Source organism: Streptopelia decaocto (assembly GCF_964273445.1).
Source record: "Streptopelia decaocto genome assembly, chromosome: 12".
In the NCBI taxonomy this organism is placed as follows: Eukaryota; Metazoa; Chordata; class Aves; order Columbiformes; family Columbidae; genus Streptopelia; species Streptopelia decaocto.
In genome coordinates, this window is record NC_138667.1 from 19,611,284 (window position 1) to 19,755,462 (window position 144,179).

Below are 144,179 nucleotides of genomic sequence, written 5' to 3' on the forward strand. Positions count from 1 at the left end.
AAATAACAGAGGCTGGAACCTGTTCAAATGATTTTATTTTATTTTTTTTTTAATTATTTTTATTTTCTTGCTTGGAAAACCTTTTCCCCTCTCTTTCACTTTCCCCACCAGGGAGTTCAAAGGGACATGTTCGCAAACACGGGCAGTGCTCTCCACACCCACACTTGCCACCTTGAGGGAGGGACCGGCATGAAAACTCGCTGGTGAACATTTGTGCAAATATTCATTTGGCATCTGCTAATGTCAAGTCTGGCTGGATTGGGGCTAGGAGCTGGAGAACAGCATAAATGAGCCGGGCAGACAGCAAAAGCTGAGCTGCTTCGTTATGCAAACAGGAGCCTCTTGCAGCTTTTGCTGGACAGAGAAGGGACTTGTGCTCTGCAGCATTTCTTTCATGCTTTGTCCCACCCTTTAGCTACGATGACTTTTCCTATACAAAGACCCTGGTGTGCTAAATACTGTGCAAACTTCCAGCTTAGTCTCAATAAACCACAAAGTGGAGATCTCTGCCCCCATGCCCAAGCAACAATGGCACCTGAATGGGGGCTGCTCTCATCCCTGTCTTCGTGTCTGTCTGTTTTATCACTCTTATTGCCGCGTAACTCTGCCAAGTGTTGCAGGACTGAGTTCCTATGCAACACACGGTGGCACTTCGGCCCTGCCAGCTCCCCAGCTGCAGCAGACGATACACATGGTCACTCTTCTCTGCTTGCAGAGCAGGTAGCACCAGAGGGCTCGCTGCCAGCACAAGCAACACATTGAAACAACTGCACATAACCTTATTATCTCAACCCTTGGCAGTCACGGGGCAGCCACAGTTGGGCTGCATGTCTTATTAATAAAATTTCATCTAACTAATAACAGACCCAGGCTTGGATACAGGGCACAACCTAAAAGGCTGGAGCCAGTCGCCACTCACTTGCCAAGCGGCAAAACTGTCCTGGGCATCAACAGGACCTTGTGTGACAAGGTCAGCCTTCCACGGCCACCGGAGGGGTTTCAGTGCAGAAACTTCATCCTTTCTTGTCAATTTGACAGCACCAGCACAGTTGCTAATGGCCTACACAGTCTATAATTTACTAGTTGGCATGGAGGCACCCCAAAAATCAATTTAGGAAGGCAATACAAAGAACTTTCCAAGAAAAAAAATCTCATCAAAACCCACAAAACTTAATCCTTGAGCTGTACTTTCCAAGGCAAAAGGGAAAAAACATCCCAGTGCCATTTCACCAGACCCCTAGCTAATTCCTGATTTAATGTTTAGTCCTTGTTTAATCACCCCAGTCCAATCCCAGATCCAGCTCTGGCCTTGGTGAAGGTGTCTCCCCAGGTGTGGGCGCCAGCACCAGACACTGAGCAAGGATGTCACTGTGCACCCTGGTCACTGGGTGGTGCAGGGCACAGGCTTCCATGTCCCCGTCCTTGTCACACCATGAGTCACCAGCAGGAAGGGATGCAGATGGCAGCAACTCTCCCAGTAACCCCCAGTAACTCTGGCTCCCTCCCCCTTCCTTTCACACTGTGCAAACTGGGAGGACAGTGACAAAGCTGGAAGGCAGCACAGGCTTGTCTCTGAGGGGTTAATACAGAATTAATACAGAGAAACCACTGCTCGCCCTCCAGCTTTGCAAAGGGAGGATGCTGAGGAGTTGATGCCACTAATAACATTCCAATTTGGGGGTTGAAAAAGCCCAACAGGCCCACTGTGCTCATCATGGTGTGGGTGCCAAGCCGAGAGCAGAGGCTGGTTGCTTAATGATGCAAACCGCTAATGAGCCTGTGGAGCAGGACAGGCAAACGAGCCAAGTCTCCTGCTCTCACCCACCCGAGCATCGATCCCCGGGCTCCCCGCCGGCACCTCACCCGAGAGCGTCCACCCAGCGCAGCAGCGTCCTGGGTTCCTGCTTTTGACTGGAAACATTGGGGACATGAATCTGAATTCCTTCTCGTCAGAATAGTTTTTTAATTTATGACCGGGAACGATTCCCACCAGAAACGTGTAGCTGGTTACAAATTAAATGTTTCTTTTAACTCAGGAAATTTCCAGGAAAGTCCAATAGTAAACACAATAATGTGCCCACAAGTTACAAATCAGTGGTCCTGTTTGTCTAATTCCTTTGTCCCCCAAAATTAATTAATGCAAAACTGACAGTGGTTTTTGTTTGTTCCCTAAAACAATGTTATCAGTACATGTCCTCAGTGCATTTTTACTGCAATTATAAAGGTTTTTCCAGCTGGAAAGTGAGTCAGCTTAACTTTTTTCTTTTAAACTAATGACCATTTAATGTCAGATAAAAGGTTTAGAGGAAAGGATTAAGTACCACTTTCAAGAGAGATGGTGGGAGATAATTGACTCAATTTACCCCTGACATCGGTGCAGGGCACCCGCCCGTGTGAGTGTTGAAACAGGGCAGAGCCAGGAAGACCCTGCACTCTGCTCACATCTTCACCTCCATCAGGCCGGTGCGTCCCACTTGCCATCTCCAGCAAGCGGCCCTGTGCCCTCTGGGAAGATGGAGTAATTACTCGTCTGGAGCTAACACCACCCTTCAAACAGCAGAGGAGAAATTGCAGGACAGATGTGAAGCAGATAATAATAAAACACCAAAAAGTAGATAATGCAGTAAAATGCTCCTGTTGGGATATTTGCCAGCAGATGCAGGCCCAACCCTCCCCTGATTCTCCAGCCTCCGGCCACAGTCACATTTTCCCTGACACCCACTGATGCTTCTCTGGAAACTTCCAGACAAAATAACTTTGGCTGATCTTTGATCTCTGCATGCTCCTTTGATCCATTTTTCGTTCCTCCATGGCTGCCATTTTCAAGGGCTCGGGGTAGTTTCTCCTGATGTTCTTTGTCGTTTGCCTGCACGGGCAACCTCTTGCTCAAGATGGGCTCCTGCAGTGGGGCTGCTCCAGGTGCTGATGCTCCCACCCACTTGCTGCCAAACCTTCCCCGGAGGTTTGTCCCCATGTCCCAGGGGACAGCGTGGCCCTTTTGCCTCTGGCTGTGAAGCTGCCAGGAGAGGCATTGATTGCTGTTCTGGTGTACAAACCACTTGACTTGGGTGGAAAGGTGTTTAATGAAGCACATACCATAAAGGTATGCACCTCATCACAGCGTCCCGCTCCCGGCTCCCCTACAATGCAGCATTACACAGAAACCACCCATAAATTTAAATGTCATGAATTCCACCTAAGGGCAGGGTTTTGGTTTATTCCCTACTCGGTCACTTTATTCAAAGCGATCACTGCCTCCTGGGGCAGCAGTGAACTGCTGTCTGGCTTGTCCCATGTATTTGGAGAGTGATGCCCCAGCGAGGGATCCGGGCTGAGCTGGTGGTGGTCAGTCCCACCACCCAAACAGAGCTGCTGTCTGCTTGGAGAAGCCAGCTGGGAAGGGTGAGGGTCTGTTTTCGTTGTCTCCTTTCAAGAGCATGACGTGATCCCAGTTCACACCTTGAAGAGGTACGAAGCAAGCATCCAGCCCTGAATAACTTGGCTGCTCCAACAGATGGTAGATTAGAGCAGCTTGGGCTGGGTTCAGACCACCCACTGCAGCGTCTGACAGCAGCACCGCCGGCCAGGCCAAACCTGCTCCCCGTGCAGTTGATGGAGAGGACACCCAGTTTCTCTGTAGTGCCCCAGAGCTTTTGGAGCAGACTTGTCTCCCGCCCAGCAGCTCTTCTTGATGCTTCCCAGCAAATCGCACCGTGCAGCCATTCCATTTCCTGTAGCAAAGGGCCCACTGCATGGAGCTCCTCCCAAAATCGCAGGAGAAATCCAGCTGCAACATGCCAAATGGATGTGACTTGAACACCCAAATCCTCCAGGCGACTAAAGATCTCAGCCCAAATGTATGCGAGGAGCTTGTACAATCAGGTTCCAAAACACTGAGGTCTAAACGTGCCATGTTCAAGATCAAACAACTAATCTCAGTTTCTCTACCCCCAGAACGGGACCACTTGCATCACTTGCATTTAGTTGCCTGGCGTGGCTGGTGTGAAAGGCAGCAAGATTAGGAAAAGACCTGGGTGACACCGTGAAGGCAGGGGCTGGTAGTTCTCCTTTCCAATTCCAACAGGCTGGCGAGGGTGGCCCTACAACACTGATCAGTGCCAGCGCACTTCGGGATCCAGACAATACCAAGAGAAACGACAAGCTGGGGTTTGCAAGCTGGGTGGCTGCCACCTGGGCAAAGGTCTCCTTGCGGAGAGGCGCCTGTGGAGCTTCTTGTGGGGATGGAAAGGTAACAAAGACAGGATGGACCATATGAGGGCTCTGTAAGGCCATCACAGAGCTGCTTTGCTGCTCTGTCAGCCAGCGTGAGAAATGACAGGCCTATGTGACGGGACTGGAAAAGAACCCAAGGCACACCTGGAAGAATCTCACGCTTTCTTCAGAGCTGTTTAACGTGGGTGAAACCAGGACGAAGCACAGTGGTTGCGCTGGCTGGCATGAGAGAAGCACTCCTCCATACAGGGTTTCACTGCCCAATGCCCCTTCCTTGTCTCCGGCCTCTCATGGTCTGAACCCAAAGGTTAATTGTCATGCTGTATGTTAACTTTCCCAAGTCAAGACCCGCTCTCTTTCACTGGTTTTGAAGTTTGCTGCCTTTCATTGAATTTCCCCGCCTGTGTTAGGAGAGCAGGTGAGCGGGAGATCCCAATTTACTTTCTCTGCAGTCTAGACTATTCATTACTTTCCTGTCTCTAAATGAAGCAGGCACAGTCCTTTCAATACCTCCATAAAGCATTCCCTCACCAGGCCTCTAATCATTTTCATTGTCAGCCTCTGAACACTTATTATTTCTACTATATCCCCTTTTGAGATCAGATATCCAGAGAGGAGCCCGGCATGTTAGCAAGCAGATCTCTGCTGTGAGCAGGCAGGCTTTCAGGAATACTTAAAATCCTGCTCTTTAACCATCCTCATATTTTGTTCTATTTTCCCGACAGTAAAAAGGAAAAAAGACCCCAGAGTCATTGTGGATAGTTCAATAAAAGTGTAAATTATTACAATTAATTTGGAGCCTGATGATGTGCATGCATAGCTCAAGTTATTCCTTGCCGTGCCTTGCCTTGCAGTTGTCAGGGGCAAATTTTATCTGCCATTGTGCTGCCCATTCACCTAGCTTTGTGTGGTCTGACAATATCTCAACCCAAGGTGGTATATGGTTGCAGGCACTGCCGCTCTTGTTATTTACAATGGCTAATTAAGATCCTGCTACAACCTTCATCCCACCCTTAATTCTTATGAAGCAGCCAACAAAAGGTTTTGATTTCCTTTTTGGCTGGAAGACCTTTTGGCTTCTGCAAAAAGGGGATTAAGAATGAAAGCACATAAAGGTATGTGCACAATCACAAAGTCATAACAGCTCTCCCAGTGCAGTCTCCTAGGAATGAAACGCAGCATTAGCAAGAAGGGCTAATTGGGACTGGTTTAAAGAGGGCACATTGTGTAGCTGAGTCCGGTAACACTTTTGATCAGGCAGACAACACAGCCACAAATTGCTTTCTTCCCCCTCCAAAATATCTGACCCTGCAGGAAACGATGTTTTACCTTTCCCAGGCAACCCAGACAGACAGACAGGCAGACAGACGGTGCACAGGCGCTGGGTCAGCTCTGTGGGTCACAGCCTGGACAAGCACAGCTCTCAGTGGCTCTGAGAGCTGCAGTGTCCCTGTCCCCTGCCTCAGGTGCACAGAGGCTGGTGCTGGCTCTGATGGCAATTGCCAGTGTCACTGTCATTGCAACTTTAGGGTCAGATCAAGCCATACACATGCAACTTTCCCAGATTTTCTCTCCAGGGAGTGTTTTTAGGCTCCACCACTGACTGCGGGTTGCAGAGCACTTGCTCCCCATCACCTCTTTGCCTTCACGCAGAGGTGGGTGCAGATCCCTGGTCTCAGGCTGCCTCCAGAGCGTCTCCCCATTGTAAACCCTGTCATCAAGGGTGGGCACCCCTTGAAGGCGCTTCCTGGAGAGCTCCAGTCCCTGGAGCCTGTCCCCAGCACAAAGGCCTCCGCTCTTAGTCCCCGTGTCACTGAGCCAGCTCTGCGAGCCAAGCTTGGGAATCTGGTTCGTTAGCTCTTGGCAATGCCATCCCCCAAAATGTCATGGCATGCAGAAATCTATGAAAACCAGAGAACCGAGACATGTGTTTTTGTTTGTTTGCATGTGCCAACATTTCCAATGGCTCAGAAATGTGTGCCTGTGAAGGCTGCGTGTGTGTTATTCATTTGGGATCATTTTCAGCCCTTATAAAAGGAGGCTCATTTTATCCTTTTGAAACCTCTCGAGCAGAGATGATCACAGCCCTAAAGCCTGCTATAGCTGTAAACAACATTTAAGCTCCACGTAGCTTTCTCTTCTTGGAAAGTAGTCCCACAAAGAAGTGGACGGGTTTTGTCTATGTGCTCGTGTCAGATACATAGATAGATAGGCAGCTCATTCCTCTAAGCCCTTTTGTAAACCCCAGCCAAGATTTTTACATTCTGATTCATGCAAATATGATCATATGATCAATGTAACATGTGCTACCTCCCAGGAACTAATGCACTAATCGCTGGCGTGCTGCAGGCCATGGCTTATCTCACACCATCGCTTTCCCTCCTTGTTCCCGATGCTGCTTCCTCCTGTCCTTGCATACAACATCCCTCACACAGACAGCTGGCTCAGACCCAGCCATGATGGGGGCTGCTTCAAGCCGTGTCTCCACACAGGCTCCCAAAACACTCAGACATTCTTCCCTTGCGTCCTTTCTGCTCCATCCATGCCGAGGTTTCTGCTGGCGCATCTCTCCCAGCTACTGATGGAGAGGCGGCGTACCCTGACATGGGTGCATGTCTCCAGATCCCCTAGCTGGGAAGTTTTGGGGTGAAATCTTCGAATTACAAATTTCTCCCACAATTTCTGTAGCTCCTTCCATCTACTCAGGGTGGAAGCAGGTTCAGAATTGCCTCTTTGGAAGAAAGGAAAAATAAAAGTGTCCTTTCCAAGCCTGGGACTGCACAAACCAATGAAAATGCAGCCCAGGGGAGGAGTGGTGCCAGGCTGGGAGCTGGGAGCTGCAGCATCACCCGCGGTGATTCCCCCAGCCTGGACACGCTGTCCTGCATCCAGGACATCCCTCAAAACGCACCAGGAACCTCATCATACTTGTGTTGCTTAACCGAGGAAGAAGCTCCCATTCGAGACTTCCATCTCCTGTTACTCCTGGCCGCTGTGGTTGTTTTTTTCAAAACAAAGGCAGTGTTTTCTATCCTTTAGGCCTGAGCAGACCAATTCATCTCTCTTCGGATCGGTTTGATGTGGCTTGGGAAACTCAACCAGTCATTTCCGAAGCTCGGTGTTAACTCAGTTCTTCTTCCTGTGGCTCAGCCACGGGTCCCCCGACCCAGCAGACACCGGGGGTGTGCAGACAGTTACTCTTTTGTCTACTCCAAAACTGGAAAACAGCTCTTGCCTGGGGAGGTGCCAGCCACCTGCTCAGACTACAACTTTCCACACCTTTCTGAGCAGGAGCGAGTCCCACCCAAACCAAACACAGCCAGGTACTGCAGCGGTTGCCACCCACCTGCAGCTCACGGCTTGGCTTGTCTCTGTGGGCAAACACTAAATCCGGGTGTCTTGGCTGCCAGGACACCCTGGGTGTGCCAGACCTTGCTGTGGGACAGGGAGTCTGCAGGTGACACACCCAAGGGGATGTTCAAGTCTACATCTCCTTGGGTTGGCACCTCAACGTGGGCATTTTGAGCTTAAAATGCCGCAGGAGAAAGGAAACAATGTCATGAGCTTTTTTGCCATCAGCCAGGATTCAGCATCCAGAGAAAAGGGGGAGGCGGTAGAAATGGGTAAGACACGGCCAACCCGGAAAAGGTTTGTGCTCTGGACCCCTCAGCAGGCTCCAGGGAAAGGTGGTGGGAATTATCATCCAGGCCTTGGCCAGTGGAGCAAGGTGGCGGCTGCTAAAGAAATGGTGAACAGCCACAGAAGTGGAGCTCTGGAGGGGGGGTCAAATGTATTCAGAGACTTTGAAACGGTGTCAGCTGAGAAGTAGGCAGGTAAGATCTTTTTACGCATCAAATATTGCTTTTTGCTTTCAAAGTGAAGCTTCTGATTTCTCTCCTTTTTTTTTTTTTTTTTCTTTTTCTTTCCTTTAAAATCGCCTATATTTAAAGAGATTAAGTAAATTGTTCAACAGGGTGAATTAAATGTTTTTGGTAAACCCAAATCTCTCCACCCAGTACTTTGTCTCACTTAAAAAAAGTTTTGGTTTGACCTGATTTTTCCTCCCTAATTTTTCAGCTCACACCGTTGGAAATAACAGAGTCTACGTAGGTTACATCATTCGTGAGGAATCTCCTCTCATCCGTCTCCAAATGAATAACAACAAACTTTCAAAAAATAATTGAAGTTTTATATATATCCCTTGGCCATTCAGGTGGTATAGCTGGCACGAGACATAGACATTTTAAACAGCTGTTGTGAATCTTAAGTATAAACTTCCAGCCTTTGGCACCGCACGAGGAAATTATGCATAGGAATATACCTGCTTTCCCTCGCAGCAGACAAAAATTACCATGTTTAATACCCCGAGAGCGGATGGGAGAGAAAAGCTTTTTTCCTGGGTGACACCCACACTTTGTCTGGTCCTTTCTGCTCCATTGGAAGAGCGGGACCAAGCGGGACTCTGGGCTGTGCTGGGACAAAGGGCTCTGCAGGGGGCATTTACAGCTACACTGACATATACACACCTCTTCCTCCTTCATCAGCACATCGTAGAGCAATTCAGTGCCCTAAAAAAGGACCACCACTACACACACACACATTTTCACCTATTACAAACTTATTTTTCAAAGGTAGGTATGGTAACATAGCGTGCTCTTAGAGACAAATTCACATGTGTTTTCTGTTACCCAACCTATCCCACCTTGGTTTGCTCAGTCAGCTCTTCCTTGATGGACAATCCCTGCTAGACCAGCTTCTCCAGCTGGAGGCTGGAATCTCATTCCGCTGCTTTTGTCAAAGTACAGAGACGCCAGAACATTCTGTGAACCCGGGAAAGCTGACGGGCGTCCCCGGGGCAAAACACTGCCCGTAGCACAATGGACATGCCTGTCAAGCCTTGTTGCGAGACTGGTATATACTGGGCATTTGCTTAAACCGGGCCTAATTTCCACCCTGCTGTGTTTCCACATGCAAAGGTAAACTACCGGTTGCAAAGACCAAGATGATTCAAGGTGGTGGCAGGGTTGAGCCGAGCCCAGGCCTCGCAGTGCTCTCCAGGATCCCTCCTGAGCTATGCGCTGCTCCCGCGTGCATCTCCCCACAGACACACCGCGTTTACATGACTCTGGAAGCCATGGGTGTAAAAACTTGGTCTCATCTTCTCAGTACTGAGCATCAGGACAGCATCCCTTCCCTGGACTTCATTATTTTTGACCTGATTGCTTCTTCCTCATCGTGTTTCACTTTGTGACATTTCTTGGAGGGATGTATCAGCTATGCTCCCAAAAGTTGATATTAATTGTGCAGAAATCATACACACTGGTGTGTAAGAGGCGAGGTAGTTGGGGGAATTGATCCCTCTGCATAGGCAAGCTTTGGGCAGGTGCAATCATCCCCCCGCACAGCTACAATTGCGAGCAGGATGCTGGGAGAGGCTTCCACGCTGCTTCACATCTGCAAAAAGCTCATCTCTAACTGTGAGCCTGTGAATCAGCGCTACGGAGGTGATTCCAAGCTAAACAACACTGCAAGTGCAACCCAAGAAAACAAGCACCAAGTTTCATGTGCTCGTGCTTCTGAAAGACAGGCTGCCAAAAGCTGACTCTTGGCAAGAGAGGCAGATCAGGCTCAAATGGGGCAGACCAGGCACAAACGCAGCAGAGCAGGTGCAGCAATCACCCGGTTTTGCGGCGTGGAGCTGCAGTGGCACCTCCATGTGCATCAACGAGGCAGAGGCAGAACAAAACTACTGGCTGTTGAGCAGCGAAGACCACAACAGCTTCAAGGCTTCAGCTGCAGGGATGCAAACTTGGTCAACAGCTGGCAGCTCCATGGTCCAGGAAAGGTCCCTTGGTGAGCTGGAAGACACCTTGCAGAGGTACTTTACATCTCCTCAGCCTGTGGTGAGCCTCGTGCAGGTCATGACAGTACCATGATGAAAGGCTTGTCCTACTTGGACCAGACGCAGAGCCCAGCTGAACTTTGACTGCCAACCCTTCGCCGCCATGGGAGACCCACCACCTGGAAGGTCTCACCAAACAGCAGTCTGGTTTGTGCAACACAATCAAAAGTATTGACAAGAAACTTCCCTGGACTCACAAAGCTTCCCTCCTAGGATGGATTCACATTTTGGCATGCCCAGCAGTGTCTGCACCTTCATGACAAAGCCAACCGTGGCATCACCAGAGTGTGCCACTACCTGATCTCAGCTATGAAAGCTCTGCTACAAATCACGCTATTTCTGACAAAGTAGCTACCCTATGCTTTTATTAAACCCAATTAAGCAGCGTATTTGTTTGAAGTGTGCCCACACAGAGCTCCACACACATTGATGCCATCAGTTGCTTCAAGCAATTGCCTAGCGTTACACCTCTCACTCTTGAGGTTATTTCCACAATAGTAATTAAATCCTCATTAACAATTTTCAATTAAAAAGTAAATCAGATGTAACAGCCTACAGAATCTCAGCTCATATTCAGGGAGTCCAAAGACTTTCTGAAAGGAACAAATATTAAACACCACAGACAAGCTGCTTCCTTAGGTTGGAGGTCAGCAGAGAGTCTTGCCCAATGGGGACGGTGACAACCACATGCAACCTCTGGCCTCACCACCAAGCACAATCCAGGCGTAGAACCACCACAGGCCTGGTGGCCGCAAGCACAAGGCTGTCCGTACCTGGGCACATGATGGATTTCCCCTATTTCCCGTCATTTCTTGAACGTCTCCTCCCCAGAGCACCCTTTTATTCAACATGAAGGTGCTCTGAAGGAAACCCGGTGTGAACGATTCTCATCTTTGCCCCTTCTTTCGTTGTTGTTAATAAAGCCTAAAGAGCAGATGTTCAAACACAAACACTCCATGCACACCATTCTCAGCCAACAAACCTGACGGCACCTAACCCAGCTGAGCACCACATCTCCTCACCACGCCGGCTTTTCACAGCCCAAGGAACCCACCTCACGACTGTCAGGTAAATATTCTTGTGGACCAATAACACAAGTATCAGAGGCCAATCTGCAAACCCAGTGGGCATTGTGGGACAGGCAGCAGATCCTCCCTGGTTGCTCTCAGCCTCATAGGTGATCCCTTCTGCCCAGCCTTTGCCAGCATTTACCACCTCCACCCCTTTGAATTTCCCTGATGGCAAACCAACCCTGTTGTTCTGACTGTGAAACCGTCAGTGCCATGGCCCATGGTCATATTTCAAGGAGAAAAAAGGCAGCCATAAATCCTTTCTCACGCTGGAAATCAAGTGGGTTTCTCCTCTCAAAGGCACCAACACAGCGAATCTCCAGCCACTCCCAATCTCCCACCCCCAGCGCTCCTCTGAACTTTCCCCAAATCTCTCCCACACGAATCAATCTGAAGGCAAAGCTGGCAAAGCCTTCCAGCCCCCACCATGCCATCGGGTCCTGCCTCCCCGCTGGGCTCCAGCTGCACCAGGAGAGCAGCTCCCAGTATATTCACTGGGAGAGGAGCTGCTGGGTGACCACCTGTGTTTACCTGGGGTGGAGGTGTCACCTGTAAGGGTGCCCAGCTTTCCACGGAGTGACCCTGTTTAGCACTGCTCATTTTTCTCCAGGCTTGCGAGGTTTGGAGATCAGTTCAGATAAGCATCCTCAAGCTTGCACGCTTATCTGCAGCATCTCCCAAATGGCTTTGATCTGCGGGGTTTGGCTGCAGTTCTCAAAGTTATCTTGAGAAACCTTGTTCTGGGGAGAGTTATTCTTCTGATTAACAAGAAAAAAGCTGAGTGGCTTTGAGCATTTTTAGCCCTGGCTTGATTCAGGGAGTGTAGCAATGTCTGCACACTGAGAGGGAAAGCTCAAGTGAGCGCCTCCCTACAGCTAAAATGCGAGGTCAGTTATTTCATCCCCACTCTCTGGCTAATGTTGTCTCACCAAACCAACTGCGTGGGTCAGATTCACACCATGGAAGAGACAGGGAGAACCACAGAATCCTTTTGGTTGGAAGAGACCCTTAAGATCATAGAGTCCAACCACAACCTAAATCTAGCACTAAACCCCACAGGGGGCAAGGGAGGGGGATCTGGTTGGTCTAGGGCTTGTTTTAAAAGACACAATATTGAATTAAATAGCTGAAACAAATAGCCCCTCTCAAAACCTCCAGTGAAGGAAACGCAAGCCACACGTAAGTATGTGTTAATTGAGTCAGATGCTAATTTTCCAGTTTACCTTCTGCCTGGCCCAAGCTTTAGGAAATACTCATTGGAATAAAAAGTATCAAATTTAATTCCTGCTGTTGAAAAACACCAGTGTGGATTCCCCCACTCTCGGCCCTTCATCACCCCACGCGAGATTTCCTCCTTGTGGGAACAACGGGGCAGGAGGAGGAAGACGGCATTAAGGAAAAGGAGGAATTACACAATTAGCAATGAAGTTTGTACTGGGGTAACTACCCCAAACACATCCGTCTGCCCTCATATAAAAGATGAATATGCATTAAAAGCAACACTGCCCAGGGAGGGAAAAGAAGTGTGAACAGCAAGAATATGTACATGAGTTTTAAATAATTTTTTTAATTGTTGAGGCAGTAATACTTGGTTCATGGAACTGCAATATACAGAGAGGTGAAATAAATAGCTTATATATATATAATATATATAATATAGCTGGTTTTAAAATATTCCCTTATCATTGGTGTACTAGGTCATCTTGTAGTCACTTGAATGTAGTTAGCAGCATTCTCCAGAACTGAGCATAATGCAGGATCACGGAGCCGTGACACCTTATGTCATCAGAAAGGTTACAGAAGATCGATGTGTTGAGAACTCCACGGAAACTCAATCACTGCAGTACACACCATCTCGTCTCGGGCCGGCGTGCAGCAGACAATAAATAGATTACTGCAAAACTGGCACTTTTTGGGGCAGGGTGTCAGTAACTTTGGGAAACAACTTTGGTTTTCTTTGGTTTTATTTTTTTAATTTTTAATAATTACTTTTTTTTTTTTTTTCCCTCTGGGGATATGCTTGAAAAGTTGTCCTTTCCAAAAAAGCGAAATAAGCACCTGTGTGTCATCAACAACAAGAAGTCAATTTAAATAGAGCAGTTCATTTTGTTTTTCAAGTCACAATAAATCCCTAACAGCTTTTCCCCAGCGTTTGCCATCTAGTCTTTTATTAATTTTTTTTATTTTTATTTTTTTTTAAACACAATGTACAAAAATAGAGCTTCTTCCTTATTTTTAATGTAAAAATATTCCTCTGGTGCAGTTTTTTTTTTTTTTTCTTTTTTTTGTGGTTTATTATTGTGACGCTTTTTTGTCTATTTTTAACTGGGGTTGGTGGGTCGTATTCTCTTAGTCCTCTTGGTGACTGTTGTGTACTTGAAAGGTTTCTGTATCTCCACTTGCCCCTTTGGGTACCTCTTCATAAAATGTACATCTTGCTGGTTTTCCCGGGTCTTGGGCCCTTTCCGTGGCCTCCCTTTTTTAGTGAATCCAACATACCAGCCTGAATATTTTGCTGACATCAGTGCCGTATAGTTGTTTTCTAGGACTTTTTCAATGAAGACACACTCCTTGCTGGTGCCATCAGGCTGAAAAAGGAAAGAAAGAAAGAAAGAATTCATTAGACAAATGCAAGCTCAGTGACCAAAACCCAATTTGGCACAAACAAAATCATCACATCTGGACCTTGTTTTTGGTTCAAACGCTGTTAATAGGAACCGTAACAAACATCAGCTTAAAGAGAAATGGGTTTGCAAAAAAAGCACGAAAGCATGAGGTCATAATTTCTTTTTTTTTTTTTTTTAAACATTGCTATCCAAGGAGAGTAAGAAATTACAGAGACAACAGTTAAGTTTACCCAGCCCAACTCCTTCGATCGCAAGCAAAGCAAGACATTTAGCTTTATTTTTTTCCCATTAGGAAAGGAGGATGAATTGAACTCATGCCAGGGAAACATCACACTGAAACAGAAAAAAACCAAAAAAAATCAGGATCTCAAACGGGTCAAACAGCGTTGCTGCTTCTACCACTTACTTTTGATATGTTTTCCGAGATACCTTATGGGCTTGCATCCCTGACTTCCCCAACCCCACTAAAACGATTACAGGCCTCAGTCTAAGCCTTCCCAGTGCTTTGGAAACTCTCACCACAGCATCCCAGGCGTGACAACCGGCCAAGGAACCACGCACGGAGCTCTGGGGACGAGCCGAGTGGTGCCAAAGGGTCCTCACCCCCCTCCAGTCCCCAAACACAGCCGGTGATTTCAGAGCTCCATCAAACACCCGGGGCTCGGCTCCTGCTCGCACCCCTGCGCCGCACCCACGGCACAAAGGGCTGTCTCCCTGGACGGGCCGGCATCCCACCCATGTCCCCGTGCCACTGCAGCAGTGCCCTCAGCAACCAGACCCACCACAGCTCCCCTGCCACTGCCCGGTTTTACACCTCTGCTCTTTCAGGGACGGGTTTTGGTTGGAAGAGGGTTTCATTTCCGGTGGCCCAGGGCACGTGGTCCTCCCCCTTTCCCCACCTTTCAATCTCAGCCTAAAAGAAGCCACCCAGAGCTCAAGTACCTGGGTTAGGCAACCATGTCCCTAAATCACCGAATCACATAGAATCCCAGCCTGGCTGGGTTGCAGGGACCTCTGCAGATCCCCAGCCCCACCTGCTCACGCAGGTCACAGAGCAGATCACACAGGTGGGTCCAGGGGGTCTGAATGTCTCAGAGAAGGAGACTCCACACCCGCTCTGGGCAGCCTGGGCCAGGCTCTGGCACCTCCCAGCAAAAACGTTTCTCCTCATGTTCACATGGAACATCCTGTGCTTCAGTCTGCGCCCGTTGTCCCTCATCCTGTCGTTGGGCACCACTGAACAGAGTCTGGTCCATCCTCTGACACCCACCCTGAGATATTTATCAGATCCAGCTTCCTCAGCCTTTCCTCGTAAGACTTTCTTCCTCACCGAGGGAGCCAGGATTAGATGCAGAGCTGGAGGTCAAAAGCTCCTGAGCACTGCTCCCCAGCCAACCTCCAGCAAAACATCCCCCCTGCTGGGACTCTTTTCTCAATGCAGCCTCAGGCAAACCCACCTGCCCATGACTGCTGTGGGCTGAGAGCTCCTCAACCGCTCATCGGTTGGAGATGCTGGAAAACAGGGTATATTTGGCTTCTGTGGCCAGGTTTTGGTAGCAGAGCTACAGGAGTGGCTTTGGTGAGAAGCTGCTAGAAAATTCCCCCGTGTCCAACAGAGCCAATGCCAGCTGCCTCCAAGATGGACCTGCCCTTGGCCAAGGATGAACCCATCAGCAATGGTGGTAGCACCTCTGGGATGACAGATTTAAGAAGGGGGGAAAAAAACCTTGTGCAACAGCAGCCAGAGAGAGGAGTGAGAATATGTAAGAGCAACAACTCTGCAGACACCAAGGTCGGTGAAGGGAGCAGTTAGTGCAGAACTGCAGCCCGTGGGAAGGACTCACGTTGGAGAAGTTCATGGAGAACTGTCTCATGGGAGGGACCCCACGCTGGAGCAGGAGAAGAGTGTGAGGAGTTGTCCCTGAGGAGGAAGGAGCGGCAGAGACAACGTGTGACTCTGTGACCATAAATCCCATTCCCTGTCCCCCTGCACTGCAGGTGGGGAGAAGGCAGAGAAATCAGGAGTAAAGTTGAGAAGCAGGGGGAAGGTGTTTTAAGATTGATTTTTTTTTTTATCTCATTATCCTAGTCTGATTTGATGGGTAATAAATTAAACTAATTTCCCCAAGTCAAGTCTGTTTCGCCCATGATGGTAACTGGTGAGTGATCTCCCTGTCCTTATCTCAACCCATGATCCTCCTGCTATATTTTCTCTCCCCTGTCCAGCTGAGGAGGGCAGTGATAGAGCGGCTTTGGTGGGCACCTGATGTCCAGCCAGGCTCAACCCACCACACAGGATTCACCTCAGCTTGGAGATCTAGACTAACAGACCCAGAGCTGGATTCTGGACACAGATAAGCACAGTACGGAGCATCACACAGGACTCAATCTAGTGCTTGGCAAAGCCAAAGGAAGGATTTCCATCATAGTATCAGCCCAGTTCAACTCCACGCTGAAGTCAAATCATGAGTTTTTCAGTACTGCAGGCCTATGCTTACTGCTATGCTTACTATTCAACTCTCTCCATGCAAACTAAACAGTATCAGATGCTCTGATGGAGATGCAAGATGGGAACCATGAGGTGCAACAACCCAAGCTGGAGTCACACGGGCAACAAGAGGGGAAAAGCATCATCATCACCAGCCTCCTGGACCAGCCATCCCTCCCTGGCTTAATACCTTTAGCAGATCTTCAATTCTATTGGTGCAACAATGTGTGATGTTTACCCTAAAATCATTAATGCACCATCCTGCCCAAAGGTTTCATTACCACATGTAGGTCCCATTAAGAGGGTGGGGAGATCACAGCAACTTCTGTATCAAGAACGTTAATCCGGGGTCTGTGATCCCTATGTGTGCCCCCTCTATGTGGGCAAAGCCAGCTCTGCCGTAGGACCAGCAATCTCCACACCAGGCTAGGCACAAAGGTCCGAATTTCATCATCGACAGTTGGAAGCTCACAAACCCATTAATGAGTGGCAGAACTGGGCAAAGCTCAGTGGTTGCAGTTCCTGGGGGGGTCGTTCTCCCAGCCCTGGGTTTGATCAAAGCCACATGAGTGGGGAAGGGGGAAATCAGTTGACACCACGGGGTTCCACCAGGTTTCAATGGGAAGCCATAAAACCAGCCCCAGGTTTCTCAGGGCTCAGCCCACTACAAACCCTTCTCCAATGAATGGAGAATTTTTAAACAATACCATGGCTGAGTTTCAAATCCACCCAAATCCAGGTGCTGATGAACCGACCGGATCCGGACCGCAGGGGAAGCAGGTAATTGGAGGGGGCCATTTCCCCCACATTCGTGGAAAGGTCCTGGATTTGAGCCCTGACCTTGTTGCTAGGAGAATTAAGGCATTTTCATGCAATTTGGGAGGTTTCCACTTGTCCTGCAATGTCAGGTTCTCATGGAAAACGAAGACTGGAATGAAAAGAAAGCGTGCATGTAGGAGGGGGAAGTTATTCTATTAATAACAAAAACGTATTTACTTATACCTTCAAATTTGCCGACAGAGCCTAAGACGGAGACAGGAGGTGGAGGAATAACAAGGTGCAACTTCGGGCCAACCTCAGGGCTAATTTGAAGTAAACAAGGTGCATGAGATAAAAGAACTTTGTTCTGGAAGAGGAAGAGCTAAATGATTTGATAAAATGAAATTACAGTAACATTTACAAGTACCCTGAGATAAATCAGGATAAGGACCTCGCCTCCCCAAACAGAGCATTCCTGTACGTGCTAAGACACATCAGAGACAGACAAATTATTCTCAAATACTTACAAGTTGATTTTACAGCATCTGTTCTAATCCCCAATAGAATAAATCACTTGCACACGTTATTTACACCACAGAGAGCTGGACCCGTGGTAATCTATTAGGGGAAAATGCAATTTATAAGGGTTTACAATAATTTTTAAGTGTGACCTTGTTTTCACTAGGTGCCCATCACTTAAGGTCAAATCATGTCCCTGATTAAACAGCAGCAAAACACTCACTGGGTCTGTCACCCATCCTCTTGCTCCTCCAAAGAGAGAAGGATGGCAGAGGGATGGCAGACGGCTTTGGCCGAGCATCACTCCCTGCTCCCGCCTCCCCAGGAGCTCCCAGGGCAAGTGCCCGCTTGACGATCTGGGGCTGCACCCTCTGCCACCAGCTGGGAGATGCTGCCAAGCCGCATGTCACATGTACTTAGCTGTCAGGATGCACCTTGCAGAGCGCTTGCCCTTCAAAACATGAAGGTTTTATGTTTTGAACTGATTCTTTATTTAATGACAAGTTCTTGAGCGCCCCAGAGCTGTGCAGGAGCCACCTGGCCCAGCGCAATGGCACTGCCACGTGTTGGGGGAGGACTCGCATCCAGTCCCGCATCCCCATCACACCCCCAGAGCAGGGCGGGCACAGGCGATGTCCCACACATGCGTGGGGAACAAGCTGCTCCTGCGTTTGCTCACCACCGTCCCACAGGCAACGTTTCCAGCCAAGCTCCCTGCTCGGAGCAGGGCGAGAGCTGTCGCACAGGCACAGCTCTGCTCCTCTGGGAGTCGTGGGCTCCCTTCAAGTCAGCGCCTCCTTGGACCTGTGATGAGCCACCCCCAAGTCGCCAGTTTTGCTCCTGGGAGCTGCTGCCTGGCCGTGCAACAAGGCCGAGCCACCGCAGAGGTGACAGCCTGCAGCTCAGTTCTTTGCACAGAAGTAATTCCCAAATAGGGTCAGAGCTGCAGCGGCCGCCCAAGGCTCCCACTTGGGAGATATCTCGAGCATGGGACTGTTCATACACCACTGGCCAACTCCATGTGGAGCTGGAGGAGCTGAGCTGGAGCCAGGGGCTCCCCGAGTGCCCCAAGCTTACCGAGGAGCAGCACCAGATTGTTTGCGCAGAGCATTTGGTGACACGCTCTCCGGTATTAAACGTGAAACATGTTGAACTGACAATAAAAGAGAATTAAGTGCCAAAGCATTTGCTGCTTCTACAATTACACTCTGGAGTGCTTTGGTGCTCCTGCTCTCCTTTTTTTATGACCCAACTTGGTCTTATTGTAGTTTGGCTTTCTCGTTTTAAGTTCTCCAAATGGAAAGGATCAAAGGGCCCTTTGTTGTCATAGCAGGAGCGCTCCTGTGAGCGCGGCATTCCTGGCACGAACAGCTTGCTGCTCAGGGGGACCTCGCGGCTGCCTCTGTGCCACCAGCCCCAGCCAAAGCATTAGCAGGTGCAGCAGTCGCCTCCGCCTTCTCCCCATTAGCCTGTCCCACTAAGCCACCTGAGCAGCTTTTTATGGGAAAGGGAGGCCAGGGCAGGTTTTCTCATTTATGCTTCACAAATCTGGCTCAGTGGGCACCGGTAAATCCAAACTTCACTCGGCTTTTACGGCAACAATAAGCTCACGCAAGCCGCTCGGTTAACACTGCGGTGCAGGGAGAGATGCCTCCAAGACTGAAAGGTTTCTCTGTTTGCAAAGATCAGGGCACAAATTAAGCCCTACGAGTGATGCTGTGTTAAGCTGTTGTTAGCGAAGCTTATGTAAAACGTTTCCCCCCCTCTTCAAGCGGTGCTGCAATTAGAAACTCTCTGGGTCAGGCACCTGAATGTGCTGGTGATGCGCTGCAAATAACAAACACCAAACCGTAGGAGACACCACTGTGACAACCCAGGAATGCTGGCTTGGCACAGGGCGCAGCGAGACTCAGCAGAGATGACTCTCCTGCCTAACTATCACCTCTCTACAAGTCCAGCCCCCCATGCTCACCGTCAGATTGTGGAGATACCAGCTCTCCATACAAGAAGGATCAAGCGCTTCTCTGTGCAAGGAAAGCAAGCCCAGTCTTCCTAAAAATCCCGGAGCAGGGAAAGCTGCCACTGAAGCAAAAGGTTGCCAAGAGGTGTGCACACCTAGGCTTTTTTGCAATGAAAACCCCTGAAAATGGGCCTGTTCCGCATCCCTCCTTTCCCCTCCACAGACAGACAGACAGAGGAGTTTCCTGAGCAACCCATGGTGCTGGATCTCACACCAACCCCAGGCACAAGGTCACCCACTGAGCCTAGCAATTATTTCAAAGGCTTGCTGCAAATTTCCCTCAGATACTGTCACTATTGTTATCAATTCACACACTGCATTACACAGGAGAAATCCTGCCCTGTATTTCCTAAATTTCAGAGCAGTAACAATGTTTAAGTCTTGGGTTTTCAGGAGCCGTGCGGCCCAGCAGCCTCAGTGAGACACTCCTGAAGCATCCCCAGTTGCGATCAAGGGCTGGTGCACCCAGCGTCACTGATACGCCCTGTAAAGCTCTAAAGCTGTTCACACAGTGTGTACCCCGCGACGTGGGATTTTCAGGAAGCATATTACTTCTCTGTGCTTTTGCACCAGGCTCAGCTCAAGGTCAGAGCTCAGACTCACTCCGCATTTCTGGCTCGGAAAATCCCGAGTTAGGGCAGGAACGAGTTAATGTCACACCTTTTAGCACTGTCACCTCGTCCCCTTCAAAGGTACACCTTTGAAAGGTAGGTCAGAAAACGTGACAACGAGGTGGGTACAGCAGCCACCAGAGCCACCAGAAATATTAATATTACCCCCTTGCAGCACAGCAAATCTGAGTGCGCTGGCTGCTGGTGAGCTGGACCCAGTCATCCCTGTGCACTTTACAGGCATTATAGGGGCAGATCCATCACAAGCATCCTGATGTTCAGCATCTTGGATCTATGGCAAGGCATCCTCATCACAGAGACACCTCTTGACCCAAATGCACATTCTTGCTCCTCTTAGAAAATCAGAAAAGCTGCATCTATAACTGCCAAGGGTTACTCAGCTTCATGCATGTTTCCTCCAGCTCTCTGGCCTCTGAACCTGCACAATCCTCCGAGGAAAATACTGAGTAGTCATGATGGGCAGTTCAATAAAAGTGTCTGCCAGCACAGCGTAGAGGTTAATTATGTATACAGGACATCTAAGTGAAGCCAGGGAAGAAATACAAAACCCATGCAGGGGAGATTGTCAGAAGAGAGGGTACATCTCCATTCAGAGACCCAGTTTCAAAGCAGTGTTCCCCATTTTTGCACCCACCTGCCCATATGCACTGGGGGTACATCCCAAAAAATGGGTACGGCCTTGCATGCCTGAGATGGGACCCACAGGCTTTGCAGAGCCCTGTCCCTGTTTGTGCTGGACACAGAGCAAGCTGCAAGAACCAAGCAATGAAGAGAAGCATTTAAAAATTTTGTTTCCTTCTACCTTTCATTCAAAAATTCCACTTTTCTAATAATAACCTGTTCAGGAACCCTCACACTGCTCTGGAAGAGCACTTTGTCCCAGGATGAACAGGCGGATATAGAGATGAAAAGGGATGAAGCAAGCCAGGCTGAGGCTACACCAGGATGTGTCTCCTAACTGGCTCCTTCCATCACAGGCACAGTTACTGCCAGCAGGACGGCACACATCTCTAATTAGAGAAAACGAGGTTGGCTGCAGCTGGCAAAATGTACATTTGTTTAATTGAAATTCCTAACTGCTTCTCAGAGAACTATGTGTACTTACTATTAATGATAGGAGACGTCAATCACTTCTTAAATGACCTTTATGAAACCAATAGAAAATGTAGGAAAATTCTATTTAAGTCAAAACTGTGGGTTTGTTGCAATTGGAAGGTACTGCTTCAGGAGACGTGAAGCAACAGGCAGGTTTCAGACATGACATCTGAGCACATCTAAGACATCTACCATTACCTGCACCTACCTGATCCAGTTGCACGTATGTTTCTAGGTGCTAACTACAGTTAAGGCTGGGAAGGCATTTTTACCCAGCTGTACAAAGCACAAGCTTCGGGTTACATGCACTGATGGGTTTGCTGTGTTTTCTTTTACCCCAGACATTTTCAGCCTCCACCGACACTCACAGGCCCGTCCTGAACCTTCTATAAAAGCCAAATAAGAACAGCAGCACATTCTGCTTAAATTCCTTATATAGGGACCTGGGGCATCACAGAAAAAAGTTTGAAACTTCAGGTCTAGATGATGAGTGGAGCCAGAACATGGGACTGTAACAGTTGCTGACCTCATAGCAGGTCTGGTAAACCCCAGGTTTATACACATTAAACAAACATACACACTGAATTTAAAGTTATCATTTCAAACGAGTGCTATCTCATGCAGCTGGCATCCTGGTAGTGTCACTTGTTTCCCTGGACCAAGTTTAAACCAGTGGAATTTAGGACCAAGAAAGGTCATTCATTGTCTGCAGGATGGCATTAGTCCTCTTTGTGTCAAATTATATGACTAAGAAAAAAGACAAATCCATGATCAAATCAAGTGCCATCCATCAAAAATGATAATCAAGGTTTGTTCCAGACTGTGAACGACAAACTTCCTTCTGTGTACGACAAGTGCAAGGCTTTTGAGACGTGTCCTCCTTTAGGAAAACCTAATATGTGTAAGTATCCAAAAGACAATGTAAGAAAATGTCAAGGAAAAAAAAAATATTTAAGCAAGATCTACTTTTCTTTGACCTTAAATGTATTGAAATGGCCGTATCAAATGGGCTATCTCTTGCTGCTGTCAGAGCATAGGTTTTATTCTCCACTTCAAAATTAGCCTTCATTCTCACTTCATCTCCAAAACCAAATTGAGCATCAAGTAGAAACAGGATCCACCTGAATGTTCATCTCACCTGCATCCACTGAGGAAGACAAGGCTGCACTGCTTGTTGCTCACTGCGAGTTAAATACATGCATGTATTTGCAACGTAACACTTAGAAGAGACATCACCTTCATCTTAAAGATGTCCAGTACCACGAAAAATCGTACTTGGGAGATAGGATGCTCTGAGGAAAGCGATTAAATTCAACCTGATACAAGTGTCAGCACAAGACACATAGAGCACATCGTCTCTGCCCAAACGGAGTGAGGCGTGATCGGGGCTCAGGGATCCCCTCTCAACAACTGTAATTAACATTTAACCTTAGTGAATGGAAATATTCCAACATGACACACAGCTGCAGCCACCAAGAAACACAGGGGACAGGATGTTAGCAGCTTTATGGTGACACTTGCTTCTTGAACACAGAAAAGATTAAATTAAATTGACACATAGCTTTCAAGAAGGTGGCAATTTTTTTCCCCTAGAAAGGGATATAGAGCTTCCAGACACAGGGTTAGAAAAAGTTTTAGAGGTCAAGCTTGTCTACAACATGAACCTTGACTTTGCAAAACTCTGATTTGAGCAAGAGAATTGGTGCTTTTTAGGAATTTCCAACTAAGTTTGCTAAAGCGGAATCACAAGAAATCCATAAACCTGTCACACAGCTCTCTGGTGACCAGACACAACCCAGAGATAAAGTCCAACACTCACATCCGCAGCTCTGCGACTCCCTCCCATGAAGAAATATATTTTTAAAACAAAAGGACCTTTCACTTTATTTTAGAGCAAACACGTTAAAGCATTGTGGCTGTGCTGAGAAGCTTAAGTTAACTGGAGATGTTCATATATGGCTAAAACACGGTTACAAGGACCTCTTGACCACCTGGCCTGGCCCATGAGATTATGTATTAAGCACCAGATGTTCCCTGCTCACAGGGTTCACAGATCATGTCGTGCACGGATCCTCTACCCCCAGTTTGTTTAAAGCCAAACCTCCTGTCCTCGCCCAGCCTGAAAGGATCAGCATTCACCCAGGGCACTTAAGAGATTGCCAAGAACTGACAGTAGCACAGAAAGACTTAGCATAGACCTTAAATATTCACATTATTCTTATATAAGATGTTAGATGACATCCAATGAACACTGTAAACACGTGTTGCGATAGGACAAGGGGTGATGGGTTTAAACTAAAGGAGGGAGATTCAGGCTGGACACGAGGAAGAAATTGTTGCCCTGAGGGTGGTGAGAGCCTGGCCCAGGTTGGCCAGAGAGGTGGTGGATGAACCATCCCTGGAGACATCCCAGGCCAGGCTGGACGGGGCTCTGAGCACCCTGAGCTGGTGAAGATGTCCCTGCCATGGCAGGGGGGGCACTGGGGGAGCTGGGAAGGTCCCTTCCAACCCAAACTATTCTGTGATTCTGCCTGGCAAAGCAGCTAAATACAAATCCAACCGCAGCAGCACAGTCTGGGCTTTAATGTGCTTAATGATGCACTTCATTTATGAGACTCATGACCTAAATCCATCAGACCGTGCAGGTAAAGTGACTCGCAGCACTAACAACTCATCGGCAAACAGAGGACACTGGTACATCGTCCATGTGTTGGCATAAGCCTCTCTCCTCGTTCCATGCCATGGACACTGCAGTCCGCTGGCTCAGCACTTAGGGCTCTGGCATTCAGACTTCAAACTTACAACCCCCCTCCCCGTCCCCCAAGGCCATGACCTGTGAAGAACTGATGCAGAGTCCAACCATTTGTGAAGTAAAAAGGATCTTCTCCATGTGAGCCGGTTTCTTCCACCTCCTCAACATCCTGTGCAATACGTGAGCTCCAGCACCACCAGTGTCCCCCAGCTGTCCCCATTCCCTCTGCAAACTCTCTCATCTGTCCTTCCCAAGCCTTGAGGTCATCCAGGGTTTATCAGTAGCCACCAAACCGCTCTCCCTCTTCTGAACACACGGAACTTCCAAATGACCTTTACTCTCCCTGCACCACCGAGATCAGCCACCTGCTACCCCACATCACCGCAAAACACCTAAACCTCTTCCACAAAATTCAGTCCCCACATTTACAGCATTTTCCCCTCTCCTCCCCACCCCCAGAGAGAATTCTGTGCAAAACGCTGCTGTAAACAAACCCTCCCAAATGCAGAACCACAAAGAGGCCTATTGCTCGTAGCAAACATGAACGCTGCAGAGGTCCAGCGAGCTCGCACGAGCTCCTGCCACGTTGAAGGCACCACCGCAGCGTGGGAGCCCATCCACACTTGTGCCAAGGCAGCCCCAGCGCAATAAACACTGCAAAGCAGTTACCCTGGGCTCAACTACAAACAGCTTTTTGGGGATAATTACACAGTTGTGCCATCCAAAGCGAGGACTCCCGGAAAAGCCGGGTAACACCCAAGATGCAAAATGACAAATTATTGTGCCCACATAGCCTGCAACCATCAATACCAACATCCCTATCATGACCTCTTGCAACCCCTCCTCAGGGAATTCTGACACATTTCCAGCCCTGTACAGATTTGAAAATGCAACAAGTGAACCAGATGGTACAAAGTCCACGAGCATCCACAAAAGCTTGAATGTGATGCTTCAGGTAGCCCAGAAATCGGAAAGGAGCAGGTGTGAAAGGTGGAAGCGTTACCAAAAGCCTCGTGGTATTTGGGAGCTTAGAATGGAGGAGGGTGATTGCTGATTTCAGCTTCCACTTCAGCTTCTAATTTCATGAGAATCTCAGCTTCTAAGTTTTCAGAACAATCACGCAAAATGTTTTACACTGGTTGCAGGAAAAAGCCTGATTAGATGAACGCAGAAAATTATAACTGCTCAAATGAAAGAAAACTTCTTTTGTCATCTCATTGCTTTTAAGACCTTTGCAATCCTGCAGGCCCTGATTCATGACTTTCGGAGGCTTGAGGCTGGTTTCAGATCAGGTCCCTGTTCAAAGATGACAGTTTCCAAGGTTGCTTGGCGCCAGGTTCCATTGAAGGTGTTTATTTAGATGACTTATAAAAAAAACTCCCAAGGGAGCAAAATCCTGGCAACGGTTCACTTTAAAAAGGACCAATCTCACCATATATGAAGGACCAGACTACAGTCCAAAACAAGATCCAGCAAAAGCCATGTCAAGTTTTGCTTTCACATGAGATGCCAAGTCAAAATACTTTATGGCTGAACATGTCACAAAGAGATCTGCAAAATATATGCTGTTAAACCCAACACCCCACTCATTCTGGTCATGTTTTTATTGCAAATTCAGCATTCAGCCCCCGAAGTTGTGAGGTTTTACAAGCCCCTTTCAAGCAACCCAGATACTGTGCAACTCCGGGAATAATTCTGGATAAGCACCAAAACCCTGAGAAACTCAGAGTTCTGCCCCAAATCCAAGATGCAGTTAGGCATGGTTTTAAAATATACAAGCTGAGGAGTGCAAACACCTCATCTACTACATCCAAGTCTCAAGCCGCAAAGCCCTGAGTGCCCCTCTGCCCTTGGCACCTCCCAACATCTTCGCAGCACGTTTGGCGGCGGGGACAGCCCTGGCGCACACAGGCATCGGGGAATGCTCACGGCCAAAGGCCACGCAAGACTTGGGCACGGGAAAAGCATCAGGCTCAGAGCTCGTCCCCGAGTCTCCTTGACTCAGGCTAACACAGACCTCTGGCTTCAAGCAAGGTTCTGGTTTCCCACCATCCATGTTTCATAAAATCATAGAATAGTTTGAGTTGGAAGGGACCTTCAAAGGTCATCCAGTCCAACACCCCTGCAAAGGCAGCTTTTCAAGAAAGCTCAAACTCAGCCTTGACCAAAGCCAACTGATGACAAAGCTGGTCCAGATACAGTGGCTTCGGAAAAGCCACTTGGTGTCTCCAGCCCAGGTAAGTCCCCTTGTCCTACAAAGGGTGGCTCCCACTGACCCACCTGGAGCTCCTGTAACACAACACGCTCCTTCTCCTCCAAGGCCAGATGTATTATAAAGGGCCAGGATTGCATGCATGGGCCGTAGCGAGCGCCTACACTCTTTGATGCTGTCAGAGATTTTTTCAGCCAACTTTCCTGACTAAACACACACATACTTCAAGAAAACCCCTATTTTAAAGCTGCAATGTAAACAACCCCAAATTATTACTATCCCCCAAAGGCTACTGCTGGCAGGCATCAGTGATAAAGCTCTGCCAGAGCAGTCTGGCATCTAGCAACAATTTGTTTGTTGTCCTGCAAAAATACAGAGAGCCTTGCCATATGGTATTAGCAACTTTCTGGTAACATTAAGAAATATATTGGCTTGGAAAGCAGTTATCACACCAGAAAAAAATCTTAAGTCTCAGAGGCAGGTCTCTGCTGTAAGTGGTATCGGTACAGCGGTGCTGGTCAGGCATGGGGAGAGGTGATGGTGGCCAGCAGAGCCGTGTCACCTCCAGCCCCCAGCGCAGGGGACATGTCCCTGGCACAGCCACTCTTTGGCTGGCAGAGCTTTTCTTCAGGAGCTGGACCAAGCTCAAGGGCACAAGCTCAGCAATGCCCATCTGTGCTTTGTGAGCACCAGGAGGGCTTCAGCGCTGCAGACACGGCGTCAACAAAGCTGTCCCCAGAAAGGTCCCAAGTTACTTGGCAACGAGCTGAAGCGATGCCTCGGCCACCCTTTCACTGAACAGCTTCTTCCCGCTGTTTGTATTAAGCATAAAGGAAAGAGGAACACAACTAAACTTATTAAAGTGCTTTACCAAAAATAATGTGTATAAACTATAATGATTTTCAGAGAGTGTGTATATCAGGTAACTGAGTGTTTTTTGAAAGATAACCCAAAGACCAATGGTGCTAGTCAGCATGTGGATTTGGTGGGAAATCACCTATTTTGTAGTATCACACACTCTCAGGCTTGACTTCTTAGAAGGAGATGAACGGCTGTAATGAGCAGGGACTTCTTAGAACACAACTTTTCTCTCTGTAGAGCTGGCAGGGATTATATCTGTGACAGACCTCTTTCTGGCTATCGCTTTCCTAACTCTGCCCCTGTTTCTGGAGTTTTCCCCATAGTCACATCCTACCTCAGAAGAAGAACTCACCCACATCTAAGGTGGTGTGGGGTTCTCCTGCAGACTCGTAGTTATCAAGATTACAGGCACACCACATGGAGCAACATCACACGGGAGCAGAGAACACAACTGATGGTCACTATGCTGTCCCAGTTCCACCCACACTCTGAGTCCCATCCCACCCTGAGGAGATGGCTTCAGCACCCACCACCTCCTTCCCCTGCCTGGAGGAGCTCAAGAAGTGACTTAATGCACTGAGAGATGGAGCTGTTCTCAAGATGCAATCAACAGAGAACAAGAGAGAGAACTAACAGGAACAATATTGCTGCTGGATCTGGAAAAGATGTAATCCACCTAATAGCCATGAGAGAACATTAGTGGGATTGCTTGGAGCATCTTCTTAATAAATTTCTGGACCGAATCAAAGACGTGCTTAGCTCTTTTCCCATTCTTCTCAAATCTGGGTTCTTTCCAGTCATTATTTACCCTTCCTGCTTCTCTATCTTGCTCTGAAAACTGATGCCGCCCTCACTCTGGTCTGCAAAGAGCAGCCTCTCTTCCCTCTCTTGGCAGCTCTGCAGGAAGGCAAGGTCCATTCTTGCCCTTGGTCAGCCCAGAAATACAGGCCTGTTCTCTCCCTTTATAGCTGGGAGATACAGGTACCTGCTCCAACCCGAGCATTAGTGCCGACCAGGCTGTGATACCATGGGTGGCTGGGAGAGAAGCAGGGAAATTCCCTAGCAAGAGTGCCTGGGGTTAGGAGATGCTCGGATCTCCATGTGGCCGCCACCAGCCCGAGTGGCGCCTAAAGGAAGGGGTTAGGCTTTGGTGAGCCTGGAATGGTGCCGACAGATGCAGTTTAAGCTCCACAGACATCACTGCTCTGCTGACAAGGGGCTTGGGACAAGGCAAGGAAGGGAAATCTCCACAGCGTCTTGAAGTTCTAGGGAGCAGGGAATTGCTGAAAGGACAGTGCAGCAAGAGCAGAGGTGGCCAAGTTAATTAACAGCCACCTGCTCACACCCCAGATTGCTGTTCCTTGCTCTGGAGACTTTAAAGACTTATCTTTGACAGCCTTTTACAGACATGAAGCCCCCTCTCTACTGACATCCTTATTGTAATGTATGAGATGAGAAAAGCTGGGGTAGAGAGAAAAACCACAGGACTCACCAGGAGAACCACAGTTAGCTCCTCCAAAGAGACCATTAGCTCCTCTTCTCCCCTAACACTGAATTATGGCAAATATTCAGAGTTCTTGCCTTCTAGGTGGCCAGTCACATAGTACCTGTCACAAGTGGGCAAGTCACATTGTGCCCATCCTTGGAAGGAGAGCTGAACCTCTGAGTCCCCTTCTCCCCCATACTTGTGAGGAGCCTGAGATAGACAAACAGTAACAACAACTTTAAGAGAACACAAAAAAGCTTTTAAGAAAATGACCTAGTATTCCTGTTCTGAGTTTTCATGTTTTAATCTCACTCCTTGTAATATAACTCCACCCTAAAGCTCAGTGATCCATAGAAGACTTCAGCAAAATCAGAAAACACAGGACCTACATGTATATACACAGAGGCAACAAAAGCCCCCAGGCAAAAAAAAATATATGGTCAGAAAGAAAAAACAAACCAAAGCAAACAAACCAAAACCATTAAATCTTTCTTGAGCCTTCTTCAACATACCACCAAGAATCAATGAAGAAACATGATCCCAATGGTTTGCCACCTTTAACAGAAAAGTAGCTCCCTGTACAACACCTGCCCTGCCTCCAGTTCTCCCCAGCAGTACGGAGGGCGCCAGGGACCTCAGCAGCTGCATGCTGTGACAATAAATAAAGTCAGAATCCTGCCCAAAACACCTCTGAGCCCTTTGGCCAGCGTTGGCCACGTGTGTAATGAGGGTGAAAACACAAAGTTTGGACCTCCTGAGAAAGCTCCATCAGATGGTCTCTGCTCAGAAATGTTGGCATAGGCACAATTTCTGATGAATAAAGAACAATAAGCTGCTCTTCTCAGCCCTGGGGGTTATTCTGTCCACCTGCAACACAACTGGCCCCGTGGCAGGAGGGAGTCCCGGCTCTGCCGCTCCTGCATCCAGCACCGGCGGAGAACAGCAACAACCTGCTCCAGTCTGTAAAACCCTCCGTAGGTGGTTATGGAAACCAAAAAGGACTAAATTCAAAGCAGGTTTTCAACTGGGGGGGATCCAAAACTGCTGACTGAGGAGGAGGACAAAGCCAGATGGCATATGCTGGTATTGTCAGGGATTATGCAGTGTAAGGCAATGGGAAATTAGCTGAGAAAAAGACCCAGTTTGGTCCCATGGCTCCTCTCTTGCCAAATGAACATACCGGGGCGACCGTGAAACAATTAGTTTATGGGTTTCATTCTCCTCCACCCCCAGACTAAACCTAAATATTTGTATAAGCCCAGGCATAACTTTTATCTCATATTTTCCTTGGGGTTTACTAGCTGTTTAGAGCATTCAGGCTAAAGAGCATTCCCTCGAACTCTTGCCACGAAAAGAGCTGAAACTATGATACTAATTAAAACCACACTCTTTGGTATCAAGAAGACACACTATTACTTTCTTTTTTTGCTCCAGAAAAGCTGTTAATACGGCCTACGCGACTCGAACATTCTCCTTCCAAGCGCCGTGCTCGGTACCCGCTCCTGCCCAGGTCGCCAGTTTAGGAACGTGACAGCAGCCTGGGGCGGGAAGACGCACACTTCCAATATATTTATTATTGCCAACTTAAAGTAATGGAAAGCACATCAAGAAGAATAAAAAAAGCTTTACACTGCGTGAAAGGTAACAAGCTAAAGAACTGTACTGCCTTGGTGCCCAGTGGCCAAATCAAGGGCTGAATCTTGCAAAAAAATACTATGTATTTTGAAAAACAGCCTCTGGCTTTGCCAGGATGCTCCTGGACACTTGGCATGGACCAGGAGGGATGTGGGGTGCACTGTGTCCCACCACTGATCCACCCCGGGTAAGGTCGAGTGAAGAAATGGTAAGATTTCATGCTCATTTTACCTCACCTAATTTGGATGCTTTTGAGGTCTCCATACCAGCACATCATAAACATTAAAAAAATTATCCTTATAACATTTCAGGGGAAAATGCTATTATCACATTTAAAGGATGGAAAAGTAAGGAAAAAAAAAATCTAGGGCCACGTTTGGGTTCAGTGCAATATTAAAAAGCATCCTGAGAGGTCTAAGTCTGGTTAAAAAATCAATTTCCTTGTCCAGGTTCAAAGGACGGTGCCTCATTCAGAGCGGCGATCACAGGGCAGACACGCAGGAAGCAGAGAACTGGCTGCTCCTCTCCAAATCTCCCGCAGCACCAGTGTCCAAGTCCCCGCCATGGGCAGCAGCTGCCGGCGAGAGATCGGAGCATCTGCCCTGCTCACCAGGAAAACCGAACGGCAGGAGAGACCCTCCGGGGAAGGCACTTGTCCTGCGTCACCCCTGGGACCACAAAAGTAAATAATGCTTCATCAGAGCAATTTGGTTTCTGGTTGCGGTTCGGGAGCGTGGCTTTCGCTGTGTTCACTCAAAACAAAACTCCGCTTCCCTTTTTCAGCGCCACAAAGATGCCAGATTTTAATTCCTGGTGGTACAAAGTGCAAGCAGCGGAGGAGGAAGGGGCCTTTGAGGGATGAGATGTTTTATTTTATATTTAATTTTTGGTGATATTTTAGCTTTTAGCAAGCTCCTGTCTGGTTAGCAAGCTTCTAGCTTCGCCAACAACACAGAAGAACTGCCTAAGTTACAAAAACAAGTTAATACATAAAAAATATGACTTCAGCAAAGAAGTTAAGCTCGATGGGTGAACACGCTGTAATTTGTTACATGCTTCCATTGTGTGGGGATCCAAAGTAATAAAATACTCCTGTAACGCTAGAAGCGTGAGGCCCAGCCCTGGTAGGACGTTGGGATTCCAGGATTAGCTCTGCCACAGCATCCCCTGGCTCAGCACCAACCGGAGCCAAACCCCCCAGCACCAACCCGCCCCGCACAGCGCTCCGCTCACCCTTTTATTCTGAATTTTGCTCCAAAGAAAGAGCAAGTAACGTAGTTATTGTGGAGGCGGCCACAACACTGGGATGCTGAGACATCTCATGGCAGTTTAATGCAACCACAAGGCACAAACCCACCCGCGTCCGAAGCATCATCCGAGGATGCTGTGGCTGGTGCAGAGTTTGGCTTTATGGAGACGGGGAGGCTCGAAGGCGCAGGGGCTGCCTCCCAAACCCCACATCCCCTCGTCCTGCTTCTCATTTGAGGCTGACAGGCGAAGCTCGAACACATCATTACAGCCTCGAGGAGGCTGCTAAAGGTACCACTCATGTTACAAATGAATTAATAGGAAACACTTACCTTCCCCACGAGCTTGCCTTTCCTGTTCATGCAAAGGTAGAAGTCTGTCTCCTTCCCTTTGATCCGGACTTGGCTGCCAAAAGTGTCTGTTTCCACTAGAAGCTGGGCTTGTAAAGGAAGAAGAAAAAGAAAAAAAGCATTTACCAATGTGGTCCCATTAAGTCAGAGTGTGTAAAGCTCGTCAGCATGTTGTCCCATCACCTCTACCTGACCCCCACCACGCCGGGATGCTATGCAATGAACCACCCAAGGAACCACCCCGGAGCTGAGCTCCAGGCCTGGTTCCAGGTGCAGATCGGACACATCTCCACTGCCTCCTATGCAGATGTTCCAGATGTAATGTCAGTTTAGCACAAAACATGCACAAACACACGTGTGCTCCAGCAGTCCGCACCGCCCCACCACCCCATTGGCAATATAAAGCTAGGTGCTCTCCTTCACGCTCCAGGAGGGTTATCAGAGGGTACAAACATGGAATTTAGTCTCATGAAAATACGAGATTAGCATGACAAGAATGAAAATCACTTCCCCACAGCCAGCAGCCGTCACACTCTTCACAGAAGCGGTCAAGCCACATGTTCATGGTGCAAAACATCGCAGTGACCTCCTGAAGATCACCACAACACCTAGAAGGGAGAAAGTGGGTGCTGCTGGTTCTCTTTGATGAACACCCGCCCTGCAGACATCCTCTGTGTGTCGAGTTATGTTCCTAGGAGGTCACTCACTTTCTGGCAGTCTGGGAGAAATATGGCCAATCTCTTGGTGCCTCACATGTTTGTTGAGGCCAGAGCTGGTTTGCAGCATTGTCAGTGGCCATGGTAGAGGACAGATTTCTGCCACATCTTCATAAACCTCCTGCACTGACATAATTGTATTTGCAGAAGTTGCTGAGCTGCCACCCCGATGTTTAGGGTGCCATCATCATCTCAAAACCTAGCCACATCCAAATTCAGTGTTTTATTCCATTTCTGATATAAACACAAATTCCAGTCATGCTTGAGGTTTGGATTCCAGGAATTTCCCCGGAGAGGCAGGAGCAGGCAGACTGGACAGTTTGGTTCAGATCCATCCCTGATACAGAGAGGGAGAGAGGAGGCATAGTCGAAACACAATGCAAGAATGTGTAAGTGTCAGCAAGTGCAAATCCACGGTCCTGCTCTGGAAACACTCACACTCGTACGACCCGAGCCTTGCCGCAGAAACACGGCTTCTGCCAAACTCTGGAGAATGTTTGATCTGCACTGCAAAAAGTCACATTCTTTTTGGCATTCATATTTCAAACTTTAAAACCCTCTAAGAGCAAATATGTTCACTGTAAGGATTTACCATGGGGATAGAAATAGAAGTTTGTTTCATTTCAACACATTAATATTTTTCCCACTTATAAAGTCAGCTTTTGGCTTCTGCAGTGCTGCAAATATCACAAACCTTTAACTCACAAGAGCCCTAAACAGAGTTTTTCCTTTGTAACTCAGTCACATATGCAAGCTCAGGGTTTTCCAGTTACTAGCTGTTTACATTTATTTTGATAAATCTGTTAAACCTGTTATCACAGGGGATATATATAAAGAATAACTTATTTCTGACAGCAGATGGGATAATGCCTCTATTATCAAAGAATATTACTTGCAATTCTGCATAAATATGGATATTTATCTAAGCCTTTCAGAAATGCATCATGTTTTGGGGTATCTGCAAAGGAGAGTAGCTTGGCAGCGACAGTGGGTGCTGCAGGATTTCCCTCTACACCCCCATGGTGGCATTGAAGCAGTGACCATCCACATACATGAGTGAGGAAGGGCCAAACCAACCAGAAATGTCCCATCATAGTAAGGATATAAAGAAGAGCAGAGTCAGGATGGGGGAGGATGGCACTGGGTCAAAGACAGGTGTTCAAGGGGAAGATGTGCAACATGGAAGATGTGCAACATGGTACATAACCTGGTGAACACCCACTGCTTCAAGAAGTTCAGGGAGGCTGCTCAGACGCAACACAGCATTAACGAACCAGGGAACAGCCAGAGGTAGGACTATCTTTAAAGAGGGGATTGGGAAAGGTCTTCTCCTCAAATGAGCAAGGGCATTAGAGAGGACTAATCGTCAACCTCAGCTGGGGAGAGCAGCAACCTGCACGCGAGAGGAGGTTATGGAGCCAGCACAAGAGGTCCCAAAGATCGACCCAAGAACCACAACCAACACTCCGAGTGCCAAGGAGTTGCCCACAGATCTGCAGTGCCAAACCTACCCAGGCACTCAGATGACCCAGAGCCACCCACCGAGGGCTCCACAGCTTCCACACGGGCAAGAAGAGGAGATGGCAAGTTCCCATCCAAGCTGCAAGGCGCTTCCTGGCTCTTCCAGTCTCAGTGCTGCAACTGAAAAATTCTAAGAATAATGCTGAATATCAGGTATGGGTTTTGGTCAGCCAAAGCAGGAGCTAACGTTGATAAAGCACTCCAAAGCAGTAGCCTTGATCCGTGGTCCTGCCAGACAGTCGGCAACCAGCATCCCTCCAGTGTGGGTCCCGTCAGATGGACAAACAGGGGGCACGCCAGCTCGCCTTCCCCGCCCCCTTGCTCTGCAGCCAGAATGAGTAATATCCAAGCTGATTTTAATTTGAAAAATATCACCTTAAAAAGATGCCGGTTCCCTGCTGTGAAAATTAAAACCATCTGGATGGAGTGATTTCAAATAATTAATCTAGGTCGCCTTTGACACCGCTACTAATTAAAATACGATACCTTCCTCCCCCTTTTTAAATAGAGAATTTAAATAAAGTTTAAAGATCTAATAAAATAATGTCACAACTTAGAACTAAATGGAAGTCAACTTTCTGCGGGCTGCAAAGGTTATGCTGGTGCTGAGATTCCTCCCAGGCTTGTGTCACAGCACAGACCGAGCAGCACCGGCTGGGCAAGCACCCAGTGTGACACCCGCACCAGTAAACACGGCAGTAAATACACCAGCATCCATAGCGCAGTGCCCCGAGGAGGCTCAAGAGCCCCCAAGATCATCCCGCACCCAGCGTCCAGGAGTGGGGAGCAGAGGGCAGGAGGTTCAGCAGACGCCGTCTGCTCCCCGCTGTGACCCCAGTTAACACAGTGCAGGCTAAAGCCACCCATCAGTACCCACTTCCGAAAAAGATGCTGGAAATGTGTTCTTATTTCTAAGGATCCTTGACCTCCTTTCCTACAAGAGCAATCAATGTGGCTGTAGGGTTGGGTTCATAACCCAGTTGGCTTCCAGCCTAAGGCACCCCTTACTGCTGATTCTCCTTTTTGCAACAGGAATCTCCCTAAACTCTCTCAGGAGGCGAGATAGGGGACCTTGTCAACACATCTAGTCAGCCAAAATCAGCTGGGAGAAATCCTAGTCCTGAATACTGCAACACATATCCCTGGTGGGTGGATGCTGATCCAGAAGGGGCTGCTGAGGTCGCCTACCGCATCACACGTGGCAGGAGAAGAGCTCAGTCACCACCAAAAGGATTTAAACAAATCATAGAATCACAGGATCATTTTGGTTGGAAGAGACCCTCAAGATCATTGAGTCCAACCACAATCTGAATCTGGCACTAAACCATGTCCCTACAAGCCTCCTCTATACGTCTGTCCAGCCCTCCCGGGATGGTGACTCCAGCACTGCCCTGGCAGCCTGTTCCAATGCCCCACAGCCCTTTGGGGAAGAAATTGTTCCCCACATCCAACCCCGACCTCCAATGGCACAACTTGAGGCCGTTTCCTCTGGTCCTATCACTTGCTACTCAGGAGAAGAGACCAACACCCTCCATGCTACAACCTCCTTTCAGATAGTTGTCGACAGCGATAAATAATAATAAATAAAAGTCAGTTGAGCTTGGTTTGCTGTCTCATTTGTCTCTATGATAAAGATGCTATAGCCGCAATGAAAGCGCCACGGAAAATCCATGGAGAGCTGAGGTAAAACAAGTCCCCCAGGCTGGAGAGGTGTCCCCACAGCTCAGGACACCTGACTTCCGGCTCCATTAGTCCCTGCACACACCACAGAGAGATTACAATCTTTATTTTCAAAAGCCCTCCACTCTAGCCTTCAGATCAGGTATTATTGTTTAAATTCTTTGACAGGTAGATATTTTGATACATTTTCCAGGGCAGGCGGCGGGCAGAAAGAGCTAAAGAGAAAAGATGTCTTCAGAGGGTGAGATCTTCTGCTACATGCCTTTGCCTTATTGGCCCATTTAACCTAAACCTTCATCAAAACTCCCACTGGAAGAGACTGGAATTCCTCACATGTCTAGGTGAAAAGGATTACATATATATATATATATATATGTTGAAAAGTTATCTTCCAGCTAAGAAAACATGAAGTCAGGGAGATATGTAAAGGTGGCAGAAAATATGCTAAATTATCTTTCAAATATTTCCTGGGAGTGGGAGGACAGGAGCCAGCAAAGCACAGGGAAAGAAAGAAGAAAGAGGGCACCTGAGACGTGCGAGGTTTACATGTACCTGTCACAAAAGTGTAAGCGCCAGCCAGTTTCATGTAAATGAAGAGATAAAGGGGGAAAACACAGAGGTGCAGGACTGGATACTTTGAGTCTACCTACCATTCCTTTTTATTTTCTTTTTTTTTTTTCAGGTATAAATCCTGCAAAAGAAGCTGCAGAGAAGAGGAAACTACAGCCCCTTACGCTGCCCACAGGCACCTCGAAGCAGCTAAAACAGATTTCCTGGGGACTGAGATTTCACTGCTTTTGTTGAGAACATCAAAGAAACCATTCTCAGCACTTCCCAGTTAAGTCATTCTGATGCTATGAACCGAGACAAAGTGCATTTCCATAAGTTCACAGCTTATATCACATCTGACAGGAGAATAAAATTTCCTCTCTGGTAAGACAGAATACTCCAGTGTGAACCCCAGCATGGCCAAACAGTCGAAACCCGTTCAAACACAGCCTGCCCCTACCAAACCCACGTGAATCCCTTACATGACCACAACATAGGACAGAACGACCCTGTCTCCACTTCACATTCGTGATGTAATTACAAGGTAATAATGCCAACATTTGGTAAAATCTGGAGGGTCTAATAAAGCCCCCAGGCTATGAACAAGTGAGGGAATCTAGGCTGCATCCTCAAGTTTTGTTTGCGCACGCATATATTCCTCCAAACTGCATAATCTTCAATAATTATAACACATACAACCCAACTCCCTTCTCAATTATTCAGGTCCAAATCAGGAGTTACCACCAAAATCAATAAGGCTGGAGCTCAGGAGGGCAGAGCTCTGACCCACACACCACTGCAATGAGCTCATCGAGTCTGTCTTGAACAAGCACAGGATACATGTATGTCAAGTTATTAAAAGAGATGGTCATGGGCAGGTGGAGTAACAAGATCCAGGCTCCAGGTACGTTTTTTTTTAAGCCACCACTGTGCACAAGGACGCGAACTACCCGGTGTCAGAGCCAGGGGAGCGCACAAGGAGCAAGCGCAGCCCATCTTAACCCAGGCCGTTAAAAATGCCACCTCTCTAAATTAGGTTTTCTTTTAAACCTCATTTAAACATCCTATTTTTTGACTCGGTCATCTGATGCAGTTAAGGAAAAAGACATGAGCACCAACACGTCACTCCACGCCAAGCGCTGAGTCCCCCACGGCACTTCTGTCTGCCTGGTTTTGGGGCAGGAAGGGGAGCGGGACCAAGGGCTCCGTGTGAACAAAGGAAAAGCGGCAGAGACAACCTGTCACTCATGTAACAGCCTTAGTAGCACTCAGGAGCCACACAGGTTAAATATTTGCAAGGGGGACATCAGAAGGGAACCTATAATGCAGCAAAGACCTCAAAGGCACTTACACTGCAGCAACCTGATCCTGCAAATACTTTCACACGAAGGACCTGACACACATCGGAAGTCCCTCGAGCGCTGATAAAGAGCCCTGCATGGCTTCAGGGTCCCGGCTGTCACCGGCTGCATGGTTGGACGTGCTGGGGGACGGCTCAGGCACCCTCATCTGCAAACAACCATCTAACACCCAGAAGGTGTCCTGTCCCATTTCCAGGACGCTGAACTGTCCCCTTAGGGTTCACTGGGCATGCCTAGGTGACACGAGGCCAAGACACGTGGAAATACCCAGGCTGGTGCCAACCACGCCAGCCCGAGCACCCAGCCCAGCACAGATGTGCGAGCAGGACGCGCTGCCGCAGGCACTTAACCCTGCGGGACGCACACCCCAAGATGGTCGGGTAAGAAAATATCACTCGCGCTTCTGAAACCTCCACCACTTAAGTCTGTCACACCATTACAGTGGTCTCATCTTTAGGGACACTGACCCAAAAAAAATCTCACTACCAGTTCAGCGCTGGCTAACAGGACAAGCCCAGGGAACGATGCTGAGCATCCCAGGACCACCTTGGGGAGAACTTGCCTCCCCAGCCTGTTGAAGATGTGTTGCTTATGTTAGAATGGCAAAATCAAGAAAAAAAAAAGAATATTCTGAAACACAAGCACTCTCTTCAAAATTGTCCACCCTGCCTCCTGAAGGATGACAAAGCTTCCAGACATGGTCCCTGTAAAATAACTCCATTCACCGCATCTTGGGAGAAGCTTAAAGAAAATTTCATAATTTGAGGTCCATACACAGAAAAATCGTTTGATAATTTAGCTCATGCAAGACCAGAATAAATACGAAGACAGGTCTTACAGATTTTCCCCAACTCACATAAAAAGTTAATATATCACAGAACCTGTGATTCTGTCAAAAACAAAAAATATTTGAGGACAATATTAAAATTGTAAGTACCATGCTACTGGCTCAAGCCTGCACCACCCAGAGTCCGGTCATCATTTATTCCCATTAAAAATGAATGTAAAATACTGTCTTTCTGACACAAAGGCATTTGCACCCATTTGGAGATGTAAAGCAACAGGATTAAGTAGTGGGGAACCAAAGGTGGCCTCTTGCAGATGTTTTATACACAAGAGACACTAAAATATTTTGGCGGTTGCTTCAATGATGGTGAATAAGCTTATTTAGACGAGATTCAGTAAAACTGGAGGCGATAGGTTTAAAAACGCCTGGGCGGGGAGAGGCAGCGAACAAATTCTGCCCTGAACTTTGCCACCTGCACAACCGCAGTGACTGAGGAGGAGGCCGGGAAGCATTAAAAGTGTCAGCACAGAAACGCCCCAATCTGGCCGGGCGTCCTGCCGCCTCCACGCACAGCTCCAGCGGACAGCACTGCTACAGCCACGTGAAAACTGCCTGACAAGCTGCCAGGCTCCGAGTCCAGAATTCGTGAAGGATGAGCCTCCAAAAAGATTAAAAAAAAGTTCAGAAGCTCTGTTATGCTTGAAAAAGCACCTAAAATGAAAAATAAAGGGCCAAACCCCAATGTCTTTGATCATTCTCATTTGAATAGACTTCTACTGACACGGTGAAGCCAAACAGACAAGGACCTCAGCACCTGGCCCACGGTGCCTGGCTGAAACACGTCCAAAGTGCCAGAGTCGCCCGGGTCTGGAAATGGCACGAACCTCTCCCATCCCGAGGAGGGTTAGAACTACCACCAGAACAAACGCTGCTCAAGTTACGCTGACTCTCTGATTCCCAGGCTCAGCCGAGCCCCCCAAAAATACTGATGTACACCAAAATAACAATAGGCGGAGAAGGACAACTCTGGGAACCCCACGTACTCCCGCTTCTCCAAAGCTGCTTTATCTGTGGCCGGGGCGGAGGACGGAGCGCGGTGACTCTGGAGCGCTCGCCCACCTCTCACGGGCAACCAGGGGCTCCGCGATGAAGTAGGCGAGATGTTCGCACCAGCGCATCCTCTTACCGAGGAGTCCCAAACACGTAAATCTCTTCCATATGCCAACATCTTGATGGTTGCACAGACTCCAAAAGTTAGTCCATCCAGGGTTCCACTGTTGTGTTTGTGAGTGCTCCAAAATGGGGCTAATTGGGAGAAATCTGTGAAGGATCTGCAGCATTAGATAAATTAACACTATCAGCCCTGCCCGATATACAACGATGCCACATTCTGCCAAACAGGTTTTATTATTCTGTGCCCTCCAGTAAAAGTTGAAATGATGACAATTAATTTTATGGGTAGGAATATAAATGTGCTCACAAATTTTCTTCAAGGGGCTCATTGTAACCTTCCCTTCTTCCAGCAAGTAAAAAATATGCTGAAAATAAAGCTGCAGGATGCTACAGTATCTTCAATGAGATTCTTGTGGCTCTGGAACCCAGAGAAGCAGAAGCAGCAGCACAACCTACCAGAAAAAATGTTCTGGCATATGGGGAAAATTCCTCTATGTTTAAAGATTTTAAACGGGGTGTGCTCTTACAAACGGACACAAACACAAGTTCAAAGATATCTGACTTTTTAATGCTTGTGCTGCTGATGCTCACTTTTACCAAATAAAAGACAACGTATTATTAAATGAAGTATAGAAAGTTGTCGCTATTAGATAAGAATAAGAGAGTGTGACTATTTTGGGGGAAAGGTTGAAAGAAGTGGACAAGAATGGATCCTCCACAGCACCTGGGGAACACAGATCCTCTGGAACCACCAAGCGAGTGCCTGGGGTGAAGCACCTTGGAGGGTCCCTGCACCAGTCCCTTGGGAAAGGTCTCTCCATATAGACACAGCACAATTCTTTCTACTATTCTCAGAGCAGCAGCAACAGAAATAACAACAAAAAAAACACAGGTATGACATTAACTCGGCCTTTAGCACCTTTGGTTTCATATCTTTATTTTTGGAAACACATCCATCACAGGGCTTTTCTTAAACTATTACCCCCCATACACTGCACAAGTAAGACTATTTACTTGCATTTTACTGCATTTTAATTGCATGAGAAGATTTAAAAGTCTTTTTTTTTTCTTTTTTTCCCTAGAGTCATTTGGGACATCTGGCACTAGGTATTTAAATAAGACCTCTCAGAACTGTAAAATTAGTTTTACATTTTAATAAAGGTGCTTTAAAAATCTCAAATATAATTCTGCATTCAAACCGTAAGTGTTTGGATTAAGAAAAGGAGATCCCATGTTAAATATTAATATAAAAAGTAAATTAAGTACAGAACTAAGCCAGTTCTCATCTGTGGTGTTATAAACGAAAGGCAAAGAGGCAATACGTCTAACAGCTTATTTTGGGGTATTCTGGCTTTAAAGAATCAGCACGGACAATGTAAAATCCATATTATGCTATTTGTTACTTATCCCAATTTCAACTTATCTAGAGACCCACGTCACCTACGAAGTTCAGGCTCAGTCCCATGTTTCCATCCAAAATTTTCTCATCCCTTTCCTCTCTGCACCAGAGCATCCATCCCTCCTCTGCCCACCCTGGACCTGCACAGGGGACAATCCCTTGAGACAATGGATGTCACACTGCAGGTGACACCACTGCTGTAGGTTTCCAGCCTGTACCTGTCCTAACACGGAAAGACAGAACTCGTTCAGCTTGGAGGGCTCTTTGGCCAGCTCTTTAATCAGCACATAATTCACTTGAAAAATCTTCAGACATGCAGACAAAGGAGGAAACCCAAAGGACAAACCATCCTTCCAGCACTCGCTGCCACGCGCCAGTGAGCACATTCCTCCTCCCCACTAGGACACCTTGTTATTCTCCCATTTTATCTCCCTCTAGAATCTTTGGAGCAGACGGGAGAAGGAAATTCCCCATCACTATTTATACATAGCAGACTTGAAATATTTACAGGCAGTCCGGACAGCCACATCTCCGTACCAAGCCCAAGGAGCACGACTGCCCCTTCGAAACCTGCCAAGGTGGCCAAGCCAACCCACAGCTGCTGACGCCACCTGAGCTCAGCCGACCACTGCTGCTGCAGGAGGTGCCCACGACATCCCCCACCGCCAGAGCCGCCAGCACAGAGGAGCCCGAGGACGCACTGCTCAACCCCTGAAGCAAGAACCACAGAATCACAGAATAGTTTGGGTTGGAAGGGACCTCCAACCTCCTCATGGCAGTGCCCCCCCTGCCATGAGCAGGGACATCTTCACCAGCTCAGGTTGCTCAGAGCCCCGTCCAGCCTGGCCTGGGATGTCTCCAGGGATGGTTCATCCACCACCTCTCTGCCCAACCTGGGCCAGGCTTTCACCACCCTCAGGGCCAACAATTCCTTCCTTGTGTCCAGCCTGAATCTCCCCTCTTCTAGTTTAAAACAGCCCTTGGCAAACACCACCTTATCTGCAAGGGCTTTGTAGCCTGGTGCAAAGTTGCAGCCACCTGGGACTGTCCCACCGCAGAAAGACATTTCTCTATCCAGAAGCCCAAAGGAGCGAAGGAACCGGCTAACTTGAATTTGGAGTTTCTGTGCAAGCTCCTGGTAGGAAAAACAGACGGCTTGCCCTAAATCTAGGTGCTCCCCCCAGGTCATGAAGCGAGTGGCGACCCTTTGTGGCTTAGGGGAGTGGGAGGGCCTCGGGCCAAGCTCCAGCCTCCGCCAGCAACCGCCAGGCTGCCCCGACGCGGGGCTGCACCGCAGGTCCACCTCCGGCGCGAGGAGTTAAAGCTCATCCCCCAACGGGCAGGAATGAAAAGGAGACAAAAAAGCAGGATGCTGGTGAATGCCGGCAGTGGGTGGTCACGGCCCCTGCCCGCCAGGCTGCGCATACAACAGGCACAGCCAAGTGTGTCTGGCACCAGACAATTATTTTGCCGGAGGTGTGTGAGGCGGCCGCGCTGGGAGCCGTTCTCACGGCGAAGCAACCAGCCATGCCGGCTAACAAAACCACTCGCCGGGAAGCGTCTCTCTCCTTGCTCCTATCTCCTCACTGGGATTTGGGTTTTGTTGTTTCTTTATTTTTTTTTTTTTCCTGTGTTGTCCTTCCTGCTGGGGCTCTAAAACAAAAAAAAAACCAGCAGGTCAAACATCCTCAAATGGCGTATTTAGTGCTGCCCCTCTGGCTTCCACAGCTTCCCTGCCATCTTCCCCGGCGGGGAGCACAGCAGTATTTATGGGGTAGCGCACTGACCCCCGGCTGCAGTGGGCGAGAGTGCCTGACGTTAAGTGCTGCTAATGTGTTTTGCATTTGTGCTCGGGGGCAGGAAATCTCAACTTCCAGTGCCAAGGGGTTAATTATAATTTATATAGCAAGATCTCAGGCTGTGCTTTTTTTTTTCCCTCCAGCTAATTAAGAGGTACAATTACCTCTGAGAATCAAAGGGATATTTTGGTACCTAGCTCTTAGAAACAGATTACAGGCACTTAAAACACAAGGACATCTTTGCTTTTCTACACGTGCCTAGTTTTTGATTTAGATCATTAAAAAGAAACTGTCATATTCCCGATCCACCATCATAATGTTCTGGAGACCACCTATGGAACCATTGCAATAGGGTAACTGATAGCATTGCTGCTTTCCCAGGGATAGCCTGTGTTTCCAATGACTTTTCACTGATACATCACCTGCTACTCCAAGCTCTGGCAAAACTTTCTGCTTATTAAGTAACAAAGCTTCAGGAGATCTTTGAGGTGAGTAATACCTACGCAAACTAGTCTGTGCTCAGACTGCAAGCCCAGGATGACTTACTCCCCAGGCAAGCAGCAGGTTGATTAACATTATTGCTGTGTTATTACTAAATCATCCCAGACAGCACGGCAGCCCCTCTGCGTTGCCCTCTTCTGCCCGATGGCCCAATGCAAACTGGGGACACCACTCATCCAGTAGGTCTCAGGAACTGGAGGACAATTAGCAGCCCTGGTACTCAGGGCAGACATGAGCACCCAGCGAGGCTGGGCAGGCTCGGGACCCACCTCCAGCAGCTCCAGCCGTGGGGATGCGTACGGTGAGCGGTTGGGCAGTGCTGGGCAGGCTCATGCCCTGCCAGGGGATGTCCGGGAGCAAGTCCATCACCTCCTGCAAGCTCCCTCCATCACCTCCTTGCCTTCAATTTTGTGCAGAGCTTTAACAGTCACCGATCTCTCTCTCTCACCGCTCTCAGAGGTGTTCACTGAGCCATTTGCAAAGGGTTAAGGTAATTGAATATTCAGATGCGGGGAGGGGGGGGTTAGGCTAAAGACAGCAAGGAAAGGTTCTAGGGAACACCTGAAGCCCTGCTCCAAGGAGTCACTAGAGTTAGACACACAATGCAGGTGGCAACCTCAGCTTGGCTTGGCACAGGATGTGCAAATACATCTTCCACCTTTTATGATTTTTTAGTGATGCAGTGGGCTATTTCTGTCTGGAAAATAAAGCACTGAAGTTACAAACTGATGCTCCATAATTGTCAGCAGACCACATATGTGGCAGGCTCCCACGCACCCACACCAGCACCCCCCACCCTGACCCAAAACCCATCTGGAAGCAGCTGTGATGCCAGCAGTGGTCACGAAGACCAACCCTTTCTCTAAAGATGGGTCAGCATTAGGACCAAGAGGAACATCTGTCCGTGTGGGTTAGAAATAAAGCTCGAGCTGCCAAAGCCACCAGGGGAGCCCAGCAGCTGGTACCCAACATCAGCGACCCTCTGCCTACACCTCGATTGCACCATGGCGGGTTTATCGGGCTGCCCTTTGAAGTGCTGACGGCCGCAAACTTGCTGTGTTGAATTTGCCACAAAGCCGGCAGAAGCATACAAACCGAAACCACCTCGTGTGAGGCATTATTGTACAATTAGGAGGAGATAATGCAGTCAGCACCTCAGCATGGAGGTACTCACCTCAAAGAAACTCTGAGAAGCTCATTTAGAAACCTGACAATCAACACGTCCTACACCTTGACAGGCAATTGTCTGAGAAAGGGCACATCAGCTGTCATAAGCCATTTCGCATGAACAGCTACAAAACCACACAAACCTGTGCTAAGCAGAGCAGTAACTGCATCTCCAGCACTATGGGAGTCACCGAAAACAACGCTCCATCTCACCGCAGGAGACCTAAGTGCAGATCAGGAAGGCTTTCCTATGTAAAGGTTGAGAATAATCAGGGTAGAAAAGGGGATGGTATGTTTTAGAGAGTTTATTACTATGTACAAGAAGGCGTTTTTCTCCTCGTGCCAGGTACAGCAATGGGTGCTGGTGCAGGCAAGAGGACCTGGCTCAGCACTGGAAAAAGCAAGACAGGGATTATAAAATTGCTGCTTGTAGTCCCAGCTTAAGCCACTAACCTCCCTGACATTCAGTGAAAAGGACTTGTAAATGCTTAATCAGCAATATGACCAAGTTATATAGGAAAGAAAAAGAAAAGAAGGGCAGATCCAGAGGGAAATACATATATGCCAGCATTACCTTTCCCTACAGCTTGCTATTTATTGAAGCAGCAGCAAAAGCTCCAGTGCACTTCAGAATACAAACGCTGACACGGAAATTCAGAGCCCTGAACCGCTTCCAACAGGGAAAACATACTGACCGCAGTCTGTTTGGAGGTCAAACAAAATCAATAGCCTTTCTCTCCAGTCTGTCTCTAAACTAAGCTTCTTTCAAAGACATCCAGAGAAAATGGATCATCTTTTGTTGTGTTTGGGTTGGGCTTTTTTTGTTTTGCTTTTTTTTAAGTGGTCAAACATTCATAGGAGTATAAGAAACTCCTTCCTCCCTCAACATACTGAAAGGATTGTATAGAGGTCAAAACTGCCCATCAGTTTTACTAAACAATAGATGAGTTATCCAGTTCTTGGGAAGGAAACCAAGCTGGAAGCTGCTTAACACTCGCTGAGAGAGGAAAAAATAAATCAATGTATTTGCCCGATCGGGGTACATTTAAAGCTGGTTGTCAATTAGTTCAACACAGTTTGCTGTTACAGAGCACAACAATTTAGCCCCAGGAGCTGAAGTTTGCTGTGTTTCCTCAGATTCCTCCTGTTGAGAGACAGATATTGGCTGCAGCCAGGTCAGGCACTGGGGAGGAGGCTGAAGTCACAGCCGCAGAGCAGGAGCTGGTGACATCAGATACAGCAGGGCTGGGGACTCCTTCCTTCCACTCACCTTACAAGATGAACTACGGTTCATATACCTTTGTGCAGATGGTATCATCTTTACAGATATAAGTGTGTCACCTCAAGCTGGAGGAAAGGACAGAAGAACTTAAGTGGTAGAATGGAAAACTTTGCCTACACCCAATTTTTTAAATAATTTAAATTCTTAAAAATCTCAATACAAAAATCACAAGGAGAAAAGGGAGGGATAAACCACAAAAAGACACTTCCTAAGGGTCCCACTGAATGCATCCAAAGGAGAACCTCTGCCTTCAAAGCAACAGATCATTGATGACTTTATCTGCCAGTTCTGTTGACAAACACTGTTGAAAGACACTCACCAAAGCACAAAATCAATTAGGCTGGGGAGGCTCTCCAGAGGTCATCCAGAGCAGGACCATCAGGGCTAGAGACCATCGCTCTGTGCTCCAGCTCCTCTGCTACAGGTTGCTCTTCCTGAGAAAGCCAACATCCCTGTCTCGATTTAAGCACACCTAAGGGCGCATGGTCAGCCTGTCAGAGAGGTGGCTGCAGAGGGACAGACGTATCTGCAGCCGACATGGGCCCCAGCATCAGCGAAAGTGAGGACAGAGCTTAGAGGAGTGAGCTGCCCATGGCCGTGACCATGAGCTCTGCCATCTCCTGCGGGGACAGGCTCAGAGAGTCGGGGTGTTCACCCTGGAGAAGAGAAGCTCTGGGGAGACCTTATTGCAGCCTTTCCGGACTTAAAAGGGGCCCATAAGAAAGATGGGGACAGACTTTTTTAGCAGGGCCTGTTGTGACAGGACAAGGGGTGATGGTTTCGAACTAAAGGAGGGAGATTCAGGCTGGACATGAGGAAGAAATTGTTGCCCCTGAGGGTGGTGAGAGCCTGGCCCAGGTTGGCCAGAGAGGTGGTGGCTGAACCATCCCTGGAGACATCCCAGGCCAGGCTGGACGGGGCTCTGAGCAACCTGAGCTGGTGAAGATGTCCCTGCCATGGCAGGGGGGGGCACTGGGGGAGCTGGGAAGGTCCTTTCCAACCCAAACCATTCTATGGTTCTGTGATCCTATCCCTGCAGCCACAGTCCACAGAGCCACACCAATTCACATTTACCTAATGGGCATCCCACACCAGCCACATTTGCTGCTGTCAGTAGCTGTACTAGCTATATTAAAGCTACTATACGTCCTAACCCCCCCCGAGCGCAGCCACACGTCGGCACCGAGGCGCATTCTGACTCATCACCGCCCGGCACTCACATATGCTGCAGGAAGAAGGGTTTGTTCCGCAGCCGCCAGAAAAGGCACCTCATTTCTGAGCGAACATATTGAGCATCTTCTAATTAGGATCTTAGCTTCTTCTTGTGCCCACATAGGTCTAATAGTTCTGGCGCTACAAAATCCTGGCGAAGCTCAAAACAGGTTACAGCAATGGTGACATTGAAACGTTCACCCAAACTCATTATGGTCACAAGAACAAGCAAAGCTAGCAGAGAAAAACAAAAGTGCAGCTTTTTACCCCCCTCCTCCAGTCCTCCCAGGTGGAACAATTTACCCGTGACTATACAGCTCTTACATTTGCTTGTTAGCACCCCCAAATTAGTAGGTGTAAAGTCAATATCCTTTTGCCTATTTACTCCTAATGAGTCACCAGTCAGAAACTTAACTTGAAAAAAGCAGTTACAAATGCAGATGCAGAAGCAAATGAAATAAAGGCACGAATCACCACTGAGCAAAACTCGCACAAAGACAAGGGGCTGGGCACACCACGCAGCACCCCGCCATTGTCACCGGCTAAAAGCTAACAGCTTTGATTTGCCTCCCACCAGCTAAAATGGTTTGAAATGCAAGGTCTGAACAAAGGTGCAAGACACAGGAGGAATGGGAGGCACTGCTGGGCACTTAATCTCCTTTCAGTCTCACACAGGAGCTCCAGCAATGGCTCTGCTGAAGTCGGTGGAGTTTCGTGAGTGTAGAAAAGAGGATAATCAGGCCCCTGTTGTAAGAGAGATCCAGCCCTGCCATCCCTCCGTGCAACCAGCAGAAAAGTTATTTGGGATTTATACTGAAATTACCTTCAGGCAAAGCTCCTTTGCTGCTGGAATCTGAGACAACATCACTGATCCCAACAGGACACGATCAGCTTTCTGCAGCTGAGGAGCTCACTTTCTGCCTCAACACAATGCGCGATTTGAAACCACAAACCCAAAGCCCCGCTGGGCTGCTCCAGCACTCACCCCCGCAAAAATCACCAAGCAGAAACGGGTTTTGTGGCGAGGACACCTCTCACAAACAAACCACACAAGGGACATGAACATACTGCGAGCCTCATGACTGCCTCTGACCAAGTGCCGAGGCCATTGGGACACTGTGTTTTTAGATTTATCTGGTGTTTACGTGCCATCCTTTCCTCAGCCATTCCTGCTGCTGCTCGGAGGACTTCACGGACTCCCAGTGGCTGTGGGTGATGTCTCCTGCTGCTGGAGCTCCTCTCTCACATCCAGCCACCCACATCCTCTCCTGCTTTGTCCTTCCAAAAGCACCTGAGAACATCAGGTATAAACCAAACAACACCAGCCGCGCCAACCTGAAGCCAGGATCCCAAGTATGTGTCGTCTACCATATGCTCAAACGCCAATGGCTTGCATCACAATCGCGCTGCTTGGGCACAACATCTGCTGCTCCTCGTCCAGCCCAGCTCTTGGATGAGGAATAGAAGCAGCCGAGCTGTGTCAGAGAACAAGGACTACTCTCCTGTGCTACCCAGGGCCGAATCCTTCCAGCTGGCACAGCCGCCATCTAGTTGCGATTGCTGGGAAACCGCTTGTTGGAGAAGATCCAAAACTCATTACAGCTAGAAGGTGGTGGGGTCATGGCAGATGGCAGGATTTTTTTTCTGATTGCTTTGGGAAGAAAGGCATCCTTTTTGGCAGCTGCAAATGTAGAGGAGAAGGCCTTACAGGCACTCCTTTCAGATCTCAGGGCAAAATGAATCTGAGCACCACCTGGTGATTCCTCAAGCTGAACCACTCCAGGCAGCACCAGCAAAGGGCAGGGACATGCCCAAAGTGACCACAGCAGAAGAAGGGACACAAAGCTCAGGAGACATTTAGAAGGTCTCGGCTTCTCCATCACCATAAAAGCATTGAATAGTCTGTTACGAGCATGCAGAAAATACTTAAAACTCATCGGGGACCAAAGTGTGCGCTATTTATTGCTGGTACAGCTCGTTAAAAGGGATGCTCACAGACTGCAGCCACGCAACCATTGCCCTCTAACACCAGTACACCCCCTCTTCCTCACAGTAAGAAAAAACAGGGTTTTTCTACGGGGCCTTCTCGCTCCCTTTACTTCCAGTTCGCCTTCCCCTTGTGAGCGCCGAGACCGCAGACACTCTACACATGTTCTCCTCTGCATCCGACTGGCAGGCACTCTGGAAAATGCCAGTATTGGAAGAGCCTGAATTCAGCGGTTTCTGAATGCTGATCGGACACTATTTCGTTCAAGCCACAGATAGTCATTTTTTGGGGGTATTTTCAGCTCCCTTTTTGGACTCTTCCAGATTTCCAAGCATCATGCATCAGCAATTTCGCCTCTTTGGAGCTTTATTATTTTTCACCTTTCCACCAAGGCTGAGGCTCGGTGCAGTTTTGCAGGGGACGGGGCTCTTCCCTCCTCGTCCAGACGGCCACGCAGTGCTCCTGATGTTGTGAATGTTTGCTGTGCTCCACCTCGCAGCTGCGGAAATTCCTGACTATCTGGTTTTTAAAAGAGCCGGGGTGAAATCTGAGCAATTGAAGTGCCTTATTTTTTATAAAGTCTAACATCTTACTTGAGGAAACCCCAATGTGAAAACAGGAACGGTCTCACAGCATCTAAAAACAAATAACTGCTTCTAACCAGGCTACCGATGTGGTCTCTGCTACCACTGTCTGTTTAGCACCTCTCCATCTGCAATGCTTTTATCCTGGCTGCACGCCCATGAGGTGAGGGAATGGTGCAACCCTTGCTTTGGAGATGAGGGAAGGACACATTAAGAGGATGAAATTTGTGCCACTTTGTTATACGTGAGGAGCAAAGTTCCTTCCCTCCAGCCTCAGTGTCCCACCACCCAATCCAAGCACATTCTTAATAGGGTTACTGACATGTTTCATTTCCTCCAAATGTTTCTTATGAAGGACAAATCTCAGTGGCCACTTGACAACATGCATGGTAATGTACACCAAAGCCAAAATTTACAGGACATTTTTATGATGATGTTTTCCTTCCTCCCTCTCAAAGTAAAAACAATTAAAAAGCCCTTTCAGAAATGTAGACTAGCCTATTCGCAGGGTTCTTTTGACTGCATCCCAACAACTGACTTGAATTCATCACCGTCCAAATGCTTAGATATGGGAAAACCTCAGATACCACAATACAAGGCTTGATAACAGACACTAACAAAAACCAACTGCAATAAACTCAAAGGAGCTCTCTCAGCATTTGTGCACGGAATAACTCATGGCCTAGAAATATGTTTAAAATTATGCAAACTTCTTCCGGAACTTCATCACAGAATCATGGAACAGTTTGGGTTGGAAGGGACCTTAAAGATCATCTCCCACTGTCCACCCAGTAGCCCCCAAGTATCAATTTCAGATAAAAATAATCTTTGTACTAATATGCACAGTGTGTTTCCAGAGCCACAGAGGGGAAAGGGAAGCCCCGATTTTGTTTCCGCATCATTTCATCACAGCCAGGAGAGAACATTTAGTAAAGCAGCTGCTTGAGCTTCATGGGAAAAAAAATCATCATCGCAGCAAGGCAGGAACAGATAGTATCATATTGACCTGTCTTCAGGGTCTGGCATTCACATTTTCATAAAGTGTCTCACAAGATAAATCACTATACTAATAATATTTGTATTGATTATCTAAACTGAAGCAGCAATCGACTCCATTGTCTCACTTCCTCTTAAATTGCTCACAGATGGGATCCTGTTTCCTATTCTGCATTTCTAATGGGAACGCTTAAGTCACAGCACACACAAACTGTTAACAAAAACCCTTTTATGACTTGCATGAAAATAAAGATTTTTCACTTTGTAGCTCACTTTCCACCCCACACAGAAATTAAAAATGACAAATTATCAGCAGACCTCTAAATTACTCCTCCTCGTTATTTCTGGGTCCCTAATATTTACTGACAGACAGGCCTATGTTTTCCAAACCCTGATCAGTGATTATGGAGACCTGAAGTTTGGACACAGAGCTAAAAGGTGATTTTTTAATTTTCTTTTTCCATGAAAGTCAAGGGTCTTTAAGCTATGCTTAGCTCCAGAAGCAGGGAAGTCAAAAATCACTGCAGTGTCAGAGGAAAAACAAACAGCTTCTGCTGTTACTAGAGGTACAAAAGAGGGACTGCTGTAGAGCGAGCTGGACGGCAGGTGTGAAGCAGCCATAGTGCAGTTTGGGGTAGCAGCTATCAAAACCAAAAGCAAAGGAAATTGCCAACAAATACATTGTTTGAAATAGGTTTGGCACAAATCAAAACCCAAACCACTCGGATTATTCTTCCCAAACTTCTCATCCTGCCTTAAGCAGAGCTTTCCCCTAGCCTGGCACAGGCACGGAATACAGCAGAATAGAAAACAAAAATGTCTTAGGTGTACAGATGGTTCATATGAGATGCTCACGGAGCATTTCAAATGGCAGTTGAACCCTCCCGAGCCGGCTGGAAGGCGAGCGCGGCCCAGGCCCTGCTCCCGGAGCCGCGGCTGCCCCGCGCGCGGTGGCGCGGCCGGGCCGCAGGGCGCCTCCTTCCCCGGGAAACCTCGCCGTGCCCTGCTGCGGATGGAAACGGGAGGCGCTTTAAGGAAAAAATATGATAAAAATAAAGCAATCACGGGATGTCGGGCAAGAAGGGGAAAAAAAAGCAGAGTCACAACACAGCAGCTGGACAGCGAAGGTTTCTCGCGCTCAGGCCAGTCCCCAGGACCCATCTGACTGTACAGCTGCCGCGGTGAGTGATCGTCCCTCCGCTGAGGTCAGCTCTGCCCCCGGGCTAAGTAAGTGAAAATAAATGGTTTAGAAGATAAAAGGTCTTTTAAAAAAATTATTTGTCTTGTTGTCATGTCAGAACTGTAATGGGAAGAGACTGGAGGCAGTGATATGGCGTTTAAATAGGAAACAGCCATCCTGAGGGTTCAGCGGAATAAATTACAAAGCAAATCGCAGTTCATGCATGAGCTGTGCCAGGACAGACAGCCCCTGCGCACATACCTGCTTCCTGGGAAGAAAAGCAGGTTTCTGAGCATCCAGCCTGTGGAAATACAGCTGTATTTAACTAACCCCAACCGCTCTTTGGGCTACAGCTCCCGTATTTCTTGCAGGTTAATTCTGAGCCTTCCAGCCACAATGAGTTTAGTTTTTTCTTCCTAAGCTTCCCAGGAGACGGATCAAAATTGATTTTAACCATTCTAGGAAGGGAAAGGGTTAATCAGGTTTCCCAAGGCAGCTTGCTGTTAAGGTGCCAGAAATACAAGGGGAAAGAATTGACTTGCTAAAGATGGGACAATGGCACTGGTATTTTGCATTTGTTTCCAGGCTTTGAGATAGAACAAATGGGAGCCATTAGTGAAATGAGTTTAGGGAGTTCTAAATTAGCTGTCAGGCCGCCAAACCCCAAGAAGTGCTATGTCAGCTCATTAATTCTGCAGAGCACAGGATTACCCAAACCTAGGAAGGAATCCTGCAAAATTTAGAGTCAATTAAAGGAGGCTATTTTGCTATAATAATATTTTCCACACATATTACACCTCCTCATGGAACAGAGCCCACTTCTACCACAAACGATGTCTAGACAGCTGTAATGTGCTCTCCATGGGCTTGTCCACTGGCATCTCTGGGAAGCTCCAGCTGGAGCAGAAGGTGGGACTGCAAGCTGTGGAGCACATCACCCAGCCTGGGGTGGCCCCGGGAAGAGACACCCGATCTCCCCAAGCTCTTGGCTTTCCCCGTGCCGCCCAAAAAAGCACATCTGTATAGGGTGTGATGTCCTGTACCAGCAACGCTCACCACACATGGAGGTAATGACTGGCATCACGCCTGCACACCTCTTGGATTTGCTTCCCTCCTTGCTCTGCCTGAGCCCAGATTGGTTAAATCCAGGCTTTGTGAGCCTCCCCAAACCTCCTGTCTCTGCAGCATCTCCTGAGTTAAACCCCACCGAACTCAGAGAGAGTCTTTGAGAGGATTTCACCGGCTGGGGGTCCTTTCCTCCGGGTGGCTGAGAAGCTGGTAGGGGTGATGCTGAGATATGAACGCTGAGAAGAAGAAAAGTCATACCTGTGTGCTGCGGGGCGTCCTCAAACCAAGCTACAAACTAGAAGGTTTAAAAGACAGATGTTTTACCACCTCAAGACTCAGACTCAAGATTTTTTTTAAACCGTGCTAGGCCAAGTCAACAGACAATATACCACAAGCTGATAACCTGGAACACACTGACTAATCACCTACCCACAAATATTGCATCCCAGCGGTCACAACACCTCGGCGCTCACCACAAACACAAGTTACCCCACAGAGCAGACGAGCCCCAAGGCCCCCGACACCCCCTTGCCTCTCTCCTGATGGCTATTGCTTCTCATCGCCCGCAGGACAGCAGCAGCCGGGGACAAATTAAAACCAAAATCACATGGCTGTGAAATACAAATGAAGCAAAAAATGCCTTCAGCCAACCAAGAGAGCTCTGTCTCCCCAACTGTGCCGGATACAAAGATCGTGAACAAACAGGATAGAATGTCTTCTGCCTTTTGTGAAATGAAAATAAATGAAAGGATCTAAGGTTTCAGGTCACTGATCCCTCTCTTCCCTATCTGTACCATTTATCGGAGGTAGAATATAAAGGTTTCAGGTCCTTTTTTTTTTTGTCAGCACTTTAATGGTTGTTTTTTCCCCCTTCCTTCTTTTATTTTCTGAATGAAAGGACCACTTAGGAACCTGTAAAGTAATAATAAGCTTATAGCAGGAATATTGTTTTTCTGGGCCAGTGCAAACTCCTCCTGAATAGGTTGAAGAGATTAAAGTAAAAATGTAATCTGTAAATAGATCAGGCTTTTAATTCGTTTATAGACTGTTAAGAGATAATATTTTGCTCACATAGATCATCTGTTATCTAAAGATCTCAGCGCACTTTAGGAACATCAATTAAGCCTTAAAAAAGAAAAAAAAAACACCTTGAGAGATAGGTAAGTGTATTTAGATTAATTAGTGTTGCTGTGAGTAGCAGGCATTATTATTAGATTTAATTTAGTCCAATAATTGACTTATCTGTTAATGGATTCTAATTCATCTGAGAAGGGATCAAATCCATCTGATTAAAAGGATTACATCGACTCATTTAATTCTATTAACTGACTTAATTTGCCATTTAATAATTTGACACATGGGGCCAGATCTTGCCCCCAAAGAACACATAAACCAAAAATCACATCCCGGAATTATTATGCCAGCAAAACTATGCATTGCAGAGCACGCATTCATCCTTGCACATGGCATTTGCAGATCTGGATAAAACATTCAAAGAGGTTTTCCCCTTGATCCCACGGGATCTTGTCTCCCCGCGCGAGGGCCGGTCGGTCCTTTTGCTGTGCTCACGGTGGCTGCCTGAGATTTGCCACTTCCCCTCTTTTCTGGGCATTCTCTTCAACTGAGAGGTGAGAAGTTTTACAGAAGTCAATAAAACCTTGCAATAAAACTAACCTTCCTTCAAAGGCAGGGCAACCCTCCCAAGCCAGACATTTGGAAGCTAAATCATCTCTACACTCGGACACTGTTCTTTAACCAGTTGTGAACATATGAGAGGAGACAAAGGTGTTAAAATGTTAAAAAAAAAAGTGACTGGTGTTAATTGCTGGTGATGGGCACTATGGACCATGGCCACAGCTCAACCGAGCTGCCCACATGAAGACTGAATTTGCTTTGCCCTTGCCTCCCTTTGCCTTCTCTTAACGGGACTGAGTTCTTCGGAGAATTCAGGGCTGGAGCCAGCTCATGGGCATCCTTTCTCAGACATCGGCTCTTACTCATCCTCCCAGAGCCTTCCCTGGGCTGTAATCCTTAGAACATCGACCCACATCACCACCACCATCATCTCCCTGGGCAGTGGGACAGGGTTAAGCCAACAGAGAAGCTGTGGGAGACTGCAACATCTGCAAGGGTGACACAGCCAAGGAATGAGCTGGGCTTTCCCCAGCGCTAAGCCAGGCTCTGACTGACCCGGTGTAGAAGCAGCAAAAGAGGGAAGGAGAGGAAGAGGGCAGGAGGAAAACCAGCCATCTGCTGTCTGAGAGGAAGGGTGTCTATCCTCCTTCAGAGGCAGATCTGACCAGCAAGACGGAGATGTGGATCAAAAGTTTGCAACTGTTAAGATCCCCAGACCTGGTTTAAGCCTCTCTCTGGTCTTGATCAAAGGTTACTCCATAATAATGCCTCAGGGGGGAGGGGTTCCCAGCACATAATGCATCCTGTGTCATTGCCTTTGTATCCAGTTTTGGCTGTAACACAGATGGTTCTCACTTCAGTAACTCTGACATCTCTCACCCCTTCATTATCACAGCCAGGAGCTCTGCGTGGTCACATCCTGGACCTCCAGGCCCCACCTCACTGTCTCTCCGATTATCATGCTCTAAGTGTTCCCATGCCAAGCAAGATGATGAACAGATTTCCATAACCTTTCAGCATGGCCAGGGATGGGAAGGCTTTGCAGCCTGGTGCAGCAAGGATTTTTTACGAGGACACGGCGGGGGGAGCAGGCAGGGGTGTCAGCAAGTGGCCCCCACAGCTGAGCACCTTGGCTTGCAGAAGGATGCCAGCAGCCGGGAGCGGAGGGGATTCGGCGGTGAGTGGCGGCGCAGGCAGGAGCTCCCCAGACAGGAAATCTACCACCGTGCAGCATCGGCATCGGTCAGGAGCACACTCCTGCACGAGGATTTGTTGTTCAGACACGATTGCATATGCATGAAGGGGACAAGATGGGTTTTGACACATAAATTAGCACTTGTCAGCTGCTCACGGGCACACTTCCCTGCTGCACCCCACGGTAAATGCCACTTCTTTTATGGCGAGGAAAACTCCATCACAGTACCTGACAGACACTGAGGGCAGGAGTGTTCCCTGGGAAGTGGCAGCAAGCGCAGCGACTGGTTTACATATCAAACCTTAGGGGGATGAATACAATAAAATGACACAATAATTAGCAGCCAAGTGACGCTTTCCACTCCTGTTTCATCTGGAAATTTGGGAAAGACAAAGGACAAGGTTGATGAGACCTTGTGGCAGGGCTTTCTCTGAGAGACCGGGTGACTATGCAGCAGCCACGGGGGTTCATTTCACAGCAGGCAGGTGCTTTGGAGCTGTCACCTCCCGTGGCACAGCTCACCCCGCTCCTCTGCTGCGTTGGCAGCAGCACAAGCTGCCCTCATGTTGCCTGCAGCTCCCTGAGGGAACAACCCTGTCCAGATTTCTATCTGCTACCATCATATCCCACCTCCACCTCACCAGTGCTCCCCCTGAAATCAGCCTCATGTGAACGTGCACACCACCCAACGCACACACACTTCTGCAGCGACGCACCAATGCACAGGGGCTGTACATCCCTACAACACAAAGGACCAGTTCTCCGAACAGCCCTCAAATCCAGCAAACAACTTGAGAAAAAGTATCTCTGCTGCAACCATCTCAAAATGTACCAGAATTACAGAGCTTTTTGTAATTCAGCCCACTAGCAGCATTTCTAGCATGCTGCTTGTGTGCAAATCATGGTAAGAGTAGTTGAACACACCGCTAGCCCAGGGGAACTTCAATTATTTGCGTTCCTGCAGGATCCGCACACCTCAAGATTCAGCGTAAGCTCTGGGACTCTATAAAGCTCCCAAGTCTGCTTAGTTTCAGCTCAAACCAAATGTCCCCCCTGCCCAGAAAGATTAGAGTCTTTCATCAAAGCACTGGATTCACCCAAATTCAAGCCCAGAGTTCATGGGGAAAGACCATCCCCAGTCACCTGTCTCGGTATGGTTTACAAATTATAGTCAATACACTGTGAGCTCATCCGATCGGCAGAAAGAGAGTTTTCTCTTCATGCACCAACATACACTAATAAATTGGGGCATGATGCTCCTGCAGGAACTGCTTGCAGCTGGGAGTCAGGCTGACAGCCTGCTCCAACACAACAAACCCCATGTTCTTGACCTGGAAAGGCTTTTTTTTTTCCTTTTATCCTGTTTTTTATTGCTCTTCTTATTTTTCTCCCAAGAGGTCCTCAGCCCACCACACAGGATTACAGCCTTTGACTTGGAGTCTGGGGGATCCCAGTAAATATCCTTACCATATTTATCGCCATCTTCTCCTTTGGCACTGATCCTCCTGCCGAGCACTTGGATGTGTTTCCCGCTTGTCCTGCTGTAAAGCTGATAGAGCCGAAGTTGCTTTCTGCTCACGTCATCCCTTGCTCGCGTCTGGTTCTCCACGTGTATCCGAAAATCTACGTTCTCCTCGGCAGCAAACATCTGAGAGCAGATGGGGAGGGGAGAGAGAACAGAGGAGCCCATGAAACAAACCAAGCGCCTTGGACAGAAACATCGCCCATCAACCTGGTGCAGGAGGACTCGGCTTTGGCTGTCCTTCACCCAACAGCTGCAGGATCAGGCACTCAACGTGTAATTCTACCCAGAGCTGGCTCTCGACAGTAAAGCAAACCTGGGTTTTTACAGTCAAACTGGGTGGGGGGATGTTGAGTAAAACTTCTGCTTGGTCCTGCTTTGATTTAATCCTGGTCAGACATGCTGGCCATAAATTAGGCTCTCTTTTGCATATTCAGAGTCTCCACCAGGTTACGCAGACACGTAGGGGAGAAAGGGGATGGACAACTTGATTTCATAGAACTTGTATTTCACTTTCAGCAGCGGCGTTTATTGCCCAGATTAACTGCAGGGAAGAAGCCAAGGGAAAAACCTATTTATGCTGATGTTAGCAGACTGGACTCTAGCTATGAACAGGCATAAAATCTACTAAGATAAAAGCACCATTTGTATGTGGCCCTTCTTCAGCCCAACTTTATTGCCAGCTTTGCTTTTACGTGAAGCCAGCTCACTGGTGACTATCTAAGGATGGGTCTCTGTTAGCCTCAACCAGGTCAGAGCTGTGGGAGAGATAACGAGGAGCAGCAAGAGCTCAAGCCACTTCATCTGTTTCTTCTGGCCAACAGATTAAATTAACCTTAAATTCACTAGAGCCTTAAAACATTATCAGAAACTTTCTCTGACTCATCTGCACTTCTCTGGAGATCTTGTTTCCTATCTTACCTTGTGGTTCCCAAGAAACATTGAAACAGGTCCCGCCTTGCCCAAGGTCAGAGGATCTGACAACCACGATGTTCTCAAGATGCCCTCCAGACAGGGAAGCTGGGCAGAAAGCACCCAAAAGCACCTTGTACCCAAATAATACGAAAGCCCAGAAATTGCTCCATGAATCTGTCCCTGAGAGCAGGACAATAAATTATTTGGAAGTGTAAAGCAAAAGATTATCGAGTAGGACATACAGGAAACTACTGCACAATAGGTAATTTTCTAATTCGACCAAGACAAAGACCATTCCAATTCTACTGATTGTTGGTGAGCTCTAATGCTGTGCATCACTCGCATGTAAGAGGCAAAATCCACCACAAAATGAGAATCACATGGAAATTTAATTATGCCTATAAGCATCATGTAGGAATTTAATGATGCCTAGGTTTGGGGCTGGCAGAGGAACAATTACTCCTAGCAGAGTTACTGCTTCTACCTCTAACACATTCACACTATGGCATGCTTGTCTTGCTCGCGTGGAAGCAACAGTGTTCTGATACATTGGTGTGGGGATGGAGCTGTCAATGCAAATGAAAAAAGGTAAATAAATGCTTGTTCGGGTCCATTCCAGGCTAAAATTCATAAAAGCAAGTGGCCACAACAGGCAAACCAGCCCCACTTCAGCCTCCTGCCTCTGTCATACTAGCAAATACCTCTTAAGTCAAATACTCCCTGAAAGTCAAAAGCTCAAAAAGAACTTCTTAGCATTTCCAGTTATCAAGCAGACACATGGATCAGCAGCAGGAGGAGAACTTTGAGCAGGCAGTGCTGCTTAGCACCAGATCTTCACCAAGCAACCCAAACACAAACACGATATTCAGCACAGCGGCAACACCGATGAGGTTCACAGGGATGTTGCAAGATCACATTCGCTGCCCTTATTAAATGCTGGGATTACGCTGTTTGGATCCCAAGCCCTAGGAGAAAAATCAATTTCACTCTCTTATTTTACCATCAAAGTCAGGAGGTTGCAGGAGCTGAACCCACAGGCTGCACCAAAGGAGGTTCAGGGCAACACTGGGTCTAAACAGACATTCAAGGCACCAACACAAGCGACAAACAAGAATTACAGAATTAATCGTAGCGATATTCCCCACCCTCAGAAAACAGTTCAGCAAGAAGCCATGACCCAAAGCTGAGGATGCGAGAGGAGAAGGAGCCACGGCCCGCGCAGGAGGGACTGTGGGCTGCGGACGGAGCCGGGGCCACCACGGAGCCGGGCTCTGCTCACCGTCCTCTCCCGTGGCTATATCTCAGCACAGCAAACAGGACTTGGCTTTGAACAGAAATAATATCCAGCTCTTTTTGTCTTCCTACATCTCTTCTTGCTTTTTTTTTTTTTTCAAATGATATTGTTGCAAAGGATGCTTAGCTAATAAAAATAGAGATGTTCAAGTAATGTTGACAGTCTGCCTGGCTGGCTATTTGCAGTTAGGATTCTGGCTCCATCACTTTAAGATTTAAAACAGACTTTAAATCAAGATGACGTTGTTACATTGCTTTCGCCACATGTTAATGAATTTCACATTTTTCTAGGAAAAAAAGCAAAACAGGTGGGATCTGGAGCTGGGGGAAGGGCAGGTTGCTTTGCTTTCTTGGAAACTTCAAACAGGAAAGGCAATCTGTTTTCCAAAACACGTTTTAATTGTCTGTCTTAACTGTCTCTGGAGCACTCGCAGACAGAGGCCCCAGCACCCACGGTGCCATCCTGCACCGTGGGCAGCTCTGAACAGGCACAAACCCACCTGCGCATGTTTGTCACAGTTCTTCTGCCCGACATCAGCTAATGAAGTTTCTCCTGACATCGCAAGAAGAGCAGGAGAGATGACATCTCCTCCTCATTGTCACCCACAATCCCAACAGCTTGTCCAAGCCCAGCGGCCACCTGATGCGGGGATCAGCAGGGGACACTGAGCCCTGACAAAGTCAGCCCGAGCATCTATGACTCCATCACTCCTGCAACAGGGCCAGCTCTAACCCAGGGGAGGAAATCCTGGAGGAGGAACGTGCCACAAGTTCTCCTTGCACCTGCCCCATCCCCTGGTCCAGCGCAGCAGTGAAACCACCAGGATTCAGCCGCCTGCTTCAAGATAAGTCCACACTTAACCACTCAGTGGAAACAGGATGATCTGCTGGAATGTGGCCAAGGTGAATTAGCCGTGCCAGCCTGCGCTGCATCTGGCCCGCAGCACAGAGTATCAATATTCTGAAATAAAATTTCATGCAGTGTCAATTTCATGAGATAAAACCTATTTGGTCATCACTGAAATCCATTCTCACTGTACCCCTGCCCTAAGAGAATACTCCCTCAAGCAGCTAACTTTACTGAGATAAGAAAGTCCATTTATATATACCATAAGAGAGGCTCTCTTTCATAAATCTCAAAAAAATGAGTAACACACTCCTCCTTCGGTAACTGATCGCCAACACTCACTCAAGAAGGTCACCTGAAACCAAGTCCATCCATCCACAAACACATTTCTGTAACAATCATGACCACACAAAAACAAATGCAGAGATGTCTTCTCCTGCCCCTCTGCTCTGCCCTGGGGAGACCACACCTGGAATATTGTGTCCAGTTGTGGCCCCTCAGTTCCAGCAGGACAGGGAACTGCTGCAGAGAGTCCAGCGCAGCCACCAAGATGCTGCAGGGAGTGGAGCATCTCCCGTGTGAGGAAAGGCTGGGGGAGCTGGGGCTCTGGAGCTGGACAAGAGGACACTGAGGGGGGACTCATTCATGGGGATCAATATGGAAAGGGGAGTGTCAGGAGGATGGAGCCAGGCTCTTCTGGTGACAACCAGTGACAGGACAAGGGCCAATGGGTGCAAACTGGGACACAGGAGGTTCCACTTAAATATGAGAAGAAACTTGTTCCCGGTGAGGGTGGCAGAGCCTGGCCCAGGCTGCCCAGGGGGGTTGTGGAGTCTCCTTCTGTGCAGACATTCCAACCCGCCTGGACACCTTCCTGTGTCACCTCATCTGGGTGTTCCTGCTCCATGGGGGGATTGACCTGGATGAGCTTTCCGGGGCCCTTCAACCCCTGACATTCTGGGATTCTGGGATTCTGGGATTCAAGTACCACCTGAAAACTTAAAAGCTTTCACTTCTGTTCACCAAAGCAATTTTTTTTTGTTGTTAATATGTTATTACTGGAAATAAAAACATCACACACAAAATGATTACTTTTTTTTCGGCCTTTCAATCTGGTCATCCACACATCTGTGCTGTAGGTAGGAGAGGCTACAGACTGTGGGTCCAGGTCCCTGAAATGACAGCTGTTGGCACCTTCTAGCTCCAGAGCAGGAATGCACCCTGTAGGACACTCTCTGGGGACAGGAAAAGGATTTTTGTCACTACTGTGTCTCCTCCAGTGTTTTGGTGGGATTTGGGGTTGTATTGTGGTCTGTTCTGCAAATCTATCGAACTGCTGCGGGCTGCTGTCTGTGCAGAACAACTTCAGCATCTCGGGATAGTGGGTTTCATATAACTCCATCTCGTTCAGTGGCATTGGTTTATAGTCTGCAAAATCCCAGTCATTAAAACAGAGGCAACAAATCCAGAGCATCAAATCCAGTTTCATTTTTATTCTTCCTCTTTTTCTATTCAAGCAGTTCCCCAACTATTTAGTATTTATGTATCACACCATCTTTCAGCAACAATATACATCTACAGAGACATCCTAAAAATACAGGTGGCAATACAGGAGTTTACGAAAGGGATTAAACTGCATTCCTTTCAAAACCAACCACCACCTCAAGCCACAGATGCATCAGAATTGCCTTACTCCTGGAAACAAGCAGCTGTCCCTCCCCTCTGCTGTACTTGCTCAATCATTCAAGGTAAGCACGTTTAGTCCTTCCTCTGTTCCAAAGGGCCGCAGAAACCAGAAACGACATCTGTCTTCTGACAGCCCACACTGGGAGATTCTTCAAGTGCTTTTTTGCCAAATGATTCTCAAATGATGAGTGGATTTCATCTTAAATGGCCCTACAACGATCCTTCAGCTTAAAGAATTACTCTCCTATTTGTTAAGTCCCAGATGGAGGGCGAGGGAAAGACCATTTTGCTGATGCAGCCCAAGGTTTCACCATTAAGTAAGCCAAGAAACATTCAAGAACAGCAAGAGCCTCTGCCAGCAGCAGGGCGATGTCAGTCCTGCACAAGCTCATGCCACATCTCTGCCTTGTTTTGAACAGAAAGCAACCACAGCCCCACCAAGGTCAATTAAACCCTCACGGTGCCAAGCCATGCTTACGGGATTTGCCTTTCCATCCATCCAACCAGCCTCTACACAGCTTGAATTTTCTATTTTGGGCTTTCCAGTAAAATGGGATATTAATCTGTTATTGTTCGTGTCATAAAGCGTTACAGCACGCGATGTCCAAGACCCACAGCATGGCCAAGTTAGCTGGGAGCTGGACTTCAGAATTTCCTGATTTTTAGCTTTTTATCCTATGGAGCCTCCAAGCCTCATCAGAGAGCAAACCATATGTCATTCCCCAAACTGAGCTAGGAATACAAAATCCCTCTCGCTAAGGGCCATACCGATTGCAAAAGATAAACAAACCAAGCTATTCAAAGTCCTTTCAAACCCAATCTGATAAGCAGGAAATACTTACTACCTTTCAGCCATCAAATCAATCTAATATTAATGATTTTCTCCATGACCTTCTAAACACATGAAAGTTAACTCGATAAGGTCAACAAGAGGATATCCAAGACAGATCTCTCTCAAGTCTGCAAAGGCAAGTAACAAACCACTTTGCTCCCATGACTTTGGCAGAATTCCTCTATGCCAATTACAGCGGGATTTGCGAGCTCCCCATCCTCAACGTACAGCGAAACACAATGCACTCCTTATTTTCTGCTTTTTCCTCCTCTTAACTGCAAAGTCAATCCATCACCAGGATATTGTTACTTTCAGGTTACAAAGCCCGGTTCGAAACAAGGCAAAAGTGGATGTGCACTGCTTTAACTTGTCACTTCTTGGGCCTTAGAAGCACATTTGGAATTTAATCTAAAACAAAGCAGCTCCATACTGCAATGCCCAGCAGGAGCTCAGAGCAAAGGGCACAGATTTGCACAAACGTAAGTAAACCCTTCAAAATAACAGAACTTAGACCTTTGTTTCCGTGTTGTTTTGCAAAGTGATTTCCTCCTGCTATCCAAGGAAAAGTATTTTTTTCCTTGAAAAATATCCAAAAAGCTAAGTCGTGCTCTTGGTCTTAGGAGATGTCACCTTTGACGATGACCATGGATGCACTGTGAGGACAGGCAACGCCATGGAAGTGGTTGTTCAGAAGACACAAGACTCCCAAACTCCACAAAAGACTCCACCAATGGAATTTACAAAGGATTACACTTGAAATGCTTTTTGCCTTTCTTTTGTCCTTTTTCAGTGCGAAAATAATATTCATCAGACAAGCACGGATGTCCTATTTAAAACCCAGATGCCAAAAGACCTCACCCCACAAGAGCTGCACCAGTCTATCCCCCATTCATAAACTGAATAATGAACCATCTTTTGGCTATTTCCTTAGAAGTATCTTTCACCTCCCTTGTACTCTCTGCCTTAATTTTCTAACTCATATACATACATACAGTTCACATCTGTTTATTCTTGTACCAACACCATCCTTCAGCTTGAATAATACTTTTCCCCCTTGCAATTTCCTCTTTCTGCTCTCCTCCCAACCTCCATTTCACTGTGCTGGGAAAGGACAAAAGCCAAGGACCAGACGACCTCCGGGTCCCTTGTCACCAAAGAGCTCCTGCTCCAAGGGCGGGTGCTGAGCTCTGCGCTGGCATGGCCCATGCAGGGGACATCAGCCCATCACGGAGAGAAACCCAGAGCTCGCTCTGCTCCAAAACTGAGCCCCTCACTTCTTTGACTTCAGCGCTTTCAAGTCTCTGTAGTACATGAATTTCAATGCTGTTTGTTTTTAATGCGCTCTAAGTGAAGTGCATGTAGGGATGGAGCTGGAAAGGAGAAGGAAACGGGGTGATGAGGGGGTCGAGCCTGCCCATCCCTTCGGATTTCAGAAATGTTAAACAAGACCAAAAGAGAAGAAGTTTCCGGGGCTTGGAAGAGGGGACATACAGCTCAGCGAGGTGACACATACTTGGATCCAGAAGCTGCTCAGCAAGCAGAGTCTCTTTTCCTCCAGAGAGCTGCCTGCCACATTCAGAGAAGCCATACATTAAATCTCCTTGGGCAGCGTCAGGCCTTCCTTCTCTTTCAAACATGCAGTCTCTGAGAAATCTGGCTACGGCTCAGCCAACCCCCCCAGCATCTCCCCGAGATGTCGCCAGCCTGCCAAGCCGTGACCCACTGCTGTCCCGCTCCCTGAAAGCAACGTGTCCGTCAGCCCCGGGCCGGCAGACAGCGTTACCGAGCCTGGGATGAAACCACAGCGGGGAGCGCCAAGAAACTGCAGCCCGAGAGAGCCTGAGGAAACGAATGTTTTATGGCCCATCAGTCACTATTTGGCCATTTTCTAGAGAAAGATGATGCCACCTTCAAGAAAACCAAATTTCTCCATTTGATGATGGAGTGAGCCTCAGCCAGAGCTGTGAAAACGCACCATTTGTGAGATGGTGACATTTTAAACTTGCTCCACCCTGGGAAATGGTTCAGTCTGGGGAAGAGCAGGGTTTCTGCCTTGATTAATGACTTTAAAACCCCAGCTGTGCTCATGTGCAACCAGGGGAAGGGACAGTCCAGACAGTGCTGCAGGCCCATGCAAAGCCCAGCACCAGAGTGTTGTTGCTCCTAAAGAGGCTCCAACAGCCCCGTCCTCCACATCTCCACCTGCATCTGCCTGTTCCCATGGATTCTGAACCAGGTCACCGGCTGCAGCCCCCAAGTCACATTATTAATATAATTACCATGGGCAACAGCAGCTCAGTAGCCTGTAGGAGGGAGCCCACCCCTCCATGAGCTCTTGGCAGTTCTGATTCTCCAGAAATACAATTCAGAACTTAATTATTATTCTTACTTATTTTTCTCCAGTCATGATATATCTTTTTTTTTTAATTATTTATTTTTAAAAAATTATGGGTTGGTAGTATTTTACCACAGCTATCAATCAGGCAACAAGCAAGCAGGGCTTTTTCTTTCTTCCTTTCTTTCTTTGTCTTTCTTTCTTTTTAATGCTTGTTATATCTCTGCTATATACTTCCTCTCCACACAGAAATATCCCTTCAAAGCTTGATATTATTGAGCAGCTTTCAACCATGCCCAGCAGAGCCATGTATTCTCTGCATTTGTCTGGCCTTTGTTTCTAGGAATGAAATACCAATGTCTGAACAGTGTGACTTCATTTCACTCCTTCATTCCAATACTTGTTCTATTTCTATCCCACTGGGTCAAACTCACCTATTGTGAGACCTCACCGATTTCAATTACATCAGGGATTAATTTGTTCCATTGCGTTGAAGCTGTTAATACAATCCTTGCTGGCTCTAGATTAGAAAAGGCACGGTGGAGACCTCCCTCGCAGGCAGTGTGTTTAACAGCGGTCTTGATCTTCATTTTTGTTCAGCAGTGGGGTGTGTTGTTTTTTTTTCTTCCCTTTGTGCCCCTTTGCCCCTCTTTTCACAATCTTCCCCTTCCTTTCTCAAGTGCCCTTATCAGAACTGGGTGGTCCTTCTGACTTCCACTGCAATGGGCAAAACGTTGCTTGCAAGAGAGGTCAGTGCTGGAAGGAAGGTCCGACCAAGGCCACCCGATGTTGTGCAGCCGCGACGACTCCAGCGTTGGCACCTCGTGCCCCCCAGGATGATTTTGAAGGGTCGCTGCAAGTCCTCATGTCCCCAGAGGGATCTGCAGGTGCTCAGTTCTGCAGCTCCGACCGCTGGCCGACCGAAGTCACAAGGGGGAAACCGAGATGCTTCACGTAGCAGATGGACACGCCAAAATGCACATATGTCAAGTAACTCTGGTTTTCCCTTCTAGGGTTCCCAAACTGGGACACAAGATCACAACAGAGCTTTAAAGTGTGGGCTCTGTGGGCTCGTAGGACACCTGTGATACCAGTTTAGGGTGATCTCAGTAATCTTGTCTCAAAGTTGACACTTATCCACACGATTTTTGTCTCAGGAAGAGATATTGATGCAGAGAGACCTGAGGCCTATGTGGGTGCAAAGCAGTTGAGCTCTGCTTCAGTGCTACAATTTTGTCTCACAAGATCCATAGCATTTCCATTTAAAAAAAAATCATATCTTACTGAAACTATATTTTAGGAAATAGTGTGATGATTCCAGAATAATTAGAACAGCAGTTTCAAAAATATAAGTAGGGGGAAAAATAGAGGATATTAAAATAAAACCAAACAAACAGCTCAGCATGCAGATTCCTCCCTTGCTTACTGAAATACATTACTTTTCCAAGTTGGTTTCACGAGGTCACCTCAGGCTTCCACGGGGCATCTCTGTGCAGCCTGGGCTGCAAGAAGCTGCAAGCGTTACTGCTGTAGCCGTCCAATTGGCCAGACAGAGGTTAGATAGACAGGGCTGCAGGGCTGCAAATTTGTACCAACGTTCAGCACCTGTTTTTCCAAAATGTGCAGTGTTCCCATCTGCTACTGCACATAGGAATAAGCTGGCCTGGTATCCCCCAGCTGTTTATTTAGCTCTGCCGCTCACCTTAGACCTTGGCAGAGCCATCCAGGGTCAGGGTGAAGGCCCCTCACCTCCTCAGGGACCAAGACCTCCCTGCCCGTATATTGGACATGTCCTACCATGGAGGTCAAACCCACCCTGAGACACACAACCCACGGAGAGAAGGATGTGTTACACTACAACAGTCCTGATCTGCAAAAATCACTGCTTTCACAAGCCTAAGATTTCCAAAACACTCCCCTTTACAGCTGAAATCCCCTACCGTGGTTTGTCCCCAGATGGTTTTGCCGGGGAAAAGCTAAGTTCCCATCATTGCCGCTTCGCCACAGTTATTTCCAACACTATCACGTTCAACAAGAAAAGTTCAACAAAATAAAATCAAAAATGATTCTCACTTTTCCCACCATGTCTCCCACTCTCTGTTCAGGGGAAAGTTTCCATATTCATTCATTCATTCCCCACATGCTCTGCTGAATGGTGACGACGTCCTTCAGGTTTCGCATGGCCATGTATGGCCCAGGACCTCTGCCTGGCTCTGTGCCACTGTCCCCATTCCTCACAGCCAGCACTAGGCCGCAGGGCTGCTCAGAAGCAGTTTCATGCCCCGGTCCCTGCTCACAGCACTGGTATCACTGCAAAGAAAACTGCAGTGAGGCTTTTGGAACAGTCCAAGCCAGCCTCTGAGAAATCATGGATCCATAAAGCCGGCAGCTGGATCCAGGGAGCCTGGCATGCTACAACTGCTTTCACTGTCTTAAGCAAAAATAAGAAAGTTTATTTTATTTATGGAGAAAGTACTCCTGCTGAAATAAACTGCCATGATATGCACAAATTAAAACCATTCAGCAATTCAAACTGTTGCAAGTAGCTGTCTATTAGTATTTTTGAGCATTTGAAACAGGCATTCAAGAAATAAAACCTTGAGAGGAAAATGTAAAATCACACGAGGAGCAAACCTGGCTCCCAACAAGGCAGCAGTGCATTGACCCATGTCTGAGCATGTATCACCCGCATGGTGAGCCATGGAGAGGCTCCTTCTGGAGCAAACCCAGCAGCAGTGGACAACTTGCTCCAAAACAATGGAAAAGCCTTTGCACAAAGCACATGGAGCTCCATGAAGGGGAGACACAGGGTGGGGGGGCTGCCCCCCACATCCCAAATCATCCCAGCCGAGCTGTCCCCATCGTACTCCCCTCCTCACCCTGTCCCATACACAGTGGTGGAGACCAGCAGGTGCTCCTGGGACGGAAGCTGCTGGCACCCCACTAAAAATACTTACCAGTAATCTCTTCAAATGAGACTTGAGCCCAATTACTGGAACACGTGTCAGGTTCAAAGCGCTCCTGACCTTTTCTCTCCCTCCATCCAACAGCAGCAGCTTCTCCTGGGGCGGATGCTCCAGCTGCGAACGCGTTTGGCCACGGCAGTGGGATGGAGTAGAAACCCCTAGGCCACTCCCCTGAAATGGGTCAGGGGTTTTCTAAACCCTGGAGAAAGGCAGAGTCATTCACCCTTAGGACTTATAACACCGGTTTAAGGCACGGGCCCATCAAGGTGAGAGTTCCAGCTCTTCTGCAACACCAGCCCAGCTGGGACCTCCATGAAAACAGAAGCAAAAGCACAAGACGTGGGAAACGCGAGCGATACTGAGGAAAACACAACCATAAGAAGGAGACAGAAGATCACCAGAGACCAGTCTCCCCATAAAAAAGCCAAACATATGCAGTGGCAGCACCACAGCAGTGATGTGATGTTTCCCCTGGTAGCTCCTTTTGTCCCGATCCCCTGACATCATCCAAGGAACACACAGATCCTGCTCCCAGCGCAGAAAAGCAACTCCCTCTAGGGTAAAACATGGCAACTGCCGAGCAGCGCACACGAGTTCCGGGCAGGATTTCCAAAACACCTTTTTCTATTGAACTTGCAAAGAAAATAGAGATGTGGCTAACAACTGTTTCTTGGATCATGGCTCCCAAGCACTGACCCCACGCGAAAGGTGGCTTCTCCAAAAGCACACAGTTCATTCAGACCCTGCCAAATTATCCCGTGCCACTTTTCCTCTATCAAGTTTCCTCTCTGAAAACACATTACCAAGCTCCAACCAGTCCCATTCCTGCTTATTCTGGCAAGATAACACACAGTGACCCCACACTGGAACAGTGCCAAGGGGAAAGCGGCTTCCTCAGGTGTCACTGCTTGCTCATCTCATCATTTGGCATCATCTACACCATGCTGGGATATAAGACAAGGACAGAGGGGTTAATCCACCTAACAATAAACAGAGGCCAATTGAGGGATTTGCTGGAATTGCAGGAGTCACTCCACGGTGATGTTTGTGGTGCCGATACCTCGCTTCTGCCTTGCCTTCATTCCCACCAGCCTGCGCCCCAGTTTTTCATGCCCACTTTTAGGACTGGCTGACATTAGCTGTTTGAGACTCAAAACCTTCCCATAGCTTGCACCTTCCCCTCCCTGATTTAGAGTTTATCTTCTCCATCACTCAACTGAGCATCTTCTTTATTCCCACCATCTCCAACAGCACTGCTCTGAAGGGAGATGTTGGCAGGCTCAGGAAAAGGATCAAATCTATGTTATGGAAGATACCAAAACATCACTGGAAACTGGTAAATACACAGAAGTCTCAATGGTTACATGTTCCCTGAATACCAGCCTGCTAATATTAGTTATTGAGGGGGAAAAAGCCTGTGCCACTGGGCTGATCTCTCCTTCAGACCCTAATTGCAACACCGATGGGGATGACAAGCCTGGGAGACGCATCCTCCGGGCTCTTCATTCCAAACCCAGAGAAAGAAAGCCGCGGCAGCAGGACTGGTGTTCCTGAGCATGGCCGGCACGTGGCGGCATTACGAGGGGTCCCTTTAACCTGCCCTTCCCCAAGTGCCAGGCTGATCCAAAGCTTTCAGTGTCAAAACAGGAAAAGGAGTTGTATGTGAAGAAGATCTTTGCAAACTTCAAGCTATGATTTCCACAGACAGTGACTTCTCCTCAGCTCTGAAAACCCAACGAGATACGAAGCACCACTGGGCATTTCCTTTTCTCCTTCCAGTTCCCACTCACCAGTGATGCTGACAACATGTAGTGACATATTCTCTGTCCTTGGACTTCACTCACCATACCCAAACAGTCCATCAGATGAGCCCTGACTTGGGGGGCACAACCCTCTTTTTAAAAAGCAAAGTGCACAAAATTCACAAAAAAGGGACAGAGGGGATGTAAGATTCATCTGCCATGTTGATGCAGGGGCCCAGATATGTCCAGCACTGCTGTGCCACAAAGAAGGTTTCGGTTCGGAAATGACGTTAGAGGCTCCCAAACAGGAGAGAGCAGGAACTGGGACAAGAGCGCAGCAAAATCCAGCAAGAGCCCAGCTCCCAGGAACGAGCCCTGCAGCTCCCTGAGCCCACCCGGACTTGTTGAAGGCAAGGTGCCATGGTGGCAGTGTTGAAAAAGAGCAGTCAGGGTGAAAAGGCCAGCAATTTACTAAAAATAGATTGCTATTTGTGAAATCACAGCCATGGAGATGAGCATCCCCTTGTCCTTCAGATGGCTTTTCCCCATTTCAGTCGCACATTTTGCTGATGTATTGCTGACAAGTTTCCTTGTCCCCTTCTCAGGTTACTATGACCAAGCACCTGCAATATTAGAGTTGCTCCTGCATAATTCCCTTGTACATGAAGTCTAGCAAGCTATTTCTGGAACAGGGCTTTCCAGACATGATTTTGATCAGTAATTCACTTATTTGAAACATAAGATGCAAAATTTCCTTCATTTCTGCAAGGAAGAGATTTTCTTTTGAACTTGCTTTATGGTTTGCTTGCCTTACAAAACGTATTTCATGAACTATGAGGCAGGATGGAGCTCTCTAAACCCCAAATACATCACCACAGAAGCCCTGCTGACAGGGGAAGCGGACAGAACTAATTTCCATTTGAAAATGCACTCCTTACTTTAAACAAATCTCTTCAAATCAGCTTAGTGGGAACACCCACTTTTATTTAGCAAAACTCAAAGTCACAACCTTTTCTGTTTCCTACCATTTCTCCAGGGTGGCCCTACCTGAAACCACGGTCTGAGGTGCCGCACAGTAACGCGCCACAGCGCTTCCAGAAGCCATCAGCAAAGCACAACATCACACCAAGAACATCCCCAGCGTGAGACCAAGATGTTCAAAAACGACGTAGAAGTTCCCGTTCAGTGAGCAAAATGTATGGCCAGCTCAAAGATCTCCCGGGGAAAACAGAAGAGAGGGGAACCACCTCAGACCCAAGATGCTCCTCATCCCCTCCGCCCTGGTGAGACCCCCTGCAGTGCTGTGTCCTCAGCACAGGACACACACGGACCTGCTGGAGAGGGGCCAGAGGAGCCACAGGAATGACCTGAGGCTGGAACAGCTCTGCTGGGGGACAGGCTGAGAGAGCTGGGGAGTTCAGATGGAGAAGAGAAGCTCCAAGGAGACCTTAGTGCGGCCTTTCAGTGCTTAAAAGGGGCCCATAAGAAAGATGGTGACAGGCTTTTGAGCAGGGCTTGTTGTGACAGGACAAGGGGTGATGGTTTTAAACTAAAGGAGGGAGATTCAGGCTGGACATGAGGAAGAAATTGTTGGCCCTGAGGGTGGTGAGAGCCTGGCCCAGGTTGGGCAGAGAGGTGGTGGCTGAACCATCCCTGGAGACATCCCAGGCCAGGCTGGACGGGGTCTGAGCAACCTGAGCTGGTGAAGATGTCCCTGCTCATGGCAGGGGGGGCACTGGGGGAGCTGGGAAGGTCCCTTCAACCCAAACTATTCCCTGATTCTATAAGCCTGGCGCTCTCACAAGCCCGCAGACAGGTTCCCACCCCTTTCCCTGTGTCCTGCCAAAGGGTCAGCAAACCCAGGGCTGAGAGGGAGGGAAGGACCAAAGCTGGGCATCCCCCGGCCCCAGCCAAAGGCACATATTCCTGCACCTCCCAAATCACTGAAGCCCTCCCCAGAGTGATGCTCCTGTACCATCACCGCTGCTTTCAGTCATATCTTGTGCACCATCGTAGAGTCACCTCAGCTAAATGTAGCGATATGCTGCAAGACCTGTCGGCATCATCAGAGATGAGGAAAACAGCTTTGGAGCAATAACAGCACTGTCAGTCACTCCAGTCACACTAACAAAAGGGTCAAGCATGTATTTGGCACTCCCAGTTCCCCTTGATAAAAACCTTGCTGCCAGTGTCCCCTCTGAGGAAGCCGAAGGGTGCTTCATCCCTGACTGCTCCTGCTGGCAGACACAAGTGGCTGATCACCTCTGCTTAAATAAGTTATGAATTAATACCCCCAATGCAAAACCCAGCCTGGTGTCCTGGGCTAACGGCTACGCCAGCATTTCATTCTGACTTATCAACCCCGCTCCAGGCTGCTCCATGGAGCGCCCACAAAACACATCAGCCAGTAAGAGGGAGCAATAAAAAAGCACATCCACGCTGGGATGGTTTGTGAAGGCTCTTCCTCCACCACCACCAGCCATCACCTGCCAACAGCCTCCTAATGTCTCCTTCCCCGAAAGTTCTTTGAAATACATTCTCAAGCCCTGTTTTCTCTTCTGTTTATACCACACTCCTTCTATTATCAAGAAATCTCCAAGTAATTTATAAGCCCACAAGCTCCTGTGCTAACAGGGCAATAAATCACATTTATATACCCTGTCGCCTACTGTTCAGAGGGCTGTGGTGCCGGGCAGCCGCGGGGTCAGGGAGCAGGCGCTGCCTCCTCCGAACCCTCTGCAGCACACGATGTGTTCGGAGGGGAAAACAGCTCAGTCCTGCATCGACATAATGTTTATTTTCTAAGTATCCGGAGAGGATCCCAGCCTGGGTCCCACCTCGCTGGGTTTTCCCCATCTGACACATACAAGCACACAAAAGAGGGGTTTTCTTTTCACAATATCAAACCAAAAGAGGATGGTTTTGGCTGCTTTCCTCGAGGAAAGAGGTTGCCCATCTAATAATCCCTAAATGGGCAGTGGGTTGTTGCTGGGCTTTCATGTGTGCCTCTGAGCTCCCATCGCCGTGCCAGGTCACTGGTTTTCTTTTCCATGGAGTTGCAAAACCCCTGAATAACAAGGTTTGTGCATGGAAGTGCTGACACAAACCTTAACTACAGCATCCTGAACATGATACCAGAATAAGGACACTCCCTGTGTGGCCCAGCGCACGGACAAATAAAGCATTTCAACAGCCAGCGCCGACAGATCATAAACCTCCACGAGCATAAATACCAACAACAACCCAAAAAGGGCTTACGGGTGAGGTGGGCTGGGATGATTTAGAGTTGGGGTGGAAGGGTCATTATTGCTGAATAGGTGGGGGTGAGCAGGCCAAAGAAATCAATAAACCATTCTGCTCCCAGGGAAGGAAGGGGCTACGCTAACTGTGCAAACACACATTTTCCGTTTGAGGCTGGGGATCCCCGGCTCACCCAACACGGAGGGATACAGGGAACCGGCACCATCGCGCTGAGAAACAAGGACGTCATCCCGAGATACGTGCCCCGGAGCTCCATCATGCAGAGCAGAGTCCACCAAAGCATCTCACCGGGTGCAACCCACTTCAAATCAATGCAGACCCAAGCAAAGTTCATTAACTTCACTTTTATGGAGGTAACATATAGTCGGGATAAGGATCTCAGTTGCTTTCAGCATCACTGCCAAGTCTGAACTTTTCCAGCACCCAGTTCCAGCACCGTACAACCAACCAACAGCTGCTGCCAGCACCCGTTATCTTCAAGCACCCAAGACAAGCTTTGGGACCAGCTTCACCCCTGATAAAATAACCACATTTGCAAGTCGCCACGTTTGCACTGGAGGTGGAGGCGGCCCCAAAATGAGCCGCAACAGATCGCTGCATCCTGCAGCAAGGATGCAAACAGAGCATTGCAGACAGGTTTCCAGGCACCCACCTGCTGAGCCACAGAGCTCAAAGGCAACAAGCACCTTCTCCCTTGCCTCTTCTCTCTTCTCCTTTCCCAATTCTTCTACCTTTTTTTTTTTTAGTCACTTTATATGGAACAGACCAATGACACAATGCACCAGTTTTGGAAAGTGAAGCCCATTCATAAACGGAATAAATACACACTTATGCAAATAAGCAGCTATTTGTACCTAATGGGCCAACATACCTAAAAGCCCATCTCAGGGATGTAGCACAGGTCCTTCAGGGAACCAGCAGACAGCAGCAATGCCCACAGTTCAGTGAGGAAACCTGAGCTCACGAGCACATACAGGTGCAAACGGTGAGGATCTTCATTCCCGGCTAACCAGAACTGTGAGCTGATGCTGGTGGGGAAAGCACAGGAGCCTGCTCTGGTCCCTCTGCGTGATCCAGTCTCCTCCTTCTCTGCCTTTCCAGAGATATTTAAAGAAAACGCTGTGTATATCAGTTAATAAAATAGCTCGAAACGAGCCCAGGTCACGTCAAGCTTATTGCCTGCAGTTAATGGGTTTCAACTTTACTTGGGATCTTGAAAGTTTTTAAAATCAGTAATTTCATCTTCCCTCCAGAAATAAATTCCTCAATGGTTTCACCGCAAAAATATTCCTAGGAACAGACAATTCTGCTGCTCATGTACTGAAGAGAGCAGACACAAAACATCAGATTAATATTGAGCCTTATCAAAAGTATGGCATAAACCATGTGTTGAATTTAATCCAAACCAAACTGTCAATCTGCCTTCAGGATCAGATATAACAAACATGTGAGCCTAGGGCCAGAAGTGAAAAGCACGGTTTGTTTTCTAATACAAGATTTGTACTGATCTCTATTAGCTGCACTCCTGCATGGAAATCTTTACACTGCAAATGCTGGACAAATAGGATTTCTTATCTTTCTGCTTTATTGAGTGAGGGAAAAGTTTCATTTGGTTTTAATTAATTCAGATTGCAGCTTTCCCATTTTCAGGGAACAATTCTCCACGGTTTTGGAAAATAAATCCTTTCCAAAACATTTTAAATAGGGGGGGGGGGGGGAAGAAAAAGAGGTGTTACAAACACTAAGGTACCTCCCGAGGTTTGGGTTGCTGCACACCCACACAGCTGGAGAGTACCAGGGGAACCCAGCACAGTTTCGGCATCCACCGCCGCTCACCAGCACTGGGAAAAATGCTGCTGGGGAGAAATTCAGGCCAGTGGTAGGCAAGCACAGAAAGGAGACCTTATGGCATGATACTGGAGATTCCCCGACAGCCCTTTCTTTGAACCACCGGCATTTGTGCCTACAGCACCAGGATACTGCAAAGCACCAAAGCACCGTGGCGCCCAGCATACAAACAGGGCCCATGGAACAGCATGAACAGCTCCCGGGTTGCTCTGGGAATGCCTGTAGCTGCCCAGCACCCTGCCCACAGAGCAGCTCTGCGACATCAGTCTTGCTGGGCCTGCACCGGAGTTCGGGCAGATTTTCAGATTTTCTCCAGAAGTGAAACCCCAAGACTTAACGTGGTGACATCCAGGTTCCTGGCACACACAGTGATGGTGCACGCTGGGGAAAATCAGGCTCCTCAAAAGAAAACTGTGCAAATAAATTCCATTGTCTTGTTTGTTAAATTCAAATGGCAATTAAATTCATATTATCATAGAATCATTTCAGTTGGAAAAGACCCTCAGGATCACCTAGTCCAACCATAACCTAACCTAACTCTAGCACTAAACAAAGTCCCTAAGAACCTCACCTAAATGCCTTTTAAACACTCTTTCAACATAAACAGCACAAAAGCAATCCCTGTGCCTATTCCCATTTATTCACTCCCTCTCCAAAGCAGGGGAACACAGCCTGAATGACCCAGAAGCTGGCGGCACTGCTGCGATCCTCACACGGGTCAGGAGCCAGGATGATGCTTTTGGGGTGTCCTGTCCCCCACCTCGCCAGTGTTTTGGTGGCACAGCTGCACCCGCACAGGCTGAGAGCAGCCCCAGCAAAGCCCCGCAGCGGGCGGCTCATTCCCGCCCGGCACGGTGCAGTCTGCAGCTGCGCACCTGAAAACACAGCCCTGCCATCTCGCTATCAAGGTTGCCATGAATCCGTCAGTTTGGCTTGTGGGTCAGAACAGTTCTCTAGTAGGGGCTGAGATAATGCTATTTGGAACTCACAAAATAAATACACGATATAGGCAGGGCGGTCCCTCTGTGCCCGCGGCTGGGGCCGGCAGTGCTGTGCCCACTCCTCCCGTCCCACCCCAGCCCCAGCAGCTTTGCTGATCGTCAAAAACCCCAACATAGAAACACACGGGCCCTTTTGCGCTGCAAGTTCTCCATCCCTGATTGCCCCATGGCTGCACTGACTTGTCGCAGAGCAGAACACCCCACACAGCTTCACATTTCATTTTAGGCAAAGTTTAGAGAACTGCCCAGTCCCCAGAATAAAAATGCCATATCCTTCGTTATTCCTGTAAAAGGCCCCAACAATCAGACCTGCTGTTTTTTTTGTATTGATTGCTGGGAGGCTGTTTGCTATTCTGATCTCAGCTGGTCGGAAGTCTCCCCAATCACCACAAGGTCGCGACCACGGGGTCAGAAACCTGCACTACATACATCATAATTTATTTTACAGATAATCAATACCGCAGTGCACCATGCAGTCTTACAGTACAGCCTCACAGGGAGGCACTGATGCTCCTCATACAGGATTGTGACCTTAAGACCTGGCAGCTTAAGGGGGGACAAAATCAGCTTTCATTTTATAGATGGAAACCATGGTTGGAAGGAGCGTACGTATCCCACTCACTCTTGTGTATTTGTAAAACTGAGTCAAACTCTGTATATAGTTTGAATCCAACTTTGGAAAACAAATATTAGTATCTGTTCAGGTCCATACCTGACAACTGGATGGGAGAAGCCCACAGAGCAGCAGGGCAGCAGATTGCCCGGGGTCTGCTGGGGCGGGGGCGGGTGAGGGAAGCCCTGTGACTGCTGCACCAGGTTTCCAAACCACCCCTCTCTTCAAACGGATTAACAGCAACCAAGAAGCAGCAAAACGCCCTTCTATCAATATTGTCCTTCATCCCACACTCTAATTTCTATTCCCAGGGCTCTGCATTCCTCCAGCCATGCCCAGTGTCGCCCGGCACGCAGGCGCAAGCCCAGTCATCCACCAGGGATCCCTGTGTTCTTCTGTTAATTCTGCATTTCTGCTGAAGAGTAGCTCTGGGTATTCCAAAAGATGCAACAGCTTTTCAACAAGCTGTCCTTAAAAATGGTGCCAAAGATAGTATTTTAGCAGGAAATAAAAGGATTTGAAATATCCAGCAGGAGGAAAAGCAACCAGGAGGAATAAGGAGTACTGGAAATACCTTGCAGGAGAAGCAATCCATTATTAATTAATTGCTGCATTCCGGTATTTGTATCAACGCAATACGGGGCCTTCATCAAGGTTTAGCGTTCATCAGAGGTTTGGATTATGAAATGTGAACAGAGGAACCGCACCTCCCGTCCGTAGCAGCCCCGCGGCAGGGAGCAGGACTGCTCCCCGCTGCCCGCTTTTCATCCCGCTTCAGCTGCCCCAGGGCAGGGGCTGTGATAACCCAACAGCAACAGCCTCAGAGCTTGCCCCTTTCCTCCTGGTTTGCCCCCAAAGCAGAGCTGGCCCCAGCTGGCACCAACAGCAGGACCTGTCTGCAGGAGGATGCTGCCAGACACCCTATCACACCCTAAGGTCAGGACATTCAAGGCATGTCAGATTTTCCCCCAGCACGACCCCTTTTCCGCTGGCTGCAGCAGAATAAAACAGACATTCTCATTAAAAAAAGCAAACGCTCGCAGCGAGCGGAGCGTAAGCGCAGTTTGGCAAAGGGCACGGTGCTGTGCCAGAGGAGAACGCGCTGTCACTATGTGGAAAACGCTGCCCTGTGGTTCAGCTGCTGGTGCAGACAGAACAGACGGAGGTGTCAAAGCCCAGGGAGCCCCATCCCATGTCGAAACGAGCTGGTGAACCCCACAACCTGCCCCAGTCGATTTGGGAAGATTGGCACGTCGGCTCCCACCCACCACACCCCCCGGCGCGGCCGGGAGTTTGCATAAAGGGAAACGGGCAGACCATGACAGACTAAGCCTCCTCTTTCCTCTCTCTCTTCCCCTTTCTTTCTCTTCATGCTATGGTAAGGCTGCTGAATGGCAACAGGAAAATACTTTGGCAGAGCCAGACAGTCTTTTATATTTTTTTTTCATTCTTTCTCTTACTTGTCCTCCAGCTGCTTCGCTGGGTGCCTAATCCTCCACGGCCATCTGCAGAGGTAGCAGGACACAGACGTGACACACCAGGTAGGCAGCCTAATGCACAGCTCTGCATGATTTCCGCTGTAATGGAACCGCGGGTGATCAAAACACAAAAACCCAGGGAAGGAAAGAAAGAAAAGATAAGGTTCAGACCTGTTGGGACCACAGATTCCAACACGACGTGACCCACCCCAGCCCTCCCAGTTTGCAGAGAGCCCAGCCAGAGGCCTGGGAGCAGGTACCCCCCCTGCACACCCTGCCCAGGCACCAACAGCAGCCAGTCCTTCTTTTTCCTTTTTAAATCATGCCACTGCCTGAACACATTTTTCACTTGTTCTCATCACATCAGATACCTAAAGTGTCCGTATCTGAGTAAAATCAAAGCAAAAGCAGCTACTGCTCAGTGAGGTTGAAGGGAGGAGAGAGCAGGACAGGGGTTTTCCCAGCTCCTACGGAAAGGAAGAGACACATAAAAATAATCCCAAGGATCCAGGAAGTAGCTTTAGAGATAAAAAAAAATTCAGCCCCAGAGGAGTCTTTATGTTGAGCTCAGTCTCCTGCAATGGAGGGAGATGTCCACTCGCCCAGCCGACCAGCTTGGTGCTATCAACTTACAGCAAAATCAAATATTCTGAGTGGCCACCTGAGTCCCAGCAACGCTGTTCATCCTACTTGAGCCCCCAGAAGCCCTCAGCAGGCACCCCCACCTCCTCCTCACTAAAGGACCAGCCACCAGCTGCATCACCACATCCCAAACACGCCCACGGGGCTTGGGAAGCATCACCCTTTCCCCATTCCACTCTTCCCTGCTTTGGTACGCTAAGGCCAAGCTACTCTACCAGCAGAATATTAGCAGGGCTTGAGCATGCAACCATCCTACAAAACCCAGCCCTGCTCCAAAGCCAGCATCACTCACCTTGTCCCGCTTGGACACACCACGTGCAATACAGAAAGCAAAACAGGAACTAAATATAACAACCACGACGCAACCTGCTATCTCAAACAGAGGAAATCTGAACCCTACTAGGTACTCAACACCTGAGTCCTCCTCTGTTTGTGTGAAGCATCTTGCACATCTCTAGAGCTTTGAAAAAGTAAACTGCAGTCCCGGTGGGTGTGTGGATCGAAGCCTCCGAGCAGCAGCTCTGCTTTGCTGCCTGCTGCCACGGTGCACCCAGAAAACGCCAAGCTCCCAAGTGCCGAGGGAGTTCACCTTTGTTTCTGCCTCGCTGGGAAGGGACTCTGGAAACAGCTTTGTCCTTGCAAGCTTTTCTGCTGACTGTGTGCTTGAGGGGTCTCCTGGCACAGGACCTGTCGCAGCACGTTGAAGGACGATGGGAAGCCAAGGCAGCGCGTGGGCAGGCGGGAGCCGACGGCGCGGCGGGGGCACGGGCTGCAAACCGCGGCTGTGCAGGGACCCCACCTGCACTCAGCCCACACGAATCTCGGTCTTGCTTCTCCCACAGGAGAATCCGAGCGTGCACCAGCGCCCACACAAGGGACACAACACTTCACAGGCCTGTGCTAGAAGTCAGCACAGGGAATAAAAATCCCTTGTGGCAAGGGTATGGTCGTTTTCTTGGAGAGCAAGGGGGTGTTAAACAGGACCTAATCATTTAATACACTACCAAGCCCAGCCTTGTGGGTAGCAGACTGGTGGAGCCACACCAACAGACATCGTGTCCCCTGTCACGAGGCCAGCAGCATCACATACCCAGAGCCATGGACCATCTCATCAGCTCCAGCCTGTGACAGGGTCATGCGCTTCATCAACATCACTGAGCTCCTCCTCCGCTAATTAAATCAGGGTTTGCTTATGCTGTTTCTCTTGTCTTCTCACTGCCTAGTAATTAAGAGTTGACTGTGATCAGAAAAAAAATTGACAGAAAGCTTCCCAGCCTTTCCCAGACCACTTTTGCTGTGTTTTGTCCTTCACGTCATCACTGCTGCAGCCTGTGCATTAGTAGCCCCACACGAGTGCAGGGTGGGTGAGCTCAGGCTGGAAAGCAGACCTGACCTCAGATGTCTCATGGACGAGCACCGCTGTCATTTGAGGGGGTTCAGAGACTGTCACAGGGCTGGTGTCGGCACAGGGACACCATGCCAAGGACTCGGTGGCCCCGGTCCGGGCTGAGCAAAGGTGGTGAGGGCAGGATGCACCTGGAAGCTGCAGGGTGCTGGGTCCCCGCCGAGTCTCGGCATGCAGGGCTTTGCCACGAGGAGCAGAGCGGTTCGTTGCATCCAAACAGCACCTGTCCCGTCCCACAGCGCAGGCCATCAGAGCCTCCATCCCCAGCAGCACACGCAGCCTTGGCTGCCATCTCGAGACGAATGCTCGTGCCACCCAGGGAGGGCGCAGGCAGGTGGGTGCCCACCCACAGAGAGGGGAGACATGAGCACGACCCCGCTGGGCGAGGGCAGGGTGAGCAGGGACCCTCGTCCCCAGCACCGGTTCATGCCTGCAGAAGGGGTGCCCACGAGCCCCATGGCAAGCCAAGCCGGTCAGGCTGTGGGCAGACCACGCTCTGGCTTGGCCAGAGCAGTGTCTCCGGCACCATTTGGTGGCACTCGTGTCCACAGAGGAGCAAGCAGGGAGAGGGGAGGGAGCTGCTCGGCAGACTCACGCCTCCGACATGTGCTGCGTGCGGCTTCGCCAGACCACAGAATCTGGCTTGCTGAACGTGTGGAAGCAATGCTGCTCCGTGTCTCACTTTACAAAGCCCCAAACAATATCTGCCTGTCACTGCACAGGAGCTTAGGAGAAACATAAGTTACTGTTGGCGTGGCATGCAGCAGCCTTCCTCTTACACAACACCAGCAGATGTGAAAATAGCCCAGCGCTGCCTTGTGCAGTTGTCTGACCTCCTGTTTGCTTCTGGATCAGATTCCAAAACTGGATCTTAACCTACAAGAACCATAAAAGCAAAGGATTTGGCCCTATCAGGGACCTTTTTCATAATCTAAGGCAGATGCATTTCATGCAGAAGGACATGCCGAGGTTTATCAGGGCAGGGAAGAGGCTGAGGCAGCATCAGCCTGCGCTCTATGGCACAGTCGGGGCAGCTGGCACTGGTGTCACCCTGTGCTCCAGCCGACGATGGAGATGGCCCAGGGACAGAAGAGCTAGAAGCTCTTGAAAGCCAGGGAAGCACCCAGCACCCAAAACCTCACATCCTATTGCCCAGCTGACACCGAAGCTGCCTCCAGCCCCCACCCATACTGGCAAAGGGCAGCCTCTGAGCTCCTGAGGTCCCACGTCCCCAAACCCGATGTCCTAAGGGCCACCAGGGCTGCCAGAGCCGGCACAGCACGGGAGATCCTCTCCATCCATGCAAAGTGCTCTTGGGTTTCTCACCCATGTGAAGAGCAGGGACTGACTCTAAGGCCAAACCCGAAACTGCTCTGGGACATGCAGGATAAAAGCACATGGAGGATAAATTGCTCCTGGAAGTGTGAAGAGGCAGCGGGAGAATTAAACAGAAGGATGCTAAAGATAAGCGATAGAGAGAGTATAGTAACGCGCAGTGAAACTGCACCCCTAAGAACAACCCGTGCAAATAAATTAATCTCTCCAGTGTCCCCAAAGAGATCCAGTGTCCCCGCTGCCTTTGGGTCCACAGCAACCTCAAGCAGCAGAGGAACTTCTCAAGATTCGAGAGAAGAAAACAAGACAGGGACATTCCTGCCACAGGGCAAGGGAGCCGAGAAGGAGCTGTCCTCCCCGCAGCGCTGCAACGTACAGGGCTGCTCCCGTGGTGCCAGTTCGCAGCCACCAGCACCCACCACACACTGTTCCCCAGTGTCCCTCCGTGGAAATGTCACCCAACGGCAAAGCCCAACTCGCCCAGGAGTCTAAATCCTGCTCCTGAAAATTCCCATCCCTCTGACCTCCCCACAGTCCGGGCTGGGGAAAGTCTCCTCTGTGCTGCCACAACCCACGCACGGGTGATGCTGCACCCAACAGGGTCACCTACGGGTGGCTTTTCAAGGACCTCAGGGTCTAGAAGAAAACTTTCTACATGCACTGAGCCACCACACTGCCTAACGAAGGCAGCTTGCATGCCAACACACCACAGTCTTTGTACACCAGTGACTAGCAGAAGACACAAAATCCCTGAGCCATTCTACTTTGCCCCAGAATACCTCCAGCCTCAACACATGCTGGAGGGATTTCTACCTTTGCGTGCAGAGCCAGGGGGCAACAGTTGGCAGCAGAGGAGGCTAATCCTAAAACTAACACATGGGCCGACCTGCTGATCGCAGCTTGCATGGGAGGGCAAAAGGCGGCCTTAGAATATAATCCATTTCAGGCACTCTTAAATCTCCCCAATACAACATAGAGCCCTTTAAGCAAAACTAAACAACTTCCTTCAGCCTAAATAAATATTAAACCTAAGTGATGCATTAATTTACTTCAGTTCACCGAAGGCTAACTCCTACCCAAACTGATCATTATAAAAGAAATCCTATAATCCCTCGCTCCCATTCAGGCTCAAAACATGTAATCCCGTGAATAAATCCAGAAAGAAAGTGTAACAAAACGGGCAATAAAAACTTACAGCATTCACATCTTTTCATCTACCATTAACACTGTAGACACTCACTCAAAGGCCCCTGAGTATGACTAATCTAATGTTTTGGCTCCCAACGCTAATCACCGAAAGAGCGTTCACCTCTCGGTGTGACCGCGGTGAGATGCGCCGCCGGCCCCTCCGCAGCGCCCGGCCACAGCGCGGCCCGGCCCCACGGCCTGCGGAACGCTGCGAGAGCAGCACGCAACGGAGCAAAGTATGGTTCTAATAGCACCAGAGCACTGAGCTGCTTTTTCTTTTTTTATTATTATTTTATTGCTTTGGAAGCCTGCAAGCTCCAACTGTATAAATGCCAATAATTTCCCAAGTTTTAAGGCTGCTGAAGTAAGAGATCAGATTTTAGCAAGTGCTTTCCAGGCAGCCAGCCAAACTTTTTCTGATTCACTAAAAGCACCAAAGGGAGGGGGAGAGGGAGGGGGCTGGAGTGCTGATTAACTTCAGTTACCGCACAAGCGCAAAAACCGTCTCCCCGCTGCAGAGGGTGCCGCCGCCACCAGCCCTGCACAGCCTGTTATTCCTCGGGTTTGAAAAAAACAGAAACGCACCGGAGAAATACAGCAAACGCCTTCCAACCGCAGAGTAATTTACAGCTGTGGATCCTCTCCTGACGAGAAGGCTGCTCTGCCGAGGGGAGGCTCCGCTGGTGTTAGGTTCAAGCTGCAGCTTTCAGAGGAGATGAGGAAAAAAAATGCAACCGGGGATTTTTCTGAGGGGTGGGGAAGCAGGGGATGGGGCTGGTTTGGATTTAGCTTGGCTGGAGGGATGGAGCCCCCTCCAAGGCTGCAGCTGTGCTCACCCAGGACCATCCCTTGCTGCCGTCGTGTATCTGCAAGGGGGCCAGCAGGTGCAATCCCAGCCAAAGCACCATGCGTGGCTGACGGGGTGGCACGAGCGGCCCCCACCCCCAGTGGGATGGTGGTCTGGAGCCACCGGAGCAGTGACACCTGCTCTGCCCGGTCCCACAGGTGCGTTCGCTCCAGGATGCCCGGCTAAAATCCCCACCCTGGAGCCGTGCGCGGCCCCAGGGCTGCGGCCGCTCCGGCACCCCCAGCCCCGTGTCCCGCGGGCGGCCGCGCTGCAGAGCCGCCGCGCTCAGGGTGTTCCTCCAACGGCTTCGTTCCTGCTGAGGCAGGATCAAAGGCAGGATCTGACTTGGACGGCTTTCTACTGAATAATGGGGAATGAGCACGCAGCCTCCTTCTCCTGGCTAGGGAAACTCATGTTTTTCAAAGTATCAGTTTTTAGGAGTAAGTTCGCTAGTACGGGGGGACTGAGGGGGGAGAAGAAGAAGAAAAAATAAAAGGAGGGCGAGCAGGAGAGCGCCTGCTCTTCCAAGGCAAGTGCATCAATCAACATTGTGCAAGGAGAAGAGTCCAGCACTCCTTCTCACATCATTAGCCAGGCTAATGCACTCCAGAGGATCCCGTTACGGCAGAGGCTACCGGCGCACCGGCTGCGCCCAGCCCGCACCGGAGCCTCCGCACCAGCACACACCGAAAAGGAGCTCGGTGAGAGGGGCAGCCCCTTCCCAGGGCCAGTGACACTCCGGCGTCTGGCACAGGGATCGGTTTAATACGGCTATAAAAACTAGAGGGGGGAAAAAAGTGAAAGCCCAAGCCAAAATGCCTGGCACTGTGAGGTCAGCACGCCGCCTTTGTTTCTATTTTGCAACCCAAAGTGAAAGAGGACAGAAAGGACACGTACCTGTACCTGAAAGCACAGCAGCAGGAAATGTAAACATCTGGAGAGGAGAAAAAAAAAAGGCAACAAAATATCAAATGCTGCGGTAAAATGGTTAAAGCCGATTTTTTTTTTCTTTGTTTTTGTTTGCAATTTTTAAAGGGTGCAGAGCTATGCTCAGCTTATAAAAAGGCTCGGGTGCCGATTACCACCTGATTGCAAGCAAAATGCCACCGGAGCCTCCAGAATGAAAGTTAAAAAAAAAAAAATCTTTAAAAAAAATAATAAAAAAAAATTAAATATGCCATAATCCTTACAGGCAAGTGCAAGCGGAGAGCAGTGAATACATCGCTGGGCGAGGAGAGGGGGGAGGTCAGTGGCTTCACGCTAGCGGAGTGCAGGTCCCCACCGCCGCCCTGACATGGGAGCGATCCGGCCGCCGAGCTCCGTTCCGCGCCGCTCCGCGCCGCTCCGCGTCGCCGAGAAGTTGTGGTACCGCCCGCTTTGCCTCCTCCGAGTGACTCGCTTAGGCATCAGCTCTCCTCTCCCCCTGTCTCTCCTCCTCCTCCTCTCCCTCTCTCTCCGCCTTTGGGGGGGATGAAGGTGCTTATTGTCAGTAACTTCCGATCATCAGCAAGTGCCCCCCCCGCTGCTCCCCCGGGCCAGCCCTGCGAGGCGGATAGAGTGGCTCCGCGGCCCCGCTCCGCGCGGGTTGCATGGCGATGCGCGGGGCGCGGAGCGGGAGGCGGGACTCGCCCGGGCAGCCCCCGCGGAGCTGGCACCGCCTGCGCGGCTGCGGCACCGCCCGCGCAGCCCGGCCGCGAAGGCAGGGGCGGCGGGGAAAGTGTTTTTAAAAAAATAATAACAATGAAAAGGCGGGGGGGAAGGGAGCATGGCCGCGCTCCGGCCCCCTCCGCGCCTTCCCCGGCCCGACGGAGCGGGCAGCGCCGCTGCTCGCGTAAAACGCGAGGGGGGAAAAATCACTAGAGAGCGGCTGCTGCTCCGCGCTCCGCTCCGCTCCGCCGACACGTGTCAGGCGCGGCCGCTCCCGGCCCGCGCTTGGCCGGGGCGGGGGCGGCGGGGCCCGGTGCTCTCTTACCTCCGAGCGGGCAGGAGCGCGGCCCGGCCCCGGCCAGCCCCGGGCGGGCGGCAGCGGAGTCCCGGCAGCCCCGGTGCGGCCCCCCACCCCCGGGCAGGTCCAGCCGTCCCCCGGGCCGGGCAGCGCCGCGGCCGCCCGGGTCCATGAGCCCGGCACCGCCGCCACGGCAGGAGGTTTGCGGCGGGGTCAGGTTGTCAGGGTCCGGCCGGCACGGCCGCCGCTCCGGCACGGTTCGCCTGCCCTCCAGCGGCCGCTCCGCCGCTCCGCACCCCCTGCTGCAACGCTCCTGCAGCCCGCGGTAGAACCGAACGGGCTTTCCCCCCTCCCGACTTTTCTTTTTTTTTTTTTTAAGGTAAAAAAGAATTCACACGCTGAGAGCGTGCGGTAACTCTTGCCCCATCTCCGAAAGCTCGTTTATAGCAGACAAAACGCCAGGAACTGTTAACCTCCAAGCATAGTCTAACTCTCCAAAGAGAGCCCAACATCAGTTAACACTTTATTAAGCGAGAACATAACCATAGCTCATAACTGTGAGCTTTACAAACTCTTCTCTAGAGTAACAGCGCACGTCGGCACAGAGTGTTTGGCCCTGCAGCTCCCACGTCCCTGGGGACCCAAGTGCTCTCTCCATCCCTGTTTTCAGTCACAAATCAAGCAGCATCTTTAATCCCTGGAGTTCATCATGGGGGACCCTTCAGACACCAAATCACAGTGGTTTTCAGCCCATAGTTTCAGGCTCAAGCAGAAAACATTAAGAAGTTTGAAAACAACGAGCAAAGCGAGCTCTTTTAAAGTACCAAGCAATAAAACATAATGGATTTTACCCTTCTGGTCTTATGGATGCACAACTCAAAAAAATCCAAACCACTGCCAGTTACTGATGCCACTGACATCAGCTGGCACCACACATCCCTGTCGCAACTGTCCCATGGCTCCTTGTCCCAGCTGAAGGCTGTTTCCAAGGATGGCCAAGACCATCACAGCCACTTTCCTGAGCCCTGCAAGTTGAGCTCACCAAGATGACCACACAGAAACAGTCTGAGCAGAGTCCAGGGACTCTCAGGATGAGAGCATTTAGCTTAGATGTGAAAATATTCAATATACTCCTAATCCCCAGCTATATCTCTGTTCCTAAATGGGAAGGAACTCAGCCTATGCCACCTTATGCTGTGAGGAACTTCTCAGGGCCCCATGGGAAAGGCATCCCATAGAGCAGGATCAAGCCAAGGGTTTCCATGTGCATCAGCCGATCACCCAGATAAATCCAGTATCTGCTGCCCGAGGAGACCCTGCACAACACACACAGCTGTTCTGCAAAGCCAGAAGGCAATAATCCCACCCTAACACAGCTGCCCGTTGTCATCTGCGAGCATGACTTCTGATTGCTCCTTCTCAGACAGAAAGGGACCTGGGGGTACTAATTGACAGGAAGCTCAACATGAGCCATCAGTGTGCCCAGGTGGCCAAGAAGGCCAATGGTGTCCTGTCCTGTATCCAAACCAGCGTGGTCAGCAGGCCAAGGGCAGTGATCCTTCCCCTGTGCTCTGCATTGGGGAGGCCACACCTGGAGTATTGTGTTCAGTTCTGGGCCCCTCAGCTCAGGAAAGAGATTGAAGTGCTGGAGCGGGTCCAGAGAAGAGCAACAAGACTGGGGAAGGGACTGGAACACAAGCCCTATGGGGAGAGGCTGAGGGAGCTGGGCTTGTTTAGTCTGGAGAAGAGGAGGCTCAGAGGTGAGCTCAGCACTCTCTAGAACTACCTGAAGGGCAGTTCTAGCCAGGTGGGGATTGGGCTCTTCTCCCAGGCATCAGCAATAGGACAAGGGGCCATGGGCTTCAACTCTGCCAGGGGAAATTGAGGCTGGAGATTAGAAAGCAATTCTGTGCAGAGAGTGGTCAGGATTGGAATGGCTGCCCAGGGAGGTGCTGGACTCACCGGCCCTGGAGGTTTGTAAACTGAGGTTGGACATGGCACTTAGTGCCATGATCTAGTCAATGGACTGGAGCTGGACCAAGGGTTGGACTGGATGATCTCTGAGGGCTTTTCCAACCCAGTCGATTCTGTGATTCTGTGATTCTCGGCTTTCCCCACCACCAAAACCCACAGCAATCACAAAAATAATCTGAACTGTCTCAGAAACAGCCCCAGGGCAGGAGTTGGGCCCCAGTGGGTTTCTTTGGCCTTCTTTTTTTTTCCTTTAACTCTTCTTTAAGCACAAAAGTGAGGCTGTAAAATCAATCTGCCATAAATAAGGTACTGAGGGGGGAAGATGGTAGAGGGTGGCTGTGGGAAGTCCTGCATGGCCTCTGCCCAGCAGAGCTCCCGAAAAGGCCACCGAATCTCCCACAGGTGCCAGCGCATCGCAGACCCTGCCCAACCAAGAACATCACCCTCAGCTGAAACCAGACTCCTGCTCCACCAAGAGCCCACGTCACCATTCCCTCCTCCCAACCCCAGAGCTACCCTTGAGGAAGCAGGATCCAAGCAGAAAATAGGAAACTGAAACTTCATCCACATCCTTTCCATGACAGTGCCATGCTACCGTACTGATACCGCGAGGCATTAGGTTCATCCTGCCAAGGCTCCAAGCTCAGATTTTCACAGAGATGGCATTTTGTGCCCATTGAAAACATCACATTTTCATCCTTCTGCTAGAACAGAAAACACTTAGCAAACATAATATGAAAGTCAGGATTTCTCGGTGAGGTTTTCAACTCCAAAGCATCCTACACACTCCTGCCTCCCCCACGCCAGCAGAACCTTCAACACCCCAAGCGCATCAGCTGCTTTACGTTACCACCACGTGGGATGGCCTGGAGGACCTCAGGGTCTTTAAGTAGGATGATGTTGTACACCTGTATATCCCAGTGGTGCAAACGGTATCTAAAGAGAACTTCATGCTTTTTTACTTCGTGCCTTCCTAAGTGAAAACTGCCAGGGCAACACCTGGGGGTTGTTTCAATTATGAAAACATTTCATTTGCAATCATACAGGGGACCTTTATTTATACTACATCCATGTTTTATGCCTCAGTTGTCTGACAAAGCCCTTTAATGTATAAAATCCCAATAGTTACCTGGAGAATAATACCAATATTAAGTGAATCTCAAGCTACTATCTTGAAGAACACAGCTGAGCACAGAAAATAGAATCATAGAATCATTTTGGTTGGAAGAGACCCTTAAGATCATCAAGTCTGACCATAACCTAACTCTAGCAGCACCCCATGTCCCTAAGAACCTCATCTCTACATCTTTTAAACCCCTCCAGGGATGGTGACTCCACCACTGCCCTGGGCAGCCTGTTCCAATGCCCCACAGCCCTTTTTTCTGAAACATTTATTCACAGAAAGGGTTGTGAAAAATAGATGAGGCAGCTCACATGTCCGTGGAAAAATAGAAATATCACTTAGCTGCACATTGTTATAAATATATGTGTGTGTGTGTATATATATATATCTCTCTATATATATACATATATATAAAAGTAAGAGCTCAGTGCCCAAGCCTATTGCTGCACTGCTGGGGGCTGCTATTTCATCCAATTCCTAATGCAAACCCAACCAGCACAGCCAGTGCCCATTGGAAAAGGAACACCTTTAGTTTAACCTGTTTATTTTCCATGCAGCACACTCCTCAGGGTGCGAAGGCCAGCACAGCGTGTTCCGGGGAGCTTGATGTTCACAACATTTTGTTAAGGGAGACACAGGCCAGGTAGAGTCTCTGCTACTGCCTGTCACTCAGCCCTCAATTAAGACAGTGTCTTGATGGTTTCTTGGATTAGTAACTGCTCTTCAGTAGCTCAAATCCAAGTCTGAGCAGCATGACCCTTCGCTTGGAGGGCTGTGAAGGTGCCCCGGTGAAATCAGCTTCCCCTGCCCTGCTCCAGTGGACCAGGTCACCCATGAGCAGACATGGCTCAGAGCATGAAACCCATTCGATGGGAACTGTCCCAGCCACTGGACGTGCCTTTGGGATGGGAATGAGAAGCCGGCGGCAAAGGCTGGCGCAGGATCCGGCCCTGCTGTACCTGGTATGCCGTGCCATCAGGGCCTATAAAAAGAAAAATCCCAGGCTGAGGTTTTACTAAGACCAAGTTCAGCTCTAAATCTCAGCCCTGCTGCTGGCAAGCGAACCTGTGTGCTGTTTGTTCCTGTCATCTTCTGCATCTCCAGCCTTGGGTCATTTCAATAAGCAGTTCTTACTGAAAATCAGCTTGAAGAGGATTTCTACATTTTAATTAAACCCTTGGTAAAAGGAAAGACAACTTTTAAAGGGACTGTGGTGCCTATTCTGTCTTTCTCCAGTTTACACACAAAAAGGCAACTTCATCCCAAGGTAAGAAGGGATTTTAGAAACACTTCTAGCATGTAGCCTAGACAGGCTGGGAGGGAGGGGACGCTTTGCAGTTACTGCCATTTGACAGAGGAGCCACCTCGAAATAACCCTGAACCGATACCCGGGAGGACAGGACTTCAGCCTTAGCACCATGACCTTCAGCCACAGCCTTGCGGGGGAACACTGTGAAGAGCAAACAGTCCAGACACAGATTGTCAGCCACAAAGCACCAGGCTAAAGCCCTGATTAGAAGCACTGGAAGTGCAAAGAATGGAGCCATATAGATGTATATATATATATATATATATAACTTACATGAAAATACTGCAAGCAATTTGCAAATCATTGGATCATTGGTGTGGTATGTGGCCGCATGGCCAACAGCCCTGCTGATACATAGAGGAGAGGGAAAGGCCATACAAAAGGTTAATGAGCAAAGCTGCCATTTCCAAATGAAAATGCATTCCCTGAGACAGAGCCCTGCAAACAACCGCATGGGCCAGGTGCTCAGCCTGGGGGGTCAGAGCAGCCAGGAGCAGCTTGGTTGGCTTTGCTGGCTTTCTGCAGCCCCCAACCCTGCTAACACACCCGGCGACGCTGGCCCCGAGCTTATGGGTATCAGCAGAAAGCAGCAGCTCCGTACCTCTGTGACAGCATGGTTTGAACACAAGAAGAGCATGCGGTGTTCAGGAATTCCAGTGCTTTGCAGCTGTGTTTGGTCCCCAGCACCTTGCTGCACTGCGGGTTGTCACCCAGCAGCTGGGAGGCTGGAAGGGTGCTGGTGCTCAGCCCCGAAGCTCCCAGGTTTCACCGCATACCATACGGCGTGGGGCAGCCTCACTTATCAGTTCACTCCAGATGGAATTCAGGTTTTAGCACACTGAGGCTTCTCCCTGGACACAAACAAATCACGCATGGAAGAACAAAAGCAACCCAATTCATACTTCGTCAGCTTCTACACTGGGATTTCACCAAGCCCTGAGACAGATGAGGAGTCAAGGAGCCCAGCACAGACCTGATGTGTGTCTGCAATCACTCTGCTGGTTGCCTGGACTTTAAAAATGCAGGAAGGCATAAGAAATGAACTGCAAGACCGAATAAAGGCATAAATACAGTGAAAGCAGAAATGCTGAATTCTTACACCAAGCATTTGAAACACTAAAGCAAAACATGCGTAATAGAGCTTTCATAGAATCATTTTGGTTGGAAGAGACCCTCAGGATCATTGAGTCCAACCATAACCCACCCCCGGCACTGCCCCATGTCCTGAGAACCTCATCTCCGTCAGTTCAACCCTCCAGGGATGGTGACTCCAGCACTGCCCTGGGCAGCCTGTTCCAATGCCCCACAGCTCGTTCTGGGAAGGACTTTTTCCTAATATCCAATCTAAAGAGCCCAAAAGAACGCTTTCACTGCTGGGTGACTTAGGCTCACCAAGTTTTTATCTTGTGACCATTTAGTTGTGCTTTACCATCCGTACAAATCAGATGCCAACCTGGAACACATGAGCTGCACCACACCATACCAGCCAGTGGGGATGGCACCAGGACTGAGACACACTAATCCTGCAAATACAGAAGAATCAATCCCATCTGGTGACCCAGGACCTGGTTGGGTTAAGGTCTTCATCAAGAAACCTGAATACTGGCACTACTGATACGTAGGTGTGGCATGACCCCATCCTTTGAGCAAGAAATATTAGCTATTTAACAACGGCTGGGAAGACCAGCTGGAGAGAGGTGAAAGTCTCTATCTGGAACCTGGATAAAGACAACACATCCATCATTCAGCATTAAGGAGATAATAGCTGTGAGGAATGATCCCGAGTCCCTTAATGGTGAGTGAGAGCTCACACAGATGTGTCAGCCCAGCTTTGATGGAGTTTTCACTGCCATGACCAGGGGACATCCCTTTTGGCCGCCAGGAGCTCTTGCCTTGGAGAATGAAGCCTGAAAAGCCAAATATAAGCATAAAATAACAAAATAATGGAAAACGCACATCTCATGGCCCCATCCAGAAGGAGAAGCCAGCACACTGCAACCCTTACTCTGGCGTGTATCAGTTTGTAAGAAAAATAATAGACACAAACCCAAACAAACATGCAAACAAAACACACAGAGCACCACACCTAGCAAAGCCTCTTACTCAGCAGCCATGGTTTCAGGATCTGCAAAGTTTTTTCTCCCCTGAAACACCTTCTGAATTTCAATGGTATTTGGGAAACGAAAACTCCAGCACGCTCTTTAAACAAATCTCGGCACTTTATCAGCAGAGCAATGAGGGAAAAAGAGACCACTGGAAGTGGTGGGCATGTCAAGCTGAGGAGAGACCAGTGGAGTGGTTCCTTGGTGGGCTCTTCCCTGTCACACAAGCAGGAGCATCGCAGCTCTGCTCTGAGAGCACACGGCAGCTGCTTCCATGCGTCAGAGAGGAGGCCAGAGCAGGCAAACCTCTGCAAACAACCCGACACAAAGGTGGGAAATTCCACTTTCCAGCCTTTGCGCTGCATTAAATCCTGGGGCTCGGATTCTTGGATTTATATTCCTCCATGGTTTCATTTTTTCCTAAAACAAACAAACAAAAAAAAAAAAATCACAAGCTGTTAAGCTTCAAAACTTAATACTTCCTTAACTTGGAGCTTTTCAGCTCGACAGCTCTTGAACATAGACCTCTTCGACTGAAGTCTCCTGAATTAAGCTGTCTCCAGCAAGGCACTATCTGAACCCTTGGCTGTGGAGCCTCCTTCTCTCTGGGATGGCCAATGCCTTCCCACGCCACCGCCGCGGGCTCCTGCTCCGGGCAGTGTCCCACCGGCAGGACACTCGGGTGGGGGCTTCGGGGCCACCGGTGTCCCCACACGTGGCACGTGGCACCCCCGGGGCAGTTCAGGGTTGTTGCACACAGCAGGTACTGTGACATCCGGTGACATCCCAGACCTCTCAATGCCCCATGCCACTGTCCTCAGGGATGGCACAACTGAATGAGCAACCTTGGAGCAACTCGAGGTGGGCCCTGAGACAGACACAGGACAGCTCTTTCTGAAGACAACACTGGAAGAAGTATGTTTTTACTAATCCTTCTGAAGAGGAGCTGTAGGCCACACCTTGCTTCAGAGCAAGAGCTCAAAAATTAAAACAGATGGGTGGGTCATCTTTCATGTTCACACAAAAATACAGTCAAACGTGGCCTCTTCCTGGAAAATCAATGTCACAGGTCAGCAAAGAGACATCTCCATTCTCCTGGGGCACGCACAAGCATGTCACAGCCCTACAAGCAGGTGAGGCCGGATGCTCCATCCAGCTGGAGGTCCGGTAGCAAGGCAGGGCTGGGCTGTTGTCACCAGCACCCTTCACCGGGGCTGAAATGAGGGCACCAGCCTCTGTGTGCTCTCAGGGACACTTGGCCAAGCAACACAGGAGGGGGAACAGATTCATGCAGGAGCGCCACATTTGCAATGGTGTTCAGGCTTTTTCTGGAGACCGAGAGACCAAGGCTGACCAGGGAAAGACAGTGCTACACTCAACAACGATGGGTGGGAAAGACCGGAGGAGGAACTGAGAAGGGTCAGAAGTAATAGAGAGAGAAGACTGAGGATGGACCAAGTCAGCAAGGAGAAGGCTGTAGCAAGATGGAGAACTGGGAATGAGTTGGAAGGGACTATGCAGAACCACAAAGGGGAGAAACAGAAGCATATCTCCTAGTGTGAAACCCTAAAAAAGAATCTTCATGTCCTTCTGTGGTCTCTGGAGATCACAAGGGCTGGGTCCCCTTCATCATGGTGATCCCATGACATGTTATTGCCCTTAGCTCTGAGAGGGTCACTTAGTTAAAACCTGTTTCCTTGCGGAAAATTTGAAATAATTGCTTAAAAGAATGGGGGAAAGAGTTTAGGGGCAGGGAAGAACATTCTAAAAGCCAGAGGTGGCTTTATTACTAGATTGAAAGCTATTAGCTGCAGTTGTCCACTGTTCTCAGTGTCCACACACATGCACCTGCACACAGGGAACAGTGAAAGGCCACAGGTATTATACTTCGGGAAGCAACACTCAAAGCAATGCTGGCATAATATATACTGCCTCAATATAGCATGATCTGCATCACTAGAAGCTGCTCATCGAGGACATTCTTGGGAAAATATCACAGTTAAAGCTTTGGGACAAACGTAGGGAGCAATGGGAAAAGTTACGTGAACCAGGCACAGATAAGTGGCTACGGCAGAGAAATGCCGAGTACCTCCACAAGCTACAATATGCCTTCAATTCTCCCTGCAGTTATTTCTCATTTAAAAAAAAAATAAAAACCCTTACACTTAGTTTGAAAATACCTTTGAAAATTTATATCCTCATTCAAGAGAAACTTATTTTCTCCTAAATACCAGATAAGTCAACAGAATTGGATAGGGCTTGGCAGGCTTAGGGCCCCAGCAATTAGCCGAAGGGATCTTGAGTAAGACTGCAGGACCCTTCTCACAGAATTACCTTTGGTTTAAAAGAAAAAAGACAGCTTGTAGTACAAGCATAACCAAACAAGACGAGCCAGGTGCATCAATCCTGCCCTGAGCGGTGTAACTGTGCTCCTCGCTTTTGTCAGATTTCCCTTCCCTTGGCTGGCCAAGTCTCACGTCACCACCCGCGCGGTCACCGGGGCGCAGGCTCTGCTGGAGGTCCCCTCTCACTTCTAACCCTCAACCACCTTCTACTCTTTTTCTTTTTCACTCAATGCCCTTTCTCAGTCTTTGTGTTTTTACAGGATCCTTTTCCCAGAAAAGCTCCTCTGGCTTGGTTAGGGAGAGCTGAGAGAAGGGGTGGAAGGGGAAAAGTTTCTGAAGGAAGGAGCAGAGCAAAAGTCATCCCCCTACAACCAACCACAGGCTATGTGCAGATGTAATTAAAAGAGTCCAGTAGTCTCCATGAAACACTTTAATAATTTTAATTAACATGTAATAATTCTGATCAATTTATTTGGTCCAGTAAGTCATGGCTTAAAATCCACTCTAAAACTCCTCTTGCATAACAGACAACCCCAACCATCACTGGAGAGCTGATCTAACACAACAAAACACACAGAATTGCTGCCAAAAGTGTAAACATAGGTAAGATCCCCTGGCGAGTGCAGGGGAGTCCCCCTGCTGTCCGCAAAATGGACGAGTCAGGCACCTTCAGACTCACCTCGTGGTCCTGAGCTGCTTCTCCTGGGCCCAGTCACGCAAGCTCAGCTCTCCTCGTTCAGATTACGAGAGCCAGGGCTCAGACAAAGCCAGTCTTAATAAATACCAGATCACAAAACCTCCAAACCTCGCTCAACACAAGCCCTCGCACTTGCCAGGACCTACTGCCCACCAGACCAGGCCAGGGACGAAAGGCACTCCATTGAATGCTCAGCTCCAAACCACCCCATTCATTTGCAGCTTTTTCTGTGACATTTTATGAAGTAGAATCCAGTCTTAAATTCCTCCTTGGGAAAATGGCGAGACGAGTAAGGATCTGTGCGCTTGTTCCACAGGGAAAGAGGGGAGCTGGGAGAGCTTGGCTGCTAGTCAGTAACGGCACATCGAAAGGAGACAGGACGTAGCTTGGGGTATCTGGGTAAGATTCTAGAGGAGAGGACAAGGAGCATGTTCCAGCATGAACTTAGCCCCCGAGGGACTGTCTGGGTGGCAAGAAGCCCAGAACCACCACCCATCCTGGCCCTGTTTTCCATTACCTCAGCCCACACACACTCCCTTCCACCCTCTGCCAGCCACGCTCCAGTTGTTCCTCTCCAAAGGCCACAACAAGCCAAGCAGCACAGGCAAAATAATACAGCCCCGCACTCATCACAGCACTCAGGGTCCAAGGTGCCATTTTGGCAAGCTGGTTTGATTCACAGGAGCAAACAGAACCCTGAGCAAGACAAAGTGGCCACAAGCACTTTTTTTTTTTTTTTTGAATACCCCAAAGGACAAAGACACAGACCAAGACCTCCCAGAGCTGGAAAAGGTTGTGTTACTGCAGGACAGCATCCTTCTGTTATCACCTCCTCTGAAGTGACACTCAGCAACGCCAGACTTGGAGATCCAGTAACTCCATCGGGAGCAGCTGCAGCCAGCACCATGCAGCAAGGGACAGTGCCGCGCACACCCACAGCAAGCTAACCAGGGCCCAGGGAAGTCATTTTGATGACATGATGCAGATGCCTCATGATGCTCAGAAATGTGACGTTATACCACGGCTACAGCACAGGAACATATTTCCCTTTACAAGTGCCCATACAGGCTGCACCTGCCCCTGTAACCCCTGTGCTGTGCAGCTGCCCCCCACAGACCCACTTTCGTTGGTGACCTCTGGACAGACAACATGCCAGCTTTTCTTCAGTGTTTAATACTCTGAATATTTTATTGGCTGGGTAGCCTCTTACTGAAATTACTGTACAATTTTCACTTATTTCAGCCAAAATTGAGGGCAATTTTGCTTAAATAAGCCTGTCTCTGCCATTAGCTCTATTTCACCAGGGATATTTGCTCTCACGTGTGCATATGACATCATCTATTGACATAACCCCACCAAAACAGGCATTTCAAACCCTTATGCTCTGCCATTTCACATGCTGCAATTATGCTCAAACAAATCTTTGATACTAGACTTTCACTGTGTTTCACTCCTCTACCATGCACTTTGCTTGGCTTTGTTTTTCCAAAGGGAAATATTTGCTTCTGGAGATTTGCATTGGTTTCCATCATGCCTAGAATCTCAACTATAGCAACTAAGGTTTTAATAATAGCAAAACTTACATATATTTCCAGTGACAACTTTACAAACCAAACTACATATTCAGCTTCTAGAAAAGCTTAGGAAAAACGGCCAGTAAGAGAAGGCCCCATGCCCAATTAGTAGGACCCAGCAAAGGTTTTTACCATGTTTTGAGAAGTTAAGTGCTGTAGGACCCCAACCGTATGTCCTTCAAGTGGGAAAAAGCCTGTCTGCTAAACCTGCTTTAATGCCCTTCTGTTCAAGTCGGGTATTTCTGCTGTGAAAAACAGAACGGAGTTACATTAACTCTCACACATAGCAGGGATTAAATTAGTTTAATAGTTACCATACAACTGCTTAAATGTTTTTTAAAGTATTCTGTCTTCATACCATCACTGGGCTACTACACATATATAGCATTCAAGCATGAGGTGTTACAGCATTTAGACAAGAGCCTTGAGGAAGAGTTCAGTGCCAGGCACGATATCCATGTTTTCCTCCCCTTTATCTGAAAGCCCTTTTAACTTGGCATTTCTACTTTACAGGACAACTGAGAATGGTCCAAAAGCTCATTTTAACTCAGCCTTTACGTACTGTTGGTAGGCAATAATGGTCAGAAAAGCCCAAAGGGATTGTGATAAGACTACCTGCCCATCCAAGCTTTCGGGATTTGCTGGAGATAAGCTGCTCATTGCTCCCAGGACTGTCTCCCCTGGCACTGCTCTCCCCCAGTGAGCTCTCCAGACATCCCACCCAGCTCCCTTCTCCCCAGGACCCTCCCAGGAGTCACCTCGGAGGAACAGCACAGCCAGCAATGCCCAAATCAAGAGTATTACATTTTACAAGCAGAGTCACAAGCCCTACAAACTCAGTTGTTAGAAAGAAACCACAAACCAAAGAGCAATGAAGTGGGTCAGAAATTGAGATGCAGGAAAGGCTGCTTTAGGCAATCATTAGTGGTCACCTCCAGACAAGAATAAAGTCCCATTCACCACTTAAGTCTTCTCACCAATCCTCTGCTTCGTAGCTGTAAAGCTTATAGAATCGGAGTAAAGTTGCTTTTAAAGTTGACAACGTAAATGAGATTGATGGGTACTTGGTAAAGGGAAGTAGCTAAAACACTTAGCAGCAGTTCCTATGGGAACTTAAACCTTGTTATCTTCTGGGTTCAGCATGTACACTACCCCCAGCCCATAAAGAAAGAAACGATAGTACTTTATTAAAATACCAAAATTTATTTTTTTTCCACATACATTTAGTCTCCCCAACATTTCCATTTGTCTGACCACCACCACCAACACCATGCCTTATCAAAACATTCCATACATACTTAAAATGAAGCTGAGGGTGGAGTCCTGCCTTTAAAAACTAAACAGGCATTTTGGACAACACATTCTTGGCAAGGTAATCTGGACGACATTTATCAGACACGTTAGGGAAAGCTCTTTCAGCATTTGTAAAAAGGACAGCCAAATAATGGTTACTGAAATAAGACTGCAGACTTTAATGAACTGTTTAAACCGTTTTCTTTTCTTACAGAGTCTGTCTCCACTGCCAGAGAGCTTGAATGACCTGGAAGTGTACACAAAAAGTTAGAAACTGGAATCCATTTTTCTCATGATTTTCCATTTACTACCTCCACTCACACCATAAAATATTGACATTAAATTACAACAAAAAAAATACATTCCTTTCGGAGAAAATCAAGTTGAAAGCAAGACATTTGGTCCTTCTGCTGGAAGACTGTTATTCACGGTAAGTCACAATAGCAGGAATTCAGTGAAGGTAAGTGAGAGGATGGGTGTGGACCCGCTAGGCAAATATTGGCTGAACTCTGCCTACCCTGGCTCCTGTCAGACCAACTCCAGTAGCTGAGGCTCACTGCTTCTAAACTCTTTCAAGAACCTATCAATTTGTCTATCAGACAAGTTTACTCTGAACCACTGAGGGAAGCAGGAAAGCATAAGGAATTCCGTCATTGGAACAAACTTTTAACTCACAGGAATTTTAATAGGAAAATCTAAGACACATTTTGGCCTAGCGTATGTTGAGTAATTCAGAAACTTGCTTCCTGATACGCTCCTACAAGAGCTCAGTTGACTTTGGGAGAAAACGTACCAAGAAAGCTATAATCTCCATCACAGAACAGTTCCCCTCTCAGACACCCTCCCCAACAAAAGGCTGAACTGCAGACTGGTCTAGATGGCCAAATTCAGCAACAAGGAAAACCACAGCTCATTTCCTTAGCCAATATGGTGCCAAAAGGAAAATTCTGTGGGTTTAGTAAGCAAGAGATAATTTACCAACCATATAAAAACTGGAAAAATGTAATAAAATATTAGCTTTCCCATCTTAGCCAACTAAACCCTTAAAACCATTCCCATTTACTTAATTTGAAGTATTGTTTGTGGTTCCTAACCCATTGAAACAGTCCAAAGCTTGTAAAGATTAAGAAGTGGAAAAAGAATCCCTAAGTCAGGTTATATTATACAAGTTTTTGGACTTTATCAAGTTCCAATAAATTCAGTTACCTTCTGGTCCTCCGTCCTGAAGCAATTCTTAACATAGTTGGCAAACTTGGGTTCCAGCTTAGGAAGGGAAGAACCCTATTTTGAAAAAAGCAAGCTTTAATGTATGCAGGTCATTTAGTGATTCCAATACACAACTTATGAAGCTTAAACCCTTTGCAATACATGTGGAATTTTACCGAACTCACCTTGCAACATCCCAAACCAATCTGCTTTTAAAACATTTTTAAAAGTTTGCTTCTCTACAGTAACCAGGTATTTATCATAGGAGTGCTTACACGCTAAAATGGCTCTACAAGCATCTTTGCTCGTGCTCAGAAACACCCCAGTGAACATCCACTGCTAAAATAACCTTGTTTGTAGTAATTCATACACTATTCAGACAAACTTGAACTAATTCCGTATTTATGGATTCTTACAAGAGCATGAAACCTGAAACATTACTATCCTTCAACTTCAGCTCTCTAAAGCAAAAAAAACCCACAACAAACCAACCCATCTCCTACTTGCTCTTTAAGACTCATCCTAATACACCAGGTCTGTGAATCTAAGAAACTGTTCTAGAGACATGTCTTTGTGGCTCAGAAATTGTCTTTGTGTTTTTTTTAAAGCTGCTAACTTGTTTGTTCGCTGTCCGCAAGAAATGCTATTGTATATGGCAATGCACAAACCTTTTGCCTTACACCAAGGTATGTTCTAGCACCATCTTAGAAAACATTAAATTAAGCTGCCTGCTACTGCTGCTTCTACACATTTGTGCTTACACAGCATTTCCCAGTAAAAACTCTTCAGCAGCAGCAAACATATTCTAAAGCTCTATGTCAGTTATCTGGTCTGTGTGCTTCCCTCCATAGGGACATCTGTCTACCACGAGCAGCTTGGCACTTCTGCTTACACTGCAAACACCACTAATCCTGCCTCCTCTGAGACACACAAAAACCTACCCAGCATCACTAGATCAAGATGTTAGTTTGAGCTGGCAGAACAACACCATCTATCACTGTCAGGTTCACAACTTAGGGATATGCATTTCGATCCTGATCGCAGGCTGTCATTGTTCACTTTGTATTCACTCTATACTCAAAAACCTTTTGCCTTATTTTGCATTTCCTGGAACAAAACTGCCTCAAAATGCCAAGAATCTAAGGAGGATATAATCCTAATTCTTTAGATGACTTGACTGCCCATGTAAGGGAGGAAAGGTTTTTAATCTCAGACCAAACTAAAACAAAAAACAAAACCCACACACAAATATTCCCACATAAACACACAACTCTTCAGAGCGAAGAATCTGGTTTAGTCACAAATGAGCATATGATCCATACGCACACTCCCGAGTAGTGAAGTAAAACCAGAATTCACATAGTCCAGATGTCAGGTCCTCATTAACACATATTCTGCAGAACAGATGTGTACTCAACCGCAGCCCTAGCAAGCACACAGCTTTCAAACTTGGCTAAGGGGGAACGAATTGCTTTTACCCGTTACACTTTTATCCAACCAGCCTATAACTAAAATGCAATTTTATTTCTTGTACTTAAATAGCAGCTAAGAAGAATACTCATACACACAACCATGAAGTGCTAGTCAGGGCTGATAGTAACCAGAAGCTGAGTGACTGCTCTGTGACCTTCCAAAGATGAAACATCCACTGAGGGGAGACTCAATTAACCCCAGACCTTCAGTTCAGAAAGCAAATGCTTTCAGGTTTTCATTGATTCATTAATGGATACCACAAGCACCTATCTCCCCCTTCTGGAAGTTTTGAGGACTTACAAGCATCTGGATATCTAAGTTGGAAACTGCTTCAAGACCAAGCTATTCCAAGCATGTGAAAAACTCTGCTTTATTCTAGTTGCCTAAAAAAATGTGCGCACTAGTTAAGACACCTTTGGTTTTAATATTTTGTTGGTTTGGGGTTTGTTTGTTTTTTTTCTGTTTGTATTTGGTTTTTTGTTTTTTATTCCCCCCAAATTTTAACTGAGATCATCCACTAATATCAAATTACTGATCACCACTACTGGAGGAATAAAAAAAAAAAATCAAACTACAAAACAGTGTTTTTGTTTAGCATGAGTAAAAAGGTTTTTTTTTTGTCCCACATGAATTTTCCATTCTGAGCTTCAACATCAACATCAACAGGTAACAGCACAGCAACCAGTGACATGCAACCACTTCTTAAAAACATCCAGTTCCTCTGACTTATGGAAGTCTAAAAATAAAGCTGACAAACCTACATTTCAAAAAACTCACCTTATCTATGGACGCTTGCATTTTTGCTTTAATCTCCTCTAACGACAGAGGGACTTTTGGTGTTTTTGGAGTTAGAGTTTTATCCTTCTTGGAATCTGGAGTCTGAAAGATTAGTTTCATTAGGAACTTACACATATATACTACACAAAAAGCCCAGAGACTTGTACATTTAACCATGGGATCACCAATATTCACAAGAGACAGCATGTCTGATTTCAAATCTTGGCTGTCATAGTTATATATTGACCATTGAAGAGTTTCACAGGTGAACCTGAAGCAATAAACAGTATCCCCTGAATGCTTCATATTAAGATTCAAAAACCTAAAGCATTCAGCAAGAAAACTAGCTTCCAAACGGGAATAAACATTTGTTTTACTCGGTTGTCATCACTTACTTTTGATTTAGATGATGGTGTGGACAGCTTAGAGTCTTTTCCATTTTGCTTTGCTTTCTGCATATTTTTTCCTGGAGCCTCACGGACAGGCTGCAGAGAAAGCACTTATGGTTATTTGCCATGAAAAACTGCTATCAGTTTTAAGCTTGTGAACATAATACTCAAGACTTAGTGACAAATACATACCATTTAACCTTTAACAAAAAAAGCATTATTGCCCATACATAATGATCAGCATCAACTATTTAAGCAAAATAAGTATGCTGCAGGAAGACAAATGAAAAACTACTAGTACAGCACAATATAGAAACATAATCAAGTTGTGTTATTTGGGGGCAGATATGGCATGGGACTAATTCTAGGTGGCACCGCAATTCCAAGATCTGACTTGGTGCTTGTCTTCTGTAACATAACCATTACCTCTTGTTTGGCACTTCATACAGAAACATCTCAGATGTCATTGGCAATGTCACAGGTATACTTACAAATTGGATTCTTATATTCCTACATAAATCAAGGGACCATTTCATTCAGCCACACTAGATTTAATTAGATGGCAGGAAATCTGCAGTTCAGATTGTCTTCAACAAGCCTTAAACTATTGTGCACTATCACCTACAGTAACTTATTAGGACAGAGCAGCAAATAATGAAGTAAACCATTAAACACTTGCTTCTAAACAGCAGATACAAACACATAAATTCACGCCAAAGTACACAAGTTCAAACAAATGACTACCTTCTACCTCTGCAGTTGTGAAGCTGTCCTAGATTATTTTACCACCAGATGGCACTCAAGGGCTGATGTAAATTCACATCTGAGCACTTGGCTGACTGAAGTGAACCTTTTTCAATGGGCAGAAAGATCTAGATCTCCTTTTTATTGAAAGTTAGGCTGCTAGCAAGACCTTTTTCACAGCATGAAGGGCTAACTGAAACGGCAAAGCACAAGCCACATCTTTGAGCAGGATTCTGTCTGCTTTAGTAGCCAACACAGAATCATGCGAGTCTAGCAACTGCAGGTGTACACACACACCCTTAAGAATCAGCCATTCCATATGGATTGGATATACATTCACACCCATGTTCTAATGTCCAATTACAATTTCTTTACATAGGCTAAGCTAAATCCAAAGCATCCCATTCACGTATTCCAAAACAGCTGTGCTTAAACTCATTAAGGGACTATCTGCCCAATTACTGTCATCCCTTATACTGATACCTAGTCCATAATAAACCAGAACATCGCTCTAAGAAGAGGACACCTCAACTAGCTTCTGCATTACAATAAATGCGGAGTGCAAATGCCAACAGTTATCTCACTTACACAAAGACGGCTTCCCCTCATTTCCTGTCCTGGTTTCAGCTGTGTGTGGTGTTTAGCTGCCTGCCAGGTTCAACTACAATACCCCCCTTCTGTTTCAGGGGTCTTCGTAGGAATCCTCAAAGACAACTCCATCAGGACAGTTACTAAACACCTATTAGTAAGTCAAAGGGTGTTAGCACTTGCTCCCCGTCTGAATAAACTTAGCTGCAGGTATTAAGTCCATCTGGTCTTACCAGTCACTTCCTTTCAAGTTTATTTAAACAGGCTGTCTAACTTCACTTTCATGGGTGAAGATGGTCACAATGTGTGTGTTTATATAGATATATATGGCACTTACTTTCTTCATTGGTGTTTTTATTTCTTCCTCATCATCCTCCAAGTCGTCCTCATCACTAGAATCGGAAAGGTAGTCACTCACAACTCAGGATTCATACTCACAGCTTTAACCACTTCCCTCCCCAATAACATGTTTTACTCATGAAGGGAGCAAGTCATCTTCCCAAGTCTACCTTATACCTTGTTTTAACATGTGGCAAGGTGTTAGGCCAAATACTCTACTTCCTACTGTTAAAGCAGTTAAATGCATTCCCTTCTGCTTTAATACTGAAGGCATGTATCTTAGGACTTTGACTAATAATAAAGACATTCTAAATTTATTAAATGTTAATGAATTATATAAAACTAAGTTTCATCACCCAGCATGACACATCTGAACAACACTACTTCAGTTTACATTGGTGATAAACTTGAGGTAATTCTACTTATTTTTGTAGCCAAGATAAAAAAGTAGTTCGCTCACTTAACATCCAGTTATGTCACAACTCATTCTGAAAATTAACCCTGTATTTCAAAATACATTATCAAAACAAGAGTACGTACTCATCATCCTCATCATCGTCATCTTCGTCATCCTCTTCATCATCTTCTGACAATTTTGGTTTTTTCTTTAAAAATATCAAGTATGTTAAATGTCAATATCATTTTGTCTTAATAAACAGCAACCCTGATCCAAAATGATTTGTGGCATTAATTACAAGACTAATCTTCCACCATTTTAACTAAAGAACAAGTTACAGCTGCCAAGCCAAAAAGCTATTGACAAATTTACAGCATGCTCTGAGCACATGAACCCTTTCTTCTACACTACAGAGCTTCAATCAGCATTTAAACTCTTGCAGAACACTGATGTTTATACCAGAATCTGCACATACCCAGTTACTGCAGTGGACAAAACTTCCACATAAAAACTGCTTGCTCCTAGAGGCAGCATTATTATCAAACCACAAGAAAATTCTGCAGACAAGGTGACTGAAAGTATATGTACCTGTGGTGTTTTGGCTCCTCCTCCACTTGCTGGTCTCTTTGTCGAAGTGTTCACAATTTTTGTATCATCTTCCTCATCATCTGATTCTGGTTCCTCCTCTAATGCTGATAAAATGATGGCAATGTATAAAAAACTCCATTTAAGAACAGTTAAAACAAGATTGCTAGTAAGAAACAAACAGAAGAGTGTCACCCACAACTAAATAGGCAAGGTCTTACTGAGATACTGAATCAACAGGAAGAAGCTTCTTACTAGCAAACTAACCACTGAGATCCAAAACGGGTGAATAACCACAAACTGCCTGTAACACTCCTCACAGAAAATAAGCTACAGAAAGCCAAGAATTAAGTTCTCAATTTCTAAGGAGAGACACTTAAGAGAACTTCTAAAGACCAGTTTCAAAGACAACTCTACTAAAGAGGTTAGTCCTGGCTTAGTTTTTGGTGCAAACTCAAAACTTCCATAGGCAGTCTCCTCAGACTCTCAACTGAGAAGCAGAAAGCTCTCAGCTTTCTGCTGTGGGACACACTGTGAACCTAAAACCCATTTGTAAGGAGAGCGATTAGAACTCAAACTGCAACGCAGACAAACTCCCCCCTTTATCCACAAAAAACACAGGGCAAGAAAAGGTAGGCAAGCATTTCTCTGAACTCCTTTGTCCCACAGTTACCTCACACCTCTGAAGACAGGGAATTAAAGATTCAGAGGTTCAGTTTTAGAGAAAGTACCGCTTGAGATATCAGATACATCATCTAAGTTCTGTTGGTGCTGACAGGTTAGCAAGATCACAGATTAGCAACCAAGTAACACATACCTACAAGATGTTGACCGCTGATGTAAACAGGCCCTGAACCACATTTCAACCTCAAGGCCACTGGCGGTGTGATCTCAAAGCCACCTAATGAAACCTAAGCAAAAAAACCCCACCACTTTATTTATTCAAATATTAAAGACAAAGAATGCTTAACAGATAATCCATTCTAATGAAACCAGGAGCACACACATCTGTAGGCTCCCTAATATAGTTACCAGACCTATCCACATTAGTTTCTACTCAGCAGCATTACCAACTCGAACATTATCCATCTCATCCACCCCCAGCATTGTGGAGTTCCACTTGTACAACATCAGTAACACTGATTCAAAGAAATCAAGACAGGCTACAGATGCAGCTGCCTGCAAACACACACATTTGAATACACAGAGATTATATGCATAATTACTAAAACTTATTTATAAAAATGTATCATCGGAGATCACATTTATTGTAGATTTTCCCAGGTTCCTGTACTTACTGTAGGCTGCACTGACATTTTCAGAGATGCCAGTACTACTTTAACAGGGTTGCCTTCATAGTCCAGTGCTTCTGCTTCTACAACATGTAATTCGTCTTTGGCTCCAGCCCCTAAAGTAACCTGTGAAGTAAAGAAGAGTGGACATTCTGAGAATCTTCCCAAATATTCTGAAGTCTTTTAAACTGAACTGCATTAACTGCCCAAGTGAGGAAGTACAAATGCAAGTGTAGAGGAAGGGAAACAACTGCTATCACTACTACAGAACCACCACCTTTATCCTTATCCTTCCTGCCATGTTTCATCTGCCAATTGCTTCACTTTTTACGACACTACATGCTTTTTGCTTATTTGACATTCAGTCTTGAAACTGAACACATGCTCAGTTCAGTGCTGTCATTTATGCATGTGCCTTCTGCATTAATTTACCAAGGACTGGAGCTGCTGTTCCAGAGCATTCAAATTTCAAGTGCCTGGATTCCTTACCTTGGGGGCAAGGCTGGCACTTCGTGAAGATTCAAAATCATAGCTGCAGGGAGGCAAATGAATGACAGACATGGGACAGGCCTGAAATTCCAGTTCTCTGAACCTCTGACATCTGAGTCAGGATTACATGCAAGAGGTGTGAAAACCAAGAATCCCTTGAAGTATTACAATTATTCCCAAGACCAGTGAACAAGGCTGTGTTTCCTTTCCCAATGCTCATGACAAGAAAGCTTTCACCCTCCCTGGAAGATGTGGGCGTAAACATGTCAGGCAGAGACACCTAAGCTCCCATTCTCCAACAGCATAGTTTTATCCACACTATAGCAACCCAGACAAGATGTATCAGGCTGAACGCTGAGAAACAGAATATAGAATTCAGTACTCCTGACAAGTTCTGTTACTGTAAGTTTAAAGAGGCAAATTGTTGCACTGATCTCACCTCTCAAATAGGCTGACAACAACAATAACCTATCTAGTTGGTGGAACTACCCACCAGGACAAGAATTTAAGAGCATGCCCTCCACCACCAGTTACTCCTGTCATTTGCACCAGTTCAAGCAATACTGCAGCACTATTAATTTATTTACTGAGTGTCTGGCAAGTATCCATTCATGTACTTTTATTTCTGCACTGAAGGAACGCACACTGGCAATAAACATGCAATGAAGCAGTGAACATCCCTCTTTATGTTCTCAGCTGTCATTGGTAAGACACTTACAGAAACCTTCATGACACTTTCCACCTCTACACACTTCCATCCTCCTGCCCTTTCAATTTTAGCCTTGTTTTCTCCCCACCTCTTTCTGTACCTCACACCCATGTCATCTCCACAATTATATCTTAACTGATGTGCCAGTCTTTATATATCTAATCTTATCAGGGGCACAGATCAGTCACCGAGTATTCGCTACCTTCACACTTTACCTTCCATCAACCCCTTCCTCCACTTGCCAAGGTATGTCCTGTTTGTAGTTATGTTTAAGATCTTGCAGGCCTCTTAGACATTTCTAGTTTGTCATTTGTTATTTCAACCTCCATTTCTCCTATATATAATATTTTGACTTTAAAATGACAGGTTATTGAATTAAGACTTCTTTCCTACAACCATAAAAACTAAGTATTGGTTATGCATCCAATCTGCTTCATCCCCTGAGAAGAGTGCACACCATCAAAAGAGATGCTACAGGTAATTTTCCAAAAAATAGGAATTTTGGATAAGGCCATACAATTTGAGTATCACTGATTAATTACATCTGCAGGAAAAACATTCAAATATGAGAACTAGCCACATGAACTTGTCCTATACACACTCTACTGTTATATTCTTCCCTCAAAGGACATCCTAATTAAGAACAAATTAGTCATTGCCAAGGCTGTAATTTTGATAAAATGCAAGGACTTAAGACACATGATTCACTAACTGTATAAGTGTTCTAAGTACCACTGTGAATAAGTTTGGAGTGTTATTGCACAAGTCTCCTGTAGGAAGCAATTCTGCTGTAGGAATTAATCCACAATTATAACACTCATTTGTTTTCAGGTATCATTAAGGCATCCTGTGTTTAAATTGTAATAAACCCTAAAGCAAAGAGATGCTACAGCTCTTGAATTCTTTGACCCTGAAGTTGTGGCATATTATCATTCTGCTAACGAAAAGTAACATGCACTGGCCAGAACAAAGGCCTTAAAATATTATATCTCGGCTTGTGTGGTTGCAGAAAGATTTAAGGACATGTGTAAGCACTCTCAATGAACAGATCCTGATTTCCAGGGTTACCATGCTCAGTGAATAGTCTGTTAGATTAACTAGCTGAATGAAACCAAGCATTTCCCAGTTACATCCTTAGAGAAAATAACACTAGGGACAGTAAGTCAAAACATAACCCTTCTTCCCCCCTTTAGTTATTAGCTGCTTAGGGAAAAAAATGTTACTGGAATTATATTTGGAGAATATATGGAAAAGCTTTTAAAAATAAAGTTTCTAATAAATTCTGCTAAAATGTGCCCATGCATGATTCTTGTAAGTATATCCTTCCCCTATGCTCCTGTAGCATCTGAACCATTGTATTAGAGATGTCAGTGTATACTCCAGCCTTTAATTCCAATTAGTACAAATTCCAATTTTACCCTACCAAACATTCCAATGTTACCCTACTGTAAATTTATTTTTAAACTTTTCCAGCCTTGTGTTGCTTGCTGTAAACAATAAAACATCAGTGGATATTTTCACCTTTTTTTTTTTCCAATACAGCAAATATTTTGGGTGACATGATATGCTCCACTCCCAATAAGAATAGCTTATTATTTTAACAGGTTCACATAAAAATACCAGTAAAATAAACTTATTAAAGGAAACAAACGTACATTAAAAAACTCACGTCTCAAAACATCACACAGCAATGATTAAAAATACAAAAAGATACTTGCCGTTCTCAAAGATAACTGATGCTCATTTTCTTCATCATCTACTTTGAACTGATACTCCTTGTCTGCTTTAAGCTCACAGCCTGAAGAAAAAAAAAAAAACAACACATTAAATTATAAGCATACTATTTTATCTACACGTGGTATTTGCTAACCACTTCTTATTTTAAAACTTGCTGCTTCATTGCTCCGCACTTGGACGGAAAAGCAACGGCACTCCAGGCGCACAGGAAAAGAAGCACGTGGGATGGGGAAAAGCCCAGGCGAGCCCACGGCCTACAGCCAGCCTCGCAGCTCCCAGCCTGCTCCGTTAAAGCCCATCCGCCGGCAGCCCGCTCGCGATCCACGCTCTCCGCGCTGCCCGGGGATAGAACCTCTCCCGGGACGCCGTACGCCAGCGGTCGGGCCTCCCCCGGGACCGGCGGGCGCGCCACGGCCCGTCACCCTCCACGTGCTCCATCGCCCGCCGCGCCATGTGCTCGGCAGCCGGCCGCTCCGAGCGCGCCCGCGCCCACAGAAACAGGCGGGGAAACGGGCGGGCGGTGCGGAGAACAAAAGAACGCGGGGCCGGGCCGCCACACCGCCACGTGCGAACAGCACGCCACGTGGGGCAGCGCGCGACGCCAACGGCCGCGGCCGCCGCGTGACCCCTCGCCCCACAAGGCCCCTCTCGGCCTCCCGCCCCGCTGAGGCGCCGCCCCAGGCCCACACCAGACCGCGGCCCCCACGCCGGGCCCGCCGCCTCGGACCGCCTCTCGCTCAGCCCCAAGGACTGAGGAAGCGGGCGAGAAGGACCAGCAGGCACGGGGAACGCGAGGCTGTGGGAGCCACAGGCCGTTACCGAAAAGGAAGGTCTGCGGGCGCAGGGGTCCCATGCTCTCCATGTCCATGGCGCTGTCCTCCATCTTCTCGGCCTGCTGCGGCGGGAGCGCGGACGGCAATGCTGCGCTGCGGGCGGACGCGCACTAAAGGAAGCGCCGTGCCCGCCCACTCCCAGATATAGCCCGCGCGCTCTCGCGAGACCCGCGCGCTCTCGCGAGACCCGCGCGCCGGCCACGCCTCCTTTCGTCCCGCCGTGCGGCCTCTGCGCATGCGCCACCCGCGAGCGCGGAGGAGGGTGGGGGGGCGGTCCACAGCGCCCTGCGGGGCTGCGGCGCCTCAAGATGGAGGCGGCGGGGGGGGGCGGCGCGGGCCGCGGGGACACTCGCCGCTCTGCCGCGCGCGGGGAGAGGGGAGCGAGCGCCGCCCGGGCAGGTGCCCGCTGGCCGCTGTCACCTGGAGGGACCGGGCGGCGCCAGGAAGTGCCTGCGGGGGCCCGGCGGGGTGGACCCGGCGGGGTGGACCCGGCGGCTGCGGGGGGCGGAGCCTGGGCGCTCGGTGTCTGGCTGCGGCCCGCTGGGCCCCTCAGATGCCTCCCCGGGCCTGGCGAAGGCCTTGTCTTGGTGGGACGCTCTCGGTATTTTATTGTGTGCACCGTAGAACCGTTTTGTTTGGAAAAGACCTTTAATGTCATCGAGTCCAAGCATTAACCCAGCCCTGGCACTGACCCATGGCCCTGGGGACCTCATCTCCGCAGTGGCACCAAACACCCACCCTCAGGCACCATAAATGTTCATGAGCTCACAGCCCTTGTCAGCTTTACTCTAAAACCTCGAAAAGCAGCCACTTTCCAGTCTGGGTGAGCTGCCATTCCGAGTCGCTGCCGCCCGTGCTGCTGGGCTCTCAGGACCAGCAGGCAGCAAGTTCGGGAACCTCCTTTCAGCTGGTGAGCGATGGGAGTGAAATACTCCATGTGAATTGGCACGTGGGGACTTCTGCGTGTCACAACACAAAAAACAGAATCTGTTTGGTTTTTGTAGTAAGAGACACAAGCCCTTCAAAGACTCGTGTATGCATCACCACCTTCGCTGGCCGTGGGCACCTCTTGGAATACTGTCCAGGCTGCCCTCGTGTCCGGACGCTGGGCTGGACAAGTCAGATGTGTTGGGTGCTCTAAACTAGCTACTCTCAGAATTTCTTTACCTGAACACCTGCTCTTCAAAAATAAAAGCATATAGCCTCTTCATGCTCATGTCTCTCTGTTAAACTGATATATGTAGTTTGTATTGTGAAAAATGCAGTTGTGATTCGTGCTAAGATGTTTAATATTTACAGGTATAACCAAATGAGGCACGGACTCTGAACTTGGAAAAGGGAAAGGTGGTTAAGTTCTATGTAAAAAGTTATGAAACTTGTTTAGGAAGTTATACTGATAGAGCGAACTAACATTTTAAGGGTTAAGCAACTATATAATAAAGGCCTACTAACAAGCTAACATTTTAAACCACATAATTAATATCTAGTTTAGAGCTGTATGTAAATAATTGTGCTAAAAAAAGCAGGACTTCATTAAATGCCGAGATAAGAAGTTTTACAGCACCAGCTGCAACCTTGAGGAGACAAGACAGCCAAGAGTTGCAGCAAAAAGGGGGGCGCCAGTCTGGTTTCAGTCGGTTTGGCAGCTCGGGTTCCAGCCAGTTCCTCCTAATGAGCCAAAGGTAAAAAGTCCACTGTGACGAAGCTGAAGGAGCTTCATCCAAAGACCCCTAAAGACCCCTCCTCAAATTCACCAAGTGACCCTGCGCAGGCGAACAGGGGAGGGTCAAGGAGTGGAATATGTAAATGGTTATCTGAGACTCATTTTAATAAAAAGCGGGAAAGGTCATGAATATGTATAGGCGTTTCTGGGGTCATTATGAATATGTAATACCATACTGTATTTAAGCACACTTCTTATTATTAAAAGTGTGCGTGTTGGGCGGAGTGAATCCCCCGCGCACCCAGCGCTGTTTTGCTTATGCTCTAATGAACACGTTTTTACGGAATACAAGGAACTGGATTAAATGTTGTTTATCCATAGAAAAAGCGTAAGTTATTTATTTCAGTATTCATAGCACCTGCATTCATATTCATAAAGTAAGACAAATTTTGTTGCTGAAAATGAGACAAACTGAAACAAAAAAGAACTGACACAGTGGTAAAATGAATCTTACCTGTCAAAACGTGGCATTCCCCTCCTTTCTCACTCTCCCAAAAGCTCACCCCGTTGAAAAATAGTAAATACAGTTCTGCAGTACATATGCATTCTGCTTATTTTCAAATGTAAAGCCTCTCATTTGCAAGACACAATTAGTTTTCCAAATTCAAAGTTACTTGGGCCGTGGGTTCATTGGGATATGTCCCCTACAATCCTGTTAAAGCAGATCATCTGCTGGTGCAGTATCTAATACTAATTAGAGCTGATTTGGAAATGCTGATACAAGATTGTCAGAATTGTTTTGGTGGTTTGTTGGTTTGTTTGTTTTTCCTATTTCTCATCCATCTTCCTACCAGCTCTTCTCTTTGCTTAAATACAAGGTGACATTTGGCAAGAGTATTTAAGCAAAACCAGAAAAACTAACAATCTTTTTATTTCCTTTCCATCCTGTAGCAGAGACATTGCTAATCTGCAACCTGTGCGTCACTGGTACATGTAGAAATAACCCCTGATGCATGTTGAGTCAAGGAGGAGGAGAGCGGGACAATCACTTAAGCATCGTGAACCACCCTCCCCATTCACTCCTTGTAAAATCTCCCTAGGAAACCAGAGAAGGAGGAGTGTTTATTTCATTTTCTAACCTTTGCTTTGGTTCATTTCATATTATTTTAAGAAGCAATTACTTCTAAGAGTGGCCCTTGGTGTAGTAAGAGTGGCATTTGGTAATGCAGGACAGAGGAGATAAAGGATTTGTGAAGCGGCAGAGGCAGGAAAACACGGATCGTGGTGGCTGGTGTCACTGACAAGGGAAGGACACCGTTAACTCATCAGACATTTCAGCCAAGATGAGCTGTACAGATACAGATAAAACACTTGTTTGATGTGGCTTGAAAATGGGAACTAGTATCAACATTTAAAATGGAGTTTTGGCACCACCCGAATGACAAACAGAAGGTGAATGCTACGTGGTAATAGTGAGAGAGGCTGCAGCTGTTAGCATGCGCATTACCTGGTGCAATGCCAAAAGGAGGACATGGCTACTGGTGAAAACAACCCCAAAACCTGCTCCACGCAGCAAAAACCTCCTCAAAAAGCAGACTGAGGTTACAGAATTCCACCCAGCACTGTCAAAGTGGAGTGGTGCAGCCACAGCATGTTCTTATTCATACAGAGTTGCTTTTAATTCGAATACAGTCTTCCATTACGGGGGAAATAAATGTGGGAGGAAACAAGGGACAGACACAGAGAAGCAAAACAGGGGTAGGAAGTAGGAGATATAGGCTTACTGCACCTTGTTTGGCTCCACAGGGCTTTAGAAGGGCTGTCGTGTATCTATTATTTCTGTCATGTACTAGGATGGGAAGTCCATTACAATATTGGTCATTTTACTCTGCTCAACTCTACACTGTGTAGTACTCAGGATAGCTGAAAAAGCTTACAAGTGATTTAGAAACAGCTGTACAGGGAGAACTGAGGAAGAAAATCGGAGTCAACATGGTTTCCCTTAATCTAATACTTTTTTCAGTAAGCTTTTACAAAACTTAGGAAATTGCATTTTAAACGTGGTTAAAGCCACAGCACAGTTGCAGTCAAGCAGTCAGAAGCTACAGACACTATAAAGATTTCCTATGCAATCTTAATTTACCCACTGACATGATCTTCAGTTGACATAACCTCTTCACCGGCCTCCTACTCCTCTCACCAGTCAATAATTTCTGCTTCAAAGAACTCAAGGCTGAAATCTTGAAAGGCATCAAAACATTTACCCTTCCTTGACATCAAAAAGACTGCATGAAAACCTGAAAGTCCAAATCTTTCCATTTAACCCTAAATAACCGCAGATTGCAATCACGAGATGGAGCAGCACAAGGCGGGTGCTGGCTATGATCATTAATACACCGTTAGTGATGCCTGGCAGCAAGAGCAGGATGTTGCAGTGAGGACAGGGCTGTCCTGCAGCCCTTGGATCATCTCAGGCTCTCAGGCCAGCCTAAAGTGCCCTAGAGCCAGAGGTGCTGCTTTGAGCACACTTGTCCTCCAGGTTATCATCTCTCTCTGCTTCCAGGTGGGTTTGCATCCAGCTCCGGCCAGGGAGATGTGATGGAAAACCATCCTCACCTGCTTGTCTTCTTTCTTACCTGCAGCTTTTTACTGCTGATCCTGCCGAGGGTGGACACTAGAAGTTTTCTTCATCCTCCTTCGCTAACGTGCTGTCCGTTCCATCCCCAGCTTTGCCTGGAACACGTTATTTATGCAGGGCACTGTCACAGTCTGCATCAGAAGGTCCTTCAGCACTGAAGAAAGCTTTGTGCTGGAAGAGGAGCCAGCCTGGTGACCTGGCTGACAGAATGTGCTGGTGCTGCTCTGTCTCTTCTATATCCTTGCATATAGCTTTCCAGGGATGCTGCTCATGTTAGGGCCCAATTTCAGACATTCATCCCCAAAAGGGAAGAATGACAGACAAGCCAGGGTGTTCACAAAGAAGGCACTCGGGTATCAGGGTGATGGTAAGAAACAAGGTTACATAGGTAGATTACACCAAATGTTAGTGTCACTACAGTAAAATTTGAGATAGCCTGAAATTTATCTTTATTTTTTTAAAAATCTTAAATACTCTAAAAGCCATACCAATAGACACAGGATCTAAACATTTGGTGTGAAAAATCAAGCCTTGAGTATGGGACAATTAGTTCTAATTTAGAAATAATACAACACATACCTGAATGTAGGTCCCTTAACAAAAATACATCAAAATTGTACACTTGGAGGCTATTTTTGCTTGCAGCTGACGTTCAGATATGGCTCTGCTCATGCCCAAACAGATGGTACTAAACTGGGTCTCAGCAACAATAAACAGTAAAAGTTGGATTTTTGCAGTGACTTGGATGGTATCAACAGGTCGCAAACCAGGATCTGTAGTGGGGTCAGGGCTTTGAGTTTCACAGGACCCAGATGTCCCAGTGCCTGGGCTTGCGGGGCCACACTGTGGGGAGGAAGGGATGAGAGGAGACAGGGTGTACGTGGGGTGCTTCTCCCATTGAGTTTACGGCCTGAAGCAGGGCTGAGCTTTCTCTGCTCACCTGCCCTCATGCTGGACATGAGCTAGAGCCATACCTTTAAAGAGGGAAAAACTGTGTACCAGATACTAATACAACTCCACGGGAAATAGTATCCCAAATGTTTTCACTAGCCCTTGCCAATATTCAGGACAGTCCTTACCAAATGAGGGTCTCTGAGCCTTAAACAGGATATAATCAGCAGATAAACTGAATTCTACCAGCTTCTATATGTTGTACACATACACTACTCTGCAGCAATATTTTGGATCGAGATGCTCCTTCTTCCCCAGGAACCGTGACTCCAGGGCACGGCTTACGTATAGATTGCTTCTCCACCTGCACACTTTTCTGGACTGTTTTTTCCTGGAAAAAAATGGCCCTGAAAGTCAACATGCTTTGAAACTTTCTGTGCCCTGCTAGTCTCGAAGAAGAGACCACCTCCCAGTAAAAGGAGCAGGATGGAAGAGACCCTCAAGATCATAGAGTCCAGTGATAACTCTGGCACTAAACTACGTCTCTAAGAGCCTCTTTTATATGTCTTTAAATCCACTCCAGGAATGGTGACTCCAGCACTTCCCTGGGCAGCCTGTTCCAGTGGTTCACAACTCTTTCTGGGAAGAATCGCAGTATCCAACCTCAACCTCCCCTGGCGCAACTTGAGGCCATTTCCTTTTGTCCTGGCTTGTTCCTGGGGAGCAGAGCCCGACCCCCCCCGGCTCCAAGCTCCTTTCAGGCAGTTCAGAGATCAGAAGGTCTCTCCTTAGCTCCTGTTCTCCAGCTGAACCCCCCAGGTCCCTCAGCCGCTCCTCATAAGACATCCGCTACTCTGCTCCAGTGATACCAGATGCCCTTGCCCCATGAGCCTGTCTACAAACCCTCCCCCTGGAATATCATTTGCTGCTGTGCACTACTGCACCTCCTGCCAGCCCACAGTACTTCTCTGCTTGTTAAACCCAATGAATTTGACCCCCAAATGATGCTCTGCATCACTGATGACGTGTGTGAGTTCTGCTCAACACCTACAGGCGACTGAGGCTGTGGAAATGGGAGGGAATATGTGGTACTCCACATCAAAGCAGCCTGTTCTGGTGGCCTCTCTTCACACCTACTTCTACAGTACAGGATTTCAAATATTCTTCCAAATATTGTCCCCTGTGCCTCATGGTTCCCGCAGGCTTGGGGAATGGCAGAGCTGAGGCCACAAGGTTGGGCACAGCACATGCTTGTCCAATTCTTGATTTTCCTGTGTTTATTGTACTCCTTTGCCACTATATCTTCACCGTCAGAGGCTGAAGCACAGATCCGATGTTCAGGAAACGTGTAAGATGCCACCAGTCAACCATCATTTTGGGCAGATACTCCAGGTACAAGTTGGGAGAGAGATTTCCTCTTCTGAGAGCTGTCTATTCTCATTTCAAGATCAACAGCACCATCTAGTGACCCCAAATCAGCTTCCTACAGCCCTGTCTGCCTTATCTCCCACATTCCGTAGGTCCCTCCAGGCCTCCCAGGTGAGGTTTGTCTGTGCCTATTTACACCTTCCCTGCCAGAGGATTGCTCATTGGAAGGTCTTGCACGCTGGAGGCTGAGGGTACTCACTTCTGAGCTGGGATGATCCAAATTAACTCATAGGCTGAGAAACATCACTGAGCTGTGTGCCAGACTCCGTTTGGCTCAGGGGGAATCTTTCCTGCCTTCCTGGGCACCTCTAACGGCTTCCACATGCACAAGAAATCTGCTCAGGGTAAGAAAATCATCCTCCCTTATTCTTCCCTCTGTTCTCTGCTGTATTTGACCTTGCTCACATGTTGTGTAAGGACCTCACGTGCACCAGTCAAAGGTCACGTTTTGTCCCCAAGGTTCCACTGGCTGATAATACAGATGTCAAGAGAGTCAAAAGCATGGCCAGAATTATTTCTGGTCTCTCAACTTAGAGCAATATGCAGAGAGGCATCTCCAAAACTCCAGTGTTCTGTTCCTCTCTCCTGATCACCCTTCCCTGCAGAAAACCCATAGAAAAGATCTGCAGAATACGCACACAGACCTGGAGAAGCCGATGTTTACTTACTATCCCAGCTCCTGCACTGCTGCATTTCTCTCCATTCCTTGACTCCCCCTTAGGGCACCTTGCAGGCTGAGGATGCTGCGGGGAGAGAAATTAAAGGACCACAAGTTTTCAGCTGCTCATGGTAAGGAATTTCGAAGGATTTGTCAAGCCCTGTTGGGCTCTGTCATTCTCCGTTGCGCTCTGTTGGGGCTTGTTGGGCTCTGTCGAGCTCTGTCAGGTTTGTCTAGCCCTGTTAGGCTTCATCAGCATCTGTTGGGCTCTGCTGGACTGTTGGGCTTTGTCACACCTCGTTGGGCTCTGTCATCTTTGTGTTGTCTGGAAGCCCCATGGAGAAACACAGAGAAGAAGCGAAAATCTTGTTGGGTTTGTGAAATGAGCCATATGTGTCCTGGGCCAAAAGTGGGGTGCTGAGACCTTCGGAAAGGGTGAGACATATTGTGGTCTGAGGTGGGTCCCTCTGCTCTCAGCAGTGCCTGGTGGCTTTTCAGGGTAACGTGGGAGTGTGACCAGCCTCCACCTCAGAAAGGTGCCAGCCCAGGGCAGCTGGGAGCAAGACAGAGGGACAGACCAGCTCCCCTCACTCTGCACTGACCCTCAGACCATCCTCTTGCCTTGCAGGATTCGTTCTGTTATCCCTGAGTGCAGCAGAAATGATGGGGTTTTCTGACATCCAAGAAAATTCTCCAGGGGAGATGGTGGGGGAGCTGCAAAAAACCTGTGACTTTTAAAATCCCTTTAAAATTATTTTTATCACTGAGAGTACTGTAAGGCCAGTTTGTATTAGCAGTGATTTCATCAGAAAAATTTGACCCTCAGAACTGACCTCTATCTAGGGCCAATTCTACAGAGTTGGGCTGACTTATTAAGAGACCACAGGCAGAGACCCTGGTCTTGGTTACACACCTGGCCAGCACCAAGCAGGGTTCCAGCGACAGAGCTGAAAGAAGGTCTCATAGAAAAAGAAAAGTGTGTCTGTGTGTCACAGGGTAAGGTTTGTGGGACATGTCTTTGGTTTTTCCCAGAGAAGTCTGCACTAAATTGTCACTGTTTTTTTCTCCTATGAGATCATCCCAGGCCCCCTGCCAGCAGATGTCCAACAGCAGCTCCATCACCCAGTTCCTCCTCCTGCTGTTCACAGACACACGGGAGCTGCAGCTCTTGCACTTCTGGCTCTTCCTGGGCATCTACCTGGCTGCCCTCCTGGGCAACGGCCTCATCATCACCACCATGGCCTGGGACCAGCACCTCCACACCCCCATGTACTTCTTCCTGCTCAACCTCTCCCTCCTTGACCTGAGCTCCATCTCCACCACTGTACCCAAATCCATGGCCAGTTCCCTCTGGGACACCAGGGCCATTTCCTATAGAGAATGTGCTGCACAGATCTGTTTGTCTTATTAACTTCGGCAGAGTATTGTCTCCTCACAGTCATGTCCTACGACTGGTATGTTGCCATCTGCAAACCCCTGCACTACGGGACCCTCCTGGGCAGCAGAGCTTGTGTCCACATGGCAGCAGCTGCCTGGGCCACTGGGTTTCTCAGTGCTCTGATGCTCACGGCCAATACATTTTCACTGCCCCTGTGCAAGGGCAATGCCCTGGGCCAGTTCTGTGAAATCCCCCAGATCCTCAAGCTCTCCTGCTCACACTCCTACCTCAGGGAACTTGGGCTTATGGTGGTCAGTGCCTGTTCAGCTTTGATGTGTTTTGTGTTCATTGTGGTGTCCTAAGTGCAGATCTTCAGGGCCGTGCTGAGGATCCCCTTGAGCAGGGACGGCACAAAGCCTTTTCCACCTGCCTCCCTCACCTGGCTGTGCTCTCCCTGTTTGTCAGCACTGGCATGTTTACCTACCTGAAGCCCCCCTCCATCTCCTCCTCATCCCTGGACCTGGTGGTGTCTGTTCTGTACTCTTTGATGCCTCCAGCAGTGAACCCTCTCATCTACAGCATGAGGAACCAGGAGCTCAAGAATGCCCTGTGGAAACTCATATCTTAGTGTTTTCTGAAGCAATAAACTGCTCATCTGCTTCTACACAGGAGTTTTAATGTAGCTAATTACAGGCTCAACCTGTAATCTGGATTTTCTGTTGTTTTCTTATTGCGGTGATGTTTTCAGCCCCTTTCTAATCCACTGTCAGCTTTTCTTTGAAAAGCACTGGCTGTGTAAATGAGGAACAGTACTCTTCTTGTCTCTAAACAAAATAAAGATTCCTGTAGTGACTTGTTTTTCACTATATCCTTCCTGCAAGGACTCTTCGGAGCTGCAGAGACAGTTCCTGTGATGGGTGGAAGGGAAAACTCCAGCATGGCAGCACTGCCGGGGAGCAGCAGCGCTTGTTCTTCCAGAGCTGTTCTGGTTCCACTCCACACTCTCCTTCTCATCCCTGGTGTTGGTGCAAGGCCTGAGTGCTCTGGCAGCTTGGTCACCGTCCTGCTGTGTGTCAGTCCTGTGGGCGCAGGCAGGGACAGGCAATGGGCACTGCTGTGACAGAGCTGGCCTCACAACAGCCTTTCCAGATAGAAAGGTGATCTCCTCAGGGCGGGGCCTGAAGGCTTAGGTCTTCTTCCAAATCTTCTCTCAAGAATATGCCCAAGAAAATGGCCACAGATGCAAACACCATTTTGCAGCTAAACAGCGTGTGTGTGCAGGGCTGGCACACAGCAGTGTCCTCGCACAGCCAGGCTCCTGCCAGAGACCTGCAGGACCAGCAGAGCAGGGGCTGGGCTGTGCCCCTGTGCACTGGACACCCCATGGAAGGAGCCTCAGGTCAGTCACCATGGACTGGCCCCTCACAACCACCATTTCCAGCACTGGCCTCTTACCCACAGAGGTTGCTCTTCCCTCCATGGATGGACAATGAATGAGTAGTTCAGCAGTCCAATGTTTCCTTTGTACTGATGAGATGTGAGCATGTACATCATGTATGTGAGGTGAGATGGACACGAGTGAGCACAAACACCATCAGATATTCCTGGGGCTTCCATGAAGGCCTGTGGCACAGACATGGTCTTGAGGTCAGTTAACATTGGGAGCAACAGCCCGTGGGAAACCACCCATTCTTTGGGATCTTCTTCTTTGAACTGAGGTCCCTGTGTCCATTCCTCATGACGTGGGACATCCCAGGTGAGTGCAGAACAGGTGACACAGCACAGGGCTGAGGTGTCTGTCATCCTTGGGAGTGGCAACAGGAGGTCAGAGGGACACTGTGACTCCTGCCTCTGTGAGGAAAAGGGACAGACTCTGCCTCTGAGCGTCCCTGGATGCATAAGAAGTCCAAAAGGCCAGCTCTGATGTGGACACCTGACAGAACCCCGATATTTCTGTGTGTGACTCCTGGAACAAACCCCACTGGATCAGTGAGATTCATCTCAGCTGCCTTGGTCAGGCTCATTGCAACTGCTCCAGTCTGCTCTGTCACCCTTGCCCGTGATTACGGACTGTGCTCTCAAAGTGCCATAGAAACTGGAATGGTTCTGGGGTCCTTAGAAAACGCAGACCTCAAACCCATCTTCAAGAAGAGCACAAACAAGAACTGGGATAACTACAGGCTGGCCACCCTTCCTCCCATTCTGGGAAGGGGATGGGACGCGTCCTCTTGCAGCCGTTTCCAGGAACGTGAAGGACAAGGAAGGGATTGCTGAACCCAAATGGACAGGGGAAAGAAAGGCATGTTGTGTACAGGGCGTTTGCAAGGGCTCAGACATGGTCTCCTTCTGGCCAGAGTGGTGCTGATTGGGCCCAAGAAGTGAATGCTGGGTGGAAAGTTGGCTGAACCATCAAGCCCAAATATCATCACTGGTACAAAGTCCTCCGTGCAGCCAGTTACTGGTGTCATCTCTCAGCGACCAGCACTTGAACAACACTGTTGAATGTCTTTATTCTCCCCTTCTAGGATGTAACACAGTGCACTTTCAGTGCCTTTGAGGATGATGGAGGCCTTGAGCAACCTCACCTGGTTGACCCTGCCCTGAGCAGGAGAGTGAGACAAATGAGTGAGACAAGGGCTCTCTTCAAACCTGAGTTTTTCTCTGATTTGACAGAATTTTTGCCTTGGAGAGATTTCTGGAGAGAGAATAGGTAGAAGAATATTTAAAAAAAAAAAAAAAAAAAAAGAGAGAGAGAGAAAGGTAGAAGGGGAGATCTAGAGGGTGTTAAAATAAAAACAGCAGTTCCAATGAGAAGTGCTTTTCACTCACATTGCTAGTAAGAAATATATTTGACAAATTTGAACAAAGTGAGGAAGCGAGATGGGTGTCTACAGCCTGTGGGAAGGAGGGGCAGGTGTAGGAGTGTGTAGAACACGCTTCAGTCTTGGTCAGGTCCTGGGTGCTAGGGGGATGGGTGGGTGTGATATTATGAGGTCAGTTGTGTCTCAGACACTCATAATCCAGTCAGAATCATGTGGCTGTGAAGGGGACAGCGAGGTCTGTTCTGTCTCTGGAGGTGACAGCCCAGCAGCAGGGACATGGCTGGGAAAGAACCTCTGCCTAAGTACCCACAGGCCCTACCCAGGAAGAGGCCTTGGGGATGGGTTGTCATGTCCATTCCACATAAGAACATGATGGGACAGCAGCAGGAACACGATAGTGTCTGTCAGAGAAGCTGAAAGGCCAACAGCAGTCAGGGGATTTAGAAGATCAGTGTGAGGCTACTTCTCTCAGGTAAAAGATCACAAAACACCTAGTGAGTTGGGTTCCATGCATGAAGGGCTGTTTGTGAGATGGTCGAGCTTTCCTTGGCAATAGCAAAAAGCAGAAGAGGGACAAAAAAGGTCAGAAAGTGCAACTTGGAAGGTGAGGACTGGATATCAAGAGGAAGAAATGTCACTGGAAGGGCAGTGCTGTGGTGCAAGAGCTCACCCAGAGGGAGGTGGATCAGCCCGTGGTTTGTGTTCCAAAGAGCAGCCAGTGAGGGTGCAGACACAGCAGTGAAGGTGCAGAAATGCTGGGGTGAGAGCAGGTGGGGAAGCGAGATGGGTGTCTGCAGCCTGCAGGGAAAGAGGGGCAGGGGTAGGACCGTGTAGAACAGCCTGTGGTGGAGATGGCAAAGGGTGCTGGCAAGGATGGAAGGGACCCACAGAACCCAGGTCTCTGTCCCCTTGGCCAGGGCAGTTGTCTCTGCCACTGAGGCCCAGGAGAAGACACGTTGTCCTCATGGCACTGGGGCCTTGCTGCCTCCTTGCAGCCCCATGGGGAAGCTGGAAGTTGTTGTACCAGTGTTGTCCTTCCCTGGGCCTTGCACACCCACATCCCACGGTCCCAGGAAGAGCCCTGAGCCGTGTGTGAGGGACAGGATCCCCCTTCCCATTGCCTGCAGGTCATGGCTTCTCCTTTCTGCTTCAGAAAGCAAACCAAGGGTTTTCTGAGCATCAGAGCTGAAGAAAAGACTAAAAGGAGACCTTGTGGTGGCTACAGCTTCCTCACAAGGGGAGAAGGAAGGGAAGGTACTGATCTCTTCTCTCTGGTAACCAATAATAGAACCCAGGTAATGGCAGGAAGATGTACCAGGGGAGGTTTAGGTTGGACATGAGGAAAAGGTTCTTCACCCAGAGGTGCTGGACGCTGAACAGGCTCCCCAGGGAGGTGTCACGGCCCCAACCCGACAGTGTTCAAGAAGAGACTGGACAACGTCCTCAGACACACAGCGTCAACTGTGGCGTGTCCTGTGCAGGGACAGGAGTTGGAATTGATGATCCTTGTGGGTCCCTTCCAACTCAGGACATTCTATGATTGTATGAAATACTAGGTCAAAAGCCCATGTGTTCATTGTACAGATGAGATGTAAATATAAACATTATGTGCATGTCCACTGTGTGCACGTGGTGAGATGAACCCAAGTGAGCACAAATGCTATCTGCTATTCCTTGGGGTGCCATAAAGGTCAGTGGGACAGAGATGGTGTTTGGGGGTCTCTTCCAACCTGCGTTGTTGTAGGATTCCATGAATCTTTTCCTTGGAGAGCTCTTTCACATCAGAATAGACAGAGGAAGAAGAACAAAAAATCAGAGGCAGAAGCAGAGATGTAAAATGCCCCAGAGTAAATACAGCAGCTCCTCTGAGGAACGTTTCTCCACTCAAACCCTTGATAGGAGATCTATTAGATATACGTGATGAAAGCAGCTTAGTTTGATCTGCTCACACACTGGACCACCAGGAGGGTGATGGTGGGTATGATGTCATGTGGTCATTGTGTCTCAGGAACTCATAGTCCAGTAGGAACCAATGGGTGTGGAGGGGACTGTGAGGTCACTTCTGCCTCTGCAGGGGATTGGCCAACAGCAGGAACATGGCTGGGAAAGGACTGTGAGGTCACACACACGAGACGAGCAATCGGGCCCAATCAGCATGGCTGGATGAAGGGCAGGTCCTGCTTGACCAGCCTGATCTCCTTCTGTGACAAGGTGACTGGCTGAGCAGATGAGGGAGAGTCTGTCGTGGGGAGTGAATCCGCCACACAGGCTGTGGGTGTTGTGTCCTTAGACTGCAGTAAAGCCTTTGACACCGTGTCCCACAGCATCTCCTGGAGAAGCGGCAGCTCGTGGCCTGGATGGGTGTATGTGCGATGGAGGGCTGGACCAAAAGAATTGTGGTGAACAGAGCCAAATCCAGTTGGCGTCCAGTCACAAGTGGTGTCCCCAGGGCTCAGTATTTGGCTCAGTTCTATTTAATCTTTATCAGTGATTTGGATGAGGGGATCGAGTGCAGCCTCAGTAAGTTTGCAGATGACACCAAGTTGGGTGGGAGTGTTGATCTGCTGGAGGGTGGGAAGGCCATACAGAGGGATCTGGACCAGCTGGATCGTTGGGCTGAGACCAATTGTCTGAGGTTAAAAAGGCCAAGTGCCAGGTCCTGCACTTGGATCACAACAGCCCCAGGCAGCGCTACAGGCTCAGGGAAGAGTGGCTGGAAAATTGCCTGGTGGAAAGGGATCAAGGGGTGTTGATCGACAGCAGCTGAACATGAGCTTGTGTGTGCCCAGATGGCCAAAAGGGCCACCAGCATCCTGGCTTGTATCAGGAATGGTGTGGCCAGCAGGACTAGCGTGATTGTGCCACTGTTCTCAGCACTGATGAGGTCGCATCTTGAATCCTGTGTTCAGTTTTGGACCCTTCATCACAAGAAGGACATTGAGGCACTAGAGAGAGTGCAGAGGAGGCGACGAAGCTGCTCAGTGTCTGGAGCACAAGTGTGATAAGGAGCGGTTGAGGGAGCTGTTGGGTTCAGCCTGGAGAACAGGAGGCTGAGGGGAGACCTTCTCGCTGTCCACAACTGCCTGAGACAAGGTTGGAACATGGAGGGTGTTGGTCTCTTCTTCCAAGTAGCAAGTGATAGGACAAGAGGAAATGGCCTCAAATTGTGCCATGAGCTGAAATTGCATTCTACAGGAGGACATTTCCATTCCCGTTCCCAGGGACAGAAGCAGGCTGACCAACCTGCTATTCTCCCAATACTTGTTCTGACCTTTCTTGAACATGGCTTTGATTTTTTTGCCTTTTCCAAGAACCCCAGAACCTCTCTAATTACCCTGGTTCTTATGAGAAGACAATCAATGGGAAGGGCGATGTAGCAGACTGCAGCACTTGCAATGAACCTGTCCAAGGCAGCTCTGATCAATCTCACTGGACCTGTGGGGTTTGTTCCTGGAGTCACACACAGAAATGTCAGGGTTCTGTCAAGTGTCCACATCTGAGCTGGCCTCATGGCCTTATGCACCCAGGGATGCTCAGAGACAGAGGCAGGATTCACAGTGTCCCTCTGGCCTCTCTGTTGCCACTCCCAAAGGATGGTAGACAACTCAGCACTGCAGTGTGCCACCCTGTTCTACACTCATCCAAGATGTCCCACATCATGAGGAATGGACACAAGGACCTCAATTCAAGGAAGCACAGCACAGTGCTGCATTCAGGTGATTTCCCATGGGGTGTGTCTCCTAATATGAAGTGACTTCAGGACCTTTTTTGTGCCAGAGGCCTTCATGGAACCCCAAGGAACAGTTGATGGTGTTTGTGCTTACTCATGTTCATGTCGCCTCACGTACATGATGTGCATGATAATATCTCATTTGTACAAAGCAAACATGGACTGCTGAACTACTCATTCATTGTCCATCCATGGAGGGAAGAGCAACCTCTGTGGGTAAGAGGCCAGTGCTGGAAATGGTGGTTGTGAGGGGCCAGTCCAGGTGATTGACCTGAGGCTCCTTCCATGGGGTGTCCAGTGCACAGGGGCACAGCCCAGCCCCTGCTCTGCTGGTCCTGCAGGTCTCTGGCAGGAGCCTGGCTGTGCGAGGACACTGCTGTGTGCCAGCCCTGCACACACACGCTGTTTAGCTGCAAAATGGTGTTTGCATCTGTGGCCATTTTCTTGGGCATATTCTTGAGAGAAGATTTGGAAGAAGACCTAAGCCTTCAGGCCCCGCCCTGAGGAGATCACCTTTCTATCTGGAAAGGCTGTTGTGAGGCCAGCTCTGTCACAGCAGTGCCCATTGCCTGTCCCTGCCTGCGCCCACAGGACTGACACACAGCAGGACGGTGACCAAGCTGCCAGAGCACTCAGGCCTTGCACCAACACCAGGGATGAGAAGGAGAGTGTGGAGTGGAACCAGAACAGCTCTGGAAGAACAAGCGCTGCTGCTCCCTGGCAGTGCTGCCATGAGAGAGCTCTTTTCCCTTCCACCCATCACAGGAACCATCCCTGCAGCTCTAAAAAGGCCTTGCAGGAAGGATATAGTGAAAAACAAGTCACTAAAGAGCCCTTTATTTTGTTTAAAGACAAGGAGAGCACGGCTCCTCATTTAAACAACCAGTGGTTATAGAAGAAAAGCAGACAGAGAATTAGGAAAGCGGATGACAACATTATCACAATAAAAAGCCTACTAACAACAACAGACAATCCAGATGACAGGCTGGGTCTGTAGTTTCATTAAAACTCCTGTGTAGAAGCAGATGAGCAGTTTATTGCTTCAGAAAACCATCCAGTCATCAGTTTCCTCAGGGCATCTTTGAGCTCCTGGTTCCTCATGCTGTAGATGAGAGGGTTCACTGCTGGAGGCATCAAAGAGTACAGAACAGACACCACCAGGTCCAGGGATGGGGAGGAGATGGAGGGGGGCTTCAGGTGGGCAAACAAGGCAGTGCTGACATAGAGGGAGACCACGGCCAGGTGAGGGAGGCAGGTGGAAAAGGCTTTGTGCCGACCCTGCTCAAGGGGATCCTCAGCACGGCCCTCAAGATCTGCACATAGGACACCACAATGAACACAAAACACCCAGATCCTACTAAGACACTAACCACCATAAGCCCAGGTTCCCTGAGGTAGGAGTGTGAGCAGGAGAGCTTGAGGATCTGGGGGATTTCACAGAACTGGCCCAGGGCATTGCCCTTGCACAGGGGCAGTGAAAATGTATTGGCCGTGTGCAGCAGAGCATTGAGAAACCCCGTGGCCCAGGCAGCTGCTGCCATGTGGACACAAGCTCTGCTGCCCAGGAGGGTCCCGTAGTGCAGGGGTTTGCAGATGGCAACATACCGGTCGTAGGACATGACTGTGAGGAGACAATACTCTGCTGAAATGAAAAAGAAAACCAGAAAGACTTGGGCAGGACATCCAATATAATATATGGCCCTGGTGTCCCAGAGGGAACTGGCCAAGGACCTGGGGAGAATGGTGGAGATGGAGCTCAGGTCAAGGAGGGAGAGGTTGAGCAGGAAGAAGTACATGGGGGTGTGGAGGTGCTGGTCCCAGGCCATGGTGGTGATGATGAGGCCGTTGCCCAGGAGGGCAGCCAGGTAGATGCCCAGGAAGAGCCAGAAGTGCAAGAGCTGCAGCTCCCGTGTGTGAACGGCAGGAGCAGGAACTGGGTGATGGAGCTGCTGTTGGACATTTGCTGCCAATAGGCATGGGGCACTGTCATAGGACCAAAAGAGAGTGACAAGTTAGGAGAGACTTCTAGGAACAAATCAAAGCCATTTCTCACCCACCCTCCCGCTGTTCCACACGCCCTTGTCCTTTTCCAGACCTCCCTCCATCTCGGTGTCTGAGCCCTGGGTGGTGCTGGCTGGAGGTGCCGTGAGCAGCAGGGCCTGTGCCCGCTGGCTGCCGAGGAGTCAGCCCTGCTCTGCAGCAGTGGCATGGGAACGGGGGGCAGGGGCCAGGCCTGGGGTTCAGCTTTGTCGGATGGAAGCAAAACACGTTTCATCCTTTCCTAAAAAGCATTTTCTCGGTTGCAGCATCTCTGCACTTCTCCGTGGGCTTTCAGATAACACACAGATGCTGAAGGAAGGGTTTGCATCCTGGAGGGAACCTCACTTCTTGGAAGAAAACCTCAATGAGACAGACAAGTGTCCTAATGATGGCATTTGACTGGGGGAGACTCAGCTCATTCCCCAGCCCCACAGACTGCATTGCCCACAGCCCACAGGTCAGAGCAAAGCTGGGACACGTGTTCCCATGGACACACCTGCAGGAAAGGACCCACAAGATGAGGCTGTGACTCTGCAGCTGAAACTGCCATCCCCAGAGAGCCTGACAGCAAGAACAAGATCCCAACAGCAGTGACCCAGAGCAGGGGAGCAAGAAGGACAATGCGGTGAGGGTGGGTGTGAGAGAGGCCAGGGCAGAGGCAGCCGGGCACTCAGACAGCGTCACCCTTCCCCAGCTGTGCAGCCGCCTCCCAGACACCAACACTGCCGGGCAGCTGCTCTCAGCCCCTGTGCTCTGCAGAGGAACTGCAGCTCTGGCTGCACAGGAGCTGCTTCATGCCTTGGAGCCCCCGGCCCTGAGGGCAGAGGCTTTGCTGGGTGGAGAGGAGGCCAGGGGGCTGCTCACAGGAGGGATCTGCACTGCAGGGGATCAGTCGGGGTTTTCTCTGTTCTCCCTCCCGTAACAATTCTGTGTTTAGTTTCTTCTCATTTCTGATCATTTCCCTGCTGCCTGGAGATTCTCCCCCTGGGAGGTGTTCCCCTGTCCATGTCTGTTCCCTGTCAGTGCTCACAGACCATCCCACCCTCTGTGCCCTCCCCCTGGCCCTACAGATCCTGCCTGTTCACAGGGCACTGCCTGGGGGCATCTTCCTGTCTGCAGGCTGGAAAACAGGACAGGTCAGACTAAGGCTGGCGGGTCCAGCCAAGGTGATGCAGGTGCTGTGCGCAGGCAGAGGGGTGGGGAAGGGATGTCATGAGCCTTCTGGCAGATGTACTGATCACTCAGAGTTGCAGTTCAGGAGTCTCAGTGACTTGTTTAAGCATGAGGGCTCATTTTCATTTTATCCTTTTCCACATGCCCCTCCTCACCGCCCCCCCCCTTCAGTCAGGAAACTGAAAGGACAGACTCAGGTAACCTCCTTATCTTTAAAGTAATACCTGTACCCAAGCAGCAGAAGGACCCTTCCCTGCTGGGGGTCGCTCCTTCCCCCGATAGTTTCGCCCCTCCTGTTGCTGGGCTCTCCCGGCAGGCTGAGCGCTGACCCTGCAGGCGGCAGAGTCCCTGCCCGGCACAGCCCTGGGTGCAGGGACCCTGCTCTGCAGGACAGCCCTGGGCACCCCTGGGTGCTCGCCCTGCACTCTCCCTCAGCAGAAGGTGCCATCATGCCCTTTCCCACTGACAGTGCAGCAGGGAAGCCCTGCTCTGGAGTGTGTTCTTCTCTACAACAGAGATACTGTGAGACAGACGTGACAGATCCTGCAAACTGTGTCATGTATCACCTTTAGGAGATCCCCCCAGCAAATGCAGCTGCATTGTCCTACATGCAGAGACTTACCATGTTAGGACTGTGAAGATTTGTCTCTCAATGAGCCCTGAGCAACCTACAACCCTCCATTGCCTTTCCCCTCTGTGTGCCTGTCTCCTGTGCCCTCGGTGCTGCAGGCAGAGCCCTCACCCTGCTGCGTGTGCAGAGGAGCTGCCCTGGGCAGAGCTGTCTCTCTGCAGCGCTGCCGCTGCCGTGAGCTCCCTGTGTCCAGGAGCCCAGCCCAGCTCAGCAGCTCAGGAGCAGCCCATGATGTCCCTTTCTCTGTCCCCTCTGGGCTCCCTCCAGGTGCACAGCTTTGAAGTTGAAGTAATCAGTGAGGTTGATTTGTTCTCATCTTCAGAGACACTTCTTGCCAGCATTGTATTTTTCATTTTAAAAAACAAATCGCCGTGAGAATATTTTATTGTCCCATCATTAGACACGACACCGAGAATCTTACAGCAAAGTATCTAATTCCTCCAAGCTAGAGGAGGAATATCTTCAGTTGAATGAGTTCAGGCATTTTATTCTGGTTTTACATCCTCGGTCCAGAGAGACATTCATCAGTCTTTGGCCATGTCATGTCCATGCTCTGAAGCAAAACCTTTGCACACATGGGCTCTTGGACACTTGGTACCAGGTTTCTTGTGCAGGTCAGAGCTGGGCTGGTGCCACAGCTGGGCTGGCTCAGCCCAGATGTGAGGCAATGTCCTCAGCAGGGACCTGACTGGGGAGCTGGAGCTGTCAGTGCTGCAGACAGAGCTGTGACACGGATGGAATGAACTGCCAGGCAGGGTGGCAGGAGTGAGTTCATCTGCTCTGCAAGGACAGCAGCCGCCAAGCACAGCAACAGTCCAGATCAGAACTCAGTCTAGGCCTGTAAGGCAATTCAGGGGCCCCATAATGAGCTGTTACTACTGCAGAAACAGTTAAAGGACAAACAAGGACCCTTTGTGACCACTGATTAATTTAAGATGGTAGAAAAGTTATATTCTCTGTGTCTCTTGTCCTCCACCTTCACCATCAAGGTGTCCCAGGCCTCTGTGACTGGAGGCAGAACAACCAGCAGTGGATGGGGATCAAGTCAGGGGTCACTGGAACTAACACAATCCTTTCCAGTCTATGGGACAGCAGGGGCAGCACCCCAGGAGCTGGGACAGCAGGACCATGTCACAGTGAGGCCACTCTCCACCACCTTGGAAAGCTCATGGAGACTGGGGGGACTCCCTGACCACTGGCAGCTCTCACACAGTGTGTGCACTTTACAGAAAGGGCCAATGGGTGAGCAGGGGAACTAAGGGCTGTGCCCCAGAGCATGGCCACTGGGACCCCATTTCTGGGTGTCTGGAAGAGAAGGTGATGGGGTTACCCAGGGCAGGTTGTGTCTGTCCATCCTCTTTGCTTTCTGTGAGGAAAGGACAGGGCTGCTGGATGTGGGGAGAACATTGATGGTCTTTTACCTAGAAGTCAGCAAGGCATTCAGTGTCACTCTCTGTAATACTATTGTGTCCTGTCCTGGTTTTGTTAAAAACAAGTTTCTCTTTCAGTGAATTTTGCCTGTCAGCTAAAGCTTCATATTAACTGCATTTTCCTGGAGAACCAGACACATGTTTTGGTAAACCTAGCAATGGAATGCAAACATATTGATAAGCATGGATGGACATCTCGCGAGAGGGGCGACGAGAAACAAGTGACCAAGAAACTGACCAACTGTGTATAACATTCCATTCACGTGAATACTTCATATAAAAGTGGGAGATCACGAGGATCTCGTCCCTTTTTGCCTTTTTTGCCTTTCCCTTTTCCCTTCTGCTTATGGCCGACCTTAGGAGAGGATCTGGCTGGTCGTTCCTGCGAACTGAGGCCAGTGAGAGACTGAATCCAGCTCCGCTTGGCTGCAGAGTCTAATCCAGGACTTTGGTGGCCGGCTCTGCAGTTGCTGAGACTTTCAAGATTGGTTTTGTATATTTTGTATTATTTTCTCTATTCTTATTAGTAGCATTAGTAAAACATCTTTAATTTTTCCAACTCTCTTCTCTCTGTTCTTCTTTCCCTCCCGATCGCCCGTCCTGAGTGGGAAGGGGGGAGAGGGAGGGGCAAAAGGGGGAAGTGGGGGGGGGAGAGGAGGTTAACAATACATCTGCCAGGGTTTTATTGTCACCCCGCAATCTAAACCCTCGACATGTCCAAGGTGGGATATTATGGTCTATGTCAGTGTGTAAGTAGATGGGTAAAAGGCAATTTGCATGGTTGGGCTTGGAAAGGTGCTATAGAATGGGAGAAACTTTACAATCATGAGGACAGTGAAGCACTGGAAGCTGTTTCCCAGCTTACAACTTACAACTGAAATGTAAGTGCAGAGCATGTGAATCCTGATTGGGTATCCTGGCTTGTCTCCTGAGCCATGTGGTGCTTCAGGCTGTGAAGAGAATCAAAACCAGCCATTGGACTGGGGTAGTTCCATCTTACATGTGTCACACAGGGCAGATGAGGGAGCTCAGAACTCCAGACTCTGCTGCACAGTTGGGACTGCAGAGACTGGAAATGCAGGTGACAGTGTGTGTCAGTGCACACACATAAAGATTCTGGCTTCCTTTGTGCCTTTGTACCAAAGCTAAGCCTGCTTAGATTTTGAAAGGATTGCTTCAAACCTCTGTGACCCAAATCTCTACAAATGTCTCTCCTCAACAGCGTTTTACCCCAGGAAGGGGAAAACTCCCAATGCAGACACCAACCCAGTGCCCAACCTGCCTAGAGAACCAGGACAGTTGTGCCACACAACAGCCACCTCTGAGGGAAGCTGGAGGTGATGGAATTGAAATGGTTTCAATCCAGATCATAGAATCAGAGAATCATAGAATCATTTGGTGTGGAAAAGACCCTTAAGAACATGGACTCCAACGGTAAATCAAACACTGCCAACTCCACCACTAAACCATGTCCCAAAGCACCACATCTCCACGTCTTTTAAATACCTCCAGCAATGGAAGCTCCAATCCTGAGCTGGCAGGACACCACTGGCTGCAGTTGGACATAAGATACTGGTCATGGCTGTGAGTTCAGCCCTCGCTGCAGAATGTCTCACACCCTCACTGAGGAGGGCAGGGGGCTGGGAGATGGGAGCACGTTTCAGTTTCAGATCCCAGCACAGAGCCCAAACCATCCTGCCCTTGGACTCTGGCATCCCATTTCCTGAGATGCAAAGCTGGTGGGGCTTCTGTGGATAATCATGTTAAAAGGCATCAATAATCCTTCAAGTGTTTGTGTAAATTCTCTAATATCGTCAGTACAAAAATAAAAAAAAAAAAATAGAAAAATTGTTAATCTGCCTAAATATAAATATCTCCATCATTTCACCTGCATCTGGGGTAGCACCACTGGCAGTGCTAATCAAGTAGGTATTTGCAGTATAAGGCACAATACCCCAACCATAAGTACCTAAGTGGTTCAGATGATGGGCGGTCTGGCAAACGTCACCCTTTGTGTCCCCAGGTGATGGACACTGCTCATGTGCCTCCGCAGAGAGTGGCAGGAGCTGGATCCCCTTCTCGGGACAGACTCCTTCCAGGAGAGACACAGACACAGGGGAACTCATCGGGGCTTTACGGCATTTCACTCGGCATCAGTTTTGACATATTGGGCGCTTTCCTGTGACTGCCCTTCCTGCACGAATGATCATACAAAGACAACCATTTAGTAAGACATGGTCATGAAGGGGCTGTTATGGACAAGAAAGCTCACCATGAACTCTGGAGAGAGCGAGGAAGCTTATAATAAGCACCAGCAAGAACCAAGAAGCTCAAGGCCTCTTCTGAAGAGCGAGAGGCCCTGGGCAGCCGTGATTGGCCATTGTAGGTGTGGGAGAGGGTCAGGGCATGTCAGGGAGAAGCAATGAGATGGCTGATGGCTTCAGTGAACCCTTCCAGCCATGTCTGAGCCCAGAAATGGAAAGCAGTTGATGTCTGCAGGTGGAGGAGGAATAGGAGGAATATTTTCCTGGGAATATGGAAGGAAGAAAGGCCTCTCTTGGGCTAATCATATATGGCAGTGACATTTCCATGTTGTGGGCATGGCTGTGCCTGGGAGATGGGGAATGGCTGCTGCTGGGGTGGCTGTGCTCAGTCATGGGCCATGAGCTGACAGCACTTGCCATAAAACCCACCCCCAAAACACAAAACACTCACACTGACCACAGGAAAAGCCTTGAAAAACATTGGAGAAAAATTTGCCAGGTTCCAGGGGTCAGGGCTCAGCCATCCTGATGATAAACAGACATGAAGGGCTGACATGGCATCAGAGCCACCTCCACATTGCCCTCACCACCTGGAACCAGTGTCTCCAAGTCTTTTCTTCACCAGCCTCCAGGGACAGGGACCTGCACTGGTTGTTTCCTTCACAGATGTGTCAGTGATGACCCTTCGTGGGGTCCCAAACACCCTCAGAAACTTGGGTTTTGCTTCTCAATTTCACTTCATTAGAGGTTTGTTCATTCTTTCAGTAGTTGCAGTTCAGGATCATGGCAGCAGAGGGCTCATTAACATCCAAAATGCCCTTACATGCCAAGTCTCTGTGCATCATTTTCCTACAGGTTTCAAGTCTGGTGTGGATGATTAGGGAGATTTCAGGAATAGCCAAACAGAGAGTATTTCCATCATAAATAGCAATAAATCCAAATTTCTTCTATTTGCTTCCCTCTTCACCCTTCCCTCCCTTTCCAGAACAGGTGGTATCAGCAGCCTCCAGTTCATATTGATGTGTTGCATCTCCTGATAGAGACTGAATATGTCAGAAAAGTGGGTGCCTAAATCACCACTTGAGCGAGGAGACAGGCCAGGACACCTCAAGAGGAGTCACACTTCTCTGGACCAAGAGGTGGGTGTTCCGGGGAAACTCAGGTGCCACAGCACAGCGAGACTTGTGTTCGGGGAGCTATTCAAGTGACCCATCTCCTGTTCTGTAACGGTGTCTGAGTTTGCTCAGGTCACCCCTGACTTGAGCCCCATCCAGTCCTGGGTGTTCTCCAGACTCCTGCCTTCAGGAACAAAGTCCCAGGAGACCTTGCTGGTAAAGATGGAGCCAAAGAAGCCATGAAGAACCTCAGTCCCGTCTGATTCTGCTCTTATGAAGTTCAGCAGCAGGCCCACGTTCACCCTGTCTATTCTTTTACTGCAAGTTAAGCTCTGTCAGCTCATCTTGCTGCCCTTCCCGTGCAGGTATCAAGTCCAGGGCTGCTTTGTCATCATCCCCACATCCATGTACAAGGATTCTAAATTCTTCCTTTGCAGCTTCCCCCGCTTCCACCTCCTGTGTGCTACCTTTCTGCCTTGCAGCTCCATCAGTTCAGAGGAGCAGCCTCAGTAGATGAATGCTTCTTTACATGGGTACTTGGAGAGATCATTCTTGTGCTTGGAGCAGGCTGTCCTGTAAGGCTGATCAGATTTCCTGAGCTCCTTCACCCTCCATGACTTTATCATGTCACCACCTCTACCTGCCATCCCCCAGTATGTCAAAGTCTTCTCTTCTGGAGCCCACCAGCCTGTGCTCTGCTGCTGGCCTTCCTCCCTCTGGTGCCTGGGACCCCACTGTGTCCTGCTCATGACAGCCAAGGTGGACACTGATGTTCACATCCCTCACCAGCTCTTCCTTGTTTCCCAGTTCTATATCCACCTGATCATCACCCTTGCTGTCCTACCAGGCAGCTCTGTTAAGCAACTGGCCCAAGATCCTCTGGACTGTTGGCACCTGCAGCTTTGCCTGACCAGTGAATGTCAGGGCAATTACAGTTGCCCATAGGAACCTGCTCATTGACTGGTGAGTTCCTTGAGTTGCTGACAGAAGATCTTTTTCATTTCTTCTCCATGATCAAGTGGATCGTAACACCCAACATGTTGTCACCCTGTACTGGGTTTACATGGCAAAGTCTTGGAACTGGGGGTGAGTGTGGGTGTGCTACAGTTGTCACCTCTCTGAGAAGACAACAGAAGTTTCACTGACATCAGACAGAGACGATTTCAGCTGGCTCCAAGATGGACCCACTCCTTGCCAAATCTGAGCCTTTCCTCACACGGGAGATGCTCCACTCCCTTAATCATCTTTGTTGCCCTGTGCTGGACTCTCTCCAGCAGTTCCCTGTCCTGCTGGAACTGAGGGGCCACAACTGGACACAATATTCCAGGTGTGGTCTCCCCAGGGCAGAGCAGAGGGGCAGGAGAACCTCTCTGACCTACTGACCACCCCCTTCTAAGCCACCCCAGGTCCCATTGGCTTCCTGGCCACAAGGGCCCAGTGCTGGCTCATGGTCATCCTGCTGTCCATTAGGACCCTCAGGTCCCTTTCCCCTATGCTGCTCTCCAACAGCTCATTCCTCAACTTACACTGGAACCTGGGATTGTTCCTACCCAGATACAAGACTCTACACTTTCCCTTCTTATATTTCATTACATTTTTCCCCGCCCAGCTCTCCAGCCTGTCCAGGTCTCTGATGGCAGCACAGCTTCCAGTGGCAGCCACTCCTCCCAGCTTGGTGTCACCAGCAAACTTGCTGACAGTCACTCTATTCCCTCGTCCAAGTCATTGATGAATATATTGAATAACACCGGCCCCAGCACTGCCCCCTGAGGCTCTGCACTGGATACAGGCCTCAACTGGACTCTGCCCATTGACCACGACTCTCTGGCTTCTTCCCTTCAGCCAGTTCACAGTCACCTCACTACCTGGTCATCCAGACCGCACTCCCTCAGTTCAGCTGTGAGGATGCTGTGGGACACTGTGTCAAATGTTTTACTGAAGTCAAGGTAGACCGCATCCACTGCTTTGCCATCAACTATCCACCTTGTTACGTCCTCATAAAAGGTGATGAGTTTGGTCAAGCATGACTTCCCTTTGGCGAAGCTGTGTTGACTGCCCCTAATGATCCTCTTATCCCTGATACGCCTTGAGATGGCACCAAGGAGAAGTCGTTCCATCAGTTTCCCAGGGATGGAGGTGAGGCTGACCGGTCTATAGTTACGGGTCCTCCTTCTTGCCCTTTTTGAAGGCTGCAGTGACATTTGCTTTCCTCCAGTCCTCAGGCACCTCTCCCATTTCCCAAGACTTGGCAAAGAGGATGGGGAGCGTTCCAGCAATGACCTCAGCCAGCTCCCTCAGCACCCGCGGGTGCATCCCATCCGGACACATGGATTTAGGGATGTCCTGATTGCTTAATTGCTCCCTAACCCAGTCCTCATCAACCCAGGCAAACTCCTCTATTGTAATGACCTCCTCGGTAGCCTCAGCGGTGCGGGCTCCTCAGGACAGCTCCGGCAGAATTAACAGAGACAAAGAAGTCGTTCAGTAACTCTGCCTTCTCTGTATCTTCTGTCACCAGGGCACCCACCTCCTTCATCAGTGGGCCTACATTGCCTCTGGTGTTAGTTTTATCTGCCACAGATTGGAAAAAGCTCTTTCTGTTGTCCTTGACCCCTCTGCTGTCATCATGACTGTACCAGCTGTCTGATGTGCTTTCTGACCTCATGGACCCTCTTGCCCTGCCTCCCTTCTGCTGTTCAATCCTGTTCCTGCAAGAGAAGTGACAACCAGTCAGTGTCCCCTCTGTGGCACCTGGACCTTCCAGAGCTGGACAGCTGGTGGGAACTGTCACCATCAGCCAAGGCTCTGTGTGAAGTCTTCTCCTGGCACAGGAACAGCTCTGGCTGTGCCCGGTGAGCACCGCGCTGCCCCAAGGAGAACAGCAACACTGGCAGTGACTCCTGGGCAATGTCCAGCTGGGCAGAGATGGTTTGAGGGCAGGTTGGCAGCAGACCCTGAGGCTGTGCTGGGGGTGGCCACATCTGGCTTCTCCCAGCAGCATTTTGGAAAGTTCCTTCCCAGCTGTGAGCGCCAGGAACGTGGCAGAAATCTCCACTCCCAAGGGTCCCAGCCCCACACTGGCCTCTGTCCCCAAAATACTCAGACTTCTAAACAGAATCTCCCTCTACCCGAATTATCTTCAGTTTTAAGACAAAAAAAAACCAAACTAAAGTGTACTTCTGGGTGAGGATGGACCAGGTTCGGGATCAGTACCAGGGGTGCTGCAGGAGCAGGTGTCTCCCAGCACAGATGGTCCAGGGGGACCTGTCGACCTCAGCACCCCTGGGCCCCACCAGGGCCCAGTTCAGCAGCCCTGGGCCCGAGGGCTCAGCCCCCGGGGATGAACCGACACCCTCAGTTTGGTACCTGGACCCGTGCTGGGCTCGCACATGGACTAAGCCCCAGCTCAGAGCACAAATTGCTGTTCCCAGCCCCGGGTGCCAAGCGCCGGTCCTGCTCTCTCCTCCCTGGTGCGGCCCGAGCGCACGGCTGCCCTGCCGGCTCCTGCCTTGGGGCTTGGGGAGCTCGGGTGAAAAGGAACGACAGGCTGGTGTGGGTATGGGACCTCTTAAGTGTCCTGGGGTTGCTTTGCTGATCACTCTGTGACGGTTCCTGGGCTATGAACTCGAGATGTGCCCAGAGAGGCAAATAAGTCCATGAACCCACTTTCCAATTAAGGTTTCCTTCTTACAGAAAAACACACTTGCATTTTCCCACTTTCTCATCAGCAACAGACTGAAAGATGGACGCTGAAGCAGTCTGTGCCTCCTGTGAAAACAGGTAACAACAGATTATTCCATTCAGTTGATGCTTAGTTGCTTCCTGCTCAGGAAAACTGTACATTAATTCAGTCTTTGGTGTATAGGAAGAGCCTTTACTGATGTTCCTGTGTAGGTAGCAAGTGTGTGGATGTCAGGACAGGGCAGGGCGGGACAGGCGGGCGCGGTGGCCTCGGGCCCCGCCCCAGCAGCCCCAGCGCGGCGGGGCCTCCCCTCTCGGGGCGCCCAGCCCGGCCGCGGGCCGGGGCAGCCCCAGGGCTCCCGGCGCCGTTCTCTCTCCAGAGCGGCTCCGCTGTGTCAGGGCCGCCCCGCCCGCCTGTTTTCGGCTCCGGGCTGAGGCAGCGCGCCCTGGCGGTGCCGTTGGTGCCGTGGCCCGGCAGCCGTTCCTCGGGCTGTTCTCTGCTCGCCCGGTGCCGCACGCCTGGCTGGGCCGGGATGCGCGGGCCCCGGGCCGGGGGAACTCGCTGTGTGGGTTTGGCCCCGTCAGCACAGGGGCCTCCGGGTGGTTCCCGGGCTCTGCGCCTCGGGATGAACCTCGGGAGCTGTGCTGGGCTGGCCCTGGCTGGACAGCAGGTGCCACCAAAGCTGCTCTGTCACTGCCCTCCTCAGCTGGGCAGGAGAGAGAGAAACAAAGCACTGATGGGCGAGACAAGGACGGGAGACATCACTGACCATCACTGCCACAGGCAAAACAGACTCCACCACTGGAAATTAATTCATTACCCATCAAATCTGAGTGGAGTCATGAGAAGTAAAACCTCAATCTTAAAGCACCTTCCCAACACCCCTCCGTCCAAAGAGCTACAGTAAGAAAAATGTTGGGCAGAAGGGTTTTGCTTAAAAAACGGTCAATAAGGTTTGTCTTTGCAGTATCAAAGGTTTGTTTCCCAGGCCACAGCTCCTTCAGCAAGGGGGTGGGTATTATTTAAGCCCCGGCAAATGGGTTTGTTCCATTTTTCATTAAAGAAACACTGGGATGGGAGACTCTGAAATAGCCCGATTTTCTGTAATTTACACTGAAGCAACGGAGATGAAGGAAGATGTTCAAGCTGGACGTGCCTCCTGGCGCCATGATGGTGACATCAGGAGCTGGAGGAGCAGTTGGAACTTTTGAAACGTAACATTCTATACTGGCCGGCAACCGCCTTTGTTGACTCGGGCGGCTGCAGGAGGCACCGGCTGCTTCGTGCTGGTGCCTTTCGCTGACATTTGCAGTGAGAAAATGAACGAAGTTGGGAAAAACTGCCACTTCCAATGTTCCTCATACGCACAGGTAAATGCTGTAGGTCTTAGAGTGCTTTGGATCCTTGATTTCTTGATACAGCTGTGTTGACAGGGAGGTCTGTTATGTAACCGTAGAAGCTGATATGTCTGTCTGGGTCATGGCCACATCTGTAGATGAAATATCGGGTTTTTGGAAGTAGTGGGAAGAGGTAATGGTCATCTGAACCGTGGGAATTTCTCACGTGAACTGTGCTCAGGTGCTCAGGGAACACATAAAAGTCATGGGTGAAGATCACTCATCTTTCGTATTGAATCAGGATTATATTGATTTTGAATACGTAGGCCACGTTTATAATTTCTGCTTTTAGTTCCTTCCTGAAGTACTGCAAAATAAGTTATCGAGAAGAAAGTCCCGCAACGTGTGTTTGCCCTGTATTTAAATTCCACCTGCTGGAAATCCAGGGTTGGTGTTGGGCTCTCCATTATCGCACCCATTTCGACACTGGGGATTTTGGCATTAATGCCCGGGGGCTGGGCTTTGGCTCCGGACCCCAGTGTGTCTCAGGGGATGGCCCAGTTGTACTGACTGCAGTCCAAACGGGGCGTGTTTTGGAGATGCTGCTTTGAGACCCAGCTGTTAATGTCTGAATCTGGGTGAAACTTACCTTCAAATGCACAAACAGCTGGAGATGGTGTGAGCAGCGCAGTGACAGCAGTCTCAGAACACCAATTCCCAGACTTGTAGTGTTTCAGTTTTTGCTGGGCATCTTTCTGGGTTTGATTTCCTGCTCCTTATTTCCCAAGGACCCATGTCCATTAATGGCAAGAGAGTCTAGTGTAGGATTTGCACTTGTACAGCTCATCTCATTGGGGATTGACCTGATTATCCTGTTGTGCAGGAAAGGAAACTCAACCACATGTCAGTTCAGTAACTTTCTGCCCAGCATCTCGTGGAAAGTTTGCAGTACAATAAGTAAATGGCTTCACTCCTCATCTGGTAACAGTTTGACATCGTGAAGGCTCAACTGACCTAATTCAGGATAACTTTAGATTTATCTGGAGCTTATGATGACTTTTAAGATAACTTTAAGAGTTCTAAAATATCGGAACATGGTCCCACAAAATCTTGGTAATATGGTCCCAGCAGCAGACCGTGTCCTGCTCCATTTAGTCCATTTTTATCGTTCTGCTTACAACAGATGACAGCTCTTTTCTCCTGCAGCAGAAGTACAGCCACATCTGTTTCTGGGAAAAACAACCCTCAGGCTGTGTGGGGATCGGTTGTGCCTTCCATCACAGCAAACCTCGAAATATAAATGGACTTTTCCTTCCACCTAGTAACAGTGAGTGAAAATATTTTCTCTACTATTTGTTCATTAGAGTAAGTACATACACAAGAATGCCCTTGCAGTGCTCAGTAATCTCTATGAAGGTTCAAAATGTACCACGGTAAATCAATGGTGTAGGATCTGCTACCGCAGTGAGTTCAGAGCAAAGAAAGGAATTGTATTGGCATTTGAATAGTGTTGCCGTATGACTTTTTGAGCTGCCATGTGACGGATCTTCGTGTTGCAGGAAAGATGATGTCACAAGTGGTGATTTAGGCTGCTGGGATCCACAGAGTAGAAATGTTGCAGAAATCGTTTGCAAGGGTATATAATATCTGAAAATCAAATTATTTTTGGAAAATAAAAAAGCACCATTACAAGTTGTTTGGGTTTTTTTTTCTCATTCCTTTCTCAGAGGATCTCTTGGCTTCCAGGAGTCCTGTTAGACAGCTGAACCTGGAGCAGGGAAAGTGTCCAGGGCACCAAGACAGGTGTCAGAAATCAGGCAGAAGCTGGAGTGAGAGCAGCGTGACTTGTCACAGATGCAGGAGCAAGGGGCTTAAAAGAGAGTTGTTCATGGGCCTGAGCTCCAGAGCTGGAGACAGGTGTCATGAGAAAAGTCCAGAGACACCTCTGGTCAGAAGCAAACAGCCTGTGTTCCAGACATTCCCCCAGGGAAAGGCAGCGTGTCCTGCCTGGGTGTGTTGAGCCCCCAGCCCCAGAGGAGCAAGGCAAGAACTTGGTGCTGTTTCTGTGAGTGCCCGCACTGCTTTCTTTACAGTCCCCACATCCACAGCAGCCACCCCTGGCAGCTGGGGCTCTCCTAACAAAACATAGGCACATTTTGGTGTGCTGTGAGTCAGAGAAGATGCCCTAGAGTCCCAATGGACATGGGTCACCTCTAGAAGAGCCATGTCCAACAATCAGAATGAGAAAATAGATCCAAACCTTTTTCTTCTTACTGAAAAATGCATGCATTCAAAGTCCATGTGTCCCAGAATAGCATTGCAAACATTTTAACTGCATTTGTCCTTTTTAATACTTAGAAATCCCGTTAAACCAATTTAAGGTGGAGTTGGCTTACACTGTCCGGAGCTAATAATATGCTGTTCTGGGCAGTGACACAGTTAACTATCAAGTTAAACTGCTGTATCTTACATTTTCTTGCATGAAATACAACAAATCTGAGCTGCAGGAGTGTCACTAAAATACCGTAGTGCTTTATCTGCTTTTTCATACTTTCTGTTGTTGCAAGATGCTCTTTTGCCAAGCTTGGCAGAACAGTTTTCCCAAACGTCATAATCTGCGAGCAGCGGGGGAACAAGCTAGGCCAACCCAGCGTGAGTGATAACGCATTGTTCAACTTTATTGCCGTTAACGACACATACTTATACAGGTTACAGTAATTATGCATACTTGTCACCTGCTGATTGGCTGAAGTCCAAAGGTTACATTTGCCTTGACCCTCCTACCTGCGGCGAGCTGGCCGCCTGAGTTTCGCGCCTTTTCAACTCCCCCCTCCCTGGAGTTGTTTACGAGACTTGTCAAGGTCACAGTGTCCTTGCTGTTCCCTCATGATCAGCAGTCTCTGCTGAGGCCTATTGAGGCATTGAGGCCTGGTTATGCTAAGCTCCTAAAACATGTCAAACCATTAACTTATCAGAACACAACTCTTATTAGAACAAACTCTTATTAGAACAAACTCTGATTGTGCAACTGCTCCATGGATTCATGTCCTTTATCTTTGAGCCACTCCCTAACAATTCCCCCTCTTTCTTTTTGTACGAGCAGAGTTTGTCCCAATGCGCGCTCAAACATTCTTTTAATACAAGATAAAGCACAACTTAGGCACAGCAGTCCAATAACTACAACAATCAGAATAACTAACAGACCTTGCAAGAGGCCTTTGATCCATCCTCCGAGTCCCAGCCAAGTTGTGAGCTGATCAAGAAGGCCCTTGAGCCTGCAACGTCCCAGAGGGGGACGTGAATATTCCCGCTGCTGCTCAGAGAGCGATCGATTAAAGAGGCCATAGGAACTGTTATTCAATGGTACCCCAATGAGACACGTGACAAAGGGCGCACTTGGGGTGGATAAACTAGCACAAATAGTGGTTGTATTTGCAGCTCTCCCAAGGGTTACCCAAACATTTTCCCGAGGGTCGAACAATGACTTACTTACAAACCCAGTAACAATATAACAGTTTAACATCGCAATCAAAAATCGCCACATTTCAAGAAAATTCTGATATTAGTCATTGATGACTATGCTACGCGGACTCTTCACCCCCGGATGTTCTCGGTGGTCGGCTGTCCAGAACTGCCTTAGTCCATCTAGCTGGAATCCACTGCGGGCCTGTAGTCACCGGTCGGCGATTCATAGCCATGGTCAACATAACGAGACCTCCTGTAGATCCAAATCCAGCTGCTCCTCTATCCACAGTTGACAAAGCCTCCATGTCCTCGGTCAGATCAGGAAGGGGAACTAACTGGGCAATCTTGCTCCCCATTGGGATATGCCCCCGTGGAAATAGCGTTTGAACAACTATGGATATTGTCCCTGTAAAGTCCGCATCAATAATCCTGGGTAGAATAAAAAGTCCCTTTATGCCACTGGGTAAACGTCCGATTAGTAGTGCGCCTTGTGGTTTTCCATTAATTAGTACTGGTCCCAGAGTGCACGTTTGGATCCTTTGTGGACGCTGATCTATTAGTGTCACGTCTACTGCTGTTGCCAGGTCCAGGCCGAGGCTCCCTTTTGTGGCTGGGCGCAAGGTGCTGGCAGGAACGGGTTGGAGCTGGGAACGGGCACTTGATGCTGTTGTAGGGTCGAAGGTTGCCTCTCAGCTTGGCGCAAGGGGGCTAGGGCTGCAAAGGCTTGCTGCTGGGCCTGTATCAGGTCTTTCCCTAGCTCCCTCACTGCCTCCACTAACATTGCATGTGGCCCCACCGGCACGCTGCTCATGCGATCTAGCATCTGTTCTATGGTTGCATCTCCTGGTAAAGTTAATATTATGGCTTTTGTGGCCTGATTGGTATTCTCTAAAACACATTGCCTTAGTAATGCTGGTTTCATCCATTCCTGTACGTCTGCCTGATCTATTGCTGCAGTTACGCGGTCAATAAATTGCGCGAATGGCTCCTCTCTACCCTGCTTTATAGCCACGTACAACAGTGAGCGGGGGGAGGTTTTTACCGCGCCTATAGCTAACCGTGCTGTTCGCATGGCTTCCAGACAAATGTCCAGCCCTAATTGAAGTTGGGCGTCGATAGTAACAAACCTCCCCGTCCCAGTTAATTGTTCAGCGGTCACTCCGTAAAGGGGATCATTTGGATTTCTAGGATGGTGTGCTGATATTTCACAATAGCGCTGCCAACGCGCTTGCCAGAGCAGTAATTGAGACTGGGTCATGATCATCCTCATGATGACCTTCATATCTTCCTGACATAGGAGGGTTCCCCCCCAGATATAGTTTAGTAATTGTTTTGTGGGTTCCCCATGCAACCCAGACTCATTCACTGTGCTGCGCAGCTGAGACAACAACTTCCAGCTCAACGGGCTATAAAAACCCTGAAGCGTGTCATCATCAGCTGCTTCAAAGCGCACAGGAAAAGCCTGGGCGCTAGTGAGGTCCCCAATGATATCATACTGTTCATTTTCGGCCGCTTGTTTCATTATCTCTCCCCAATTAATCCGTTTTACTCTGGCCCACCTTTGCGGCTCCGGCAGCTTCATTGTGGCACCCGTAGGCCCGCTTGCCTCCCCGCTTCCGGTGGCGGAGTGGGGGGGGCGCGGCCGCGGCGGGATTGACGGCGGGACTTGGGGGGAGTGCGGCCGCGGAGGGACTTGGGGGGAAGCTTCCAGAATCAGCAACTTCGGCCTTTACTTTCTTAGTTACAGTAACCAGCATACCTCTAGGGGGAATTGGGACGCGGTCATTCCCAAACAACATATCATTAGTTGGCGGTGCCCCTGTCGGTATGCCTCCTTCCCCCCCCAGTCGCTCCGTCGCGACTGCAGCTAAACTCTTTTCTAGTTGATAGCGCTTTATGTTGTTCGCCACTTCCCGCCATGGTTTCATTAATTTCTGCGCTGCCTTATCATCATCTATAACCATATCCCATAACACATCCCCTAGTTTTCGCCATTCACTAACATCAAAAAGAGAATCCGGATTCTGAAAACAACCCTTAACCTTACCTAACGTTACTAACCCCGCTAAATGCTTGATACAGCCTACTCCCCGCTTTTCTAAAAAGCGCTGTAATAAATCTAGGGCTACCTCGAGATCCATATTGCCGGCACTTATATCTATATATACGAAATATACTCTTACCCTATAATTATCGCTGATGCCTCCCTGATTCTGACACCAGGTGCTGGTGCCTCCCTGATTCTGGCACCAGTTGCAGCCCTTTGTGGCAGCCCCCGCAGACGGTGAACCCCTTTCGGACGGCTCAGGCCTCCGGAACGACACGCCGCGTGACCAGCGTTCCGTCGCTCTTGACCCCCCGGTCGCTGCGATCCCGGTGCTTCTCTGCGTCCCGCCACTCGTAGTAGTTGTTTCCGTTTATGTCAAATTAAGTCCCTTTTTGGCGAGGGTCCCTGTTCGGGTGCCAGTTGCGAGTGG

At 48.5% G+C, this 144,179-nt stretch overlaps 2 protein-coding genes across 3 annotated transcripts; both read right to left on the minus strand.

Moving 5' to 3' along the window:
- Positions 1-12,788: 12,788 nt before the first annotated feature.
- On the minus strand, positions 12,789-84,908 carry FGF18 (fibroblast growth factor 18). Of its 2 annotated transcripts, XM_082063615.1 has the most exons (5): positions 84,628-84,908; positions 84,335-84,371; positions 57,149-57,329; positions 31,872-31,978; positions 12,789-13,793 (listed from the first exon to the last, which is right to left on the minus strand). In XM_082063615.1, the coding sequence occupies exons 1-5, from the start codon at positions 84,657-84,659 to the stop codon at positions 13,527-13,529; spliced, it is 624 nt and encodes a 207-aa protein (XP_081919741.1). In that variant the 5' UTR covers positions 84,660-84,908; the 3' UTR covers positions 12,789-13,526. The 2 variants fall into 2 exon arrangements, with proteins under 2 accessions (XP_081919741.1, XP_081919742.1); XM_082063616.1 differs by lacking the exons at positions 84,335-84,371; positions 84,628-84,908 and adding an exon at positions 65,546-66,017.
- Positions 84,909-97,686: 12,778 nt separating this feature from the next.
- On the minus strand, positions 97,687-109,498 carry NPM1 (nucleophosmin 1). Its single transcript, XM_082063404.1, has 11 exons — positions 109,344-109,498; positions 108,506-108,585; positions 105,596-105,715; positions 105,115-105,208; positions 104,301-104,404; positions 103,856-103,920; positions 103,314-103,368; positions 101,651-101,740; positions 101,256-101,357; positions 99,006-99,080; positions 97,687-98,046 (listed from the first exon to the last, which is right to left on the minus strand). Exons 1-11 carry the CDS (start codon positions 109,405-109,407, stop codon positions 98,008-98,010), a joined length of 888 nt encoding a protein of 295 aa, XP_081919530.1. The 5' UTR covers positions 109,408-109,498; the 3' UTR covers positions 97,687-98,007.
- Positions 109,499-144,179: the final 34,681 nt, after the last annotated feature.

What these genes read in the sequence shown, in the direction of transcription:
- FGF18 (XM_082063615.1), bottom strand. Translation starts at nt 84,659, where the DNA reads ATGTATTCACTGCTCTCCGCTTGCACTTGCCT. An exon ending in AGAAGATGGCGATAAATATG is followed by an intron (nt 31,979 to 57,148) that starts GTAAGGATATTT and finishes TTCCTTTACAAG; the next exon opens with CCCAGCTTCTAGTGGAAACA. An exon ending in AAGGCAAGCTCGTGGGGAAG is followed by an intron (nt 13,794 to 31,871) that starts GTAAGTGTTTCC and finishes TTCCTTTTTCAG; the next exon opens with CCTGATGGCACCAGCAAGGA.
- NPM1 (XM_082063404.1), bottom strand. Translation starts at nt 109,407, where the DNA reads ATGGAGGACAGCGCCATGGACATGGAGAGCATGGGACCCCTGCGCCCG. An exon ending in CAGCGGTCAACATCTTGTAG is followed by an intron (nt 104,405 to 105,114) that starts GTATGTGTTACT and finishes TCATTTTATCAG; the next exon opens with CATTAGAGGAGGAACCAGAA. An exon ending in GACGATGATGAGGATGATGA is followed by an intron (nt 103,369 to 103,855) that starts GTACGTACTCTT and finishes TTCCGATTCTAG; the next exon opens with TGATGAGGACGACTTGGAGG.